General features: G+C 33.0%; 11 protein-coding genes and 1 long non-coding RNA gene across 15 annotated transcripts in view; 6 read left to right on the top strand and 6 right to left on the bottom strand.

Annotated features, from left to right (window-relative positions):
- Positions 1–2,098, bottom strand: part of LOC105343648 (isochorismatase domain-containing protein 1) — a 7,360-nt gene extending 5,262 nt beyond the window's left edge. Inside the window, exons 1-2 of the mRNA XM_034482424.2 lie at positions 1,929–2,098; positions 308–355 (exon numbers count right to left, since the gene is read on the bottom strand). Coding sequence (XP_034338315.1) covers positions 308–355; positions 1,929–2,060 — 180 coding nt within the window. The 5' untranslated portion in view covers positions 2,061–2,098. The remainder of the gene's footprint in view (positions 1–307; positions 356–1,928) is intronic.
- A 6-nt stretch (positions 2,099–2,104) lies between these two features.
- LOC105319595 (protein N-terminal glutamine amidohydrolase) lies at positions 2,105–10,746 on the top strand. The gene is made up of 6 exons (XM_066079056.1): positions 2,105–2,232; positions 3,916–4,015; positions 5,279–5,332; positions 5,537–5,685; positions 8,744–8,868; positions 10,628–10,746. Exons 1-6 carry the CDS (start codon positions 2,189–2,191, stop codon positions 10,729–10,731), a joined length of 576 nt encoding a protein of 191 aa, XP_065935128.1. The 5' UTR covers positions 2,105–2,188; the 3' UTR covers positions 10,732–10,746.
- Positions 10,747–14,999: 4,253 nt separating this feature from the next.
- LOC109619034 (uncharacterized) lies at positions 15,000–32,110 on the bottom strand. The gene is made up of 2 exons (XM_034482421.2): positions 31,976–32,110; positions 15,000–18,389 (listed from the first exon to the last, which is right to left on the bottom strand). The coding sequence occupies exon 2, from the start codon at positions 18,362–18,364 to the stop codon at positions 15,698–15,700; it is 2,667 nt and encodes an 888-aa protein (XP_034338312.1). The 5' UTR covers positions 18,365–18,389; positions 31,976–32,110; the 3' UTR covers positions 15,000–15,697.
- A 102-nt stretch (positions 32,111–32,212) lies between these two features.
- On the top strand, positions 32,213–47,434 carry LOC105319596 (phosphatidylinositol N-acetylglucosaminyltransferase subunit A). The gene is made up of 12 exons (XM_034482422.2): positions 32,213–32,406; positions 33,554–33,710; positions 37,483–37,605; positions 38,465–38,640; positions 39,016–39,131; positions 40,357–40,464; positions 40,675–40,781; positions 43,886–43,968; positions 44,323–44,408; positions 44,603–44,786; positions 46,708–46,810; positions 47,076–47,434. The coding sequence occupies exons 1-12, from the start codon at positions 32,390–32,392 to the stop codon at positions 47,172–47,174; spliced, it is 1,359 nt and encodes a 452-aa protein (XP_034338313.1). The 5' UTR covers positions 32,213–32,389; the 3' UTR covers positions 47,175–47,434.
- Positions 47,435–50,661: 3,227 nt separating this feature from the next.
- Positions 50,662–54,657, top strand: LOC105319597 (forkhead box protein L2-like). Its single transcript, NM_001308898.2, is given in 2 exon segments — positions 50,662–51,789; positions 54,453–54,657. Coding segments are annotated over 2 exon segments (1,104 nt in total). The 5' UTR covers positions 50,662–50,689; the 3' UTR covers positions 54,457–54,657.
- Positions 54,658–66,665: 12,008 nt separating this feature from the next.
- On the bottom strand, positions 66,666–69,563 carry LOC117692913 (uncharacterized). Its single transcript, XR_010711968.1, has 2 exons — positions 69,311–69,563; positions 66,666–67,240 (listed from the first exon to the last, which is right to left on the bottom strand). It is a non-coding gene; the product is annotated as an uncharacterized lncRNA (long non-coding RNA).
- A 3,079-nt stretch (positions 69,564–72,642) lies between these two features.
- LOC105319599 (COP9 signalosome complex subunit 7b) lies at positions 72,643–86,585 on the top strand. 2 transcript variants are annotated; one of them, XR_010711966.1, is made up of 10 exons: positions 72,643–72,714; positions 77,822–77,884; positions 78,135–78,297; positions 80,124–80,199; positions 81,849–81,937; positions 83,726–83,785; positions 83,975–84,117; positions 84,280–84,410; positions 85,011–85,135; positions 86,294–86,585. XR_010711966.1 is itself a non-coding variant. In XM_066079055.1 (10 exons), exons 3-10 carry the CDS (start codon positions 78,142–78,144, stop codon positions 86,328–86,330), a joined length of 792 nt encoding a protein of 263 aa, XP_065935127.1. In that variant the 5' UTR covers positions 72,644–72,714; positions 77,822–77,884; positions 78,135–78,141; the 3' UTR covers positions 86,331–86,585. The 2 variants fall into 2 exon arrangements, 1 of the variants encoding a protein (XP_065935127.1); XM_066079055.1 differs by having other exon boundaries at positions 72,644–72,714; positions 84,280–84,385.
- On the top strand, positions 73,560–76,623 carry LOC136273740 (uncharacterized). The gene has a single exon (XM_066079054.1). The coding sequence runs from the start codon at positions 73,565–73,567 to the stop codon at positions 76,364–76,366; it is 2,802 nt and encodes a 933-aa protein (XP_065935126.1). The 5' UTR covers positions 73,560–73,564; the 3' UTR covers positions 76,367–76,623.
- Positions 86,586–88,839: 2,254 nt separating the features above from the next.
- LOC105319602 (protein RCC2) lies at positions 88,840–104,544 on the bottom strand. The gene is made up of 11 exons (XM_011417197.4): positions 104,284–104,544; positions 102,824–102,914; positions 98,943–99,083; positions 95,950–96,081; positions 94,208–94,296; positions 93,660–93,774; positions 92,649–92,815; positions 91,213–91,393; positions 90,689–90,794; positions 90,209–90,281; positions 88,840–89,651 (listed from the first exon to the last, which is right to left on the bottom strand). Exons 1-11 carry the CDS (start codon positions 104,437–104,439, stop codon positions 89,478–89,480), a joined length of 1,425 nt encoding a protein of 474 aa, XP_011415499.3. The 5' UTR covers positions 104,440–104,544; the 3' UTR covers positions 88,840–89,477.
- Positions 100,407–101,319, bottom strand: LOC136273739 (zinc finger protein 862-like). Its single transcript, XM_066079053.1, has one exon. The coding sequence runs from the start codon at positions 101,197–101,199 to the stop codon at positions 100,507–100,509; it is 693 nt and encodes a 230-aa protein (XP_065935125.1). The 5' UTR covers positions 101,200–101,319; the 3' UTR covers positions 100,407–100,506.
- Positions 104,545–110,709: 6,165 nt separating the features above from the next.
- Positions 110,710–121,596, top strand: LOC105319603 (O-acyltransferase like protein). The gene is made up of 15 exons (XM_011417198.4): positions 110,710–111,388; positions 115,394–115,608; positions 115,936–116,026; positions 116,133–116,232; positions 116,326–116,777; positions 116,885–117,070; positions 117,326–117,419; positions 117,546–117,659; positions 117,748–117,913; positions 118,026–118,105; positions 118,347–118,445; positions 118,576–118,705; positions 118,942–119,134; positions 119,924–120,066; positions 120,568–121,596. The coding sequence occupies exons 1-15, from the start codon at positions 110,830–110,832 to the stop codon at positions 120,682–120,684; spliced, it is 2,739 nt and encodes a 912-aa protein (XP_011415500.3). The 5' UTR covers positions 110,710–110,829; the 3' UTR covers positions 120,685–121,596.
- A 110-nt stretch (positions 121,597–121,706) lies between these two features.
- On the bottom strand, positions 121,707–140,909 carry LOC105319604 (neprilysin). Of its 3 annotated transcripts, none has more exons than XM_011417199.4 (25): positions 140,814–140,909; positions 140,355–140,593; positions 138,279–138,446; positions 137,922–138,007; positions 134,923–135,050; positions 134,759–134,836; positions 132,707–132,868; positions 131,625–131,708; positions 130,518–130,729; positions 130,141–130,320; positions 129,846–129,932; positions 128,737–128,870; positions 128,542–128,635; positions 128,309–128,437; positions 126,979–127,077; positions 124,915–124,992; positions 124,695–124,798; positions 124,454–124,512; positions 124,320–124,371; positions 124,117–124,184; positions 123,552–123,682; positions 123,371–123,436; positions 123,161–123,262; positions 122,734–122,810; positions 121,707–122,655 (listed from the first exon to the last, which is right to left on the bottom strand). In XM_011417199.4, exons 4-25 carry the CDS (start codon positions 137,984–137,986, stop codon positions 122,556–122,558), a joined length of 2,289 nt encoding a protein of 762 aa, XP_011415501.3. In that variant the 5' UTR covers positions 137,987–138,007; positions 138,279–138,446; positions 140,355–140,593; positions 140,814–140,909; the 3' UTR covers positions 121,707–122,555. The 3 variants fall into 3 exon arrangements, with proteins under 3 accessions (XP_011415501.3, XP_065935124.1, XP_065935122.1); XM_066079052.1 differs by lacking the exon at positions 140,814–140,909 and having other exon boundaries at positions 140,355–140,438; positions 140,566–140,593; XM_066079050.1 differs by lacking the exons at positions 140,355–140,593; positions 140,814–140,909 and adding an exon at positions 140,142–140,196.
- Positions 140,910–144,179: the final 3,270 nt, after the last annotated feature.

Below are 144,179 nucleotides of genomic sequence, written 5' to 3'. Positions count from 1 at the left end.
TTTTTTTTTCATAAATTATCAGAAATCAAAATCCTAGCAATATGCATACCTCTGATATAAGTACAATTGATCTGCAAAAGAACAACTTCCTATCTTGAAAACTCTAGGAGTTATCCATACAATAAGGGTACCATTTTCACCATATCAATAACCAGATTTTTTTTCATCGGAAAACCCAGTTAATTAGAAAAGTAATTCTTTATGGACAAAGCATGTTGCAAAACACACAATGATGGACGAAGACACAATTGCAATTGGTCACCGGAGTGACTCAGGTAATTTTATAAGTAAAATACCAAAAACTTACTTGCTCTGTAACAATCAAGGGAATACTAAGAATTGTTGAAGCCTCAACCTGAAAAATAACCATCCATTATTAATTGATAATCAATTATAAATTTTTTTTTTAAAAATAGGTAATCACAGATTACAAAGCTCACAGAGACGAGGCATCACCTTTATGAGACGACCTTTATCATACTATATGAAAATCATGGTTAATGATCTTGGATATTCAAGGATACTGTTTTGACACAATATCATATGTTAAACAGTAGTATGATCATATGTTCATTTCATATGGTATTATAAGATACAATGTTTATCAATACAAAAATATAAAAAACAATATTGCATCCTATGATCTTTACAATATATTATCATATTATACTGTAACAATGTAATAAATAATAATGCAATATGATATTGTTACATATGATATGACACTGTATCATGTTATTCATTAATTGTATTTGATCACATAATATATTTCATAAAAAAAATATATGATACAATATAATACAATATTACAGTATTATATGATACAATATTATATTACTGTACTTAATACATCACAGTATTGTAACATACGATATTGAATAATATAGTATGATATTGTATTGTATGATATTGTTTCATATTTGATACATATGAAATTGCATCATATGATACAATATAATTTGATAAAACATACAATATCATATGATACAATATAAAATCATAAAATAAAATATTATATATAACAATATGATATAATACAATTAAATGTTATTAATATAATTGTATATTATATAAACCGATATCAAATTATACAATATCGTGCTTACCTTTAAAATACTCAACGTATCATTTGGAAATTCAAGCTATTCCCATTTTAATAATTACTACTAACATAATTATGATATTATTTACAATGCCGTCATTTAAAAAAAGCCTACTGTAATAAATATAAGAAGCTAGAGGCCGATCTCACTGCACAGCTTACTATGATGTCATCTGCCTCTTGATGACACATGGCATTAACGAAAAGTATGCTATCAATATCAGTTTTAAAACAATGAAAATTAGTGATTATAGATCAAGGGAATGAATTAGAGGAATTTTTCGCAAAATATTGTTTTTAATACACATGTATTCTATATCTAAATTATCAATTAAAAAAGATAAAACATTAATTTCTCATGTGAACTGCTTACAGGTTATTATAATTAGTATTTAAGATTGTTTTGAATTCGATTTCTTTTATGACTGCCAGTTTTCAATAACGTGTAAATCTACCTGTGTTGCTGTCTTCAACACCAATATTTTGTTTGCTTAGGTACAAAACAGAGAAATATAGCATTTGACAAAATCGTGACCTTTAATGGTTAGGGGGAGAGTCTCCCACTTATGCTTTGAAAGGTAAACTGCATGTAACGTTATAACGCATTCCGAATTGAATAAAAATGTATGACTCCCGTTTTGGTATATATGTAAAATAGGTATTGACCACCAATTAGGATTCAAACCACCTGGTCTGTGTCTGTCCAATACTCAAAAGAGAATATGCCGACACTGTCCAAAATTGAATATGGGCGTATATTTCAAGAGATAACCATAAACGTACTGTATAACGTTAACGTTACAGAGGCTAAACTATACAGACATACCAATTTTTCTGCAATCTCTAGAATCTCTTTGAAATATTTAATAACAGGCCTAAATTTTTCTTGGATGTCACACATGAAAAATATGGCATTTTCAGGTTTTATATTTCCCAGTTTAAGTGACTGTGAAGCCATTTTCTACACGAGGATGCAAACATTATGACATCATGAAAACGCTTCGATAGCATAGGATTAAATACAAAGCGCGCTAAGGACTCAGATTTCAATGATTGGAAAGTGAAACTGAAAGTTAATAAATTGAAATGGAATTTAGGAAAGAAGACTGCACATATACGTCTTGTTACTGGTTTGTCCTTTGAAAATCTTTATAGAACTACTTATTTTTAAATAATAACTTTTGACAATGTCAAATAATACATATGACATTTGTATGAATTCCTTAACAGCTGTGATTTGTTTACATTCGCAACGATCCTTCGGGACACAGGAACTTAATTGTGCAGAAGAAATCAATGTATTGAAAGTACTGGAAAGCAGTTAGCAAGCTTGTTTTCAAGCTATCAGACTAAAATCAGATCCTCGATCCGCTTCTTGTTTTTCTACTGCCGTTCTACGAGTGTGTAGCGATCTATGGATTTGATTTTAATCAGATTGGTTAAGTCGTGACCCCCAGACTATAAATAATACTTTTGCCCCTTGAGGGATTCAAATTTTAACATAGAGATATGTAGGGATAATGTTTAAAAAATCAAGAACTACAATTCTAAAATTTGTGAGAGTACTAAGCTGATTCCTTATAATTGTTAATTTTTTTAGTCTCAAGAACTATGTATACATGTACGATGCTACAGTTTGTGAGACTACTATGCATTCCAAACATCTTAAGATAGCGTGGATTCGAAATTGTTAAAATCATTTTTATATTTTAAAAAGTCTCCAAATAAAAAAAAGAAAACTTTGTGATAAGTTTATCGGTTAGTTATTTTGAATTTCGATCCCAACATCAATGAGTTTCGCTTAATCGGGATCGAAATAGGATATTCTTGGTCTCATTTGATGTGTAATATAACTGTAAATACATACACGCCAAAGAAGCTCTGATGAATTTTTTAAGTAAAAAAAATGTTTCTGAAAATTAAAATTGTTAGTGTTTTTTTGTATTGATAAAATCCAAAGCATCACAAATACATATAGTCAAATAAAGAGCTCATCAATCAATGACAGTTTTCAAAGAAATTAGAATTTACAAGAATGCAAAATTTTAGAAAAATTGCAAATTTGAACTGATCCTTGGGGTGGGGTGGGGAAATATTATAATAGCAATTTAGTGAGCTTGTATGTTGGGGTCTCTTGTTTAGTTTGTCTTTGATCCTAACAAAAAGTTAAACGTGAGATGCAATTTACTTTAATTGATGCCAAACAATCATACATAGGACTTACTGTGCAAACGACTATGACATCATTTGATTGTATTTTGATTAAGAGTGTACCTGTAGCCTTTGATTATTTGAGGTCAGAGGTTAGATGTCATACCCGTGAATTGTGTCAGCAGCATATTTACCCTTTACGTAATCGGGATCGTTTTATCTTCATGGTTCTTGCGAGAGCATGAAACGAAGCCATGTGTAGATACCAGGGAATAATTGAACCAGTTTACTGACACCAAAATATTCGTAGAATCAATGTGCAACTGGTTGAACGTTTCTCTTTAAACACAGCTTGCTTCGCCCATCCGTATACATGTATCAGTAATAAGTTTTCTTTTAGTTTACCGTCATTTGAGAGAAATGTATTCACAGTGGACTATTTGAAATACATGTACTTTATATTTAAAATTTGCCATAATTGTAAATTCATTATGTGCGCAATATTAGTTGAATCTATGAAGTGATCAATTCATTACTAAAAATGCATATTAAGATTATTGCGTATAAGGTGAGTCGCTAAAAATTCATTTTGTGTTTATAGGTTTTCATCTGTTATATCATTGTTACTTGTTATTAAAATTCTACGAAATGTTTCTTTTTAGTGAAGAAAACGTTTGGTGTCTATGTGATTCAATAAAGAGCAAGATTCCCGGAGCGATCCAGAATTGCTATTGCGTGTTTATATCAAACAAACGAAGAGCTGTATGTAGTTGTGTGTTGTGATTTTAAACAGGGCTAACACTGGGCTCAAAATATTGTGTCGCAACCTTTTGCGCATTTAACTTTAATTTTCCTATCAAATTATTTATCATCAAACCAGAATGTACTTTTTACTTTAATCTTAATTACCATGAATTTGTTTTGATTGTGAATATTGACAAATTTCTATTTGTAAGCATTTTAGATTGTTAGATCTTTCAAAATTCTTTATATACACGTCAATTTTCTTTTCTTGTTACATGTGCACGAAATTAAAGCCAAATGCATATCTACGTAGAAAGACAACTTTTATTTGTACTTTTAACTGATTAAGTTTACAGAATATTAATGTGACCCAAATTTTTAGATCAACACACTGGTTTTCCGATCGATTCATATCGCCCCTTTCTGAAATTTAGGATGTAATACACAATTAGTAATGTCTGTTCTTAGCGCGTTTTAAAAAAAGTTCATTTAAAATGGCTTTATTATTATAAGTATAATAAGTAATTAAGAATAGCCACGAAAGAAAGTATAAAAGTTCAAAGAGTTGGCCAAAAAGTCAATAAGCATAATGTGTATAGACTGGCATTGAGTTTATGACAATGTACATTTACATGTTTTTCGTTTAGCTGCTATAGTCAGTATAGCTCCCGGTCTGAAAAAATTCGGATGGCGGATGGACGCCCTGGGAGCTACGGCTCCGTACTGCAATTTCATGACTTTATGGCCCACAGAAATTGCGTAATTTTAGGACTAATTAATCTCATTTTCACACAAATTCTGTAAAAATAAAAAACATCAGTACCAATTAAATTCCTCAAGCAATTTACTACAGTAACTGATATTTTCACTTTACTTGCCTCAGACTTTCTCTTAAAATCGCTTACTGTCCTCGGAAAATAAAGTATGTTAAATTCACGTGCAGATCGAAAGTCGCCATTTTTACATGTAAACAAACTACACGACTTTACTTTACGGAGCTGGTGATGGTGTTTAAAAGAATATCAGAGGCAAGTAAAGTGACAATATCTGTAGTAAAATATTCGAGGAATATTTGAAATCAAATATTTGTACAGAATGTGTTCGGGTATAAGATTAATCAGTTCAAAACTAGCACAATTTTTTGGGCGCCGTAAATTGCAACTTCTTAAATGTAGCGTTTGAACTGTAGCTCCAAGGTCGTCCATTCGATTTTTTTCAGACCGGGAGCTATAGATCTACAGTAAGTATAACGATATATCATTTTTTTTCTTTTGAATTAAGATCCCACTTTGGAAGCAGAAAGCAAGTCGCAGACAAGATGGTCAAGTTATATGGGTCAGTTTGCATAAGTATTTATTTCATCATCTACACCAATTTGGGTTTTAAATTTTAAAATTATATACACATTATGCAATTAATGGAAATAGTGCCCATTTAATAATTTTAAAAAAGTAAGAAAGTTGATATTTCATTTGAGACTAAAATGAAATTATTAGCTGTGTTTGATAATGTTTTTTAACCTATTATTGATTACATTAGGATTACCATGTGATATTCCTGTACGAACCCTCAGAATCTAATACAATAGTATATGACTTGGACACCACCTTAACATTTCCTTGTGACTTTAGAAGATATTACGAGGAATCTATTAAAGACGAAAGATGTTTAAAACCAGAATACCACAGGTACATCAAATTTAAAAACAATTCAAATTTGATTATTCAGTATATTCAGTGTATTAAGCCATTCACATGGCCTAAGGGCCATATTCGTCTGTGTTCTTTCATATGTAAAGATTATATGAAGTTATTTTTCCTATATGTTATACAAAGTCTATGAAATTGTAATTATTGTCATAATTATCTTGCATGAGTTTTTTTTAGTTTTGTTAGTAAACGTCCGTAAGATATAGATGTTGTGCTTTAGAATTCATAAAAGATTCCGTGTAATTTACTGGACAAAGACAGAAGCACCTGACGTTATATAGTTTTCTCATAATAAAAATATATTAATACCTTCTACCTAAGAAAGATACATATACACATCGCCGATATTTTGGAACTGTTTAAAACTTTCACATCAGCTGGAAGTGACCGTTTACGTCTCCCTGTCAGTCCCTCAACATCTGAGTTTACTTAAACAATAAAATGCTTTCTTTGGTGATTCATTCGGGATATGAAGGTAGCGACATTGCAGAAAAAATACATAACCCGCGTTAGCGGGTTATGTAAAAAAAATTCTGCAATGATCGCTACCTTCATAACCCGCATGAATCATCAAAGAAAGTATTTTATTGTTTATATTAACATCACTCTTCTAACAAATCAATAAATTAATTGTGAAAAGTAAGTAAAATTCACTAAATTACTGTTTAACGTACATAAGTACGTTATCTAAAAGAAACAGCCAAATCGTCTCCTGTGAGACTTTGAGTCTGACATCATCATGATTATTTCGTGCAGTCCGTGATGTTTTGTAGGTCGCTGTAGGTTTTGACCAATCGATAAACAGGGCGTGTCAATTTCAGACCTGTCATTTCTTCTCAAGTTTCAGCCGCTGTATATTTCGACCAATCGATAAACGGGGCATGTAGATTTCAGCCTGGTCGTTTCTATAGAGCTATGAATTAACTATAAGTTTTCGTAAGAAATAGTGGGGGTAATACTTGGTAGATGTAAATATAATTGATTCAACCAAAATGGCGCATTACACCTGTCACCTGTAAGTGAATAATTAAACTAAATCTGCACGTGAAGACTTATGGTCCATGGGTCTGTAGTCAAGAATTGTATATTTATGTTCGCTTCCTCAGCGACATTGCAGAAAAAATACATAACCCGCGTTAGCGGGTTATGTAAAAAAATTTCTGCAATGATCGCTACCTTCATAACCCGCATGAATCATCAAAGAAAGTATTTTATTGTTTATATTAACATCACTCTTCTAACAAATCAATAAATTAATTGTGAAAAGTAAGTAAAATTCACTAAATTACTGTTTAACGTACATAAGTACGTTATCTAAAAGAAACAGCCAAATCGTCTCCTGTGAGACTTTGAGTCTGACATCATCATGATTATTTCGTGCAGTCCGTGATGTTTTGTAGGTCGCTGTAGGTTTTGACCAATCGATAAACAGGGCGTGTCAATTTCAGACCCGTCATTTCTTCTCAAGTTTCAGCCGCTGTATATTTCGACCAATCGATAAACGGGGCATGTAGATTTCAGCCTGGTCGTTTCTATAGAGCTATGAATTAACTATAAGTTTTCGTAAGAAATAGTGGGGGTAATACTTGGTAGATGTAAATATAATTGATTCAACCAAAATGGCGCATTACACCTGTCACCTGTAAGTGAATAATTAAACTAAATCTGCACGTGAAGACTTATGGTCCATGGGTCTGTAGTCAAGAATTGTATATTTATGTTCGCTTCCTCATATTTATGCTACACATCAAGATATTTCTTGAATTTTGGAGAAAAAAAGCTGATAATGCATACGTATTGATGCACGACACACACTGGTGAACGAAAATGGATCGCTATATGTTACAAATAAGGTTTTTGAAATATATCCATATTAAGGCTAAAGTCTTTGTCCCATGTTCTTGTTTTCACACTTCTTTAAATATTATTTATAAATTTCTTTGTGGTGTCCAAAATCATAGGTTCTTGCGGACAAGATATCTCCCCCATCCCAATTTTTAAAGCGCTAAGCATAGCTGCAGCGCTTTTTTGTCGCCAGATTTCTAATCCTACTTCCACTTTCGTTTGCGCATTTCCGAAATACCGCCACCTACTGGTGGATGCTAGAGAAGTCGTACCCTGGAGAAGTCGTACTCGGGAGAACTCATAACTATGCAGTAGGGAAAACTTAATATCTTCAAGTTATCCTGCATGCAGATACATTTGTTCTAAAATTTTAAAATCAATCATGATCTTTGTAGACATGCAGATTATTATAATTTGTAAATTGGAAACTTTGATTTACAGTCAAATTGATAATAAATATTATGCTTCAAAAATAGAGAAACACTTACATTAATTGCTTACATTAAATGCTGTGGTTATGATTTTTTTTAAAGTCATCAGCATTCTGTTTTCACTGTAACACGACAGCATGCATTAATCATTAAAAAGATTTGTGTATTCTATAACTATGGCATATCCAAATTCTATATCATTTCAGAATTCTGAGTACGTGAATTTTTGCAATAACGAACAAACCCCGATTCAAATATGATTCTTTACATAACATTCGGTATAATTAAACACTTCCTTTCCGGCTTAGCGCTTTCCAGTACTTTCGGTACTTTGATATTTTGATCCTTCGAGTAGATTCCATTTAAAAGATATAAAAAATATTAGTAATAAATCTATTTTCATTTACCCCCTCTTTTATATACTTTGAAAATAATCCATTACAAAGAATTTTTTTCAAAAATCACAAATACTAGTATACAAAAATGTGTCTGAATCATTTTTGAAAACTTTTCAACATTTCTGCTGACCATTGCTGAAATATCTGGACTATTCTAAATATTGCTGAAATTCAGATGTGCAATGGTCACAGTTTCAAAATACTAAAGCTGTATGTATAGACGTGTTTATAATACATTGAAATTTCAAGTTCTATAGTCCCTGTAGTCTGTTTGAAAAAAGTCATCGAAACTTTTTTTGAAATAGTAGTGAATATAATATAGTCGACAAATTCTTTGTTGAGCCACAATATTATGCATTACAGAATGTTTCGAGTAATACCAGCAGAAGAGTTTTTACAGACTTTCGCATCAGACAGGTCCCATATGTTGACTCCAGAGGGTCACTGGATGGCTCCACCCCCCACATATCCACCCATAAAAACAAAAGGTATTGACATTAACACAAGGGCCAATGAGATTGAAAAAGGGTATTGAATATCTACTTAAGGTCAAGATCTAGATATAGTAAACGAACAGAATTATGAAATCTGAGAATCCGATATGAATTATTTCAGTGATTTTTCAATAACAAAAGCTTGGATAAACACATAATTTAAACTTAATATTAAAATTAAAAGAGGTTTTGTTCTTTGAAAGAATTTCCGAAGTATCCGTGTCATCTATAACTGTTGTGCTGCCTTATATCGCGTGCACATCGAACACACGTGTCGTTCATATAGAGTGCGTAGCGTCTATAATATCATATTGTAGACCCGAGTCACACTACATCCAACATAGATTAGTGACAGTAAATCCAACGAAACATCGTTTTTATCAGTTTCTCGATATCAATTTGTTTTTTGAAGGCAATAGACCTTACACTATCTGCTACAGTGTATGCTTTGCGCATGTGCGATGTTGTTCCAGTAGGACACATAAAAACGTTCTACAATATTTTTAGCTCACTGAGATTAAGTCGGAGAGAACTTGTGCTAAACCAACGGTGTCGGCGTCCGAACCTAGTTAAAGTTTTCGAAATAGTTCCTGTAGCTTAGTTATTACTTGCCCTATATTCACCAATCTAGCATAAATGGTGCATACTGTAAATCAATTATTATTCGCGACAACTTTATATCGCGATTTCCCTGAGATTATCTGGTTCGCAGCGACGAATTTTCGCGACCAATCCTTTTTTATTAGGGTTATATGGTAAATTTATACTGGTCCGCGGCAATGAGGCTTTCGCGAACCTCGCAAAAATTTCTCGCAAACGAATAAAAGTTGGTTTACAATATATGGGCCTACTTTTGCACTTTAAATACTAGTACTTGGATGCTGAATCTGTGCAATGAATTTCAGATGTTGGAAGAGATTAGGGTTTTTGAAACAGGTTAAAGTTTTTGGAGTATGTGCCCTATGATAGCTGGAGGTCTGTAGCTCCCGGTCTGAAAAAATTCGGATGGACGAACTGGGAGCTAAAGTGCTACGCATTGAAAAAATTGTATATTTATTGCGCACTAAAACGTGCGCTAGTTTTGGACTGATTAACCTTATTTATACGTAATTCTGTGAAAACAATTAGTATCATTAAATTTCATGCAATTTACTTCTCATATTGTCATTTTACTTGCCTCTGATAGTCTTTTAAACACCATCACAAGTCCGAAAAGTGAAGTGATGAAATTTGTTTACATGTAAAAATGGCGACTCTCGATCTCGTTGTAAATTTTCCGGGGTCGGTAGCCTGTTCCGGAGAGAGTCTGGGGCAAGTAAGGAGATAATTCAGTAGTAAATTGCATGAGAAATTTATTGGTACTAATTGTTTTTACAGAATTTGCTTATAAACATCTAAAATAACAAATTCGGTAATTAGTGACTAATTTTCCTTTCATTCTTCAAATTTTACAGTTCAAAACATAATTTTTCATCTAGTATGCTTAAAAATTAAGCTCGGTTGCACCTTATCTTACCATCATCATCGAAATGATTTGTATTTTAAGTTTCACAAAATTCAAGACTCCTTTTCCCCTGTACATGGGACTGACACTGGTCCAAAAATTTAATGACTCTAAGTTTAATGCTTCATTGCATTTATACATTTATAAAAAAAATAATTATGTTTCTATTTTAAAGGCAAACTATACCAAAAAACCAATATTAGAAAGTGCCTAAGCATTCAATTTATTCAATTTCTTTTTTTTTTTTAGAAAGTTCCAACAACATACAAGAATTCATATCCATGGACAAAAATAATCATGGCGATGTTCTCAGTTTGAATGAATTTTTGGAGAGGTTTCTTGAGAAACAATAAAGAAAAGACAGGTTGCTTCTTGTGAATTATGTGTTCCTAAAAGTCTTACCTAAAGATGTCACTCGTATAATGTAATTCTGGAATCTTATTAAGATTGTAGAATTACAATCGGGTAAGCAATCGGGTATAATGCATCTTTAGGGTAAAAATCAAAGATTGCACTTGGGTAGGATGCATTTTTGAGGTGAAAAAAAACACTGATATTTACAATGTAAATATCATGAATCTTGCCTCTTAGGTTCTTATATTTTTAGATATTGAACATGTATTTTGTTTATCCTGCAACAGAAATATATTGGGTTGATAAATCTAATTGAGGGCGAGGCGAAGTCGAGCACGATTTCAAATTAAATATAGGTACCGGGATTACTTTTCCCGTGTTTCAATGTAGAAAGTCAAAATATTGTTTTATTTTCTACATAATAAGGAAGATTGACCGGATACAGCTTTGGTCATTGGTTTAGGAAATTAATTTAATAATGTTTCTATTGATCGACGTATCAAAGGAAAAATTGACCGGAAAACTTTGAGACGTCGATCAATAGAAAAGTTATTAAATTCACTTCTTATCATTTAATAAAACATTTTTAAACCATTAAATTTGAGGTGTCAGTCACTGATCAAAAACGTAAATAATTTAAACGAAGCGGCGCGTATGAATACAAAACAACAGCAACAATATTCCAAATGAATGCGCCTTCAGCTGTTGCAGAGCTATTGAGCTGAATTTAATGGATTTAACACAAGTAGAGAGTTAAAATCTGATCCAACTGAATTGAAAAACGAAAGGGAAATACATGCGATTTTGGTGATGTTTTACACTGTGCACAAAGATTCGTTAAAATTGGTTATATTTACATTCTACTGTGTTTTTCTATTAAATTCTGTGAATTTTATATGCCTCTAACCGATCACGTACGTGTGTTCATTTAAAACTCATCGTTACCAATTTGAACAGCAGTGTTACCGTAAAAGTGTATACCATAGGCCTGTATGTTCGTTATGATTGTTCCTTGAATTGGAACAACCAGCCTCTCCGTCAATCTCTCACCAGAGGGCGCGTTCCGCAAGCTTCACTGATACTGTTGGAGCAGAGCGTAATACGCCCTCTGGTGAGAGATTGCCTCTCCGTAAATGTTGATCTTTGATCTCAAGCAGACGAATTCGTGAGAAGACGCTTTATTTTCTATTTAGTGAATTAATGTGTATTTTTTGTTTTTGAAGTAAAACTTTCTATTTTTTATATTCATAAATTTGTATTTTGTTTGCTAACAATTAAACAAACACAACTTCACATTTTGTTACCAGTGTTTACCTTGGAAATCATCGTTCTATAAATAGTGTTAAATCAGAACAGATGGGAAAAGTAGATCCGACAAAAATTTTATTGAGGCAAGTATCAAAGAAATTTTTCGACCAATCAGAAGTGCCAATATCTTATCAAACTAATAAATATTAAATGATTTTCAAATCAAATCTAAGAAAATAAACCATGTTTTTAATTTCAGAATTTATCGTCATTACTGGTGTCTGAACAATGTATTAAAAAGCATTCAAGAGAGATTCTGTTGTAATCATGAGTTTTAAATCCATATTATAAATTTGTTTAACTTTTAGCAAGCCCCCTTGCATATCTAGCTAACCTGGCGAGAATTTAAGTCGTACATCGCACACTGGTTTTATGGAAAAATATTAAAGGCATTGGCCCTATCTAACAGCCATATATATACCTTCATCACTGGTAAGAATAAGGCTTAGAAATAGACAAAATGAGTTTTGACAACCATAACACGTATAGCTAGCTAGGTGAAAATTAGTGATTTTCGTAAAAAAAAAAACTGTTTCAGTAATAGCAGTAATAATACGCATGGATTGACTTAGATCCAGGATATCATAATTTACTTAGGATAGATTTGGGTTTATATTAGGTTTACAAGGCCAATAACGTTATGTCGGGTCTGTTTGACCCCCCCCCCCCCCCCAACTATCAGATATGGCACTCTACCTTTTCAAATCCCAATTAACCCCAATAAAGAATAAATATCGATAAAACAAGTTTTGTGTTCTGTATATGAATTATGTTGATATTAAAGTGTGTGGCGTTATACAAGTATGGCGACGCGGTCGTATTTGACATGGAGCGTTCCCTAATTAAGGGCTGGATTAGTGACGAGGGGTGCAAGTGTTGGCAGGACAACGGAAATGACTGAGAGGTATTAATTATTTCATTCAAGTTTATTATGGCAATCTTTTTCTTTGTAATTAACATATCTGGACATGCTCGATACTATTCTCCTTTTAGAAGTAAACAGGCACAGCCTACATCCACTTCTCAAGCCCTCATAATTTGACATTCAGACATGTGACTTTCTACACATTGCTGTGAAATCAATGGGGAAGCCTTAAAGGGACATGGTGACGCACGAACCAATGATTTAGCAAATATCGAATTTTTACACGACTTCCACCTATTTTATATAACATGAAACGATGAACTTTTGAAAAATTACGGCATTCAAATGTAAATAAATCAAATTAAATAGAGGAAAATAGAATTAAGCGTTGGGCCAACACATAAATATTGATTTTTCCCTCAGCTTCATAGCCACGCAAGCGCAGGGGAATGTAAATACTGCAGCGTGGCATACATCATGAGCCAGAAACCTCTCATTGAAACATGATGTCTACAAGAACTATAAATATTTGTTAAGATGCATTCTCTATTAATGCATATTCCTTTCCACAGACATCGAATAGCTTCAAATTCAAATTCCTTTTTTAGTTTGTCAAACCAAATGTAACTATTTTTAGACAGAAATCGCAATCACGTGACACTAGACCAATGTTCAAAGCAACTCGGTTTGTTTACATGTGCAATTTCCGGATGAGTTTTAATGACTTGTAAATTGAAAGGTGATGCCTTTTGAATGGTGAAACCTTCCGTATGATGAAATTTCAGGAAGCTCGTCTCATTTCCGTGGTCATAATCAAAAAGTAAAACATCTATTTTGAGTTACCGTGCAACTTTAACATACCCGCGTTCTGAAATATGTTGCCGGTCCAATAGATCGCAGTCTATTGACAAGGCAGTTCAATAGATCGGTTTCAATAGTTAAGCATATACATACAAAATAGACGAAAATATTTTATTCGTAATAAAACAACAAAATCCCTTTGATAAGGTTAATATTGTATATCATTTGCGCTTTCAACAGAATAGCAGCGAATAACTGTTCTTTACCATTCTGTTTAACAGTTATATATATTTTTATGTATTCGTGCTTTACAATGAAAAATTAATGTATTAAAAACTGATCGAGATTCAGAAAATAATATGCCAGCACGTGCTTACATTGCTTTAATTGTCACTGTAATCCCCTTCACCCAAAAATGCTTTGTACCTACTTTGGTTGAAATCGGTCAAGCTAGTGGTTCTGGAGAAGACGAAAATATGAAAAGTTTACGACAACAACGAGGGGACAGCGGACAAACTTTTATCAGAAATTAAAATTCTCGTGATTTGACGAGCCATTTGTTTAGTTGAGCTAAAGGTCTGAAGAACGAATTTGGGACAGAATGATTAACAAACCGCGAAAATTACAATCACCCCCCCCCCCCCCACACACACACACTTTTACCGGTAGGGAACTAATTATTCTCTGTCCCTGTAGAACGCTTTTTCTGTGTCGCACTTTATATTCTCGCACACGCACAAACCTTACACTGTCGTAGATCGTGATGCGACAGCATGGGCTTTGGAAAACGGAGAGTGTTTAGTAGAAACTGATAAAACGACGACATGTTGTAACGTTCTTGGATTTATTATCATTCGTTTTCTATGTTTGATGTAGTACAGACGGTCCCACCCTAAGGTCTGAACCCCTAGTTGACTTTGAGCCCATGAATTTCACAATATTGGTAGAGGGCTTCTGGGACATCATAGGGATGCATTTTGTTTCTCCACGTGTATGAGAATATTTTTCTTAAATTTGACCTTTTTGCATATTTGGCCTCATCAATGAGACCCAAGAGGTGGTAAGGTCAATTAGAGACATAAATAACATGTTATTTTTGTCTCTGGGTCAATAAATTTCACAATTAAATTCCTCTAACCCTAGAGATGCTTCAACCAATAGTAGTAACAAGTGACCTTATAGTGTTCTAGAAGATAGAAATGTAAAAATGTTGCCGCATGTCCACGAATGGGCAAGCAGTTTACCTGAGTGATCTATAACCCCATCCCCCTTAAAACAAACTTAAGAAAGAAATCTTCAAAATATAATTTATCAATCCTCTATAGATTTTGCACTTGCAAAATATTTAAACATTTCAAGAAGAGCACATTTATAGCATGCCATATTCACAAAAATTTCACTGTGAGTTTAAAATCTAGGTATATCGACTGTAAACTACAGTTCATGAACTGTAAACTACAGTTAACCAATTGTTAACAATAGTTTTATCTGTAACACCATATCAAATGGTTTAAAACTATAGTTTAAGAATGCTAATCTAAATTCATAAACATTATATAGATTTTCTGATATCATAAATATATATAAACATTTGTGAATTATAATTTACATTCTGTAGATATATTTATTTTGATTATTAACTGTTGTTTACAAACTGTTAAACTGTATTTATCAATTATCAGATAAACTATGCAATCGCAATGCCAAATGGTTGTTTTCACTGTTAATTATAGCTTACATTTCTTAATCTTAGATATCAAATGAACTATGGTATACAGATGTAAATATAGTAATATAGATTAATATCTTTTACTTTAGTTTACAACCAATGAATCTTTGGGGTTTTTTTTCCTGTAAAACTATGTTTAATTAGCTCATTTTTGAGAATTAGACAAGCTGCAGTGGTACACAATTTCACATCATCCTTGTTTCCATATTACTTCTGCTAATGGTAAAACAAAATGATAAAACATGTACACATCTCATTTGTTTTAAGAATGAAGTTTTCTTTTTAAATGACTTAATTCATTGATGATTGCCTTTGTTGTCTTGTTGGTGGGGTGGCTTCTAATCATGTGATGCAAGCCCTCATCTATACTATTCAGCTGTTTCCCACAGTGTCTACAAATCCATGGTTGAGATACATCATTTGATTCTGGAGATTGCAACAGCCATTCATTTAAATGGTACATAACTAACCCATTGCTTTTTAACAGTGCATGGTAATTAATTATTGGTTCCGGAAGTAGTGTATCAGTTTCTTTTAACTCTTCAACCCAACGTTCAGCGGTAGATTCTTCAAGGAATGATCCTATATCATGGGAGATTTCTTGGGATTCTGGTGAATTTGGTGCATTTAATGTGATATTTTCCAAGTTAGAAGGAGTTTTTATAATTACATCCCTGTGATTTAATCTCTCACTCTCTGATTCTTGAACATGTCTAACTTCTGTTTCTAAAATTTGACTTGCATCACTTTCTTCAAAGATATCATTCATGGATAGAGCTGCAGGGATGATATCTATCTTAGCTTTCTCTTTTGAATTCTTTTTTTCTCCTTTTCCCTGCTTTCCCTTTTTTGGTTGTTGGATTTGATCACAACAGTCAAACTGATCCAAAGATTCAAAAATTTGACCATTAATTTTCACCATTTCTTCTTTGTTAACAGAGTCTTTTCTCTGATCTTTCACATTCACAAAGCCTTCTATTGTAACGTAATTTTTTTTATTTTCTTGATGAATTCTATCTATTTCTATACCATCAGTTTCACTATTATTTTTTGATGACATTTTCTTTTTCTGCATTTGCGAATCTTCTGTTCCCTCAATCTCCATGGGTAACCTCATATTTTCATCATTAGTCATCTTTTGGTTTCCTGTTGCATCATCTTCAACTTTTGGAGAAGAATCTTCAAAAATTCTTTTCACAGATTCAATTTCTTCCAACATTTTTTCTTGCTGTGCTGTTAATTTTCTATTAATATTCTTGGCAAAACGGATGGCTCTCAAGGTTTTCTTAGAGACAAATTTCTTTCTCTTAACAACCTCTGCCTCTGAACTTGAAGTAATTTCTTCTCTTTGGTTGTTGGTTACCTTCAGTTTTCTAGTACACTGTAGTTGATGTCGCATTAAATGGCGATCTCCCATACAGACTCTTCCACAAAAACTGCACAATCGTTCATGAATTTTGATATGGTCTTTGAGTTCATCCTTTGGCAACAATCGCTCACAAACATCACATAGTATCATTTTCACTGCCTTAGCTGAACACCTTTTTAAATGGCTGCGTAGGTGGTAAGATGACTGAAACATTTTATCACATTTTTCACACTTTACTAGATTTTGACTCTTTTTCTTCTTTTTCTTCTTTTCTTTTGGAATATTCTTCTCTTGGTTTTTCATCTTTTGTGTTTTCTTTTCTTCTTCTTGAGCTTTAATAATTTCAAGTTTTGCCATTCTAACATGTAGTTTTCTATGAAGCCTATACTGATCATATGAGGCACATGCTTTTCCACACTGAATGCATGCTTTGTAAAAGATTTGCTCCACAACATGAACTTGAGGTGTAATATCAGTGGCATTTGTATCCTTTCCATAATTTGGAATATTGTGCATAAATTTCATGTGACTTTTTAGCTTCGATTCTTGCATCAGATTAGCGCAGCATATGCGGCAAACAGTATCATGATATTTCAAAGCATGTTCATATTCTTTATGGGCTGGGATCATTTTGTTACACTCAAAACATGTAGCCATTTGTGTTGTTTTGCCCCTGCAAAGGGAAGTATGCATTTTATACTGATAATCCTTCATGAAAATTTTGCCACACTTTTCACACTTATTTTCTTCATCTATTTTTCCTTGGCTCCTTCTTTTCTTTGATTTCTTTTTCTTTGGAGGGGTTACCTTTCCTTCTTTGTCAGATACTATAGTTTCTTCAGGATTTGACATTAGGTTTTGAACTGATGCTTGCTGGTTAATGTGTTTGTCAACTGAGTGTTTGTTTTTGTCATGTTGACTTGCATGTAGTTTTGAATGATCATACAAAGCTTCATGAGTTGGTAACAACTGCTGACAGACCTTGCAAACAAGCTTCACCATAAGAGTACTCTGTGATGGCTGTTCATCAACAATGATCATATTAGGTGCTGTTAATGACTTTGTGTTGGGTCCAGCTTCATAATCACCAGGGGCAAAGCCCATGAATTGTTTCAAACTGTAGGAATTTCTTTCTTGATTCTCTGTGGTGTCTTGTTGCAGATCATCAGAAAGAGTGAAAACATTAACAATCTTAATATTTTCAAGTCCTGGGGGCAATTCATCATCTAGCTGAGATGAAAGTGGTTCATCAACCCCAGGATCCAACCCGATGTAATTGACCTTCCCATCATCATCTCTCCCAATCTTAAGAGGACTTGATACTTTTGCATCTTTATTTACTGGTGGTAAAATGATGCTTTGGTTTTTTTCCTTTTCCCAACTTAACTGTTCTGAACATTGTTTCAATGAATCTATTTTATTACAGTAATTTCCAGTATAAGCAGACTCTGTACTATTTTCCTCATCATCACTGTAGTCTGAATTTATTTCTATGATAAATACCTCATCTCCAGATTTAATTGTTTCTGATATATTTCTTGATACACTTTTCCCATCCATCCTGTTTCATGCTATGTTATTTATTCTGCAATAAATTGAAAAACAATATCAATCAAAAGATCATTTCAGCAGTTTCTATGATAAGGCTAAAATAAATACCATAGTGTTGTTGAACACATATGTATACAAACACTAATTTCTCTTTTAAACTTTTTTTCTGTCTTATATGTTGATAAAATCGGTCGGAACAATTCTAGTAAATTGCAAGATTTTCTTTATTTTGAAGCTACTACAAATCACAAAAATATATATTGGGAGTGGTAAACAGCAAAACAATGATGACTTCTTTTAATACAATGTATACCTATATTTTAATGATTAGTTTCAACATCAAAGTTTGATTTTAATTTAATCCAAATTTCCTAGCTTTATGAGTTTTCTAAATCTTACCTATTTTCACTAAAATATTGGTATTACAGAAAAATCTGACTGATAGGAACTCCAAACAATTAATAGTCTGTTATTACTTTTTAGTAGGCATAAATCATTCTGTTGAAGGTGAAATTTTGTAAGGACAAAGATAATTTTTAAAGATATGCTATCTGAAATTAATTTTGTGAATTTTTCAAGCTCTCTCACATTCATATCAGCCATCAGTTATGTGACCACGCCCGGATGTCTGGTACATAACTAGGCGATGGTGCACGTTCATTTTGGGAATTAAGCTCAAGGGGAATAAGTAAATTAAGAATACACAAAGTCCAAATGGCAGGATATGAGAAATGTTTATTAAAGATTGAATGTTAAATAATCCAATCTACACACGCAGGTAACAACATTAATGAGCAAGTCTTGTTCCTAACTGTAATTTAGAGAAAGGGGCCTAAACAGATGAATTAGAAATTTGTCTCCTAACACTCTACATGATTTCCTAGCTTCGCCCTACATCCTTTCAGTCCGAAGTCTCAAAGCTAACTCTCTTCTAAAAGAACTAATGTAAAAGAATTAATTTCTCTATGAATTGCCTAAGGTAAAGTTGTCACTTAGGGCTAATCAAATAATTAAGTTATCAGTGTCATCCCTTTGATGTGAAGAAGTCAAAGTGGTTTTGTTTACCCTAAATAACACCTATGAGTGCCCAGTGCCATGAGCAGTGTCACTGACAATAAGGATTAACAATTACTGTGAAATCACTAAATATTCTAGGGGATTAAGAAATAAACAACAGCTTGGACAACCTTTAGAAATAAATAATAAGGAATGCTTTAGATGTCAATAAGGAATTGCTAAGTATGGGAACATATAAAATAAGAATAAAGTAAAATAAAGTAGACTATGAAAATATATGCTAAAAGTTATCAAAAGTGAAATGGATGTCATTTCACTGGTGATATGCTCCCCCTACTTCACAAAAAGATTTCTCCTGAAATCTCAGAATACCATAAGTCAATCCTGCCTTTTTTTTTCATAAATGGCAAAATTAATAACACATATTATCTGATACATGTAGCAGGTCAATTATTTTTATGAAAATATCATTAACCTAAAGGCATAGGGTCAGTATAGATAATAATATCCTAAATTTAAGAAATGTCTAAACCAGGAAAAATATACTCTAAAAGTATTAATTCCTAAGGGCGTGGATTCCTTATTGATTAAATGAATTCTAAACTATAGTTACTATATACATGTTTATACAAGGGCCCATTATGGAAAAAAAAAGGAGGGGAAAAAAATAAAAATCAAGACTTGCATGTACAATGCATAAAAAAAAAATAGTAAATACATACATTGAACAATAGAGCTATAAAATTTAAAAGATGCTATTTCACTTTATATTGTTCATAATGAAAATATAATGTCTCTCTGAAAACAGCATCATAAATGTCACATCAGTCCATGGAATGAATAGACGAAATGAATAAGTCATGTTTCACATAATTACGAAAGTCTTTGTATTGGTTTTGTATTGGTTTGTTGATTTTCACTTGGTTTTCTTTTGTAATTTGTACTGTTCATTGGTTTTGATGTCCTCAGACAGGAACTGCAGCAAGTGGACGTCTCCACAAAGAACTTCTACCAGTAACTGGGAAAAACTGCAACCTGGTTCATGATCATGACATCCCCTGAGGGAGTTCCATCATGATAAACATTAAGTCATGACATCCCACCAGTAGGGAGTTCCATCATGACAAAAAAAATATATTTACAAAAGAGCTATAACATCCCATGTTTGCTATAGGAGTTCCATTATAGCTTAAATCAAAGGTGTTCATGGCATTGGAAAAAGGATGGCATCGGTTTATGTTGACCTGGAATCTTCAAATTTGGGCATAGGGCAAGGCATGATAAATGATCAATCAGTAAGCACAACCACAAGAAATCAACATGTGACACAACAGAATTACCTATTATAGATTACTTAAAGAAAAGAAAATTAAATAGCAATAGTATTTGAGATACAAAATTTAGCAAAAATGACTTATGATTTCAAGGTGTTAAGAAAAATAATTTGATGGAAAAGTTAATAAACTGAGATAGAGCATTACGCCGTTCCCCAGCAGTTTAAGAAACTACAAGAGTTTCCGCTGGTTCATAACTTACAGGCGTTCTAATGCTATTCAGTAAATTAAACAAAATTCAGAATCTTTAAAGAAAAACAGAAGGGAAATTATTTTAAAATATTGTCAAAAAAAATAAAATAAATTTGAGTTGTGTATATTTATCCTGGGTCCTTGGAATTTGATGATAGTGCGCTGCGCAGTCACACTACCTAGCACTATGTACAGGACACAGAATAAATATCAGATGACCTAATTGGGAAAATATAATAGAGTGATTTTAAATTTTTTTTTTTTTTTTTTGAAAGATTAAATTGTATTAAGCTGAGAAATTTAGAGGTCTGCATTTGTATGGAAAAGTTTGACATGATCATAGAGTTTTGTTTTGAATGCTAAAATGCCTTCTGGAGAAGAGTGACAATTTTTCAAGAGCCTGGCTTTTGAGGGAGTAAGATGATGCATAAAAAGTGTTGGTCTGTGTTTGAGGAAGAAGACTCTGGATACAGGAAAGTATTGGGTGCTGTTCCTGTTTATGACCTCGCATCCTTTCCCTGATTTACAGTCACTGATTTCTTGTTCAAGTTTTTTGAAGAAAGGCTTAAACAAATGGCTTGGAACCTCATGAGCGTACTTTGCATTTGTAGTAGATCCATCATGATTTTCGAGATAAAACATGATATGTGTGCCTCTGCGGTCAATGGAAGCATGGTAGATTTGTTGTTGACTCTTGGGAGGGAGTGAAAGGGCTTGTACAGATTCCTGTTTGTTAAAATGCTTTTTGTTGGGTCGCTTCCTTTTCTTTCCCTTGGCATTATAGAGGGAATGGAAGGTGTCCTTTAATGTTTTTGGGATTTGGGTTCCGTCTTGCCATGAAGTTTGAGCTGCACCTTTGAATTTGATCTTGTAAATCGGCTTCCCTTGGTATAGGCTATATTCAAGAATTTTGTCTATTTGGTCCATAGAAAATGGTTTCGATTGTTTTTCATTTGGTTTTTCGCATTTTGAATTTCTTTTGTGTTTGTTTTGAGTTTTGGTTTGATTATTTGGTTTAGAAGATGATGGTTCGAGTGGAGGTTTTTGATGTTGGGAATCATGAGCTGCATTTCTGATGCGTTGGTCATCATCATTATCATCATTATCCTCTTCAGCATCATCTTCATGAAGAAGCTGATTTTCATCATCAGCCGGAAGTTGATCAGCATCAGCTTGATGCTGGTCAGCATTTGGAGGAGGAATTTCCTCAGTATCTTGGTTGTCCAATTCTTCAGGATTGAGTACAACATCTTGATACTCAGGTAAGAAATAGTGAGGTCTCTCGTCAGGACTATGGTAGGTTTTTAGTCTTTTGGCATGGACGAGACTCTTCAGAATTTTGTGGTCTGAATCTTTTCGGAGTTTAAAAGTATGGTTTGGTCCCTGGTAAATTACTGAATACGGACCAACCCACTTCTGTAAAAGTTTGGGAGATTTTCCTTTAGGAACATGGCTGCAATAGAGCCATACTGTGGAGCCAACCATGAAGTCTGGTTCTTGTGCACGCTTATCATGCTGCTGAGTGTACTTCTGTTGATGTTGTCGAATGTTTTCAGCAGCAACTTCTCTGCATATTTTAAGTTGTTCCAGAACACGCATCAGATGTAACTTGGGTTCATGTGCCATGGATGGTTTTGGGGTTAGAGCAACATCAACAGGAAGGCGCATCTTCTGTCCAAACAACAAGTGAAATGGTGAAAACATTGTTGATTGTGTGGCAGGTGTAGATCTGTATGCCATGAGGACAGCCGGAATAAACTTCACCCAGTCAGATTGGTCCTTGTTACAGTATGATCTTAGTGTTTGGCTGATAAATGAGTTCATCCTTTCACAAGCAGCATTTGTTTGTGGGTGGTAAGCACTTGTATAGTGTCTGGTTACTTCAAAAAGTTCACAGAGGGCTTGGACTAATTTTGACATGAAATTTTGTCCCCGGTCTGAAATAAGTGTCCTTGGTGCTCCATATCTCGCAAATATCTCAGCGAAGAGTACTCTGGCAACCTCAGTGGCTTCCATAGATTTCAAAGGAAAGGCCTCGCACCATTTTGAAAAGCTGTCAACAACTAAGAGAAGGTACCTATCTTTGTTTGGTGTAATGGGTAATTCCAGGAAGTCCATATGCCATCTGCTGAAAATGTCCTCAATAGGGAGTGGTCTCAAAGGTATTGGCTTCTGATGTTTAGAGTTCTTGGACTGTTGACACGTTTCGCAAGTTTTAATGTATTGTTCAATGTCTGAATACATATTTGGCCAGTAGTATTTGGCGCGGATAGCAGCATACGTACGTTCATGTCCTTGGTGTCCGCCACCAGCAATACAGTCATGATATGAGAGAAGAATATCATTCCGGAGGGGTGCAGGAATGCAAAGTTGTCTAATAAGACATTGATCAGGAGATTGGTTCCTAGCACGTTCTTTGTAAAAGTGGAAAAGAAGTCCATTAATAATTTCATAGTGGAAGGATTTTGCAACTATTGCAGTAGCTTGCTTAACATTTTGCGGCAAATTTTCTGTTCTTTTGTAATCAATAATTGCCTGAAAGTCTGGACAATTTTCTTGCAGATGCTGAAGGGTTGGATTGTCTGAAATATGATCATCATGTTGATCGGCTGTATTTAGGGCAAGAATTTCAGGTTTCCTTGGTTGATTGTCTTCTAGATATTCAAAGGTTGTGGCAATAAACTCTTTCGTGGAAGCTTCAATGGATCCAATGGCTGGCAAGTCATCATCTGATGAAGAACGTGGTTGGTCTGAAGGTGGATATTCACGACGAGACAGACAGTCGGCATTCTGGTTCTTAGTTCCTGGGCGATGCTGTATCTTGAATTTGTACTGCTGAAGGAATAGAGCCCAGCGTCCTAGTCTGCCTAATGCATCTTTGTTGGTATCCAACCAACGAACTGTGATGTTGTCAGTGAAGACTGTGAATTCAGCACTGGTAAGGTAGGCTTTGAAGGTTTTAATGGCTTCAATCAAAGCGAGTCCTTCTTTATGGTTTATATGCCATCGTTTTTCTTGATCCCTGAGTGCACGTCCTCCATATGCGATAACATTCTCAAGTCCTTGTGAGTTTATTTGTCCCAAGACATATCCAATGGCAGCATCAGAAGCATCAACAGACAATACAAATGGTTTGCTAAAATCAGGAAAGGCAAGGATGGGTGCTGAAGTTAATTTCCTCTTCAGAAGGTTGAAAGCATCAGTGTGTTCTGGTTTCCACTGGAATTTGATATTTTTCTTAAGAAGATTCAATAAGGGAGCACAGATTTTGCTATAGTCTTTGATGAATTTCCTGTAATAGTTGCACATCCCAAGGAAGCTGCGGACATGTTTAGAGTTTCGAGGTTGTGGGAAGTCAGCCACTGCAGCAATCTTAGCTCTGTCTACTTCAACTCCTTTCTCAGAAATGATGTGTCCAAGGTATTTTACTTCTTGGGCAGCAAAGTGGCATTTTGTTGGCTGGAGAGTAAGATTGGCTTTACGAAGTTTTTGAAAGATAAGATTTAAATGCTGTAAATGTTCAGCAAAACTTTTAGAAAAGACCAAAATGTCATCAATGTAGATAAGAGCAATTTTCCAATTTAGTTCCTGTAAAACTTTTGTCATCAGCATCTGGTAACTTGTTGGAGCATTTGTTAAGCCAAAAGGAAGTCGTTTGAACTGGTAAAGACCTTGATGTGTGATAAATGCAGTTTTGTGTTTGGTTTTCTCATCCAAGGGCACTTGCCAGAATCCACTAGCTAAGTCTAAGACACTGAAAATTTTGGATTTAGAATCAGCTATTGTGTCAAAAACTTCATCTAATTTTGGAATTGGAAAGGAAACAAGCTCTGTGATGGAGTTTAGTTTCCTGTAATCTACTGCAAATCTGAATTGTCCGTTAGACTTTTTCACCATAACGACCGGACTTTGGTAAGGAGAAGTTGATTCCTCAATGACATCATTTTTCAACATTTCTTGAATCTGACGTTCTGTCTCCTGGCGCATCTTTGGATTCTGGGAATATCTTGGGGTGCGGACTGGCTTATCAGTGTTGGTGATGATAGAGTGTGTGTGAAGGTTTGTTTTACCAAGTTCGGTGGCATCTTTGGCAAATACATCTCTGTTTCGTCCAATCAGATCTTGGAGTTGTTGAATTTGAGCAGTAGAAAGATTTTGTTCTTCAATATGGACTTGCAGGGTTTTGGCGATAGATATATGATCTGTAGTAGAAGCCTTAGACTGACTGGTGTGATTGTCAGAGGAGTGTGTGTCAAAGCAAATAATGTAATTGTTGTCTATGTTGAACACTTTAGAAACTACAGAATTTGCTTTCAATGGAACTGATTTGTTCAGAGGATTTAGTATCCTATATGGAAGTGTGTTGTTTAGACATGTAGCAATGCATTTGCTTCCAACCAGATTCTTGTTTGTAAGAAGGTTGACTGGTTCAAGGAAGACTTGTGAACCATGAGGTATGTTGGAGACAAAGAGTGAAAGTGTGCATTCTGAAAGAGGTGGTAACAGAATATCTGATTGTGTTCGAGCAAGAGAAACATGTTTCTGGTTGTCATGTTGGATATCAGGTGTTGAAATGGAGGCAATGGTTGTTTCATTATGAAAAGACACATATTTATGGGTAAGATCTATTACAGCGTTGTTTTGCTCTAGAAAGTCTTGGCCTAAAATGATAGTGTGGGGCAAATTTTCCAAAATATGAAAGGTATGGGGCATTTTTAAACCATTGACATCTATTTCAAGATCTGTTTGACCAAGAATAGCATGTGATGTGTTGCAAACACCTGTAACAGCTGAGAGATTTGATTTGTAAATATGGGGATTTTTGAAAAGTTTTCTCAAAAATTTGTTGCAAACAACAGAAATATTAGCACCGGTATCAACAAGGGCATTGATATGAAAGTTAGAGAGCTTGATTTGAATTTTGTTCTTATTGGTAATTGCAGCTGAAATAGTAGCCAAAAAGTTGTTGGGATTGGAAGTATGTTGGGACATTGATGGGATTTCAAGTGAGGGAGCCATTATCAGTGATAAAAACAGCTAAACAATAATCTATCTATAAATGTCAAAAATAATAACAATAGAAAGTTATCTAAACTGTGTCACATGTGATAAAAGTGGCTGTACTCACCAACAGGAACTGGCACGCTGTCTCTGTATGGACTTGGTCTTCTTTCCTTTTCACAAAAATCTTAGAGTCACAAATCACAGTTTTTGACAGCACAGAAATCCTGGAGAAATCCAAAAAGTCCCGGAATGTTTACTTCAGTGAGAGGAATTCCATAAGATTCGAACCGGATTCTCGACCACTCTGTGACCACGCCCGGATGTCTGGTACATAACTAGGCGATGGTGCACGTTCATTTTGGGAATTAAGCTCAAGGGGAATAAGTAAATTAAGAATACACAAAGTCCAAATGGCAGGATATGAGAAATGTTTATTAAAGATTGAATGTTAAATAATCCAATCTACACACGCAGGTAACAACATTAATGAGCAAGTCTTGTTCCTAACTGTAATTTAGAGAAAGGGGCCTAAACAGATGAATTAGAAATTTGTCTCCTAACACTCTACATGATTTCCTAGCTTCGCCCTACATCCTTTCAGTCCGAAGTCTCAAAGCTAACTCTCTTCTAAAAGAACTAATGTAAAAGAATTAATTTCTCTATGAATTGCCTAAGGTAAAGTTGTCACTTAGGGCTAATCAAATAATTAAGTTATCAGTGTCATCCCTTTGATGTGAAGAAGTCAAAGTGGTTTTGTTTACCCTAAATAACACCTATGAGTGCCCAGTGCCATGAGCAGTGTCACTGACAATAAGGATTAACAATTACTGTGAAATCACTAAATATTCTAGGGGATTAAGAAATAAACAACAGCTTGGACAACCTTTAGAAATAAATAATAAGGAATGCTTTAGATGTCAATAAGGAATTGCTAAGTATGGGAACATATAAAATAAGAATAAAGTAAAATAAAGTAGACTATGAAAATATATGCTAAAAGTTATCAAAAGTGAAATGGATGTCATTTCACTGGTGATAGTTACACCAAAATATAAGTTCTGTTATTTTACTGAAATAAAACGTGCAAGATGATATCTCAAATCTCATTGTAACTTAACTTTTGCAACTTTCAACACATGGTATTTTTTTTTTCAAAAGTGATCAAAAATTAAAATCCAAGTAATATGCACAGCTCTGATATACATCACTACCAGTAAAATCCTTAATACATTAAGGCCCTATGGGAAACCTCCACAGGGTTTGACAGTAAGTGTTTTAATTAGTAGACCAGTCGGGCTACCTCAGCAATTTTTCACTAGCCCTGACTCTTTTACTACTAGCCCTGACCAATTTTGACAAAAATAAACTAAAAGTAATGACAAACATAAAATATTAAATACCTGTTTCTGTTTAATTATATTAGTTTATCTTTACCAATAATGAATCATTTAAACACTATTTAAGATTTAATTTTATTCAAACTGTACTAATAATGATACAATTATAAGTATTCAATCATTGACCAGGGACCAACAAAATTTTAGGGAGACTTTACTTCTCCTTAACAGAGAAACTAGGAGAAGTTTGAGAAATCGGGGAGACTTTCATTACTTGACAATGGCATAAAACAATAATGATGATATACACAGATTTAAACTTTAATAATTTAAATTAGATTAGAAACAAGTCATTATGATTAAAAAATAAAACAAATTCCAAAAATTGAAAAAAAATATATATCAAATTTATTTAATTTAAATCATTTGATGTATTTATACATTTTATAGATCAAATGTTTTGTAATTGTGTTAACTAAAATGACAAATAAAATCAGTATTAGTGTATTTTGATGGCATTAGTCCAACCCAACCATTATGTTGAGGATTTAGATTTTATAAAAAGATATTATAACTGTAAACAAAGGGTTAATGATTATTTTAAATTTGGCAGTGTTATAAGCTAATTACAAGTTACCAACAAATTCACTGTTACATCAATACTACTGTATAGCCTTAAAGTAATAAACATCATTTTGTACAGCATGTAGTTGCATCACCCGTATTTATTACCCCTAAATATAAGACAGACTAGATTAATTAATCACAAGAGGCATAAACTGAGTTTGTGAAGACATCTTTAGAATTAAATAATTATCATTTTATTGCCCTTGGGGTTAATTTACATGATTATATCATTTATATAAACTCTGTGTACAGGGCGACTTGGACTTCTTGTTCGGAGGAAATTCCGGCGAAGTTACCAATAAAAAAGTTAGTATTTCCCCCACTTCATCCTCTAGGTTAGTCCTTGGGTTGTACTTAAATTACCGTTTGTAGAATATAAGCCTGTTAGGAAAAAGTACTTTTACTTCTATTGTTAATATTACAGAAAAAGTATGTGCACACTTTTTTTCACGACCAGTAGGGCTAGTACCGTATATACTCGCCTATAAGTATTGTTCGCCTATAAGTCGGTTGTCTTTTTTCAAGTTTATTTACAAGATTTTGCCACTGACCCTCTTATAAGTCGGGTATCTTTTTCAGGATAATCAGTCTATAAATTCTCAATCAAATTAGCACATTTTATCAAGCAAGACTATATTCTAGATAAAATGTATTGGTGTTTGACCCCTCTGTTATCATTTCTAGATGCATTTTAAAAGTGTTGTGTTCAGTTAAGACATCTATCCTGGAATAATAACTTTCGATTTTGGACGCCATTTTTTTTTATTAATACACTTGGTATTAGCTCTAAAACTATTTAAAATACTGTTGAAAATAAAATTATAGTGATTTTGATCCCCTGTTGACTGATTAAGATAGTATAGCCCCTTTTAAAACTGGTGTGTTAGCTTGTGTTGTTTTAGGTGACATGCCACCTACAGCCACCAATATAGCTATTATCACCTCAGGTGAAATTAATTATGAATAATTATAAAACGATCTTTATTTTTTTTAAACAGACCAGCATTTATTTCAGTGTTTAATTTTTAAGTATTCAACAGAAATTACTGTTCTGTAACCCCACTGTCTAGATCGGTTATAGACGCCATGTTTTTTAATAGTTTTCTGTAAACAGAGTTATCTTCCTTGAAATTTGTAACTTTCGATTTTGGACGCCATTATTTTTTTTAACACTCATTACAACTTGATTATAGCTCAAAAACTAGTTTAAATGCTACTGGAAATAAAATGACAGGTACTTTATCCCATACTGACCGATTAGGGTTGGTAATTAGCCCCTTACACTCAGTGTTGGCTTGTATTGTCCTTAGTACAGTTATACCTACAGCTATTATCACCTCAGGCGTAAATAATTGCCTGCTTAAATAAAAGATCCTATCAAATAAACCCTGTTTATATTTTTAAGAAATACAGTTGAAACTTTCAATGCATTTATTAATGTGTTTATCTTTTTAGTAATTAAAATATAAACATGTCAAGTATAGGGATCACAAGTCAAAAGTTGGAAGCAAATTGGCACCCAAAAACGAAGTTTTACCAAGTGGAAAAATTTTCTGATTGTATGTCATGCCTATAAGTCGGACCCCTACTTTTTGTTCAAATTTCTACTCCCAAAATACCGACTTATAAGCGGGAATATACGGTACACAGACATTTAACCCGACCGGACCTATCGTTTACTAGACAATGTCGGTCAGACGTGCCTTAGTGTCAAACCCTGCTCCATATTATGATGTACTTAATCAAGTATTATTTTATAACTGTTTTCTTTTCCAAAGTCATACCCATCATCATAACGAAAAGAAGAGGTTAAAAACGCAATCCGAAAAATGGAAAAAGCCAAGGCATAGTTAACATCAGCGCAGAACTGTTAAAAGATGACATAGCACCAACAACATCAAAACTAAAGGTACATAATGTTCCAACAGTGAATCAATGACCAGGGGATACCCCCGACTGGTTAAGATCACCATCATAAAAACAATATATGATGGTCTTTGGAAGTACTTGCTAGGTCATCAAAAACGATAAAACAACAGGCTGGTTTAAGGTTCAGACCTGAGTGAGGCCAAAATGCAGTTTGTCTGGGTTCCTATTTATAATTGTGGTAGACTGATTAATATGAAACACCAAAAATAGAAAGCATGAAATACACTGGAAATTCATGTCCACACTAGAAGATCTTGACTACATTGACATCCTAACACTTATATCTAGCATATATAGCGACAAGCAAGAGAAAACCACCAGGCTGAACAATGTCACAAATATGCAGGTTAATAAAACAAAACAAGAGGCCCATGGGCCACATTGCTCACCTGAGCAACAATAGGCATGATAAAACCAGCTTCATGGAGTCATAATACAAAATATCTGGACAATGTGGTATAATACATGTACCGATCCTGCACAAAAAATCTGGTTCCCCCTGGATATTCTTATATCTATAATCAAGTCCTTTTTCTAACAGGATGATTTTATAGTCATCACATTAAGAATTGCGGTTCTCAAAAAGACCCATAACAATTGTTTATATACAGGATATAAACCTACATCAAACTCTGAATCATATCATATTCAGCACTGCAGTCTCAAAAAGACCCTTAACAATTGTTGATATACAGGATATAAACCTACATCAAACTCTCTGTGAGGCCCAATAATCACCCAGGGGGCAAAGTTGAAACAATTTTAAAGAATCAGCAATATATAAAAATGCTTGCATATAAGTAAAAGCACATACCGGAATAATAACATTAGAGTTTTTGGGAATAATTATGTTTTCCTTTGTACAACTGAATCCCCAATGTAGCCACACACCTAAAGATTTTGATTTGAACAAATTTGAATCTACAGTATCTGAAGTTGCTTTCACTTAAGTTACAGTTTTTCTAGGCAAATGTTTATTTAGAAAAAGATTAAACGCTTTTTCTTCTATATATTTCTATGTAAAAATTTGCCTCCCCCCCCCCACCCCTTTGTAACTTAATCCTACCCTTTGGGAATCATGATTTGAATGAACATTTACTCTAGACTATATGTTATTATGTAAAAATTTGACCCCCCCATTGTGGCCCCACCCTACCCCTGAAGGTCATGATTTTCACAACCATGAATTTACGCCAGCTAAGGATGCTTACACATAAGTTTCAACTTTCATTGCCAGATGGTTCTTAATTAAGAAGAAGATTTTCAAAGATTTACTCTATATATTCATATGTAAAAATTCGACCCCCCCCCCCCCCCATGGTGGCCCTTACCTACCCCTGCGGGTTATGATTTTCACAACTTTGCATCTACACTACCCAAGGATGCTTCCACACAAGTTTCAGCTTTCCTGGCTCATTGCTTTCTGAGAAGAAGATTTTTAAAGATTTACTCAATATATTCCTCTGTAAAAAGTCGACCTTCCAATGTGGCCCCACCCTACCCCAAAAGAGTCATGATTTTCACAACTTTGAATCTACACTACCTGAGGATGCATTCACAAAAGTTTCAGCTTTCCTGGCCTAATAGTTTGCGAGAAGGGGATTTTTGAAAATTTCTAAAAAATTCTTCAATAATTTCTAATTCTACCACTGTAAATTTTCACAACTTTGAATCCCCCTTTGCCTAAGGGTGCTTTATACCAAGTTAAGTTGTAATTGGTCCTGTAGTTCTGGAGAAGATGTTGAAAATGTGAAACGATTACAGACAGATAGACGGACAACGGATAAAATGTGATTAGAATAGCTCACTTGAGCTTTCAGCTCAGGTGAGCTAAAAAACAAAAGTTCCACAACAGAGCAATATCATGGCTACAACAGCTGTACAATGTATCTGTTTATTCCAGAGTTTTTATATATACATGTATATACTAATATACATATATAAGAGTGAACTCCATTTTTTACATCGTATGTCATTAAAATTTACCTAGACTTTGTCTCTGCAAGTAAATAGGGGCCTACTTATTTTTACCATGTGAAAAAAATGGCGGAAGCTGCGAGATGCACCATTTTTAATATTCAGCTACATGCAAACATATAGAAAACATAAACCAATGAATATATTATTTAATTAAGTACTTGAAAAACAATTTTGTTACTGTGAACAATCTAAAAATATACCAGTTTTCTTCTTTCCCTTGCCTTGCTTTGCTTCTGCAGATAAAAATATGGCGGTTGAATGATATCATTCCGGATTATATACTGATTGGACGTGGAATGTATTAAAACCATTTTTGCTATTCCATCATAATTTACACTTAATATAACGAAGTGTAATTATTTTAAAGACATTTTTGATTGATTTGAATTATTTTTTATTTGAAAACCATTTTTAGATTATTTATAGTGCACACCTTACTTCCGGTGATTTCTAACTTTCACATGAGCCTTCTCTTTACCCATGTATCGGTTTATTATCATTATTTAACGCTTCTTATTACATAGAAGATTCAGGAAGATATTTTATCATCACCGAAAACAGAGAGAATCTGAATTTGATTTATCCTGATATGCAAAAGTTAACAGCTGACAATAATGAAGCATTCAATATGGTTTGTGTTATGTTTTGTTTTTTGGTGTTTTGTTTGTATTATGTTAATAATTATATAATGATAAAGTATTCTTTTGATATGTAAGCAGTCTGACAGTTGAGTCAAATACAGATTTAAAACAGACGGAATGGTGCAATTTTTATTTTAAGTCATGAGAGACGAGCAAGACAAAGAAGCTTATTTCTAATGAGCCAGAAGCAGAAGCTTCTTTTCAACCAGACAAAAAGAAGCATGACAATGACTTCAAATAATTGAGGCAGATCAGGCAACCTGGGATGGGTGTAAAAGTAGTCCAGGACATATGTCCCAATTTACTTTTCCCCCCGATAGTTTTTTTATCATCTATCTGTAAAGCATTGTATACCCCTTTTTCTGTGGGACATTACAGTTTAAATTGAAACTAAGGGCAGAGCAAAAAAAGAAACCAAATCCTCGATCAATTTCTTGGGACTACATTTACACAGGCCAAATAAACTATAGCGATCGATTATAATTACTATCAAATCATTAAAACTCATGGGGGTCAATTTTCGTGGATTGTTTAAAATTTACTGGTTCGTGGGGAAGTAATTTCATGTATTTTCTTATACCCACGAACAGAAGTATGACTTTAAAACCCTAATTTATTAATTCATGGAAGATTTTAATTTGTTGATATGAGATAACCACGATTTCCACGAAAATTGACCCACCACGAAATCTAATGATTTCACAGAAAGCTAAATCTGCTAACTACGATGTTTTGTAGGATATTTACTGAAATTCTATTTAATATGTTAAAAAGTATTTCTTAAACGACAGTGTGAATTATTACATTAACTTTTGGAAAACATTTCAATGGGACTTTTGGGGACATTTGAGTACAATTAATTCCAGCTAGACTATTGAAATGATTACATAAATAAAATGAAAATATTATACATAACAATAGTTTTTAAAAGTTTACAGGAAAGAGAATTTTAAATGTAAGGTTCTGCGCTATTTAAACGATAAGAACGGCACTACATTTTTACTCTTGGTATTTATACTTTGAATTCAAAAATTAAAAACAAACTTGACCTGTAGTTCTTTTCCATAATTTTAAAAATACTTTATAAAAATTATTTTATATATCTTATTTATTTATTTATTTTTTTGGCATTTTTAGCATGGTATCAGATTTCTTTTATCCCAACATGGGAGGAGTAGAGAGCCACATCTATCAGTTGTCGCAGTGTGTGTTAGAGCGAGGCCATAAAGTGGTGGTCGTGACTCATGCTTATGGTGAAAAGAGAGGAGTGCGGTACCTGAGCAATGGATTGAAGGTCAGAAGTCAAAAACTGGTTCCAAGACCATAAATTAAGAATCGAGAGAAGTTAAATCTTAAATAAATGCATACATATTATTTGAAATACATTTAATTTCAATAAGGGATGTTAATTTTATTTGAATACAATAGATGATTAATTAGGGGGCAAAGTCAAGCAATAGATGATTATCCATTTGGACTTTTCTAACATAATAATGCTACTCTTACATACCATATATCTTTCAATCAAATATATTTGATAAGTTATAGCTACAATGTATTTGTCCAATTTTTATCTCTATACAACAAAGCAAATTTACTCTTCAATCTCTTGAACTCCAGTTTGTTGAAGTTTTTTATCTTTCAATGCAAATTTTTGGTCCCCCATCTACATGTTGAGAACGTACTTCAAATAAGGTGTGTATATGCGCAGATATGCATTTATTTTCAGAAATCATGCATTGAAAATTAAAACCAAGCGTAAAGATATTGCATTAGAATTTGTAAATACACATAACACTTGGATTAATACTTAGCATAAAGTTGGCTATGGAAATAAAACTGCATCAAATTACGACTCACTGTACAATATACAGGAGCAGAGTAACTTTAGCTCTTGACAGCACATACAGAGAGGTGCTGTGATTTTAAAAAAAATCATGATGATTATGATACCATACTTGGAGAAAAGGAAAATAAAATGACAAGTTTACACTGAGAATGGTCATTGTGAACAAAGCTTAAACCAGGTCTTGCATGCTGTCAAAGACATCTAATCTCTTAAACTAATTTCTTATATTGAAATCATAAGAAATTTGAAAACTCTTATATTGAAATCAACAGAAATAACTACTTGTGGCAATTTTTCTCATTTTCAAAGCTTCATAATTTGCATGTTGAACTATTTGAAATAATTATAAGAATCCTCTTTATTTATTCACGAGTTATTCATTACTCCATCATAAGATTTTATATCGAGAGTTCTGCACATCATATCTTCAGAGTAGTCTGTATCTGTAACCTTACTGTGTCCTTGACCATAGGACAACTATCATAGAGACAGAATGTTTCAAAACACTGCTAAAAGGATAAATCACTTCCATTACAGGGGATGAAAACAGACCCACTCTATAAAAGAAATGGTCTTGAAGTTCTAAAAAATAACACTATTAGTAGGTTTCGATACATTTACGCCTGTTTGAGTCAACATGTTCCAAGTATTGAACATATTTAAAGGTTAAAATTCGATGATGTTTAAATTGTTTTGAATAATTTTTTTTTTAAATATCAGATTTTTAACAAAATTTCAGTATCTTTTCTGTCTGTGTATAGGCATGCTCTATCTACCAATCTTCTCGAGAGTAAGAGTGAAATAAGATTTTAGGAGCTGCAAAAATTTGCACCCAAATTGAAAACCATGAGTTATGCGGAAAATGACTAGCCTTAATTAGTTCACCTGAGCTGAACTGAGCTGACTTCTTCTCCAGAACCATTGGGCCAATTTCAAACAAACTTGGCACAAAGCATCATTGGGTGAAGATGATTCAAGTTTGTTAAAATGAAGGGCTACGCTCTCTTTCAAGGGGAGATAATTAGGATTTATTATTTGAAAATCTTCTTCTCAAAACCATTTGGCAAGAAAAGCTAAACTTTGTGTGGAAGCATCCTCAGATAGTGTAGATTAAGGTTTGTTCAAACATGGTTCCCAGGGGTAAGGTTGGGCCACAATGGGGGTCAAAGTTTTACATAGAATGTAATAAGTAATTCTTTTAAAATCTTCTTCTCTGAAACCAATCAGCCAGGAAAGCATCATCAGGTAGTGTTAAGATTTAAAGTTGTGAAAATCATGACCCACAGTGGTAGAGTGGGGCCATAATGGGGGGGTCAAACTTTTACATAGGAATATATATTGTAAATCTTTTAAAATCTTCTTCTCAAAAACCAATCAGCCAGGAAAGCTGAAACCTCTATGGAAGCATCCTCAGGTAGGAAAGATCAGGTTTGTTCAAATCATGATCCCCGGGGGTAGGGTTGGGCCACAATGTGGATCAAAGTTTTACATAGAATGTGATAATCAAATCTTTAAAAATCTTCTTCTCCGAAATCAATCAGCCAGGAAAGCTGGAACTTGTGTAGAAGCATCATCATTTAGTTGTGAAAATCATGACCCACAGTGGTAGGGTAGGGCCACAATGGGATTTTAACATAGGACTATATTGTGTAAATCTTTTAAAAAATCTTCTTCTCAGAAATCAGTTGGCCAGAAAAGCTGAAACTTGTGTGGAAGCATTCCCAGATAGTGTAGATTAAAGTTTGTTCAAATCATGATCCCCGGGGGTAAGGTTGGGCCACAATGGGGGTCAAAGTTTTACAAAGAATATTTAGAGTAAATCTTTAAAATTATTTTTATCAGAGATTAATCAGCCAGGAAAGCTGAAACTTCTGTGGAAGAATCTTTATGTAGTGTAGATACAAATTTGTGAAAATCATGTCCCCGATAGTAACTACAATTGGGGGTAGGGGGGTCGAACTTTTACATTGGAATATATAATGTAAATCTTTTAAAATCTTCTTCTCAGAAACTAATCAGTCAGGAAAGCTGAAACTTGTTAGGAAGCATCTTCAGATAGGGTAGATTAAAGTTTGCTCAAATCATGATCCCTGGGGTAGGATGGGGTCCCAACATGGAGGGGGGGGGGCAAAAATTTAAAAAAAAAAAATTTTAAATATCTTTTTCTAAAAACCACTTGCCTAGAAATGCTGTAACTTTACTGAAAGCAACTTAATTATAAACATAAAAATATCCAGGATTAAAAAAAATAGACTTTTATTTATACAGGATTTACATGTATTATATTACATTGTCCAGATATTATGACTCTGTTATTTGATTTTTTTCTCAGGTGAGCGATGTGGCCCATGGGCCTCTTGTTTAGAACCACCTTTGTTGAAATCTACAAATCCACAGCAATCAATTAATATCTAAACAAAAATACAGGTCAAGTTCAAATTTGGTTAAGATCTAATAATTTTTGACAGACTTTAATTGTACCTTGAACTTGAAAAAAGTAGAAATCTTCTGTGTAAACAAATGTAAAAACTAAATATGACATTTGATGTTTTGGCTGCCTGTGGTGGCATTACTATTACCTGATATTGTACTGTGAAAGTCATATTAACCATGCCTTTCCTTTTGCTACGCATCTCAATCTTGTGTAATTTGTTCATGTAAACACAGTGGATCTAAGCCACATTGGTGTGTATTGTTACTTAAGCATCACATCAGATTTGATCGGCAGCCGAAAAAATTATCAGTGCACACCTATAATGAGTAGCATTGGCCTGGTTGTTATTTTAGATTCAAAATGGATTATTCTTTAACTACTTGTTAATTACCTTAGATTCCTTATTTTTTGCGAGTTCTTAGAAATTTACAGTAAATCATTTTAGAAAGAAAAAAAGTGTCTAATTGTTCCACGAACAATAAGCCTACTAATTACTGTAAATTCTTAATTAACCACATGGAATTAATATTCACGTAAAATCGCGAGAGGCACAATTTGCTGGTTTTAAAATCTCACTTTTATTTTTCTGACAGATGTAAAGTAAATATAACTGTGATTAAAATTTAGTGTTCGCAATTTCATATTATCGTGATTTGATGCAAAATGGTTGAATCGCGGAATTAAGTACTTGCAAAAAATATTAGGAATCTACAATATTTATTGAGACTTCAAAATGTACGAGGTTTTTAAAGATTCAGTGAATGTTTTGTTTTTTTGTTGTAGGCATACTATCTTCCATTTACTCCATTTTATAATCAGTGTATCCTGCCAACTATATTTACCACATTCCCTCTGCTGAGAAACATATTCATCAGGGAGCAAATAACTATTGTACATGGACATTCAGTAAGTGCATAGAACAAATACAAATAAAAAAATTGCCTGTTCTTGTTATGTATCTTGACATTGATTTGTCTCTGCTTGTCACAAAAATAGTTATTAGGGCTGTGCAATAATACATGTACCGGTATTCCGGTGTATTGTGGTATGTGTACAAAAAATATCGTATCGCTATACATTTTTTCAATACCGGTATACCAGATTAATTGATCTGGCCGGGAATTTACAGTAAACCATTTTAGTAAGGTGATTTTATCATGCCTATTGTTGCCTAGGTGAGCGATGTGGCCCATAAGAAAAGAATGTGTGAATACTGCTTACAATATGTATGAATTTGATTTGTTTGTGTCATCTAATATTTTTCCAATTCAAAAACTTTGCATAATTTTTCAACAGCCTTCGAATTTCCAAATTTTTGTCTCTTAAAAATAAAGTTAAAGAACAAAATAAATGAAAAATGTCTAACAAATTTATTGATGTGAATTGCCATGCGTTCAATATACAATAATTGGTTTAAGCAAGGTAGACAGGTGTCAAGGAAAGAGATGCATGCCTTCTCTGTTTTTATATGTCAGTCAAAAAATGAGATTTTTAAAAATAGCTCATAGGGTCGAAAAGACTTCATTTTCAATAAAATGATATATATGTCAATTTGAATGTTTTTAAAGGAAGAGAGTGAGTGTCGACCTCAGATTTTTTTTAATATATAAATAAAATAAATTTAAATTAAGGGTTGGGGATAGAACCCGGGTCCATGCCTCGAATGCCTGTAAATATGAGGGGCACATACAATTCATAATTTTGACAATTGCAGTATTATCTTGCATATATATAGTTTTCTTAATTAAAATCTTATTTGCTGCAGGCTTTTTCAACTTTAGCCCATGAGGCAATGTTTCATGCCAGCACCATGGGCCTGAGGACTGTTTTTACTGACCACTCATTGTTTGGCTTTGCTGATGCTAGCTCCATACTGACCAACAAAGTCCTTCAGTTCTCTCTGTCTGAAACAAACCATGTCATATGTGTCTCACATACAAGGTATACGATGATAAGTCAAAACATCAAAAAGTGTAGCATTATTTTCAATTAGGTATATTTTCAATGATTTCCCAATTGACTTATGGAATAGTATTATATTGAATTTGTATTACGGGATGCCCACCAAATTGATTACATGAAGAAAAAGATTGTTTTTAAGAAAAGTCCCTCGCTCTTTATAATATGTTTAACAGTACCACATTATGTATTACATGTAGTTATTATTCATTGAATGCCTTTCATTTGATATTCTCATATTAGTATCTGAAATTTACCAAATCTACACAAATTGATATGGGAACATAAATTAATCAAATTGCAATACCGAATGAAACTAAATGTATAAATTGCTCTCATAACTTTTGTTTTTATAAGTAAAGAGAACACAGTCCTAAGAGCCAGCATAAGACCTCAGGTTGTATCAGTGATACCTAATGCAGTGGATGGGACAATGTTCACTCCAGATCCAACCCAGAGACCCAAAGATAAAAGTAAGTATGGATACATGCGCTATAAGCTTTGCTATTCACATAAAACATACAGATCAATTAACTAAAAAAAAAAACCAAAATGTAAGGTACTGCTAATGTAGCATGACTGATGAAATGAAAGTCTTCAAAATAAAATAATTTATTGTAACGTTCATATTCTATTGGTTTAAATGTACCTGTAGGTTAAGAAATGAAAGAAAACAAAAGTAGGGTAATAAAATCTGCAAGTGTGCATTTGATAAAATTGTAGACATGCACCTGAAGTTTTGCCATATTTGTATATACAGCAAAACTATAAAAAAACAAACATGGATATAGCGAATTAAAGTCCATAACAAATTTTAATTCTTGTCCAAACAATTAAGTTCTTATAAAAACTTACAAAATTAAAAAGCAGTATATATAACAAACACAGCTATAACAAATTTACAGCTATTACAAAGTACAAATTATGACCCCCACTTGCAAAACTTTAATGCATTTTATCGTACTTATATACCAGTACATACTAAAACAAATATTTTTCATGGCAAATTTTATGTACATATATATATAAATAATCTTGATGGTTTCTTTCACTAATAATCATCTTTCACTATGTTTGCAATTGATTATTTTTTTTAAAATTAAACCGATTGTGAATACATGTTCTATCATTTGTTTTCAAAATTGCATTATATTGACGTAGGAGCAAAGAGAGATAACTCTTGCAGTGAAACCCATTGCGATTGGTCCCTTTTGAGAAACATTTAAACATGGAATTAAAGTCACTTACAGTATTGAAATTAAGTAAACTTGTATAATGAAAACATGAAGGAAGAATACATGTATATTCATTGGTTTCAAAACTTGCTGTGTTTATTCAGTTATTGTAAATCCAGTATGAAATGCAGGTACAGAGTGGCACTAACAACCTTGGTGATATTTATAGTTTTGGACCAGTGTTTAGATCTAAACTATATAAACCAACTTTTATTCACAATGACATTTTTTTAGTGATTTACAGAATATAGACTGGTTTGCGACAATTAATTTTCCAAGTAAGCCTTATCAAAACTAGTGTTCTTATCATAACCATATGACAAGGGCTTGTTTGCAGAAAAATATTTTCAATTTGTGACGATTTGACAATAATGCATAAGATTTATCTTTTTTGTGTGTTTTCGTGCATAAAATTTCTCCTGCTTAGATTTAAACTTACTGTGTAATGTATTTTTACCTCCAGTGAACATTGTGATGGTCAGTAGGCTGGTGTATAGGAAGGGCATGGACCTTTTGGCAGCGGTCATCCCACAGATCTGCTCCATGCACCCGGATGTGCAGTTCATCATAGGTATACATGCTTTAGGAATTCATAGATAGACATAATACATTTTGAAAGGTGACTCTTGTATATTTCTTTCCTGACATCTTGTCTGATATTTCTTACACCTGAACAAATAACTATGCAGTGTTCTTAGCAATAACTCAAAGGACACACAGACTTCTGAATAAATTTATACTGTTTTAGTGAAAATGAAAAAAAAATATAGGCCTATTTTAGGTGGAGAGGGTCCAAAAAGAATAGTTCTAGAAGAAATGAGGGAAAGCAATGATCTGCATGATAGAGTCCATCTTCTTGGAGCTATTAACCATAAAGATGTCAGAAATGTAAGTTACAGAAGATAAATATTGTAGCCTATATCTGCCTTGAATAATCTTCTCTCATGAATAGCCTAAAAAATCATGATCATGTTTCAACAGGGTTCAGCTGCAGCATTTGCAAGTACACAAGTGTGCAAGTTCTTTTACATTGCTTTCCAAAAAGAATACTTTGAATTAAATGCAGCCGGAAGAAAATTCTGAAAGCAGAAATTTTGAATGAATGGTGTTTAGAACTTCATAACAAGACTCTCAGAAGGATGGATGGTTGTGGCCATTTTTTGCTGATGTCCTGACACTTCTGAATAAGGAAGCGCCCGAATATCTTGGAAAATTAAGATCCCCACCCCTTAACTATGTATATTCTTGTTCCTTGTCCAAATATTGAATCTTTTTTTTTATTTTTTTTTTATTCATTTCATTTATTCATGGCGGCGATGATTTTTAAAAATAAGAATTTATTGATAGAACATTAAGAGAAACATTAACATTTCAAAAGTGTTATTTGGTTAAAAAATTTATTTTCATATGCCAAAATATACCACAATATGCCAATTCTTTTGAGAAAAAACCAACTTTGATATTATCCTTGGACTAAATCACAAAGTAAACATTTTTTTTTAATTTCATAATTTAGTGACTTTTTTTTCCTCACCTGAACTGTAAAAATTGTCACCCCTGGACCAAAACTGAGCCCGAGGTGGGGTTTAGAGTTTAACATAGAAATACACAGGAAGAATGTTTAAAAAATCTCAAGAATCACCAGAAATGCGAATATTTACAAAAATGCTAGTATATCTAGTGAAGATTCTGAATTGTAAAAATTGTGACCTCCGGACCAAAACTGGGGCCCCAGAAGGGGTTCAAAGTTTAGCATAGAAGCATATAGGGAAAGTGTTTAAATCTTATCGTACTATCTTATACCTACAAAAGAAATATGACTTTACATCTCTAATTTATAAATTCATGGACGATTTCAATTCATGGATGAGAGGTTCCCACAAATTCAACAAAAATTCTAATGATTCCACAGTAACTTTCTTTTGACAGCATCTATACTTGCAGGTCCCAAGTTTCTGCTTCCACCACTGTTGCTTAATATTTGATAATCATAATCTCCATTTGGCCCAAGCTACATCCATCTACTAGAATGAAAAAAGTCAAGTGTTTCTGTATTGACTCCCCCCCCCCCCCCCCCCCCAATGCTTGAGGTTTAAATACACATCCAAAAATAAAAATTCTGCTTGTTTACCATGTAAAAATGACATGAAAAGTACCTGATTGGCTTTTAAATACAGAGTAGGTGTCAACATTTCTCATTATTAATCCCGAAGAGAAATGTAATTTTGTTTTTGTCAATATCTCTGGATATACAGAGAAATAGTGTGAAAGAGTGATGGACATTAATGGTAACCTGGGACAGACTTCAGTTGATAGATTAATATGTATTTATGAAAATGAAGATTTTAATTTGTTTGACAATGATTTATAAAATTGGTTGAAATTTTCAAAATATTTATCTGAAAAGTGCAAGAAAAGGTTGTCTTTTTTTTATTGATTTTGTTAAACACAGACATACTTAAGAATGCTTCTAAAGTATATTCAGGATTCAGAATTTTATATAAAAAATAACAACACAAATCAGTTTAATGACTGTTGTTTGATAGATGTAAAAAATAATAAAACAACTAGTCATAAAAATGTTTGCAATGCCTATACTACTACAAATAGAATGTGATGCTGAGCAACCTTTGCTACCATACTATAAAGGTTTTGGCAGTTTGCTTCATAACTGTGTCCAAAGATGTCAAAACCATGAAAACAATGTAAAAATAACATGTAAAATGTAATTGTTAACGTTAGAAAAATTCCAAACATTTGAACAGGTGTGAATTCTCCAATTGTAGGTTGTAATATTTCTTACTGGACTGGAATATTAAAATAAAATAAATAATACATGTATTGATATGATATAGATAATGAGATGACAAATGTTGGTTACTCAATTATATCTGGAATCTTTACAATTTCAAAGCTTAATGTGGTAGGAAAGTATAAAAATATATAATATGAAGATGAGTACTGCATAGTTGATCAGAAATTAATTTGTTATATCTGTTAATTTCTTAATATATACAAGTTAGTAATAACCATAAAATTTTACTAGAAATCACGAAGAGTAAAATGAGTAATTCTGATAAATCTTTAAAAAAATATATATAAAAAACTGAAAAGGCCCCCTTAAATCAACATCATTCTACTGTAATTCTTTGTTTTCTTAGTAGAGCTATACTTTTGAAGGTTTTTTGTAATTTTCATTTTGATTCAAACCAAATTTCAAGGTCAAATGTGAAAGTCATAGCAGAATTAAATGAAAAATCCTTGTCTGGAGCATATCTTTTCTCCCTTTGGTCCAATCTGGCTCATACTTCACTCACAGATTGTTTGGAGGTCAAGGGTCAAGGTCAAATAGAAAGTGCAAAATTCTTTTTTCAGAGCATATATATACTCTCCATTAGCCCTATTTGGCTCCTACTTCACATTAACAAAGCTTTTGGGTTAATGGTGTGCAGTGACTTTATAATTTGAACCAAGTCAATGTGAAGGTCACAGCAGATCTCTTTGTGATCAGTTTTAGTCCATAAATTATTTCCTTTTATCTTAATCTTGCTCAGGTTGAACGAAAATGCTTGTATGTAAGAGGTAATGAGATTGAATTAAATGTTTAATGCCAGGTGGAAAATTTCTAAGTTATAGGTCAAGGTCAAAGTAAAATTCTCTGAAATGCTTTTCATCCTATTGTCCATTATTTAAGCGGGGCCCTTTGAGATGGTCACCATTTCAATGTTATCTAGTTAGCTTATGATCTTTATTATCATTCCTGTATTTTGTAAAGAAAGGCATCTGAGTAAAATCCCGTTATTGCTGATTTACTTGTAATGTTAATAATTTTTATGTATTTCAGAATCTCACATTTTTTGTTTACTTGTTTCCAGGGAAACAAAAGTCATTGATCTGTTATACATGTAATGATGATTGTTGAGGTTTGTGGCTGGAATGCATTTATTCATGTATGGGCATTTATTAAACTGAGTGCTTTTGTTGATATTCAGGTGCTTGTACAGGGAGACATTCTGATCAACACATCCCTCACTGAGGCCTTCTGCATTGCTATAGTGGAGGCAGCCTGTTGCGGGTCAGTAAGTCACCAAAAAAATCACAGCAATAATTGATAACTTGTCAAAAAAATATCAAAGTCTGCTATGTAATTTCAGCACAATACAGTTTTTGAACTTTATAATGTGTCAGTATTTGACAGAGTCTGAACTACTTATTTTGGGGAGAACTGCCAATTTGTTACGTAATATAATGTGAACAGTTTTGGTAGAAAGATATATCTGTTTGACGTGCGGACAGCTGTAACAGATGATGATTGCATACAATTTGGAATACTTTTCACACTGCAGAATTTCAAGCTCAATAGGCACATAAATACACAGTTCTTTCATATTATTCATGTACTTGCATTTTTACTTTACATGTTGTCAAGGTTGTCAGTTGTCAGTACTCGAGTTGGAGGAACACCAGAAGTTCTCCCTCCTGACCTTGTATATTTCTCAGAACCCAGTGTCAAAGGTATATGTTTGGTATTTTGGTTTTTATATCTTTTTTATTAGTAGATAGACATTATGAAAATTAACAAATGTGCATTCTTTTATTACTTCATTTTGGATTTTCAAAAATCTCTTGTAGTTGAAAGAATTCAATAAAAAAATTATTTCAGATATTTTGTCTTATATCTTTGTCATGTTTTAATTTATCTGTCCTAGATTTGGTTCATACGTTGAACAGAGCAATAGAAGACAGGAAAAGAGGAAAATTTGTTCCCCCTTTTGAAGCTCACGAGAGGATTAAAAAGATTTACACCTGGAGAGATGTAGCCAAGCGGACAGAAATTGTCTACAACAGTGTGATGAATAAAGTACCAAATGACTCAGGAGAAAGACTTGCAAGGTTCTTAGATCAGTAAAACATTCATTTCTTTTTTATGCCCCCCTTCAAAGAAGGGAGGGCATATTGCTTTGCTGCTGTCTGTCGGTCAGTCTGTCGGTCAGTGGGTCCACCAACAGCTTCCGTTCATTTTCTTTGCAAAGGATGCACATATTGAAATGAAATTTGGTATACAGCTTTATCATAATAATATTTAGGTCAAGTTTGATTGGGGATAGGATCTAGCAATTTTCGACAGAGTTGTGCCCCTTGGACATAGAAAAATTCCAATTATTGCAGTTTCCGTTCATTTTCTTCGAAGAGGATGCACATATTGATATGAAATTTGGTATACAGCTTTATCATAAGAATATCTAGGTCAAGTTTGATTTTAGATGCGATTGAGCAATTCTTGACAGAGTTATGCCCCTTGGACGTAGAAAAATTCCAATTATTTGCTGTTTCCGTTCATTTTCTTCGCAGAGAATGCACATATTGAAATGAAATTTGGTATACAGGCTTATCATAATAATATCTAGGTCAAGTGTAACTTTGGGTACAATCATGCATTTTTTGACAGAGTTATGGGCCTTGGACTTAGAAAAATTTCAATTATTTGTAGTTTCCGTTCATTTTCTTCGCAGATGTTTCCAAGGGAGGAAGGGGCATAAGTGTTTTACAAACATCTCTTGTTTTTAAAAGTCAATATCTAGTAAATGATTTCAGAGTGTCTTTTAGATGCTAGATTCATTATGGCATCATTATTAATGTGATATTTTACATACACAAATAATTATTAAAAATATGTTGTACGTATTGTAATGCTAGATAATGAACGTGTGTAATAGGTTATGTTTTAAATCTATTTTTCATTTCCTGCTTGATAAATTCCAGAAATATATGGCAGACGAGAGAGGAGAGGATGTGAAGTAGTATCTTAAATGAAATATTGGTTTTATAATTCAATTGTTTTTACAAATATTATAATGTATTTCACAAGTAATAAAAGACAAACAAATATCTAATCAAAATTAAATATTGTACTACTGTGGTTTCATTAATATTCAAGGATATCAATTTTCGTGGATAAAGTGAAAATCACAGTTTCAAGGATATGTAAATTAGTGGCCAATGACCCCATCAATACAAATTGATAGTAGAAATTGCACTTCAATGAATATTTAATTTCATGGATAAACTCAACAACGAAATCCACGAAAATTGGTATTCAGCGAATATTGATGAAACCACAGTAATTTATGAGCAGTAGAAAAATTGGTATATACCGGTACTAAAACACATGTAAATAAAGATTTATAGAGACTTCACGGAATTAAAATTGAAAAGCCTTTTCTGATATCTCGAACCCCTGATACCGGTATTTCAAAGTTTTGTTGAAGTCCCCCCAAGTTTGAGGTACCAATATTTACCTGTATATATTAGTCATTGTTTTGGCATAATATTGTATCTAGGGTACCCCTATTGTACGAATAACTCATTCTACAATTTTTAAGATATGACATTTTTGTTTTGCAGATAAACTGGCCATATATTATAGATGTGCATATTACATGTATTAGTACTTGGAATTTGAATTTTGATAATTTATGCAAAATATCCTAGCTGTTGAACTTAGTCATCTTTTGCAAAATATTGCAGATAGAGTAACTCCTTTCTCTGGATAGGTAGTGTTTATCAATTTAGGGTCGAGAAATAGATTATAAATACTGTTCACGCAAAAGGAAATTTCGTTTAACTGTCACATTGACAGCTTTTCTCTTGTCTTTACATTCCAATACACTTACAATTACATTGGAGAATTTTGAGAAACTATTTCAAGGTGTTTTGAGCCACCTTTAGTATCAACACTTTTTCTATTTGGGAGGTCAGGAATGAACTGCATTTTCAGTTATACTGATGACATGCTTTGATTACTTGATTGTAGTTTCTACAAGTGTGGCCCTCTGTCAGGGAAGCTCTTTGTGATTGCTGCTGTTTTGAACATGTTTCTGCTTTGGGTATTAGAAACATTTTGGCAACCAAGAGAGGTAATTTTTTCAATAAATTTTTGTTTGTAAATGTTCTTGATTACTTGAAAAATTTCTTTTAAGCTTTTTCTATATTTTGGAAAGGAGAGTTGAGTTTTCTTTTAAGGTTTGTGGCTGTGTTGGGTTGGGGAGGGGATATATGTGCAGTTTAGTTCTAATAATATAAAAAGCAACATCATGACATGCATGCATTTTTATTAATGTTTCCTTTATTTTTAAGCTAAATATACAATAATTGTACTAGGTGCTTACATTTTTATTACAGGATATTGAAAATACAACAGATCTGAAGCCATTACAGAACTTCAGATTTAGAAGACCAAGCAAAGAAGAGAGGACCACTAATGACAGTCATATGACTTAACTTAGTGCTACTGTTGCTATCAATACATACCGTATACATGTAACATTGAAAGTGATTACCTGAGCTCTGTTTGTGATCAACAAAGTTCTAAAAAAGGAGAAAATCAAAATAAAACACACAATGCATGTGCAACTCAATAATGTATTGAACTGAACATTTCTCATGATCTGAGGTCAGGAAATGCATTTGTTTTGAATATATTATATAATACATTTGTTACATTTGTATAATTTTTTGAATAAACATTTTTGAATTTTAAATACACTTGCTTTTTGTGTTAGCTGTAAACTACCAGATGTACTGTGGAAGACTTTTAGAATAAATTTTATATTTTTGAATTCATTTGATTAGTAACGTAAATTAAACTACAGCATTTATTGTTAAAAAGTCTACAAACAATCGTAGTAAAATGCTAAATATATATAAATTACATTGTTTGGTTATATTTATTTAAACAAAATGATCTTGATTACCAATATGATACTCATTTATTATGCTCTGACAGACAAATAGGTCTTAAAATGATTAAGAACAAAAGGCAAAATGCTAGTTTTGTTTGAAATAATTGACATTATTTTTTTTTGGAATATTCAAGGTTTTCTCATAAGTCTGAAATGAACAAAGCAGTGCAATTTTAAAAATATTATTAACTTTGTGAAGTCTTTGTCCATGATTATTTGAAACTGACACTCTGTTTTGATTTTTAAGTTGCTTGAGTTGTTCAGGGACCTATTGCTATTTATTTTTTTTTACATCATCGTGCATTAACTTTTAAATATTTTCAACTTTTTCTCTAAAACTATTTGGTTTATCTTGACCTGATGTGTAGAATCTATAGGAGGAATGGAACATGATAAATTATGAAATTCATGACTTCCATCCCAAAGGGGCCTTAACTTTTGGGTAAAAACTGTAAATAATTTTTATCCTTATATGGACAGCATTTAATATTGACTCTATGGTTTTATTTTCTTAATAAAGTAACTAGAATACTTTAATTTTTAGAACTTTTAATTATTTTGTTAACTATCTATGAGTCCAATTTTAAATTCTTACATATTTCAATTTAAATTTTGTGTATTTATACGTACATTTCAATGTTGAAGTCCTTATTTATCGCTATATTAATTTCATAAAAATGCTAGTAAAATATTAATCATAATTTTTAAAAGTTATCTTTTCTATAACTGGTTTTTCACCAGACAAACTAAGTACAATGACATGATTATAGTGAGCAAGGATTTTACAAAGTTGTGGCCCTGGGTCAGGAGCTCTGATGTTAGGGCAGCATTCTAGCGGTCATACAGTGAATATACATTCTTTAAAAAAATCTTCTCTACAATTAGGTATCTATACTCTGTCCCGAGTTTTTGCTTCCACCACTTTTGCTTCCACCACTTTTTGACTGACATTTCGATAGTCTTAAATACATTTTTGCTCAAACTACGTTCATCCACTAATATGAAAAATGTCCAGATTATCTGTTTTGAAACGCCCCCTCTACCGCTTCAGATTTCAATACACATCCAAAAATAGAAAGTCTACGGGGATGTTGCATTGCACCAGCCATTAATAAGCCCGGATGATAACGTTGAAAAATTGCGCGAGGTATCCCGAGTTCTTCCGAATGGAGAAAAGATGTAAACATTTCCCATTATAAATCTCCGTAAGAAATTTGTTTTCGTTCCTGTGAACTTTAATGAGTGAAAAATGATAATTGTTCAACGAAGATATCTTGGATATATCCCTTTTATCGATTTCAGCTGTATTTCTTTCACAGGTATGTGTATTTTTATTAAAAATCATCATAAAGTAATGGAAGCAATAACTTGCGACAGACTATAGCAGGCAAACTAAGTGCATGATCATGATAAGCAAGGAGACCTCTAACAAATTGTGAAATAAATGACCACTGGATCAGGGGTTTTGGTATTAGGGTGGGACTTCATTGGTAATATAGAGAACATGGAATAAAGTTTCGCAGCAATGGTATGGTGTGCAGAAGCTAAAATACGACTGAAAAACGGTATTGTTTGAATCACCGAAAAAATACTTTGAACGGGAGTATTTCTTTTAAAAAAATCTTTATTACATAATTGACAATGAATTTCAATATTATATTTGATGCAGTTTTGCGACGTCATATGCACTTCGTAGTCACGTGACGTGCGTATCCTAATATTGCAAATCATCTATAATTGACCTTGAAACTAGTATAATTATTATAGACTTTGAGACCATTAGTAACTTAATTCAACCAATTAGAGGACAGTCAGTAAGAGTGATGAACTTATTCACAGTTTTGAAACTAAATGATTTTGGTCATTCGAATATTAATGTACTCATTTTTTTATTACACTGAATGCAGTTTTAATGTATCACAGTAATTTGATAAGTTTACTAGTAATGAGATAAATTTACACGTGCATACAAGGATTGTTTCTTATTTGACTGGAATTATTCTTTCAGTATCGCAATGTTGATTTGAAAAGAAACGTGCTCTAATGTGGAGAGATGACTACATTAGTATTGCAGAAAATGAAGAACAAAAAAGTTTTAAAGTGCAATTGTTCATGAAAAAATGATGCCTTTTTTCTTTAGGTTATAAACTTGTTTCAATTTTTTTGGATGTTCAAATGTTTTATTGTATTGAATATTATTTTGTGTTAAAATGACATGGAGAGAGCGCCTACGGTTTTGATGAGAACAAGTGCCCAGTCCGCTCGTCAACACAATCCCGACAATCAAATATGTTCAAACTGAAAGATACATTTACGTTATGGCGATGTTAGTCGTCATTTTGTGACAGTGGGGAAAAAAATTCAAAATGTTCTCAATGTGTAATACTTTTTCGAGAACTACTTTGAATTTAATTCGCAGGAATTAGTTCGGCATCATGTCTACTAAACTTGGAATGTCAATAATTTGATCAGGAGTTGTCGACGAATTTGACGAGATTTTTCCATCCCACAATAACATCGATGTTGAGTTGGCGGCTGGGTTTTCCATTATTATGTAGCGTGTAGTGAGAGATTTTTACTTTATTATTTATATTGTGGGAATTGAATGCAATATTAGTTTTATAAACTGTCTAAATACCTAAATTAATTCACATTTGATATGTTAAGATAAATACATAATATTAATTTAACATGAAGGATTCCGTCACATCCTGATTTTTTACGGATTTTCAAAGGCTTATAGCAATTTGAAACTCATTTTTTAATGTTTACCATTGTTAACTAATTTGTAAATGCATTTCATTTATATAGCGTCTGTATGCAAAATAATGCGCGAGAACCCATCTAAAATTCACTCAACTGCAATGTTCAGTGTGTCAGTTTGTGATCTGCGGGGTCAGTAAACGAGAAACTGACAATCAACCCCGCCCTATCTGCTTCCTCCTCTTGTCACGTGATCTAAGATAGACAGAAAGACGTAGGCATTTATCATTATATTATCTTGTAACAAATATATAAATGCTTCATTAGCCACGGACATTTTCGGTTCTCAAAATGTCGGAGAACAAAAACGAAAATGTGTCCAATTCAGTATCTGATGAAAATTTTTATGACTTTAAAATGCGATTAATGCGACCGTCTTCAAAGTTTTTGGAATCTGGATTTAGTGAAAGTAGTTTTGAAAACAAAATATGGAAGCACTCTTTTTTGTCTGGCGAATTTTCTTCTAATTGTAAATATGGATCAAAAGTTTCGTTTGGAATTGCAGCAAGACTCGAGAATCCTTCAAACAGCAAACCAGTGGAAAACAAAGAAGAAGAATTTGTAGAGACGAAGAAAATCAAATCGGAAAAATTGGAAGAAAAATCGAAGTCCTCTGCCGGAAATGTGAAAATTGAAAATGAGAACAAATATACAGATCCTGAGCAGAAACCTCCTTTTTCTTACGTAGCTTTGATCGCCATGGCGATCAAAGAATCGAGTGAAAAACGCCTAACGCTTAGTGGAATATACCAATTTATTATCAACAAATTTCCGTATTACGAAAAAAATAAGAAAGGTTGGCAGAACAGTATTCGCCACAATTTGAGCTTAAATGAATGCTTTGTAAAAGTTCCTCGTGAAGGTGGAGGGGAGAGAAAGGGAAATTTCTGGACCCTGGACCCGGCATTCGAGGACATGTTTGAAAAAGGAAATTATCGCCGTCGCCGTAGAATGAGGCGCCCATACCGGGCGTCCCTTTCTCTGCCCAAGCCTTTGTTTGCCCCTGACAGCCACTGTGGACCATACAATCAGTTCTCCCTCTCCAAACCGTATTTCTCTCCCCCTCCTTATTCTCAGTATTCTCAATATCAGGGATGGGCACAAGCTTTGGCACACAATTCGTCGCAAGCAGGGATGGCCAGTGCTATGAACCAAATCGGCAACTATAGTTCCTGCACCCAAGGACGGGTCCCTCCACCGGGCGCCTCTATCACACAGTGTGGTTACAACGCAATGCAGCAGGCCATGCAGATATCCCCACCCCATGCCCCATCATACACCCAGCTTAACGACTATCCGGCGGTCCCCACCCCCGGGACGGGCTTCCCCTTCGCCTACAGACAACAGGGTGACACGCTAAATCACATGCATTACTCGTACTGGACTGACAGGTACTGGTCATGATTATAGCAAGGAGAAAATTATTTTGTATTTGAAATTTAACCTTTATTTTCTCGTCTGTATCACAATATACACATGACTAAAAATATATGTAAAGCAACATTTTATTCCGATGGTTTTAATTATTTGATTAGTTATCTAAATTATTTACTCAGAATATAATTTTCAAAGAATTAAATTTCATTACAGTTCTCAAGTAAAGAAGCAACAGTGCTTTTATATTTTCATGTCGACTTACAAGGGGGGGGGGCAGTTTATACGGGATGCGTTAAGATGTAAATTAAAATTACAAATGATTGCTGTGATAACCAAACATACGTAAACAGAAATATAAAATCCAAATTAATGTTTATTTTAAAATAACACCTCAGAATTGTACAATGCTACATGTTTACTTATTCTAGGTAATTATTAAATTTATTCCTACACTGGATACCCCCGAATTAATTTGAATTTTTTCAACATTGTAAGTTATTTTGATGGCGATCATAATCTATGATAGATCTTAAAATATATGTGCTGATAAGTTATAAATATTTAGCAATGATATCAAGCCGGTAATATCAACGAGAATAATTAGATATTGACGTTAGTTAAATAGTAAACCCTGCATTTTAACTAATTCAAAAACGTTGTTGATATATATAACAATCTTATTATGTATTACATGTATATATATTTAATTCAAGATTTGTTTTAAAAAAAATGCTGTAATCCGCTAATAATTGAAAAAGAGTTTTCATAATGAAATAGAATTGATTGCATTTTTGATTTTCCCATTTTTGGCAAAATTATGTGTGAAGCCGTGGTTTTCTTGTCAGCGTAATGAGTTTGGAGTCGCTGCTAAGTTATGAAAACGACTGGATGTCAAATATACGTAAATTATATAAATATCCAATGCATACATGGCCATTATACATTATAATATAAATATTTTAATTTATTTTTCCATGTACAAATGCCATAAAGGTTTATATAGGAGGTTTTTGTTCTTTTAGTTGTTAATCATAATTTCAAAAGGTTACACTTTATCTTTAAAATGTTCATCGTATGTCACTGAATAATTTTCACCAAATGCAGAGAATGGATTTTTTTAAATCATCATCGTGCTATCCTCTTGTTATATCCAGGAGAGCTAATTTGCAACGGTGCTCGGTAATTAGGGATTTATCAGATCGTACACGATAGGATATGATACTCACCCACCGGTATAACAATAAACTGGCAAATTCTTTTGGGGGGACCCCGGGGATCAGAGTTCGTCAATCAAGAGGGTCGCGGGTGATCGCGTGCAGGCCTCTGTTTATTCTTATTGGCCAACTGTTTATTTTGCATCTGTTTTAGTGGCTAATCTCTGTAAATATGAAACCTACACGGTTGTAAGTTACATCGGCGGAGTTTCGTCGTTTATTCTCGTAGCTGAAACACGAGGATATGAAAACAAAAGCGTTTAATCGTGTGCAGCGTACTAATATTACAAATACTGCAGCTGAATTTTACCAGTAACTTGATTGGTGTGCACTAAATATAATGATAATAAAAATACGATAAGTGGATACAAGTTAAGACAAAAAGATACATGGAAACTATAACTTAATTAATTATTTCTCTTTAATGTGGGAATTTTAAAGTAACGTAGGTATTTTTCCAATCAACTTCATACATCAAAAATTGTTAATTATATTTTTAAAACCTTACAAATGCTACATTGAACAAAATAAATTACATGTAATCCTGATAGAATTCTGTTGAATCGTAACAGTTTACAATCTCTTCCCTTTTCAGGATTGCACCTAGCGTATTTGGTAAAATATCAAACTTTTTAGCAATTTCATTTTTCGAAATGCCGCCCTTTACAACTTTTTGTATAAACTCCATACCTTGCCTCTAACGTAATCGCATTTCGCTTTTTGGACGGCGAGGAAATCTTGACAATTTTCGAATAAGAATTAACCATTTATGTTATTGTGGACATATGTAAAATAAAATGTATTTTACCGTGAGGAACAATGAACAAAACTCTACCAGTCCGTGAACATTTATTATCTAAACATGAAAATATTTGACAAATCTTTAGGTGTATTTTTAGTGAAACTTGTATTGAAAAATATTTGTTATAGGAATGAAAATAATGCATTAACATTTAATCAGCGGGAGTTTTAAATTAATTCGCTATATAGCCGTAAATTAGTTATAGCCGTGTACATTGAAATCGGCGATTTCCTATAATTATATAGACTTATATATGGACTTTGCCGAGACATTAATAGAAATCGCTACATGGCCGTAAATTCGCAATATCCGTGATCGTTGTATTCGAGTTTTGTTGTGTTATTTTTATTAACAAAGGATTCAAACCATTTCAATTTTAAAAGAATATTAGATTTAGAAGTCGAGGGTATACTCGTAACTTTATATTACATTTACGTGAACGTGATTCTGGTCGCGTTTTAGGTAAACATTTTTATTTATTGTTTACAATTCTTTAGTAATGCATTTCCAATGTGTCAGTCGTAGAGTCATAAACATATTTTAAGTGAATTGGTTACAACCTTGGTATGCTTTGATTTTTTAACCAAAATGTGATGTTTATAAGTATACTATATTTTACGTGTCTGTAACTTAGAAGCTGTGTCTCGGCGTATCTTTTCAGGTAACTGTCAGAGAAGATGTGGAAGAACATTGAATTATTGAGACGCCAAGAACTGACAGACATTTTATTAAAATTAAGCTAATATTGTACCATTGTTGGGCAATTAATTTATTTCATATGACTAGTTTGTACAAAATATATACATCAAAATATTTAATTTGCCAGTGAACATATTTCATGATAATAAATTATTGTAATCAGCCTATATGTTTATTTATTTCAATTTTTGTAATTACTGATAGGATTTTTCACTGTTTTATTTTGTAATTCAGTCGGGGACCTAGCTTGAATTTGCTCATTGTTTTCATAACTTACCAGCATAAGGAGAAACAAATAAATGCGGACTTAAGAAACTGCTGCGAAGGAAATGCGTGATTACAGTGACATATGCCTAATTCTCCCCAGCTGATCCCGACGGTGCCACACAGACTTCTTCTTTACCCCTTGCTATTTCCTGTCCATGCATCAAAAGACGCGTATGTTCACTTTTAGTTCAAAATAACGAAATGGTGGGATGGGGATACGGCACATTTTTCAAAGTCCTTTTTTATATAATCGATTTAAGGTGGTATGGGACACCTCTTAATATTATAAATATATGGATAAAAATTCATTATAATCAAAATACTTCTATCGTTTTAAAATTCAAAAATTTTACACAAAAAAATGTGTTTTAAAATTTTTGTTGAAAAGCTAAAAATTTTGAAAGCCTCAGCGGGATTTGAATTCATGACATACATATTTGTAGTTAACGCTCTGGACAACCCGTTTCGATACGCTGTTAGGTAACACATTCGGGGGAAAAGCAGTTTGTAAAATTATGCTTGATTTTATTGCTTGTAGGTCACAATTTATGGAGGTGTCCCTGCTCATTTTAGCGATCCTTACACTGTATGATGACCCTGAATCAATTCTATAATGAATGTATATACTACACTTGCTATTTATATCAAAATTTAAATTGTTCATCCCTTTTGTCTCCGATAAACTTCCCCTGTCATAATTTTTTCACACAAATATATTCGTATTTGGTTTGTTTGTGTTTTCTACCCAGACATGACATTTTCAACACTGCGCACGATTACGGAAAGGACATCAAATATACACGTGTAGCTACATAACAAACTGTGGTATTTTTCTCGTAATTTGATCTGATTTGATAAACATTCCTGCATTTTATCGTCCTGAATAGTTGTTGATGATATATAGATATATTCAGGTAACCAATTTTTGATTTATTCAGAGTAGTTTGTATTTATCCGTCGGAAATAAATCAATGGGACCCCCATATCTTTGTAACGCGATTGGCTTCAAATGGGCAATTTTGGGGGGAAATATATATTGTTTACGTAAGAAGTTAATTGAGCTGCCGTGTGTAAAAAAAAATTGTTCTTAAAAATACGCACTATATATCTTGAACAATATCCTAGCTTAGCAATAGCAACATTACATGTAGTTCATTCATGCAATGCGTTCAATAGGACCTAGATGTCTAACCTAATAGCTAGGGTAGCAACCACGATCTTGAACCCAGTGTTACAACGCACTTTGAAAAATTACGCACTTTGAAAAATATTTCAAAGTGCGTTAATTTTGGGACCAAGTCAACGCACTTTGAGAAAAATTAATTTTTTTTCAAAGTGCGTTGATATCGATGATATTAACGCACTTTGAAAAAAAAAATTGTTCAGGGTTTAGTCGAAATAAAATATAATTTTAGATACAATAGATAATTGTTTTAACCTTGTGTATCATAGTTGGATATATTTGAGACTTGTCTTGATAAACAGTTTCTCGATTAGAAATTCTTTTTCCTTTTCTCAGCTTACGTTGTTTTACTATTTACATAAAGAACAACTCGGAGATTTGAATTATCCAAATATGACGAAAAAACTGCATCGCTTAGCAAATGCATCGGTACATTGTGCTGTGCCAGAAAAGAAAATTAATTAATTTATTTATTGATAATGGAGATAATGTATAACATATTTCAACTGTCTTCAATTGCATGTTCTTATAAACAAACACGATGTGAAAAAAGGATACGTTAGTTATGGTTATCAAAAGCAATATGAACTTTAAAATTTGTTTTATAATGAAGTTATTTATTTGATTAGAATTATAAAAGAAGGTTTATGTTGAAACGCTTACAGATTCTTTAACAATCCATTGGAGAAAGTATTGTATGTCCAGCTCGTTTTTATTCAATATCACTGTACTTAATTTACAACAAAGCGTATTTTTCCCGATTTGATACATTTACTCTAAGTTGCTGAATATCATATTGCATTGTTTTGGAAGGAAAAAGAGGGGTAGGGGACCTTCTGTCTGTATTCAATAAAATGAAGTACTTGTAATTGACCTGTATCTTTGGTTAACCTCCCACCATTATCCCCGTTTTTAAAGACGGTAAATTAGATCCACTAGTGTTAACAAATCATCATACTATCAACAAATTAGGAATTTAATTCCAGAATTTGCGATTTATGCACATGTTTTTCAAAGTGCGTTAAGTGTCTCGATACTAAAAAATGTTGATGTACATTAATAACGCACTTTGAAAAAAATTTTCAAAGTGCGTTAACTTGGTCCAAAATTTAACGCACTTTGAAAAATTTTTTCAATGTGCGTAATTTTTTCAAAGTGCGTTGCCACAGCGCAGCCTAGCAATATCATCAGCTAATAAAATGGGCGTCGCTATATTAGCTGCCATGAAATGAATGACGGGCGGCCGTCGATGTATATTGCCTGTAATAGTACTTGGTCCGATTCAAAATTAAATCTTATAAACGTCATAAAACGATGGCTTACTTTCCTATGTATAGCAGAGGCACTGTAGTAGTTTTCCCGATACATTTAGCGATATTTCTATGGGAATATGACGCGCAAAGTCTGTCTACAAAAACAAACATAACGAAAAGGGTAACGCGGTATTTAGCTACTTATTTTTAGGTTCGTTCTCGATGTAGAGGTTTTGGGGTTTTTTGTTGTTGTTGTTTTGGGGGTATTTTTGAGGTAACCAAACAAAATTATTTTTATTTACTAAGTTTATTTCTGCTTAAAAAGAGAAATATTCTGATGTTATTAGCAATAGAATATCTCTAAAATGATTGTTTTGTGTTGAAAAATTATTTGATTTGATACTTACTAGTCAAAAACTCGGACCAAGTAGCTTTAGATCCCCCTGAACTTAAAAGCTATCATCTGAAGTAATTTAAAACCAGTTTCAACAACACAATCAAGATAATGGATGAAAAAACACTAATTGAAAATCATATAACCGCCCTTTAAAATTCTGATTGAAATAAATAATAATTTTTAAGGGCATAGGCGTCGGAACCGGGGGCTGGGGGGGGGGGGGGGGGGCTTAGCCCCCCCCCCCCACTTTTTTTGCAAAGTTAGACCTAACCATTAGGCACAGAGCATTACAGAGGGTTCAGCCCCCCACTTTTTCTTGCAGGAAAGATAAGTGTTTGTAATCCCTCCCCCCCCCCCCCCCCCGGATTAGGAATTTCAAGATTTTGGGAAAAAAAATTTGGTAGGTAAGAATTTTTTTTTTTGGAACTAAAGGTACACCAAAGGTTTACCACTCCCCCCCCCTCCCCCCCCCCCCCGGATTAGGATTTTCATGATTTTGGGAAGTAGGTTTTTGGTTGTTTTTTTTTGCTTGTCAAGATTTCTGAGGATCAGTCTACCCCCCCCCCCCCACACACTTTCAATCATTTGGCGTACATGTACCGGTATATGGGCTAAAAAATTTAAATGGATTTATTTATCGAATTATTTATCGAATTAATAAAACCTTTCACCGAGTGCGGACTTCGTAAACCGTCTAATTGCCCCTAATAAATTCGTGTGTTGGAAATAAACGCGCATCGAGGAAAAGTATTTGACGCTTATGTAATCTCCGCAACGTAAAATTTTTTATTTTTTTTATTTTTTATAAAATCTAAATAACGTAATTGAAGCGACTGATACCTGAATACACAGCAGCTACAAAATTTAAAAATGGACTAGATGATATACCGCGCAAGCGCGGGAATTATCACTTTACATAATAATATGATACAATGCTTAAAACGTGGAACCCTGGTTTTTTTGTTTTGTTCATTTTTGCACTTGCTTTCTAGCCTATTCTTTTAAATCGAAATAAAAACACAATTGGCTGAATATTAAGAGCACCCAAATAACTGAAAATAAATAACAAACTTGTTTATTTTATTTCAAACGCGTGAGTTGGTATTTAGTGCGTCGTATCTCTTAATTTTGTTCTATAATCAAATTCCACTATTAGTTCTACCACTGTCCCAAAACAGAATTTCAGGTAAAAAAAAAATGTTTTGAATAAATCAACTGGGGAGGGGGCCACCCCCCCCCTCCAAATTAAATTTCCAAACCCCCCTCAAACTCAACGTTATGCATACATCGTTTATTCATATAGACTGTTCATGATTTACAAATTGATGTATAACGCTTACTACTCTACCAATCTGTCGTGCTATAAAAATATGAAATAAAAAAAATGCTAGCGTATGCATCTTTATTTCGATATTGTAAAGCAAAGTTGTCAGATCCAAAGTATCTGTCCGATGGTTAACTCGCCTTACATTTTAGTTAGTCAACCTGTGTTCCGTAAAGTTCTTTCTATCGAAATTTTCGCCTCAAATTGTTTTAATATATTTATTAACCGTTTTACATTAATCAAACATCGATGTCCAATCCAAGGTATCTGCCAATAATGCTTGATGAATTGTCCTATATATACTGAGTATTCAACATTCAACCCGCGTTCTTGGTTGCTCTGTTTTGGAAAGTACTATTCAATCTCACCAGAGGTGATGCTTCTTTCCACCAAAACTTAAATCGCGCTTTCAAGAAACGAATTGCCTTATTTTATTTGTTCAACATTTGTCATATCTTAACTTTTATGTTTAGGCCTATTGTAAGTAAGTCCCAAGTAAATATATCAACTCTTTCCGTAATCATTCAATATCATTTCATTGTAAGCTTATATTTTGATGCAAATTTCCACTGACTTGGATCTTACCCTATTACTTAAGCTTTATGAAATTAAAAGAAACATAAACATTAAAAGAAGCATAGATATATCTACTCTTATTTACTCTCCATTTATTGCGTTTGGGCTTACAATGATAACTGTTAAACACAATATTAATATCAATTTATTAATTGCATGCTCTAATGTGCATATTTAATTAAACAAATAAATAATCATTATTTTTTTCGCCTTGCAAACGTTTGAAAGTAATCAAAATGTAAGGTTTAATGAAACCTTATAAAGCTAAATAAAGTCGTTTTATAGAATATAGGTTGAAGACATCTACTAGTATTAATTATTTTTGTTATGGATGGATACTTAAATCATCTATACGTTTTTCGTGTTGAGCATAAATTAAATTGATTAGTTTTAAAATGATGAGCATGGTTTTCAAATGCGCTTAAGTGCGATATGTACTGTCACTGATACAGCGTCACTTGTATTAGCCAACATTGATGTGTATGAGATACGTCTTCAACACTCTTCAAAAATTACAAAACTTTGAAACCAATGGATCTACTTGACAAATTTTTAGGATAAATCCTCCTACTTTTTGTTGTTGTCTGTTTTGTTCTATCACTTTAATCTTGTAAAACTGCTAAAAGACGTACATATTCTGCAGAAAAAAAATTTCAAAATTTAAATTGACTTGCGAGTAAACCCGTGAGCTACCTTAACGTTAGCATACGTAGGCTGGCGGATCCATCTGTGCAAGCTTAAATTTCAAATAAATTTGTTCTCTTTTATTCAAAATCCAAAACAGTACTGTCTTCGTTTCAATTAAAAATTTGTTATTAGTCCAACATTCATACAGTTAACATATTTAATGATAGTTAATGGCTTTTAAATTCTTACTTTTGTAACCACCTATTCTCCTTAAAATTAGGTTATTATCCCATAACTTTTAACAACTTTTAGTATAGATCTGTATAACGAGGCATCAATAGCAAAATGTGTATGATTATCTATGTGAATTTGAGGTAAGTACGTGTATAATGTAAATAAATATTATTTGATGTTATATAATGTTAAATAAATATTATTATTTTGCACGAGGTTTTGAAAAAAAAAAAGAATAACCCTGTATGTTAACTTTGTTAAACCTAATTGTTGTACATTTATTTAAGCACTGAATTATTATTGTTTTTTTTGAAAGATATAGTCTCATAACTGCAGCGGTATGTGCATTCAAATTGAGTTACGCGCGTTACTCAGTTTGAATGCACACACCGCTGCAGTTATGAGACTATATCTTTCAAAAAATAATGATTAAATGCTTAATATCTAGATAACTATGAAAAATCTGAATATTTGCGCTTCCCACACATGCAGGTACAGCGGGGAAACGCACTAGATGGACCGTGCCTGTGCGCCTACCAATGACCATGATAAAAGATTGTGTCAATCAAGTGTGAACAGTTGTTACCAAAACCCAAATACACAATGGTTAGTCCAAAATCATAATCTGGTCAAGGTCGACTGCCGTAATTGTCACAGATTTGATGCGAGTAGTTGAATTTTTTGGATTACACGGGGGTAATTTTTGTCACCATTTTAAATATTACCAGTATCTAGAGTATGAGAGCTGAATTTTATTTAATGAATCATGCAAATATATGATATCTTATATAAGTGCAGTATGATCAAGACCGAAACGTCTTTCAAAAAATACACAGCTAGGTTCATTTTGTTCACTCTGCCTTTGAAACACAAATAACAAACATAACGCAAGATACTTTCGTACGTTTCAAATATAAAAGTTATTATATTAAGTATCTGTGATTATAAACCATTATTTGGAAAATTTGTTCCAAATTCCGGTATATCGAGGTTTTGCAAATCGCAATTTTTAAAGATTTTAAGCTTTAAAAGGGTTACGAATCTGAACGTATCATGATAATGCTTCACTGGTAGTGTTTTACGTATATTCCATATCTTGCTGTTAATGAATTGTCATTTCATGGAATACCAAATTATTTCATTAGAATCTTATCTCAAACATCATTAGATACAAGAATATGGCGGTGAAATAATCACATGTAGCGGTATTTGACACGCACAGGCATATATTCCAGACAGTCATCGTTTCCGACCCGCCCTGATGGGGAGCTAATCTCCAAAATGCATTATTATATTTTGAAACCCAACTCTGTTTCTGTACCAATATTTAAGTGATCCCCAGTGATAAGGGTAAACAAACCCCTCGTCCAGCGCCACCGCCAGAATCCCATAATTACTTTGGGAACAACGGTAATCTGCTTTTATCCTCATGCCCTCCTGCAAATGAACAGTCAACGGGGAAGTTTTGACACGCGCACCCAAGCAAAGAAAACATTTTGACAAATATTGGCTCACCTCAAAGATTTCCTGAAGCTTTTTGTAGCCAAATTGCAACCGGCGCGCACGCGTTCTCTCGATGGTGTTTTTGAACGCTTGTTTTTTCAAGCACATGTCATATAAAACTTAATTTTGTTACAATAATAAATAGCGTTAATGGTATTTTTATAGTTTAAACAATTTCTAATGTCCTAATATTTATAATATTAACAGATAGATAGATAGATATTTTCTACAAATAAAGAGTAAAATTTACACGTTAATGTGTAACTGTTACACTTTATGTGTGTGATAGAATCATTCATTGTATATTTGTATAGGGTACACTATATGCGTAAAGTTCACAAAAACTTACACATTAAAAAGTGTCAATGTGGCAATAAAACGCTACTGTAGCTAAACAAAGTTTAATGTATGGATATGAAAACACATATTTTAGATTCATTAAACATCAAATCATGTTATTATATAGATTTAGAATTCCAAATTGTTTTGTTTACATGTATGGGGAAACTTGGCGATATCCTTTGGTAATTTTTATAAAGGTTCTAAAAATTAAAAATAACAGTATTGGGTTAAACTTTTAATTGGCACGTGATTATAAACTTGCTAATTTTTATAAATGCTTTTCTAAAGTTTTTTTATGCAGCCATGGCTGAATTTATGTGACAGAGATATACTTAACTATGGGGGTTTATTATGTCTGTATTTAAGTAATAAAGTATCAGTTTGGCTTAACCAGAGACTGGTTTAAACGTCCAGAAAGTTCACCCAAATGCTTGAATTTCAGAGTGTGGAAGAAAAGCTCTGAATCAAAAATGTATCTAAACAAACCTTCAAATGATCAAAGAGTTGCTTTTACAAAATTTAGAAAATGTAACCACAAACTTTCAATTGAAACTGGAAGGTGGAATACTGTAAAGAAAATTTTCTTGATCCGCGCAAAATCCTTTTCCTGACCTTGTATTATATAATATCATTTATACCGATGACATGGTTCGAGTTATTCCGGGGGGGGGGGGGGGGTCTAGACAAGGCTTTCCCAAGGTGGGATTTTACAATTCCACGCGATTAAATGCTAGTGGTTAATGATTATTTATCTCACATTATTTTACATTAATACATTTTTAAAAGAGTATTTCTTACCTTTTGACTTTGATTTTAAATATGAATTTTATAAATGCATATGGTCCCATCCAGAAACAGATTACCCCGAAATGATTTACACAGAAGACGCAAAATTTCAATTTATTTTTTGAATAATTCTGAATGCAAACGTTTGGACCTCTCCTGCGTGTTGTGATTAATGAGGAGTGCGTGCGACATCTTGTTTAATGAAAACATATCAAATCACGATAAGTTAGCTAAATGTATAGGTATTCATGGATTTACATATTTTATGTTTACGTTTCTAAAGACTGTATGTATGCATTGTTACAACGTATTTTGAACAACTACGCACTTTGGAAAATAGTGCGTTAATTTTGGGACCAAGTCAATACAATTTGAAAAAAAATATTTTTTTTCAAAGTGCGTTGACATCGTCGATATTTTAAAATTATTGTTTCAACTTTTTATTCTCAATGGGAGATATCTGGAAAAAAAAAGAAGCCACATGCATTCTCAGCTAACTTGATAAACTGTTTCTCGATTAGAATTTTTTTTCTTTTCTCGGAAGCTTATGTTGTTTGACAATTTATACATAAAGAACAACTCAAGAGATTTTAATTATCCAAATATAACATAAACTGCATCGCTGAGCAATTACCGTTTGCTTTCTTTTGTATGCAGCAAATTCATTTCTTATCTGGTACATTGGTCTATGCCTGAAACGAAAATGATTTATTTATATTGATAATGGATATCAATGTATAACATATCTCAATTGGATTCAATTGCATGTGCTTATAAACAAACATGATGTGAAAAAAGTATACATTATTAATGTTTATCGAAAATAGTGTGACCTTTTAGAACATCAGTGCGAGAAAAAAAATCCCACACCTTATGTTTGTTTAAAAATTTATAATAATTTAATGTTTGGCAATGTAACTTTTGTTTATATAATGAAGTGGTTTATTAAATAAGAATTTTAAAAAAGGGTTTATGGTGAAATCCTTGCAGATTCTATAACATACCATTGTAGAATTATTTTATGGTCAGCTCGTTTTTTCAATATCACATATTTTTTTTCTTTTTTCGTTCTTATACGTTTACTACATGTTTCTGAATATCATATGTTTTGGAAGGAAATATGAGGGGTATTGGACATTCTTTCTGTAACTAATTAAATGATATACTGGTAATTGAACTGTATCTTTGGTTAACCCCCGTCTCCTCTCCTTTCTCAAAGACGGTAAATTAGATTTGCTAGTGTTACCACATCACCATACTATCAACAAATTAGAAACTTCAAGTCCAGACTTTGTGATTTATACATATATTTTTCAAAGTGCGTTTAGTGTCTCGATAAGAAAAAATGTTGATGTACCTTCATAACACACTTTGAAATTTTTGTCAAAGTGCGCAAACTTTATCCAAAATTTAACGCACGCTGAACACTTTTTTCAAAGTGCGTAATTTTTTTCAAAGTGCGTTGCCACAATGTAAGTACACTGTACATACTAATAATGCACTTGCTGTTTCACACTGCACTTGAGGATTTCACACTGGCACATACGGCATGTACACTGAAAGTAAACATCAAGTAAATTCACTCCATATAAATCACCCGCGTCAAGTAAGTCATGTCTTTTTACAAATCGAGTTAATCCTAAGATTACTTTTACCATGAATTCTTCATTTAATACCGGTATCTACCTACAGAAATATAATTAATGTTCTATATATATGCTAATTCTATATCATCGATTTATTTACTTGTTCTTCTTGGTGTTGAGAAAATGTGCTGTTTGCAAACAAACTTTTTCAAAAGAATCGTTTTCATCGCACAGGAAATATTTACAATAAGTGATCATAACATAGGAATTCTTTGTTGAACTTCACGGAAACATACATTTATTTTTGCCGTGGATAGTGTTCAACTTCAGACTGTTTATTTGGGGGTTTCAGTGGTCCATGCAATGTTATTCGACCTCCCAAAGAGCATTGCTTTTGTAAAGGAAAGCATTGCAGAATCATTTTCTTTTTGTAATTATATATGAAGTATTTTCCCAAAGATTATTTTTTCACCTTTACGATGGAATGAAATGAACGGAGTGCTCCTTTGCGTTGATACCAAGCGTAGAAGTCAATATTGCATCTGCATTCATCCGAAATAATCCGTAAAACCCTCGCACTAAGCCGTGATAAAAGAGGAGGCGATATAGTATTTCACGGCTGTCCCTTTTTGTTTCCTGCCTTAAAGTCGTCCAGCATGATTTTTAAGCTTTCTCTTCAAATCTATCAGCAATAATTAGCTCTCCCCTTTATTTTATCTTCTTAACAAATGCAAAGATTTGTTGTTCAACAGATGTTTTTGTGTAGCTCTTTTTGGCGGCATATGTTTTTCAAACAAAATAACTGAAACGGGAAACCCTTGCCGAAAACTTGCTATACTCATGGAAAAAGGGTCTCGACGACGGAAGCGTGGGACGCTGAAATAAAGTAACCGCTGTGTTAACATAATATCTCTCTCTCTCTCTCTCTCTCTCTCTCTCTCTCTCTCTCTCTCTCTCTCTCTCTCTTATATATATAAAAGTTTATATAAAAAAAAACCAACACGAACGATTAAAATTTCATTCGTTCGTGTCGTTAGCCATATTAGGTCCGACACATTTTAGATGCCTAGTGTTGTTGATTTTATTTAGTGCTTTTCACACCTAACCATTCACCCAGAGAGAGAGAGAGAGAGAGAGAGAGAGAGAGAGAGAGGGGGGGGGGGGTCAGTTCACTATTTTTTAATTGCAAATTGAAGAAACAATTTCATGCATCGATACGATACAGGGTAAATTACCAGTTTCTCCAGAGTCAATGACGCCTGAATACCAGTATCCAAAGCAGTATCCAGGGATGTATTGATTCCACAATGCTCTCAGCCCAATTCTAAGGTGTTTTAATAACGCTACGTACCCTACTCGCACATCCTCAGTTAAAATTAAATCACTCTTTTGATGAATACATTGATTTCTTTATACCTTGGTCCGTTTATGGTGAATAAAATATATTTTTTAAAAACGCAGGGGACCAATCAGGCACGTAGCATCAGGGGGGGCCAGGCCCCCCCACTTTTTCTCGCAGCAACAAATTTTTTAAAATTTACATATAAAAAAAATGGATTATAATGGAGTTGGCCCCCCCCCCCCCACTTTTTTGGAAGTTAGTAAAAAATTGAAATGAAAATAAGGAAATGAGTAGTGAAATTGAAGTTACCGCCCCCCCCCCCCCCCCCCCCCCGGATTAGGAATTTCATGATTTTGAGGAAAAAAAATTTTGGTAGGGAAGAATTTTTTTTGGAAGCATAGTTGTGTTTACCCCCCCCCCCCCCCCCCCCCCCACGGATTAGGATTTTGAAGATTTTTGGAAACTTGAAATTTCCCTTATTTTTTTTTTTTTTTTTTTGCTTGTCAAGATTTTTTGGATGGGTCTGGCCCCCCCACTTTCAAAAACGATGCTACGTGCCTGCCAATTCACATTAAAATCGACAGTCATCCTTGCACCAGACTCTAATTATATCTAATATGACACAACAATAATAAACAATTTTCAACGATTGATCGTGGTTATTCGTTATTCCATCGATCATTTTGATATTAAATGTATCAAAAATTAACAAGCACACTGCGCACACGCTCCACCCACACGCCAACTTAACAATTCTTTTTAAAACTTTATTCATATCTGCAAAGTCATTGCAATAAACAAAATAAGTCTCGAGAGTTAATTACTGTTATTTTTATGTATAATACATGGGTATCTTAAAGTTGAAAAGCGCATGAGCATGTCAAACTGGCCTAGATTTTCAAATTATGTTCACTCTTGCTTCATGTCAATTTTCAATGCTTGGATTTTTCCTCTCGTATCATGTAAGCATACCCAGTAGTCTGAAAGCACCGTTTTGAGTGTGGGGGGAAATTAATTCAACAAATTCACAGTTCATATAAGTAACGTAGAGTAGCTTGAAGTGAGTGCAGTCAACAAACAACAATGGTGATATAACATAACAACTAGATTAGACATTAGGTCAATGTGATCCTTTGGATGATCCCGATCCTCTTCGTTTACGACCATGACCTTTGCCTCGGCCTTTTCCGGAACCCTTTCGGCTATGACCGGAACCCTTTCGGCTATGCCCGGAATGGGGGCGTGGTCCTCCACATTTACAGAATTTGTTCACTGACTTCATGACTCCCCCATTACCTTTCCCTTTACCACCCGAACAAGCATTTCCCATCTAGAAAAATAATAATAAACATCTTTTATTAAAAATCAGAGTATACAGTTTGAGTATATACATGTATATATATTTGAACTACCGAACATCAGTTGTTCGGATTGGATCGTCAAATCTGAGTTTGTTCCATAACACTAAAGGGTTGTTTCTATAAAGAGTGTAAATACATGTAACATCATACAAAATACTTCTTTTGGTGCAACTTTTGTAATCAGAAACTGACAAAATCAGTCCATTCATCTATATTAAACCGATCACACTTGGCACCTTAACGCTCGAAAACCATATGCATTGCATAATGCAATGTTAAATCTCTTTCATAAAGTTAAAATAGATCTTTGTTTGTTTCGAACACAAAAACAAAAGTTAAAACAAAAAAAACCACAAAAAATTAAAGCAATCACGACCCCTCCCCTAGTAATTAATTATTGATAATGTGTTTGATTTATCCCCTAAAAACTTAGAAGAGGAGATAACCAGATACATATTTTAACATTTTATCTTATACAAGTGCAGTTCATTTTATTTTGGTATACAATTACACCCGTGTAAATACTTGTTCATAGCGGTATATTTACATTATATATACAATATTCAATGAAAAAAACTTGGTGCTCTTTATTTGTAAAGAGCACGGTACGTATGTCATTGTCGTTAACATCCATTATTTGGTTATAAACCGAGCAATAAGCTCTCAATGAGTCGGCCATATTCATAACAAAGATTTTAAATGCTAAAAAATTATTTTGTGTAAACGTTCAATTGGATTTTCATTTAAAGAAAATCTATTAATTTTAAAGAGTAGATTGTTGTTAACATGTACATGCGTCACTCTTCTGCATGGTTTATTCCGTTGTACTTGTCTCGACCCCTTCTATGGGTGCAATCACTTCTACCCCGTGACGAATTTCAAATAGAAGTGCGTGCATTCAAAGTATTGTAATGGTTTAAATTCGCTTTCATTTTCTACAGCGCTGCATTTTTGTTTTGACAACAGTCTGATGAGAGTTTTTATTTTTTTTTTTGTAATGCAAAAATGAGTTCTTTTTGAAAAGCGGTGCAACACACCTGAACGTAAACTTGATTCTTCTGTTTAGATCATAATTTACTAGCATAGTGGTGACTTTAAAAAAAGCAAATTGTGATCGATTTTATTGATGGACACATCATTATAAAAACAACAACAAAAATGCACCATACAACAGTTTTTGGTATAATTAAGGGAAAAATCCATAAACAGATTCAGCTAACTATGAGCGGGTCCGTCATACAGTTATGAAAACCCACAAGTCGCCATGTCTCCCCCCCCCTTTTCTGGGACTGCATGACAGAGGAGCTTTCCGGAGTTTTTCGAACCCGACAATGTGAAAGGACTACAAGAATTTTGCGTGACCTTGAGTCGGCATTGGCTCTTGGTGATGATACCTGAAAGTTCAATGAACTTGAGTATCAAATTGGACACTTTTATTTGCAATGGTCTTTCTCATACAGCAGCGAGGTAGCGGTCGCACGGTATGCATTAAATTGATCAACAAAAGTACTTTTTAATCATTTGCCCATAAATACTAAATTAGAAACTATATATACGACAAGAAATTATTGATTGGATCAATACTGGTAAACAGCATCTCTCATGTGACGTTAATTTTTGTATCCATGATGTAATTAAGATGCCAAGAGGTTACGATTTTTTACGTGTACGGATAAGTACATATATGTAATGAAATGCTAACAAGTACACATAGGCGTACGTAAGATAAAAAAACTGGTTGAGATTTACACAACGTGTAGCGCATAACTCGATTTTCCATATAAGAAAATTAGCCTCCTACACTCTTTGTATGTATGGTGTAATTAAGATGCCATTTTAAGAGGCAGACGACAATAACGATATAAGGGTATTTGATTTACCATAATAAAGTCACATGGGAAGGTCAACATTTTTTTTTTAGATTTTGAAAGTTAAGATCTGTATCCAACATCTCCAAAAACAGCTTAAACTACATCACATCACTTACAAACGTTATATAAAGCGTCGACATGTACCTGCAATTTTCATAATTTTCTTACCTTTAAAGTTGATTGAAATGTGTGCAGTGAAGCCTCCCGGGAAAAGATTCAATGTGCGCCCAAGGTTTAGCTGTTCGGCTTCTAATATGGTGGTAACTAAGGACTCGCCCTGCAGAATCAATAACAAATAAAATATAAGGACCTGTTTGAATATGGATCGATTTAAAAAATTTATATATTTATGACATTGAATTTGAATAGATGTGTTTGCTTGTTTTATTCAAAGGTACTTTTCTATTGGTTTTTTTTTTGGTCGCTGGGATTTATAATCACATATATAGATAAACGTTAAAATAAATTGACTGGCAACCTTTCACAAAGATCTACAAACACAGTATGCTACTAGTTATATAGGTATGCTTAATGCACAACTGCAACTAAATAACAAGTCTTGTTGCATGTCATGTTGGCGGGAATATTTATGTAATCAATGACTGGCTTGTGTTTTGGGGTACAATCGGTCTTTGTTCCACTCTAGGGGATAATGACATAGATTTGGATAATATTCTTCAAGCAGTTATTATAATGTAATTTGTTCTAAGATTTTCTACATTATATGGACATTTTATAAACATGGAACTGGTATAAAAAAAAAAGTCTGATCAATATATGAGGTAAATACATTGTATGTTGCCTTGACTGATAATATATTTTTTCTGAAATTTAACACAGTCCAGATGCCTTTAAGAGCTGAGTGTACTCTATACCTCTGTAAATAGAGGTGTGTAAAACTGGCACTTGAGCGTTAGGTGTATGTACATACCAGTTCCATTTTCGTCGACAGAAATAAAATGTTTTGTACATAGAATGTGGGAATGAGCGCTGAAGGTAATACAAATGGATGTTTAAAAGTAACCATAACAGAGCGATGTTGTAAATCTAATACATATATTTAGAGAGGGAGAGAGAGAGAGAGAGAGAGAGAGAGAGAGAGAGAGAGAGAGAGAACAGTGTTGTAAATCTAATACCGGTATATAGTAGTACATGTATATGGGATGGCAACTGCTATAACCGCTTATCCGATTACTCGGTCGAAACGATGCTAACAGCTTACTAAATCCGTAATCTGTTAATGGTAAAAAGTCAAAATAGAAACCAATATATTGTCCTTTACAAAAATTTAGATTATTGAGAATCAAAATTTGTACATGACAACTTTGTCATGTACAAATTTTGATTCTCAATAATCTAACTTTTTGTAAAGGACAATATGTACATCTTGAAGTTAAGATCTAGTAAATGTAAGGAACCCACATAAGAGACATTAAGAAATAAAAATTCTTTGATGCTTGTCACACTAGCTTGGGTCCTTGGCCAAAAGGTAAACACATTCATTCATGTGAAACAAAGCTCGTCAATTTTTATTACGCAGGTTTTGTATTTTTCTGCTATGCTATCTACCTTCATACCCCATGAAGCACCAAAAAAAAAAATAATAATATGAAGTAGAGAATTTAAAATACAGACAGTAAATCACAAAGATAATGCATCAGAACTTAACGCTATAGTAATTTAATATTCACTTTTATGCTAGTACATGTATTTCAAAATTTCACAGATAGCAATTTAACGAGTGTATTTAAGCTTTCTGTAAAAGCAAATACAAATACAAATAAACATATTGAACAAAATCAATGAATAGATAATTAAAAACGAGCATGCATATGATCACCATAGTGAATCGACAATATCATATTTTTGACCATATAAACGTACACATATGTAGCGCCCTTTAAATATGTTGATACCTGTATACCTGTCTAAATAGGTACTGATTTTAAAATGGCGTTTGAAACCACTGATTTGTCTGCATCGAAAAATTAATAATTATATAGAACTGAAGTTATATGTTATATGATGATATCAGTTGATATTCCGAGTCATACCTCCAGAAAATGCAATGCATCTTAATGTAAAAAAATGTAATGGTACCAAAGAGATCTTTTTATATTGGATGTCATACACAGAGTTGTACTAAAGGATTTGAAAAAAAAAACAACACAGGATGAGATAGCATTTATACAGCATTGGGAATCGATTTAGCGACCACAAAATCGACCAGACTTTACACTTTACCACTAGGCCACGCATACAAGAAATCATAACATCTTTTTAAACATTTAATTATGGATAAATTATATGAGGAGTGTGAGAAGAGAGAGAGAGAGAGAGAGAGAGAGAGAGAGAGAGAGAAAGAGAGAGAGAGAGAGTATCATGACAAGCAAAAAAGATTCCTAATCCGATGGGGGGGGGGCAGAATCTTCCACCAAGTCTTGCTTCTGTATGTACATGTCAGACATTGTATATAACAGGCACGCAGCATCTTTTTCTCGCAGCAACAAATTTTTAAAATTTACATGTAAAAATTTGAACTATGAATGAGTTGCCCCCCCCCTTTTTGGAAGAATGGAAAAAATTGATAAGAGAATAAGGAAATAAGCCAGCCCCCCCACCCCCCCCCCCCCCCACGGATTATGATTTTGAAGATTTTGGGAAACATTTTATTGAGAACACAATTTTCTTAATGATACGAGCCTAGTAACTTTCGGTTTAAAGGGTGATTTGATCAGTTCAGATAAACTGGGTACAAAAGTGCAACATATATAAACAATGATCATGGTTTTTGCCCCAGAAGATCATTAGCATTGGAAAGCCTTTTTCTCGCAGCAACAAATTTTTTAAATTTTACATATAAAAAATTGAATAATCATGGAGTTGCCCCCCCCCCCCCCCCACATTTCTGGGAGTATGTAAAAAATTGATATAAAATTAAGGAAATGAGGAGTGAAAGTGAAGTGATATACTACGCCAGCCCCCCCCCCCCCCCCCCCCCCCCCCGGATTAGGATTTTGAAAATTTTGGGAAAGTTTAAATTTAAATTTTTTTTTGCTTGTCAAGATTTTTTTGATGAGTCTGCCCCCCCCCCCCCACTTTCAAAAACGATGCTACGTGCCTGCCCCAGTTTTTCGTCCGGTATCACTATGATATACATGAAATTACTATAGAAAAAAATCAATTTAAAATAACGTCTTGAATTCTTTTGAATGAAGCATAGAAAATATCGAAATAGAATATTGAAATAAAATTAATTATGAGAGCAAATGAAGTTAACGTTACTATTTATGGTTAAAAATTAAGTTCAATAAATCAACTATATAATTATATTATATAGTTAATTTAAATTCTTCAAACTTCTTTTGGACATTTTCCCTCAACTAATAAGAACACAGTCCGAAGTCCGCTGTCGGGTTTCTAAGATTCCGAAAATGCTCATTGGGACACCAAAATGGTTCACTTTTTCCGGAATAAAAATGTGGACTCGTTCATGTTTTTAAAATTTAGAATCATTTTGTAAGGGAGATAACATGTAAACTTCCTGTGATGTTTCGATGTTGACCAATCAGTAGCTATTCCAGTTAACGCCATCTTAATCTTAAAATAGTAACAACCGGAAGGCACCTGGTAGCCATATTTGCATGCTATAGTGTACGGAGATTGGATCATATAGATAGATCGAGGTAAGTTTCACTTGATGGACTCCTATGTTGATGACAGTGGTGTGTAAGCTGTGTTGGTGTTTGGGTTTACTATGTGCTTTGCCAAGAACCCTTTAAAACCTGTTAATTTTCTTTAAATAAAATAAAACCAATATAAGTATATCCGCAGGAAAGGTCAATACATTTGTATATTTTGTGATTTCTTGACTTAGATAAGAAGTAGCATCCATTTAAACATGCTAAATGATTTTTCAAATGCTATTGATGGTTATTGAAATTGAAATTCTTTTCTGTAACGTTGCACGTTTTTGCACGATTTTTTTAAAACTAAGTAGATTGGTCAACACAGTAATTTGGTCTCAATCTAATTACCTGCCCTTGATATAGTCCATTTCTTTTTAAACTTCAGATATTCTTTCAAACATAATGTCATTAAGAAGGCAGATTGACAACGATATTCTCATTAAAAAAAATTATTAATTTATTTGTATCATTTTAGGACTTCAGAGAGTAAAGAGTGACACAGTGCTTGAATTTTTTCATAGAAGGTAAATATATATATATATTACATATGCATAACCAATTTATGCCTGATATTTTCATTTCATCATTTTCTTCATTTTCATATTATTTTATTTGGTTTGTTTTCTTTATTTTTTTCTTTTTAGTATATTTCTTTGTCTTGTACATTTTGTTTACTTTATGTTTGTGTGTCTGTCTTCATTTTTTGTTTGGTATTTCATTTTGCACAGCATTTATGGTAAAAATTCAGATAACACTCACCGTTTTGCACATAATCATGGTACTTACGTACTTAAATGTTAGTGAAATATATTTGAAGCACAAAGACCGTGCTAACTTCATGAAATGTCTACATCATGAAGTGTGCGACAGATTAAAAATTGAATATTCGAAGGTGAACCGAGTAAGTTTATTATATAAAGTGAAGCGAATTCAGAAAGAAATAGAAAAACTTAAGAAATACACAAACAAAGAGAAGTTGAACAAGTATGTGAACAATATATTTGAGTTACCCAATATGAAAAAAACCTCAAGTGATGGAAGTGGATGTGAAGAAAAACAGTCGAATTCATCCATGGAGAGAGAAGAGAATTTCAAGGAAGATACATGTAATACAAGGCTGCAGGAGATAATATCTGAGCAGAGCATTGTGATTACTCATTTGAGGAGGGAAAATGCAGGTCTCAAAGACAGAATAAGGTCTTTTAATGTAAAAAATACAAACAGAAAAATAAAAAAACAAACAGAAAAAATAAAAAAATTAGAAAATGTCATAAAAAAAATGAAGAAAAAAGAAAATGTTCAAAAAAATGACAAAAGTGTACAGTGTAATAGCATAAAAAATGTGATTGCTCAGTTAAAAACTGAAATTGATTATTTGCTGTCTCAGAAAGAAAATGAAAATGTTGATGATGATTTTGTACATGTAAAAAAAAATGTTGATTTTAGGGAGAGTGGGAAAGGAAAGCCATATAATTTTAAATTACGAAACTTATACTACAATTTTAGAAGCAGAAACATAGGTTTGGTTCATATTGGACCAATAATTCAATGTGTTTTAGATTTATTTGATATCAATGTTGAAAATCTTCCCTCCAAAAGTACAGCAGCAATTTTTACAAGTGAAATGGGTGTTGTGTCCAGAAATCAAATTAATGAAGAAATACAAAATAATTGTAACATAACAATGCATAGAGACGCTACTACAAAAAAGGGAAAACATTTTTATGGAGTTCAATTTAATACTGGTGAGAAAGTTTTGTCTGCAGGTGTGAGAGAGGTGTGTGATGGAAAGGGTGAGACTTATGTCGATGTAACAAGAGAAATTTTATGTGATATATCGCAGAAAGAGGGTGAGAGTGAGAATATTTTAAATAACGTTTCATGTTTTATGACTGACAGGTGTGCGACAGAGCAGAAAGTTAATGATATTTTAGCTAGAGACATTGATCATGCTGTACATTCTTTTAAATGTTCTGTTCACCCCCTTTTACAGTTTTCTGATGTATGCATTGAAGAGATTTTTAATATTGAGCAAGAGTTGTGTTTTAAATTTCCTGGCTATACCCATTCTTTAAGAGAGCCTTTTATTTTGTTTCTTTTAAAATCTGTGTCAAAATTATTTTACAAAGATGGGACAGGTGACCCAAATATTTTACAGGTTTACATGAAAAACCATGGTGTGGAAAATATTCCAATTGTAAATATTAGAGGTAACCGTTTTAATGTTTTTTTTTATAATGCTGCTGGTACTTTTTTTATGCATAAACATATATTGCAGTATTTTTATTCTTTGAAAAGTTCTTACAATTTTATTCAGAATTTTATTGTTTTATGCTTGCAAAACAAAACATTTTTAACTCTACTGAGAGCTCTGGGTATTATTTGTAAAATTATTACTGAACCATATTTTGTTAAAGCTACAGAAGTTGGAAACATTTTACTTATGGGCAGTGTGTTCCAGAGACTTTTATATGTTTTAGATTTATTGGTAGAAAACCCTATTTTAGCATTGAATAACGAAGTTTCACTTTTTTATGGTCCTTGTTTTTATGATGGTGTCTTTGATTTTTTACTTAAAACTTCGCTTAACAACGATCTTACTTGTGTTTTTATAAAACGTTTATGTTCTGTTTTAAAAAGCAAAGTTTCAAAATTGTTTCATGAATTTTTAAAAGGAGGGAAGTATTTTAATGTTCATCAAGGTGATTTACCTGAATGTAACTCATGTACAACTAATAATATATGTTTAGAAAGACTTATGGGTCAATTGGATTTTAAACTTAAAGCAGCTTCTACCTCAACTGTCAACAGCATAGAAAGCTGCATTTTATATTCCAACAACAGAACAGAAAATTGGCTTAAAGATAAAGATCAGAAAGAGCAGCAGGAAATTATAGATAGTGCAAGATCACAGAATAGAGTTTTTATGAAACAGGACAGAGAGAGACAAGAGGAACTTTTTATTAAACAAACGAAGATTTTAGAACAAAAAGAGAATGAAGCAAAGAGAAAGAAGGAGAGAAAAGTTAATCAAATAGACAAGGCAATAGAGGACATGAGAACAGTAGGATTGTGGGAGAGTGAAGAAAAGATCAAGGAGGAGGTGGAAAAATTGAGAACCAAAAAGGGGAAAATGGAAAGCCTAAAAAAACAAATAAACATATACAAAAAAGTGTTTGAGATCGACAAAAATTATAAAGAACTTTTACAATTCTCATCAAAAGGCAAAATATATGACATAAGCAAATTACAACAAAATCTTACAAAACTAATAATGTTAAGGAGAAATACACCGAAATACAAAGCAAGTGATTTAGTGGGCAAAGCCATCATACACACATGGACACTGGAGAATGGAGAAAATAAAGAGTATGAAGGAGAGATAAGAGGATTCGAAGATGGTGTTTTCAAAGTAATTGAATATCAGATATTCAAATACGTCAAGTATTTCATCCTAACAATGAGGAGTTTACACTGTTTCACATATATAATCAATGCATTAAACTTATATGCATGGCACTTAATAACATTATGAATTTTGTAAAACATCCTTTAAATAAATATACAAGGGGCCCAAAGGGCCTTTTAAATGGTAACTTTATAATAAAACAACACTGTAAAGGGTCCACCGAAGTAAATAATTAGAGAATATTTTTATAAAAATACTGTATATAATATGCATTTCTATATGGTTACTACCTACGACTAAAAGAATGATTTTTAAGGTGTAAATAAAATCCATATTAAGCAGTTTCCCATTCTAAAAATTATCAGATATTCCCTATTAGAAGAAAGCATCAAGATTTTTATTTTTTTTTTTTACAAATATTGTGAATTGTTTGCCATATATGTAATGAATCTCTTCTCAGTCTGTTTCTCCTGACAAATTTAATTTAAACTTTGTCCACAATTACAGACTCTAACAGGCTTAGTTTTTAACTTTTTAGCTTATTTTTTAATCATATCTCCCAAATTTGAGGAAAATGTTCATGATTTTCAAAAAGAGGGGTGGTGGTGTGCAAAAAACAAAAGAAAATCACCTCCCACTCTCTGTAATAATTAATATTTTGATATATTATTACACATGTAAAATTTTATACATCTATTTGAAAATACATCAGTAAACGTTTAATTCTTCATCATGATGCATTCACTACTCATCATCATTGGTTGTATGTTTATGTCTTAATTGTGCATGTTTTTAAATGTTATTTGTTCATATTAATGTTTTTGGTGTAAGGTGTATTGCCTAAATGTTCAGTTAAATTCATTTTTATATAAATGTACAGTACTTCACATATGTAATTATGAACGAATTAGCCACATGCCTTAATTAATTGCAAATATTATGTGCAAGTAATAAGAATAGAAAAATTTTTGGAAAAAGAAATGATATTTTAGGCTGTGTACTTGAACTATAAAATATTCTCCTGATAAGGACAGGATTATAATTCTATAAATTATATTTCAGGTTGTGTACTGGGATGATAAAGAGAAGAAGGAAGGCAATGAGTTTGAACTAACAGAGAGAGAGATTAATATTGACATACAAGAAGGAAATCTTTTTATAAAAGGTATATTTTTTTGGCATTCACTGCTTTTTGGTACATAAATTTATTTACCGGTACAGTATTTGTTTTCTCTTTTATATAAAGGTAATATGTTTATTTATCTCTTATTTATTTTATTTCAGATACAACCAACCTGGATCACTGTTATTCAACATTTTGAAAAAGACTATAAGTACAGACGGTAAGAGTTATCTTTCATTTTATTCATTTTCTTGGTTGGGAGAAAGTTAGAGTTATTGCCCTTTGGTACAATAGTCTTTACTCTGCTATTAGTGATTATAGCAAGTTAATTATTCATAACCAAGGAACCAATGAAATGTGTTTTATATATAGCCATGTTTTGAAGGTCAAGACCTATTGGTATTATTTTTAAATCTGAGTTCTCATTTTCTAATTTTAGGTGGAATAGCTACAATCAGACCATGAACATGATGAAGATTTTCGCTTTGTAGTAGGATACTCCTGGTTTGAGAAAAACAAAAGTATTTACTTTTAATGCTTTAGTTAATATTCATTCCTTTTATTGTTAGATAAGAAATCTTTTGATTTGATTGTCCGAATTCCTTTCTTATTATTTATCAAATATCACTATCAGGTTTGGCACAGGATCTGCAGGAATAATAGTTAATGTTTACAGTAAATCATACATATATCCATTCATTTTTTTAAACTTGATAATTCTATGCGTCGATAAAAAGAACATTCCACTTTTTATTTCTATTTGTGTTATAGATTTAAGATGACAGACAAAGCAACTCCCAATCCTTTGGAACAGTTCGTTCTCTTGGCCAAAACTGCCAAGGGTGCCGGAGCTGTAGAGCTTATTAAGCAAGCCCTGGATGCACAGGGAGTTTACGTCTTTGGAGAGCTTTTGGATATGCCACATATTCAGGAGGTAAATATTTAACTGCAGAGCATATTGAATTGATATTAATTTGATTGTTGCTGAAATAATGTTTAATTAATATAGCGTAATGACATATTGACCATTAGGATACCAAAACCACTTATATTAGTAGTCCAGTTCATCTGTGGTACAACTTATTTAGGAAGTGCCCTGAAACAACAAAAACAATATATCTTCTTCCCAGGTTCACTGGTTTAGAATGGATGACATGTCTGTTTAGATGGCGAAGGCATTACAGTAATAACTCATGATTGGCACAGGCATGCGACCAGTTCCTGCCGAGTACAAACCCTTGCCAGTGCGTTGTTACATCATTTTATTAACAAATAAAATCACGTACGAAAAATGAAATAACAATGCACTTGTAAGAAATACCGGTAGTACTTGGCGAGAACTGGTTGCACGCCGGATAGTTGTGAAATTGATACATGATTCATTTGTATTATTTCACATTACTCTCAGGGCTCCACATTGAATTTTTATCCTACTTGTCAATTCAGACAAGAGATCACGATATTTCTGAATTTCAACTTTAATTGTCTGATTTTTTATCAAAACTATTTTGATAAAGCATTCCTTCCAGAACTAGTAATAAACTTTTCATCGATTGCCTTTTTTTTAATGATTTGAAGACTTTGTTAAATAAAAAATCACATGTCCAATTAGACAAGCGCCCATCAATATTGACATGTCCAAATTTTATTTTCACTGGTAGCTGACAAGTGTTAATGACGAGTCCTGACTCAGTCCTTAGTTTCTGCTTCCACTGCTTTTTTGCTTAATATTTTGATAGTCGCATGTACCTTTGTGCCAAAACTGCATTCATCCATTAGAATGATAAAAAATCAGATTTTCAGTTTGCCCATCTACCACTGTACGTTTCAAAACACAACAAAAAATAATATGTCCAGGGAGATTTTGCATTTCAAATGACATAAAAAGAAAAAATTTGCGAGCTGCTAGGTCTCTCTCGTGCTTCCGAATGGAGAAAAGATGACAAAATTTCTCATTATAAATCTCCATAAAAAATTTTTTTTGTTTAGCTATCTGTAGTTTCTGTGGGTAAAAACGGATGAAGTATCTTTGAAGAAATCTTGAATTTTTCTCCTTGTATCAATTTTTCTGCATTTCTTTGACAGGTGTGTGTACCATGTATACTCGTTAAAGTTAATGAACAGTAACCTGGGACAAACTTAAGACTGTAGCAATTTTTGTTAACAAGAGTCCTGTAGTTTGTTTGCTAGTCAGTTGAAGTGTCAGTTTGTTCTATCACAGTTATATTGGATAGGGTCCAAATTTTATAATTTTATAATGACAGTGGAGCAGAGTTAATCATTGCATCATTAACATCAATCATGAAACAACGTTTCTTATTGGATAATGCAAACTTTAATGACACCAACCAAAGAGCTGGTTTCTAGCCCCCAATCCAACTATGCCAGTCTGGTCAAGGGTTTATGTAGTTCAGAAACCCTTGACTTTAGATGATGCAAGGATCCTTAAGCCTAAGAGACTACAAAAAATGAAGAAATTGTTCATCTTTTTCCTGCTTTATTTAAGACATTAATACATGTATGCAATCTAAGTCAGAAGAATTCAGGTACAGTTGAATTTGATATATCTCGAACACTGATATCTTGAATACAATGGATATGTCAAAAAGACTTAAGTCCCAAACACTTATTTTTTTACGTATTTTACTGTCGATATCTCGAATATCTCAAAGTTTTTAAACAGTCCAATCTAGTTCGAGATATCAGTTTGACTGTTTGTGTATCAGCTTACTTACTGGTATAAGAATATTTCCTTTTCAGCTTGCATCTAGTGCACATTCACAATACTTCAACCTCCTCAACATATTTGCTTATGGATGTTACAAAGATTACAAAGGTACTGTGCTTGTACAACATGTCTGAATGATAAAATTTTCAATTGTTTACTATATTCTATTGACTGTTGCTATGAGAAAAGGGCCCGTAAGGTCAAAATTTCACACTCACATTTAAGCTCACATGAGCCAAAGGCTCAAGTGAGCTTTACTGATCAAAATTTGTCTGTTATCTGTCGTCAATGTCATCAGCAGCATAGTAAACTTTTCACAATTTCATCCTCTCCAGAACCACTAAGCCAATTTGGACCAAAATTAACACAAGGCATTCTTTGGGGAAGGTCTTTTCAAATAATTTCAACAGAAGGGCCAGTTCATCTTTAAAGGGGAGATAATAAGGAAAGAGTGATAAATTGGTTGATGTTTTCAAAATCTTCTTTGCCAATTTCAACAAAACTTAGCACAAAGCATCCTTTGGTGAAGGGCTTTCCAGTTTGTTCAGATAATGGGCCATTTCCTCTTCAAAGGGTAGATAATCAGGAGAGAGTGAAAATAGGGTTCAATGTTTTAAAAATCTTTTTTCCCAGAACCACGGAGCCAATTTCCACCAAACTTGGTACAAAGCATCCTTTTGGGATGGGCTTTCAAGTTTGTAAAAAATGAAGTGCTAGTCCCTCTTCAAAGGGGGAATGAAAGACTGGAAGTTGGGTTAATTGTTTTAAAAATCTTTTTCTCCAGAACCATAGGGCCAATTTTAACATATTGGTACAAAGCATCCTTTGGTGAAGGGCTTTCAGATTTGTTCAATTGAAGTGCAGTTTGACTTTGAAGGGGAGATAATCAGGAAAGAGTGAAAATAGGGTTCCATGTGTTAAAAATCTTCTTCTCCAGACCACTGGTCTAATATAAACCCAAACTTGCTACAAGTATCCTTTGGGGAAAGACTTTTCAGTTTGTTTGACTTAACATGAATTGGTCACGTTTGATTTTCTTTTAAAGATGATATTAAGCTCAATTATCTGTAAGCGTCACAAGAAAGAGGAAAAGATAAGACATTAGCTTATGGATTTTAAAATAAAATACTTTTTAAAGTTATTTGAAATCAAATACATTTAATGCTTATTTTCATAAGTCGTTTTTTAAATGTTTATGGTTAAAGATACGGTGTATGTGACAGTAGAATTATTTGATTTGAAAAGGACACACAGTTTCAAATAAATCAATAAGTACTTGAATATTGCTAGATTAAAGGCTCCGATCAACTAAGCCAACGGAGTAGAATTGACATCCCTAGTAAATACATCTAGTCACAGCGTGATGTTTGTGTGACTGAGAAAAAGTAAAAAATTTGACCATAAAGAATTGGCACATTCTTATGAAATATAGGCATCAGCTTGTGTGCAATACATGTATTACATTTGAAGAGTATAGTAACTCACCAAAAAAATGATATTTGATTTATTAAATACCTATTTTTTTTATCGACATGTCATATTTTACTGAAAAATAATTTTCATTGGGTATTTTAAAAAAGCCTTACTCCTGTGTTAACAACACAACAAATGATAAAAAATTTTTTAAAATCGCAGCGTTTTCTGAGCATTATGAGGTCAAAAGTTAAGGGCCTTTTTCTTATGAGGGCAGCCAATTATCAATGTTTTTCAAAAAATTTCACCAGTTTTTGATTACTATATTGTTTTCTGTTGTACAGCGGCTTCCTCCAGCCTTCCATCATTAAGTCCAGCACAGTTAGATAAACTAAGGCACCTGACTATTGTTTCCTTAGCAACAAAAAACAAGGTAATTTTCATTTAATTTAAACATATTTTATTGAGTAATCAAATGGATTAGGCAACAGGCAAAGCCTATATAAACCCTCTCCAAAATACAAAGTCAAGAAGTGGTGTTATAAAATAATCATAGAATATAGTATATAGTATGTAGTATAATTTACCAGTTTACAGAGTGATATATTATTGATATATTTGTATACAAGACAAAGGATAATTGGATAATAAATAATAAGCTTGACTTTTGTCTTATGATGATAAATTAACTTGTTGTTTAACATATACACAACTGTACATGAACACATTCATTCCTACATTTATAAATTTTCATTTGAGTATTGATACAAATTGTATCTTTTCATGAAAATACAATTTATTAATTATTATTCTTTTTAAAGTCATGAGGCTCATTCATGTAGGTTCCAGTATTTTTCTTACTCTTACAAGACCTGAAGATGTATTATACAAACTGATTTTAACTTCACTTGTTTAAATGCTTATTTCATTTTGAGAATTATTGTAATGTTTAGCTCACCGAGACAAAATCAGGGAAAGCTTATGCTATACCCTCAGCGTCCTGACCTGGTTTCAGAGCAGGTCCTGTATATAAACTATAACTGGTCCTATCTTCACAGAACTTGCATGGATGGTGTATCTGGGCATACTTATAGACTTGACACACTTGAATACTGAAATGAGGGATAAATTTCACATGCTTGAGGAGGTTTAGGATTTTGGAGCATGTTAAAGTTTTGGGAGCAGATGCCCTTTGTTGGCCATATCTAAGATACACATTGATCGTGCGACAGTTACTACATCTTGTATAAGAGATGGCTGATTACATAATGGGAAGTTAACACCCTCACTGCACTAGGTATGGGCGGTAATAACCCTAGCAGAGTCTCAATAAACTCGCAAAGATGGAGTCAAAATTTGATACAGTTTATAACATGTTCTATGTTTAAATTTGTTTTTTGCCGTCTAAAGTGATCGCAGAAATTTGAAACACAGAGTATAATTTGATACCTTTTGGTGTCTAAACTGCAAAAATTTTGAGCCACAGAAAATACCTGTTATACTGTATGTACACTGTTAGTATGGAATATAGCACTCCTTGAGCATTATGACATCATTCTTAGCATATTGAAACATCAGGTTTTGTATCCAAATTGAAGCTTGTAACTTTGTTATAAAATGCTTGATTTTCACTCTTTTAGTGATTTTTTTTTTTATATTTCTAATTATTGACAGCAGTCACTTGTATAAACGATACACCGTCAGTACAAACTATTGCTCTCTTTGAGCATTATGAAGTCATTCATAGAGTTTTGTACCCAAATCGAAACTTGTTACACTGTTATAAAACATTTACTTTTCATTGTTTTATTAACTATTTGTACATATGTAATTTAAACAAAGGCAGTCAATAAGATATATTGGTTACATGGTGTGTAGTTGACCAAATACGGTTTATATGTGGTCAGTAACTCTCCACCCCCCCCCCCCCCCCCCCATGGAATTAACTGGCCACTTTGTATATTGTATCATATGATATGATACAATTTTGTACCATACAATACAATATGATATAGTAAAAGGATCATTAACTTTGATATTCATATAAATTAAATGATATTGGTGGTCTCATAAAGGTTACGCATTGTCTCGGTGAGCTCTGTAATCTTTGATAACTTATGTTCAATGTATTTCTTGGAATATTTTTAGTATCATTACAAATTCATGATGAATTATGCATATGCTGGTTAAAAATATTTTCAATTATTCTTAATTTTTTCAGTGCATTCCCTATTCTGTTTTATTAGAAGAACTGGATATGCAGAATTTACGAACACTGGAAGTATGTAGTATTGTCCATAATTAAGATCTTCTTGAGATTTGCAATGCTCAGTATGTGATATAACTATGATATCATCCTGTTACAAAAGGGGCAAGAGAATATCCCGACAAAATTGAAAAAATCTTTATTATACAGGATCTATTCTTCTACTTTGTCCAGATATTTTGAATGTAGGGTTTTGTGTTTCAGGATTTAATTATTGAAGTTATCTATGCTGATATTGTTCATGGGAAGTTAGATCAAAAGAACCAACAACTGGAGGTGGATTATGCTTTAGGTCGAGACATTCGACCCGAAGCTGTCCCAGAAATTGTATCTGTCCTTCAAGACTGGTGAGTGGGTCAAATTCTTTCACTATATCAAACACACAACTAGTTTGTGTACATGTAATTTAAAATATACTAACTCTTAAAGAAATATTCATTTCATCGGGATTTTTCATCAGTACATATATGCATGTCCATGTAGCTTAAAACAATTTGATGAACATTCAGGTGCACAGGCTGTGAGGCAATGTTGCAGAGTATAGAAACCCAGATCTCTAAGGCTAACCAAAATAAGGAGAACAACATACGAATTAAACATCAGATTGAACAGGAAGTAAGATCAAGCAATGGTTATTCTGGTAAACATCAAACGGAGTGTTCCAATCAGTTCAATGTTGTTAAAGCATTTTAAGCTTACCTGTGCTCAAGTGAGATTTTCAGATCTCAAAAAGCATTGGGCTAGAAAAGCTAAACCTTATATGAAATATTGTATCATATGATACAACATTGTAATGTACAGTTGTGTATTGTTATACATTTTATAATGTAAAACATTATGACATTTACATGAAATATGATAAAATTTTGTATCCTATGATATTATATGATATTGTGTCAAACCACACTACAATATCCAATATTGTAATAAAAATCATTAACTATAATTTTTATAGTGGTCTCTTAAAGGTGATGCCTCGTCTTGTTTAGCTCTGTAATCTTTGACTACCTATGTTTAAATAAGAAGAGGGGAAAGTCTTTTCTCAAAAAAGAACCAAAAGGGCTCAATGTTTAACATAAGAATACCTGGAGAATCAGATACTTCATTGTTAAGATATTTTGTATTTGATACCATAGAGCTGATTTGATCAGAGTTGTGCTATTGTTGCGTAGGTGAGTGATATGGCCCCTGGGCCTCTTGTTTGATATTACTGTATAAAGCCTTGTTGTTTATGAAATAGGTTGTCAATATAAAGAAAACATTGAAGAACACACAGCAACAGGATTCAGAAGAACAGATGGTCACTGATAGTCAAGTGTCTATGTCCTGTGATAAACCAAGCAAGAAATCCTCCAAAACAAAGGGGTAACTACAGTAGTTATGGGCTGTTTTAGTTGTTTTGAAAACTATCAATACTTTGGAATCATTAAAATTTATGATAGTTTAGTTTTCATTAATTCTTTGGCCCTTGTTCTCACCAAGGAATATACATTCATAACAAAAATATGAAAAATAGTATAAATTCATGGATCAAATAAGTTTCTTTGTAAATCTACAAATTAACGTTATCATGAACCTGTGAAAAATGACAATGCGAAAATTAGTCCAACAAGTTTAAAGGATTCCACAGCAAGACATTGTAATTTCTTTGATACATGTATATCAAACAGCATGTCTGTTAAGAGTAGAGTCAGGTCACAAGCACCTGATGTTATATAATTTTCCTATAACAAATACTTATACCCTTTAATAATATTACACTAACTTGAAAGACTTTCAGACCTGAGAGGTATATGATAGGGGACATGACTTTTGAACAAACACAACTTAAAACTTATAGCTAAATCATGGTTTTAGTAAATTTTCATGACAAATTTGTTTAAAGTGGAATGAGAAACCTGTCCATATTAATGTAAATAAAAGTACCTTATAATCAAAATACTTTCACCATTTCAAATTTTACAATATTTGACCCAAAAATAAGTATTTGGAAAGGTAAAAATCATAAAAGCCCCAGTGGGATTCAAACTCATGACTTACAAATTTGTAGATAACACTCGATCCAACCCAATGCGCTACGCTGTTAGGTAAAAAAAAATCTGAGATTTTTTTTTTATAAAACTATACTTGATTTTATTGCTCATTTCAATAGGAAGTATGTCACAATATGGAAGTGTCCCATACTACCTTAATCTGTTCTATCTGCTTTAAGTCAACAAATAAATGTATTTTCTCAAAAAGTAATTTGTTATTCAATAAAATACACCTGCACAGCAATTGTAATAGAATTATTTACATTTGAAAATCATTATATTTATGGTAATAAATTAAAGGATTTAAGCAAGTAACTGTAATTTAGTTATTTACTTTCCAAGTAACCTAACCGACCCCATCCCTGCATGCTCTGGTACCAATATATGAAGTGCAAGTGCCACGAGTTTATTAAAAGTAGGAGCATTAGCGGTGCTCTTCTATATATGTCACCTCATAAATTGGATCTATGAAACCTTCTCTTATTTACAGATTAAGAGGAAGTGGTAGTGCTAAACTCTGGAAATAACACAGATGGAATGAGTGACAACTATGGACCCGTGTTTTACATAATATATTGTGACATCTTGTTCCACAGCAAGGAGGAAATTAGAAAAAAATTTTACAGATAATATGGACCGTTATAACCATCATGTTTACTCCTGTGTATTATTGCTCCACACTATGAACTAATCTGCCATCAGGTTTTGGAACATTTGATAATTTTTGCTATTTGATAGTGTTTGCCATCAGGACTTGCATTAAAAGTCATTATTTTCTGTTATGATGTGCGTTTTTCTTCATGAATAAATAAAGTTCAATCAACTAGAACTGTCCTAATTGGACTAATACCCCTAATTTTAATTAAGTTACTATGAAATCCAAAGTAGATGTATAAAGAAGATGGGTAGATAAGGCATGTAAAACGTCTATACATGGACTGATACTAAAAAATTTAAAATATTAATAAATCTGATATTTTTTAACAAAAATATATATTTAACATATCATCAATTTGTAACCCTTAAATGTCTTCCATACTTGGAATATGTTAACTCAAACAGGCGTATACGTATCAAAACCTCCAAATAGTGTCATTTTTTTAGACCTTCAATTCCTTTTTTTTTAAAGAGTCACTGAGTGGGTCTGTGCTCCTTTTTCTCAGTCTAAATGACGTCTAATGGGAAAACCAATTTCAATCAACAAAAACGTGGAGAGATGACCCACTAAAATATCATTTTGTATCCCAACAGTTGAAGGATTTGAAAAAGTAATACAAGTCAGTAAATTCATGGCCAAAGTAACAGATAGTATTCAAATATCTAGTTTCTTGCGTCTTAAATGGCTCAGTGTTCAGAGCAACAGGCGTAACCTAACCTTATATACCTTGGCTTTTTAGTTGTGGGTTTGATACTACCAAAATTTTAAGGCATTATTGTTGATTGATAGAATTTGTAAAGATTACCTACCTTTTCAACATTAGTGAACAATATATAGAATAAGGGAAATTGAAAACTGTCATAAAATCATTCTTGTCCAATCTTAATAAGAATTGTAGGTGCACATCTTCAGATGATGTTGAACTTATGTACAAATTTTCAGACTATTCCATATTAGTAATTGTGTAAACATTAAAATCTGAAAAATAATTTTTGACCCAAATTGTGACCATGCCCCTTTGAAATAAGTACATGCAAAATTCTTTTCATTTGAATTACAGATTCATGAAAGTCTGAAAAATAAATGAATTTATGTCTTTATTAATCAAGTATAATTTTTGTACATAGACACAATTACATGTACTTGTATGTACATGTATTCTGCTTGCTATACAAGATCTATACACAAAGTAAAATTAGTACATATGTATATAGTTTACTACAGATAAATGTTTGCTTTGTTTTAAGTACCATAATAAATTTCAGGGTAGAGGGCAATAATTCTTGTTAAAAGTAAAATTATATGTATTTTAAAAGAAACTTAAATGAATATTCTACTAGTATATACATCTTGCGTATGATACCCTGTATTTGTTGACGTGCACACTGGACGGAAAAAAAAAATCCTACCAAGAATAACTAGATTCCATATTGATATAATTTTATTTCTATTTTCGATTAATATTGAGCTAGTACATGGGATAGTTTTCTTTCAAAATGTAGCACAGAAAAATCAGTGGTAATATGTTTTGCAAAAAATTTGACAAAATAGATTTGGAACCTTTTTTAAATTAAACAAAATTAACTCTTAACAAAAAGAAATTGACAGCATGATCAAATGTTTCCCTGACTTTCTATGAAAACAAACTAAAAATATATGTATACAAAAATTTGGTGAATAAATATATAATAAAAATGCAGTCTATATATGCTGGAAAATACAAAAACACACTAGAGAGCAAACTAATTTTCATTGGGTGGGTATAAAAATGTCTGAAACGGGTGAATACCTGATAAATTTTCAAATTTCTGCATGTTTTTAATTGATATACTGTATCTGCCAGTTGTTTTCATTCTTCATTAACAAGCATACTGTATAACTATTGAGAAGGAATGGGGAAAAATGGCGGTGTAATACACATATAAACTGGTTTTGATTCCAAATGGATATAAATTTTAATCAAACAGAAGTGACACAAGTTCAAAAGGCAAGGTGTTTAAAAAATACAATTACAGCTACATAATTTCTTAAGAATCTCAAATAAGATATAGTTTAGATTTAGAACAACAACCAATTGTAACCTGTATAATTAGCACACATTTTATTAAGTTAATCAATAGCTTGGTTACCATTACTTTATCATTTTCTATAAAATGCACAAATATTATGTGTTTCAAACATCTTTAAATGCACAATATACATGTACCAGAGAAATCTTCAATTAATAGTTGTAAAGCTATCATATTGAACATTTGTTTTTAATTAGTTGGGCTTCAAGACCGACCAACCCAGATTTTGCTTGTGGTGTCAAGTAAATGAATTCATCAAAACCATCAAATTCACAAGAAAAATCAGCATACATATTACACAAGATTTGTTGAATAAGATTTTAAATAGCAAATTCACATTGAATCTGTTATAAATCTTTTTGGATGTTGGATGCAATTCAATGGTTGTATTACTGTAACATTTAAAGTTTGTAAAAATGGTCTTTACATTTTTTTTCTCAACCTACCAGCCACATTTCTTTCTCAAAAAAGTCTTGAAAAACAACTAATAAAAAAAAAAATTATGGCCTAATGAACATTTTATTAACACTGTCAAAGTACAATACATCAATATACTGTAGATAACATGTTTTGCTTAATTGCTTACAGTTGAATCACTATCTTCTTTAACTAATATTAACCTCTAGGCATACCACTATTGCACCACAGTTTATACAAAATACTGGAGAGAGAGAAATAGAGGAAAAATTCATTTTATAAAAAACAATCATGCAAAAAAAACAAACAAACAACACAACAAAAAGACTACTCAAGATGATAACAACAGTGATTGACATATCTATAAAGTAAACAATGATTATTGCAGGATTTTGTTAATGTCAATACCAAGAAGAGGTAGAACAAATGTGCAATCAATATCAGTATGATTCAATGGGTTTTTTGTTCAGTAACTACATCTATAATATATACATGATTCAATGGTGTCCCTACTGTTCACAAGAGCCCCTTTATGGGGTAAACACATTGATTTTTTCGATCTTCACCTTGTCCTCCTCAGAGTCTGCTCGGAAGATAAGTAATGTGTGTCCGTATCCACAGCCGACCGATTGAATGTATCCCCCGTACAGGGTCTTAACTTCCTGGGGAGTTGTGGATGATTTGGCTTTGTCTTCTCCATAACACTACAAAAGTCCTTATTCTATTAAAAAGATTTCAAAGAAGACAACTTCTTGGTGGTGGTGGTGGGGGGGGGTGTTGTTCCAATATTTCATGGCCATAATTTTTGAACTGGTCATGAATTTCATAATTTATACAGAAGACTTCATGGACATTATAATCATGCATTTAGTTTTAACAAATATATATTGGTGTAGAGAAGAAGATTTTCTAAGATTTAATACATTTTACTATATGGCCATATTGGCCCCAGCCTACAGCCTGAACCCTTGACCAGGGGCCTTGATTTTCCCCTCACGTGTGGAAGTAGAGAAGATTTTTTTAAAATTGGCATATTTGGCCCCACCCATGATGCCCTGGGGGTGGTAGAGCCACAAATTTCACAATTTAGATTCCCCTTACCAGAGATGCCTCAAACCAAAAATGGTAACCATTGGCCTTGTACTTTTCAAGAAGTTAAAAATGTAAAATTATTAACGCAGGATAAACGACATATGATAACAGACAAAGACCAATGGCAATAGGTCACCTGAGTGTCCAACGTGATCTAAAAATGTCTTACCAGCTCTCCATATGTTGGACTTGGCCCCCAAGATATCAGACTTTCATCTGCTGCCACCACAATACTTTTGTTGCTGAAAAAAAGTAAGAATATGGAAAGACGCAAACACTGAAATCACAATATTTCAATAGCTAGGATTCTTTTTTAAAAATCTCTTTTAAATCCAAACAATCTCCATTTCAGTACACATGTCAGTGTTATCATATGCACACTAAAACATTCCAACAAATGTTAAGTGTCTGTATCATGTTTCAACACATAGATCTGTAGCTATAAGGAACATTCTGAATCTCTTTTTACATTTAAAACTTTTGTAAAATATATAAATGATTTGTTTACGATTGTTTGCAGACAACGCATGATGGATGAAGGACAATGATGGACAAAGACCAATTGCAATAGGTCACCTGAGTCACTCAGATGACTTAATAAAAGGTCTTATAGCCTAATCCTCTGAAATGAGTAAATTTAGACCCCTACCAGCACCCAACACTTCTGATTCTCCACCCACTCAGGTCTTGGACAAGTTTGGGATACATTGCGGCTTCTCCTACTGCTTTGTTTATGCCCCACATGTACAATGCCCCTGTAAACAAACAATTGGATTAACTACTAGGATGTCTTGGTGTAAAATGTCAAAGAAACAGTGTTATATATCTAAAAATTTCAATCTTTGAACATTTTGCTCTTTAAATGAATAGGTTCACCAGACTTGAAAATCACGAACGGATTCCCTATCATCTAGAGATCATTATACCGTGGTACCTTTAAAAAATACAAGTAGACATCAGGCAATAGTTACCTTCATAATATGATTTTAACGATGAAAACTATCTTGTTTTCTTTCAAAAACATCTAAAGTATCTACATTTGATGAATTTAACAGTATAAATGTAAGGCTGTCTTGTTTTACCTATCAGATCAATGCCAATGGTCATAAAAATATTATTTTTGCATTTGATAATAAATCTAGAGATGAACAATTCTACATTCAAGATATTTACCATATTCATTTGTGGCCAAAGTGAAGGTAGAGCCTGCATGTATTTGTGTTGCCCCTCTGTTAGGCCCATCAAAAAACTTGAGATGGCGAGGAACCATTTCATCCTTCGGTTCAGCGTGGCCAAGTCGTCCATATCCACCAAATCCCCAGGTGAACACTCTTTTCTTTGAATCTATGATTGCCTACAAAAGAATCAAAATGAAAAAGACATACACGTCAATTAAATCAACTGAAATTGCACACTGACGCCTTTATTAAAGTCTTGTCAATTTGAATATGAGGATACATCAACAGTTCTACAAATGTACTTTAATTTTATTGATATTTTAAAAATTCTAGTTACTTCCCATTTTGACTCAATATCATGGTATGCCTGTTTACAAACAAGTCCCACCAAGGTGATCTTCTGACATTTCCATACCGGTCTATAGTGCTAAACTAAAATCGGCTGTAATATCATCTTTAATTTATCAGCTAAAGATACACTTCATATGCCAGTCATGTGAATACAACAAGAATTTAATTTAATTTTTTTTTTTTTTATCATTATATATATATGAAAACGTAGGCTTACACACTAATGTTGTTTGTGTTTTTACCATGTGTTCTCTTTCTGTAAAAATGATTCGCGTTTAGCAAAGGTAACTCAGGTAAAACCGCGCACCCGTGGGTTCATTTTCTTGCCTAATTTACATCATATTGGTATCGTAAATTCAATCTCAGGTGAAAACTGCTTGTCTTTAACTTGAGCTACCTCACCCAATTTTTTCTCACACAAAATGACTGCAGGAATTTATGAAAGTGGTAAAAGTAAAAAAGAAGTGTATTTTGCTTATAATTTGTATACTCTCGTTAGTGTTCCTGGTGCATTCATGCAAATATTAGATTAACTGATTATGGTTTGAATTTTAGTATAGAATAAAACATATTTATTTGTAAGGTGTAAAGAAATAATCTGTATGTCAACTGCTTGAAACCTAAGTATTTACCTTGCATTAGCAATGAAATTGTATTTTAATCTTTTATTTTATTTGTAAATGCTAAGTGATTAATTGTCTGAACAACCCCTCTTTTCACTTTGAAATATTATATTGATTAAGATTTTTATGCATATTCAAAATTGTTATAAATTAACATATAAGATTTAAAATAGTGAGTTTGCCTATGAATTCGTAAAAATTTACAGCTGTAAAAATAACTTGTCATACATTTGTATTGTATTTCTTTTTGTCAAAATCAAATTCAATATCCACTGGAAGACCTTCTATAAATACCATATTCCTTTCAAATTCACATACAGATAGGCAGTTTCATAAAACTGATCTTAGTGGAGAAGAATAAATAAATGTACATAGCGGACCCACCGTGTGATTGGCTACACAGGCCAGTTAACTGACCTTAGTGGAGAAGAATAAATGTACATATAAGTGGACCCACCGTGTGATTGGCTCCACAGGCCAGCTCCCTAACCTCTACATCAGTGACAGGGACAATATGGCCGTCTCGTGCCTTCTCAATGAATACATTGACCTTACGAGGACGAGTCTCGCATCTGAAGGACATCTTGTTGCTAGTGACAAAATACTTCCCATCCGTATTGTGACCTAAAAAAACCCCCATCAGATGTATGAGTATAAGTTATGCTACAGGGTATACATTCTGGCATCCATGTACAGAGCCTCATTTATCTAAATCACAAAAACAAATTCGAATTGAAGTGTTGATAGTCTTCAGAGACATTTAACACCATAGGCTCTAAGTTGTGAGCTATGAGGTCAGCTAGCCTTTGTGACCTAAATTCAGGTTTTGCATGTTAAAATATTTTTATATCAGGTTCAGACTTCAATCAAGTTTAATTGGCAAAATTGTGTGAGGCAAACATTTGGTCACTGGAAGGCAAAAAGTAACTTTGTAAAGCCAATGAGAAATTTAATAACAGATCCTCGTTTTTTTTTTTTTTGCATCAAATCAAAACAACACAAAGCTGTCGAGATTCATTTTGTCTTCTAAATAATCATCTTTGCTAGCTATTGGCAAACAAAGATGCCAATTAATAAGATTAAAATAAAATTGACAGGAGAGAATAAATTGATGTGTATGATATGACCATAACATCAAAGCTTGATATGAATGGATAGATAGGGAAATGTTGAATTTTCAAGTATATAACACATATAAATTATATCTCAAATAAAATATTTCCAAAATCATTGACTTATTATCTTCTTTTTTAGTGTTTTTATGTGTCAAGCATACAAATATATTTTATTTATAAATTCAATGTGGGTAGGTAGTCATTTGGCTACTTTAAGCCTGGTTTGTGTACCTTTAACACAACATAATTAACTTACATGTATATAAAATATACAATGGAAAGAAAATCAAAGACTGCATTAGTATTTTGATAACTTGTGTAATAGCTTTGAAAGATATTCAAACAACACCTACCTAGCTGACCATATTCAGGACAACCAAAGGAGTATAGGTTTCCTCTGATGTCAGCCATCATTGAAAACTCTCCCCCACCTGCAACTTTCCTGACCGGAGGTCCTTTATATGATATCTGTCAGTACAAACATTATTCTATATGAGAAATACATACACATATTTTAATCATTGAATGAATATGTTATGTATAACATGTATGTGTTACAAAAAAATTATTTTATTATTAATAACAAGTCAAAATACAAGAGATCCAGGGGCCACCATTCTCACCTGAGAAACAACAGCCATTACAGATCAACTCTGCTTTATGCTATCAGTACAATCTGTACAAATTATTTAGATTTTTTCTCTATATATTTACATGGAAAAGATTGAACCCCCCCTCTCATAAATGTGGCCCCACCCTACCCAAGGGGTCTTAATTTGCATAAACTTAAATCAACACTACCCGATGATGCTTCCACACAAGTTACAGCTTTTCTGACCAAATAGTTTTTGAGAAACTTATACTTCATTAATCAAGTTTCAATAGATTTTAATCCTCTCACCTTTGTTGGAACCAGAATAGTGCTGCTTTGATGACCCAATCCAAGTTGTCCCATTTTGTTGTCTCCACATGCATATACATGACCTTTGTCTGAAACAAAAGCAAAGATAATCTAAAGCTGCAAAACAGAAATTTTTACTAAAAAAAAAATATGCCAACTTCAAAATAACCAAAAGGCAGAGAAGGTACATATGAGGGCACTTTTTTAACAACCTAAAACGTAGACATATCTCACCCAGATAAGGCATCACCTTTATGAGACCACCATTTTCATAGGTGAACCTATCATATTATATGAAGCGAAAAGCTGTCAATGTGACAGCAAACCGGGTTTACTTTTATGTGAACAGTATCCATAATCCATTTGTCAACCTGAATTGATTAACCCTATATACCAATACAGAGAAATGGGGTACTCTATATGTAATATTTTGCCCAAAAAAACACAAAGTTCAGGGGTTTGTATTTTTTTCATAAATTATCAAAAATCAAAATCCAAGTTTTATAATGCACATCTCTGATATATGTACAATTGATCTGCAAAACAAAAGCTTCTAATCTTGAAAACTGTATAAGGAGTTGTCCATACAAAAGGGGTACCCTATTTGCAATATTATGGGGAAAAAAGACTACTAAGTTCAACAGCTTGCATTTTTTTCATTAATTAATGATCAAAAATCAAAATCCAAATAATATGCACATTTCAGATATATGTACAATTAATCTGCAAAACAATAACTTCCTTTCTTGGAAACTGTAGGAGGAGTTATCCATTTAGTAGGGGTATTCTTTTGGCAGTGAAAGTTGGTCAGGACAGATTTTTCCAAAACTCAAACCTGCTTTAAACTACTGCTAAAACTAAAGCCTGACCCAGCATTCAGATAATCAAGATCCAGTTCTGTATCTGAAGCTATCTTTATATGCACATCAAAAGTTCTATTGACTGCACAAGTCTGATTGGGTAAGAACAGAATTTACTTCAATGTGTTACCAGATGAGTATTCCAAATCAGTTTCAGCTGTTGAAAATCTTGAACCGGCCTAAGCATCAAGATAATCAACATCACTCAATCTGTCCATATCTGAATCTGACTCTTGGGATTCATTTACATAGTAAATCAACATGTGACCTGCTCCAAAAACATAACTCCTCAAGCATCTGAAATGTGTAGCTCAGATCTAGCAACAAATCCGTATCAGAAACACAAGATACATTTTCCATCCAAGTTTGAAGTAATAGACCAAGTAATAACCTACATATGGCCATAAGCGCACCTGCTCCAAACTAGTAGTAACTAGTAATAACCTTTACCTCCACCAGCATCTAAATTTCATGGCCTAGATTCAGCATCCAAGTCTTTGTAATTCTTAAGTATGCCCAGATGGACCCTTCATGCAAGATTATGGAAGATTAGACAAGTAATAACCTAGATCTGCTGCAAAAACTTTAACCAGGTTTTGATGCCAACCATGAGTATAGCACAAGCCCCCACCCCCAAACCCTTCTGATTTCATCTCTGTTAGCTTACAAGCCAGAACATACAGAGACTTTGAGTTTGGTATCTAAATCTCTTTAGAACATTTGAAACACAAGCAAACGAACAAAAGACTTCATAAAGCTGGTCATGTGCTGTCCAATTTAACATGCCAAAAGTAGTCTGAATTGCTTTAAATCTAATAAGTCTATATGTACCAACCATCATTACAATTTTTTGAAGACATGGTTTTAGATAATATTTCTTACCTGTTAGAAACAATGTATGGTTTTTTCCGCAGCATGCATCCACTATGTTAAGTCCCTGAAGTAGTGGTACCTCTGTTGGAAGATCTCTTCTGTTTAAGTCGCCTTGACCTAGCTGTCCACAATCATTTCTACCTGTATATCAAGTAAATAATCAATTAATATTTTAAAGCTCTTTCATGACTTAAAGATTGTCACATCAACTAATTTACATTCTACAGTTTATTTGCTTATATAAAAATACCAAAACAAGGAAAATAACAAAAAGCCCAAGGGACATATCATTCACATGGGCATATATGGTCATAACTCTTATCAACACAGACTTTAAAGTCAAATACAAAATAATTTGACACTTAAGTAGAATATATCTTGTTTGAAAAATATTTTTAGGTTCAATTAAATTTCTAAAATGATTTTTGAACCTCTCCAGAGACCCAGGTAGGGTGATTTAACCATGCATCGGACACATACCTTGGATCGGACAACTTTGTTTATAAATATACAAATAAATGTGCATGCGCTCATGTGTTGTTTCGTATATTCCTGAATTAGAACAAATGAACTTTATCATTATTAAGAATTTGACAGTCACATTGTCAAAGAAATAGCAATATAGACATCGTAAAATGACATTAAATATGCCATTATTGAAAATTTAGTTACGAAGATTTTACACTAAAGCATAATTTGAATGTTGTGCGTTTGATTGTGAATTAGTGAAAATGCACTCTCTGCCTAAAATAATTAGAAAGAAGTAAGTTTTGAAACAAAATTTGATTAAAATAAGTCCAAGAAATTTGAACAATTAATGTCAAGGTCATTATTGCACCATATGTTCATTTCACCATGGATCGGACAAAAGTTAACCATGCATCGGACAGTTTTCACTGCATGATTTTTTCTAATAATATGGATATTATGTGCCCATTCCTTGTGATATACTTTAAATGTGAAGTAAAATATAAATTTAAAAAATAATTGATACAAACATTTTCCTCAAACCACTTAAAAATCGAGTTTTACGGACAAACCCGTTTTAGTCCAAAGTTCCTGTAGGAGCTGGCACGATAAAGAACCCCTTATGATAAATATTCCTTTAAACAGAAGCACTAGTCTAAATTCCTATATGTAGATTTAAGGACTTACATTAAAAGAAATATGAATTGCAATTGAATAAATTAATTTTTCCGAACCTTTGTATTTTTGCATTTAAACCAGAAAATGTTGTTATTTTTAATCTCTACTGTACTGCAATAGCTGTCCGATGCTTGGTAAATATTGTCCGATCCATGGTGAAATAGTTCAACGCTTCATTAATTTGCTTTATTTTCTACATTTTAAACAATTTCACAATTTTTTCTTCAATAATTAAGCAAGGGGAAAACCTGCAACTTTTAAAACAAGTTTTATTTATATTTGGACGATATTTGATGCGTGAACAAAGGGAAAAATCCAAAGGTATCCGATGCATGGTGAAATCACCCTATATGTATAGATGGTTGACAAGCAACACCCCCCCCCCTCCTTTTTATTCCCTTTCATGCAGAACAAAAAAGACTGTTCTGCCAAATTAGCTATAATAAGTATGTGATTTTAAATTTAATCAGGCATATTTTATTCTGAGAGGCAAAATAAAAAATAACAAGAGATGTTTGTGAAACACTTATAACTCTCCATTACTACAAAACGTTTGTTTCTAAAATGTCTTAATCCTAAGAAATATAAAGTTGTTGATTTGAAATGTCAACTAATACTTTTGTACTGGAAATGCCTATTGTCAAGTCGTACATAAAATTTCTGTATTCAATGTTGGTATTAAATAATTTTAGTGATATTTTAATAAATATTTAACCAATTAACTTGAAAATTGATAGGGTTTGTCCTTTAACATGCCAAGGAAGTGTACAAATTCATGTGAGGGTTTTCTTTGAATATTGCCCATTAGCTGCAGTGGGCAGATAATACTTACACATACAGCTTACTCCACTTATATTGAACTCGCTTATTTTGAAATTCCGCTTATTTTGAAATAGAAATAAATCCCCAGTTGTTGCCTCTCATATTCTTTGCATTGATTTCACGGATATAATGAAATCGGTTATTTTGAAATATCGCTTATATTGAAGCCACTGATCGGTCCCCAAAGGTGATAATTAGTTGTTTTTATAACGGTTATATTGAAGTTCTCCCTGGCGGCTGTCGTCACGGTTGGTGACAGTAATTATGCCAGACTGACCGGTTGATATACAAATGTGTGAATTGATAAGTTCTCTTCATGTGTGTTTTTATACTTTTATTAAAAAGTAAAATTTATTCACTGTTTAATTTTTTGTTTTTACGAATACGGATGTATTGAGGCTAGACGTAATATGGAAACCCCACAGAAAAGAAATACCTTATCTCCGGACGCTAAATACAAACTAGTTATGGCTATTGATGAAAGAACAAAGTCTAAATTCCAAATAAGTAAGGATTTTGAGATTATTGCGTGTTCACTTACGATGATATACAAGCAGCATTCGGCAATATTTGAAGCGTTTGGGGGTGGTGATTTTTCTCTAACGTTTTTCTAAAACGTAAAAGAATGCGATCCGAGATTATGATGAGGTTTAAGATAGTAACAAAACGAAACTTACAAAACTTTCGGATATATTTTTAATCAAACGTTCAAGGACTAATGTTCTATGTAATCCGTTTATTGTAATAGATAAATGATGATCTAATAATTTGTTCGGGTTTGGTTTTCTATGCTTACATCGGGATTGAACTTTCAAAATTGGCGGCTTCACGTCAGTCAATTTCGCTTATACTGAAATACGGATATATTGATATAATTTGCATGGTCCCCTGAATTTCAATATATCCGGAGTAGGCTGTACATACATACACACAGCAGCGATGCTATATCCCCTTCGCAACAAGATGCGCATGGGCATAAAAATTTGAATCTATACCCCTTCCAAACAACTCAGTACATAGTTGGGGGTTCTTACCAAATGTCATTGCTTTTCCATCTGCTGTAATAATAACGCTGTGACAAGCTGTACATCCAGAAATTGCAGATCTAATTTTGACTCCAACCAAGCTGCTCATCCTATGTGGCCTCCATAGATTGGGACCCCCTGCATTTTTGGCTAAGAGAAAAAAAAATTTAACCAATTAAATTGAAATATATGCATAATGAAATACTAATGCAATACATCATGTCTCACAATATAGTTGTCAACTAAAACTAAACTGATATCTATGTTGCCAAATTCTATAAAGAAAATTGTCAACTACTTAGGCCATCCAAAAATTAATTCCTTGGTTCTCAGGCCTCGTGCATGTGATTTAACATTGCGCATTGCCCATTTTTATCATTAAATGAATAAAATAAAATTTCGCTAGTGCTTTTGCTTATTCCGGGAAAAAAAATCCGGATTTAGGACTGCATTTTAGATACACAAGTCAGTAAAACACTATTTTACGAAGAATATTGAAAACATCGCGATGATTCAAATTTGATTGAAACAATTGCAAACGGCCACCAAATCTAGTTACGAGACCCTGTGTTCAAGTTATGATCGCTACAGCAATGATTTTAAATTTGGTACATGAAAAAGAACGTCGTTTAGCCTCAATGCACATAGGAGGGAGTTCCTGCAGGTTGTACTATTCCAAATATCCCATTATGCTTAAACACATAGCTTTCTCAAGCCTCGTAGTGGTGTTTCTTTAAGAACATGATGACTTATTTATTTTATTTAGTTTGAGCTTATAATCTGAACATTCATTGCATGGTAAATATTCATTTGCAATAAAACATCGCTTTTTCTGGATCTGAATAAGAATTGCACATTGTTAAAATAAAAATAAAAATACTGCATCCTTTTTTTATGAAATAAAAAGAAATCAAAGGCCGGAACGGTCACAAAGGCGTCGAGCTAACATTTTCTTTTATATAGAATGTTATCAATAATTTGAATTTCTGTACTGATAGTCGTATATCAAATAATATTAGAATAAAAAAGTAAATGAATTATGTTTTGTGCTGCTTTAAAGACAGAAATTAGTTTATTTTCTTATAAAATAGGCAGGGATAGACATTAACTTTTAAATTCACTTGCCCTTTGGGCAAGTGCATGAACTCAAATTTTGACATGCCTGAATCTTAAACTTGGTTGCCCGAATTCAGTAAGAAGAAAAACACACTGTAAATCAATTTTATTGATATAAACAAGTAGTATCGTATATCAGTTTTTTTCCGCGTCATGTTTTTTCCGCGAATCATAGCCTAGAGGGGTATATAAAATTTACGCGAATCTAATTTTCACTATTTCAAAGTCACATTGTAAATTTAATTTACGATTGTCTAAACCTGTGAGGAAAGTGGCGAAAAGTATCTAAATTGTCGCTCTTTGTAATGAAAAATTCGGACAATGAATCCATTTACACGTTATCCTTAATGTGAAATAATTACTGAAATTATTTTCGGAGACGCAAACAGTCATAAATAAATAGTAATGTACTTGATAATCAGATTGTCATTCATGATATCATAATTTTCATTGTTTTCTAATTCTGAAGAACAGCTTGGGGGTCGTGTGCCAGCATGAAATTCAGCAGGGCATCCTCTCCATCTTCGTCATTATCATGATCTTCCACAAACTGTGGTCTCCTCTGTCTCTGCCCAGTGTGGTACCACAGCTGAATTACCCTTTCTGCGTTGTAGTCATCCAGTGAGGGACCCTCTATTGACACTGTCATCAGGTGATTCATCATCTGGCTAATGAGTCTGGACCTCCAGTCTGACTTAATCCTCTTGACACAAGAGAAACCCCTCTCACACACTGCACCTGACACTGGAATAACCAGAATTATTTCAATGAGCATGAGGAGGTTTTTAAACCCGACATTGTTGCCCCTGAATAGATTGCAGATTGAAAGGTCCTGTGCTTGTCTGTTCAGAAGTCTGTTGCCAAGGTTGGCTTTAGCCAGTGTCCACTCTTGGAGTATCTGGTTCCTCTGGCAGTGCATGTTTTCAAGAAAGTCCTCAAAATGATCCACCAGAACTTGGAGTTGATCATTTCCAAAACCTGATAAATCTTGTCTGTTCTGGGGCCATTCTTTCAAATCAAAGATTCTGTTTGCCTGCAGAATACCTCTTGTTGGGTCAGTGGGGCTCTCCAGTCTACCATTGATTCTTTCCTGGACAGTGTCAACAACACTTTGCATATCAGTGTAATCTTTATTGGTATCGTAATACATGTATTGCAAAGTAGTTGTTCTGTAGCTGCATTCTTGACCATTGATGGTTAAGTCATTCAAAAATGACTGCAGCTGTGGTCCAGGACCCTGTCTCAACTGGACAAGCTCTAGAGTTGTAGCCTCCAGGGCATCCAAAAAGTCAACACGTTACAGCGTTTGCCTGCATTTTAAGACCTAGTGTGCTGATAATCTCTAGAAGGTCTTGCATAAAAAACATGTATCGCAAGACTCTAAAATCCCTCATCTTGTGGGATACAAAATGTGCCCTACCTTTCACTTCTGCCGTAGCCTTTCCAGAAGCAGCCTGAGAGACATGTTCAAAGTGGGCCAATATTACAAGATAGCTTGTGAGCATACACTTAATTGACTGATGCAAATGTGGCATCCACCTGGTGCCCTGTAGTCTGGTTGGTTTCATGATCTTTTCATCCATTGCTTCTGCAATGGCTCTAAGTTCACGCAGAGCTTTTGGAGAATAATGATAATGCTTATGAATCTTTTTTAAGATTTCATAAATTGGTTTAGTGTTGTATTTTGCTTTAATGCACTTAGAGCTCCTAACTCCAACCTATGGGCTACGCAGTGAACAGTCATTACATATGGCCTATTTTCATGCAATCTTGTGGCAAAAAAATATTTTCTTCCTGCTTTAAACAGTTTTTAAACAATGTTCACTGGTTCATAATTTGAATACATTAACAGTGTGTCCCTAATTATAATAATAAAACATACTTTTATTTATTTCAATTCCTGTTTGAAAAAAGATTACCTGTAGTATGGTTATTTACAAACAAATCCAAAACACGTGCTATCCAAAATGCTCGACCAAACAAACTGCATTATCATGTTTATTTATTTCAACAAAATCACTAGATACGTTTATCGCTTACATTTATTTTGGAGACCGTGCCCAATAAGAAATAAATTTATATATCAGATTTTATTTCTATCGGGCATGGTCTCTAAATAAAATGTAAGCGATAAACTAAAATAATATTTAGTGAATGTTTACACCTTAATGTATTCATCCGCCATTTCTTGATTAAGCAAATTTATACTTATACAACGAGTTGTCAATAACCAGAGAGGCAAAGTTGGGTTTTATTTGTACACAATTTAGTTGAATAAATGGAATAAAAATCTTGTAATATGTTTAATACTTTGAGGAACTTATTTCTTATGCGCATTTAAAAGGCGGTGCAGAGCATGAATTTTTGGACGATTGCCAATCCAGACAATCGCTATAAGGCTCCCGAGCATTATCTCGACGCCTTAAAAATTATCACCACTTGACGGCATCTGTTTTTGAAAATGCTGGCCTGAGAACCAAGAGATTAATTTTCTAAGCCATTACAAAATCAGTCAACAAATTGTAGATATAAAATTCAATCAATTAGAACCAATTTTACAAATTAATTCTAACTTTAATTGAAATTTCTCAATGTCTTCATGTTATGCACCATGTAACTATTCTAGAAAGTCAATGAAAATTACTCATGAACAGTGTATCATGATACACATGTGAAGATACGATACACATATCATGGACCCTCGCGATCGATACGACCAATATATATTGCCGTATCGTTACACTTCTAATAAAATGATAGCTGTTTCATGATACCTCCTTTAGGAAGAGATTTTCTGCCCACCAAGTCCCAGTTTGTTCCTCCACTAATCAGCAGTTCCCCAGTCAGCATTGATCCCTCAAGGGTCTAAAAAAACATTCAAAAACTGACTAGAAAATCTGTTGAAAAACTATTTTGGTTAATTTTTCTTACTTAAAATGGAAAATGATAAAATATGAAAAGAATGATACTGTGACCTACTTTTGAATAGAGATAGATACACCAACTAACGAGCAAATCATAGGTCTAATAATATCACAGTCATAGATTTGATTATAAATAATTATTTAATACAATGAGAAGGTCACTGCAATCAATATGTAGAAGTTTAAAGAAAGACAGATGGACAAAAAGATAAACAAACAGACGAAGTATAAAAGATGATCAGAAAAGCTTACTTGAGCCTTCCCTTCAAGTGATCAATACACTGGTGTCAAGAGTTTTATAAAAAAAACCTATATCAGTAAATTGGTGATGCAACTTTGATTCATTAGTGTATTAAATACATGTAAATGAAAGTAATAACCACTAAACAATTACATTGGTGTTGTGACCTCCTGGAATTGACAGGTTAACTCCTGCAAGAGGAAGAGCAGGGGATGATCTTCTAGGGCAAAGATCATTTAAGGGGGAAGAATGTGATGGTCAGATCGGTTCGAGTAACGGTGTCAGATAACTCAGTTGGTAGAGCACCTGACTATACTCTGTCCCAAGTTTCTGCTTCCACCACTTTTTGCTTAATACTTCCATAATCATAAATATCTTTGCAATAAACTACGTTTTTCAAATAGAATGAAAAAAGTCCAGATTATTTGTTTCGAAACAGTCCCACTCTATTGCCTCAAGTTTCAATACAAAATCTACAGGGAATTTTCATTGCAGCAGACTTGAAAACACCCAACTGGTAAGGTTGGGAAATTGTGCAAGCAGGTAATTCCAAATGGAGATAAGATGTAAACATTTCCCATTATAAATCTCCATTAAAAATCTGTTTCTGTTCATGTTCATTTCTGCGATAAAAATAGATGAATTGTCAATGAATACATCTTGGATTTTTCCTTTTACATTGATTTCACTTGTAATTCTTTGACAAATATGTGTATTTTCGTTAAAATATTTGTCAAAAAGTGATGGAAGAAGTAACCTGGGACAGACCATTGAGATTCAGGGGGCCCGGGTTCGATTCCCGGTCTGGTTTGTCATTATTTCTCCCATCCCATTACATTTTGGGGGCTCGTCCTCGCTAAAACCTCCAAAAGTGACGGACAGACCGGTTCAATGTATTAATGTTCATTCCTCCTTTCCCATTACACCGTTTATAAATTGCAAATAAAAATTCGATGTTAATCGTGATAATGATTAATGGAGGGGTTCATCATAATACCAGTTTATTACAGTGGGCAAAGCTTGGTACACAAAGCAACTAAATGAAATTGCCATCTGAAAGCAAACTCACAACATCGTAAGTTTCATCTGTTTCCGTGCCATTATTTGTGTTATCCAATTCTCCCCCGGAATCCTCTTCAAAATCTTCGATAACATCATTTTGCTTCTTTCTACGTTTTGTTTGAGACTTTCCTTTGCTCTCTGTATTTCTTTTCTTTGGTGGCATTTTCGTTAATAAGAATTTTTATCGATTTTAATAACAAAGGCAACCCTGTGTCAGATGTTATTTCAACCGGCGAATTCCCGCGAAATTCTTCCATTCTCGCGAGATTTAAAATCCAAAGACACTAATAAAACAGATATTTTCATTGGCTCACTCGCCCATCATAGATCCCGCGCGGATCAAATCTTTCATTATACGTAAAATTGACACCCAACGTTAAAACGTGTGAAATTAACCTATATAATTTAAACCACACCTCTTGAAGATTGATAGTAGTTTCTTATTGTTTCTTATTCCTAATATTGATGAAAGTAATGAACGTGATATTTTCTTTTTAATTTTCCACTAAAATCAAGTACTTGATTTATATGGAATCACATTAATTATTATTATAATGACATAAGGCCTAGGCATCTAGCAATGATTTCAGCTGTACTATCGACATGTCTCCGCATAGAGTACACATATATATTTATGCAAAAGCTACAATAAAACACTACTCTTAAAATCATACACTCTAGTTGCAGGCGAAATGTCAAAAGATCGTCAAAAGGCTGAATTAACTTCCACAAAGTGTGTCTAACAAACACACTACTAATCCTCTGCAAAGCATGCCATTCTTTTTTTTTTTTTTTTTTTTAATTTAATGTAATTTATATATGATAAAAATATCAAATGATATATATTATAGTTATATATTATAGAGAAAAACATATTTTTACGCTCCATGGAACCATGAACATATATATACAGTGTACGTATATGTCCTGGTAAAAGATAATTACACACATTTCTTTATTTACTGAACTCTCCAGTTGATATTTTACATCTTGCTCCCAGAACTTAATCTTGGGATGCTGTCATCTACATGTAGACTGGTGATATTGAATAATTACAAAAGGCTGATTGTAAAGATACCAATGATGAGATATACATGTACGTATATGTTTATAGATACTGTCATTGGTTTAGCAAATCAAACTACACCATATATTAAACGATGCTGAACTAATTAATAAGTTGGAAGCAGAGTGACATCATTCACTGCTTCCTATAAGATAAACGCATCAGTGATGACATCACCGTGAGAGAAAGGGTTAGTATGCTCAGAATACAATGCAAACTGTGTCAGTTGGGTAATATGTTATTAAAGGTTTTCTATTTTGAAAGAAAAAATATTCAATTCATTTATTGAAAATTACCATGTCGGCATACATTCATGAATATGAGTTACATAAAACAAAAACATTAAACATAGCATGCAAAAGTTAAACATTAACTAATAAATCTACACTACAAATCTACAATGGACAAAATATTGGGTGAACAAAACTAGGTTTGTGCGAAACCTATTATTGGTATTCATAAAATTGTATAAGCGTTCATTGTTGACTTTCCTTTCTAGCGTTGAAAGTGTTTTTAGGATTGACAAGTTCATTAATGGGATTGACATTTGTATATGTGTTCACATTAAAAATATCATTATAATTCAATCTACATTGGTCATATTTTGAGCAATACAATACGAAGTGTTTCTCATCTTCAATAAACAATTTGCAAAAATTACACAGACGTTTTTCTCTTGGAATAGGAGGTTTAGAATATCTACCAGTTTCAATAAATAATGAATGAGCACCGATTCTTAGTTTTGTTAGAACAGATCTGTCACATTTTTTTAAAGGTAGTTTTAAGTATTGTTGTAGTTCATATTCATTTTGGTTTACAATTTTGCTATAAAAAGACAATTTTCCAGAGACAGCTTTACATATATTGTTTAGTTGTTCATGTATTTTTTTTTTTTTGATATTGTTCTTTTAACTTGTTCTTTAAAATTATGTGACATATAGTCAAAGAATTGATATTTCTAGAAGTCCATTTTTTGTCTTCTTTGAATGCAGATGTTACTAATTAATTATTATAGTCATTTTTGTATTCCATATCTTCCAGTCTCTTATAAAATTTGAACATATTCTCAATACATAGATAATACAGAGGAAATTGTCCTAATTCACATAAAACAGCAAGACTTGATGCCTTTCTGTGTACCACCAAGATGTCTTTAAAAATAAGGTTTTGTGTATTTTCAAATGTAAATTGTTCTGAAGACATTAAATCACATTTGAAGTCGGATATCCATATTTCAGACCCATAAGTCATTATTAAGGTCTTCCGTTTTCAACGGAAGACCTTATAGTGATTGTAATGTTTTTTCTTTGTTTCTTTCTTTTTTTTTTCCCCTTTTTTGTCGGCAGAATTTCTCAGAGATGGCTTGATAGATTTCCCTGAAATTTTCAGGGATTATAGAGAATGATAATATCTCGAGCCGTTTTTTTCATTTTTTAAAAAATCATTTCCGGTCGTCCGTTTCCTGTCCCGCATAAAAAAACCTTGTTCCCTTGAGATCTCAGAATCGGCACGCACTTGGACATCCAAACTTTGTGGGATGATAGACCTATAGCTGTAGATGTGTTTAAACTATTTTGTTTTGTTCGTCGTAACTTCCGGTCGTCACCGGAAGCACTTTAAAAAAAATTATTTATAAGCATTAAATTTCTTTTCCATAGAATAAACATTAAACTATAATTCTATACATAAGTTATCTATGCGATGTTATATCAACAAAAAAATTCTACTTCCGGTGAGATATCTCAACTATCTCAGGTAGCTTTTTTAAAACACATTTTGTACCCGCGAGATCTCAAAAACTATAAATGATCAAATCATGAAACTTTCATGAATGATAGACATTTGATTGAAGATATGTTTAACCGGTTTCATTTTGTCATCCGTCACTTCCGGTCCACACAGGAAGAGTTTAAAAAAATCAAGCTGTTTATAAGTTTAACTGTTTTCTTTTGATATTTTAAGTTTTTTTGATTAACAATTATGTACAAAAGGCAAGTATACAAGAAATATATAAGACAATTTACACTGCGCACTTCCGTTTGTCCGTTTCCTGTCCCGAGACAAAAAACCTTATTTCGACGAGATTTTAAAAACGGTAACAATTTTAACAACCCAACATCGTGGGATGATAGATCTATGTATGTACATGGGTTCACATTAGTTTGTTTTATCCGGCGTAACTTCCGGTCGTCACAGGAAGTACACCCAATTTTGATTTTTTAAAAATATTTGGTTAATTAGCATGGAAGTAACATTTAAGCTAAAGAAATACAAAAGGTCATATACACATTATAAATAAACAACAGAAAGTTCTACTTCCGGTGAGACATCTCAAATATCTCAGGTAGCCTTCTTTTTAAAAAAAACAAAGTACCCACAAGATCTCAGAAACTGTGAGAGATCAAGAAACAAAGTTTATATGTATAATTAACATTTGATTGAACATGTGTTTAACGGGTTTCATTTGGTCGTACGTCATTTCCGGTTCTCACTTGAAGCGTTCAAGGAATAGAAGTTTTTTTTTTAACTTTAGATTTGTTTTAATATTTTACTTAATTTGATGAACAGAAACGTACCGTAGGTAAATGTACTAAAATATCTACTTTTAATTTCTTAAATCACTTCCGTTGATTCGTTTCCGGTACCGAGACTAAAAACCTTTTTTCAAAGAGATATTATAACTTACAAAAACTTGAACATCAAAACTTCGAGGAAAGACAAAACAATGTATGAAGATATGTTTACTATGTTCTGTATGATCCGGCGTAACTTCCGGTCGTCACAGAAAGTACTCAAAAATTGATATTTTGTCTTTTTGTTTTTTTTTTCTTTGGAATTCTTTTACAGTATATGTTATATCCATTTTCTGTTTACAAGAGAAATTGACTTTTTGTACATATTAATACATGAGGAACGGAAGACCTTTTTGTTGCTATAGCAACAAGAGTCTAGTTGGTATTATTATTGATTAATATAATTTCGATTCAACATAATTTCCACAGAGAAATTAATATTTGCAAATAAGTTCTTCACAAAAAATATGAATTTTAAACATATTGTAGCATAGGTTATGTGGCTTTGCAGTGTATAGGAAACCTATATATCTCTCCAATGTAATCAAGAGTACAATATATTTGGGTAAAATTATACGCATTTAAATTAATTAAGATATATTTTGATATATATGTCTATCATGCATGCAGTGCGATGATAGATGAACATAATACCATGAAATATCATTGTTGCTCATTGCATCCAATATCACATTTTCTTTGATTACGGAATTGTACGCGTTATTCTCTCATGTAAAATATTGATAACGCTAGCTCCCATTGGCTGTTTCGTAGAATGCAACATAACTTTCAAACCTAAGATAAAACACTGTGCCAGATAATGATGCCAGTGTCAAGATGCCATTTTACATCCGCTTAAGATGCAGGTTACTTTCGTAAAAATTCATGCATAAATGATAGCTAAGTCATTGTCTAAAAAGTATATAACCACTTTTGATTTTAGTGTATCTCCTGACAGGTGAGATATTTACCTTCAAAACTTAATATCATACAGGAAAATAAAAATTCCTATAGGAAAAATAATTTTCCTACTTGAAATATTGAAAATCATACAGGATTTTCTAAAAATAATAGTTTATGTACGAGAAAAGTATTTACACGAATTTAGCTCAGACAGGTAGTTTTCCTATAGAAAATGAAGATTTTTTATCGGATTTTAAAATCCTATGGGAGTTTTGCTGAATCCTGTTGAAATCAAAATTCCTATAGGAAGTTCTTTTTTCCGATATGAAATTCCAAATATCATGTAGAAAAATTGTTTTTTCCATGAAAAAAAAAATTCCTGTAGGAATTTATTTTTCAACGGTAACTATCTCATTATTTAACCAATGTTCTATCATATGGCACCTTTGTTTTTTTTTAGTTATGTGCACCTTAGACGGGTGCAAACATGCCACTGTGGGACTGGCAAATGCCTGACGTCATGATGTTCAGAGTACATCTTTTAAAACTTACATCCAGATATTTTCCAGTAATAACATTATGAATAAGCTTCAATTAATGTGTTTGATTTATCATATAGGTTGATATTTCACGGGGCCTTTCTTTTAATGTGTACACCTACGTATAATTTTGAATTGTTCTAAACGTACGTAACGTTAGTGATATATGTATCTGAAGGTTATTCATTATATTCAATCTTTAAATAGGACTATCTGTGTTTAATAACCGATATCTGTTTAATGAAACACTATATCGCGTCAATTTTTGGAACATAAAATAGTAAGACAATACTTAATTTGAGATTCCAATATTCTTTGGTTTAAAGTCCAATTCTTAGAAATATTACTTTCGACAATATATGGTTTATTGTTGACATAACATAAGTTTTGACCGTGCGCCGTGACCTCATTATTGCAGGATTAAAATTTTGAATAGTTCTTAAAAATAAAGACATATTATTATTTTTTTGACTTCAAACTATTTGAAACTATTGCTTTCAACATTTCAAGATCAAAGTCCACTTTTCAGATAAGACCTTATGTGGGCTCTATTTATAGCAAAAAATTTATATGAATAATTGAGCCCTCCCTTGTCAGCAAAAAATGTTTTCATTTAGCCTGAGCGTCTTATTCGTACGTGACGAGTTTACTAGAGTCATTTTTGCGTTGCCTATCAATTGGAATCTTTGGAATATTCCCTTGTTCCAAAGTCCAAAACCAAAAACGGCAAAGGCATGCCAGGCTGAAAGCATGACGAAATTATTTGAAACGATTTCAAGCACTAAGCAATTCAAAAACCAGTTTTTCAGATATTTTGAGGTGCTGGTTGATGATGATATAAAGAATGATGTCCTACCCAAACTAAAAAATTAATATGTTGCCGTTGCAACAAAGCCAATAGATACATGTATTTGCTTCAATCAAATGATTTCCAAAATACCCTATCTCATGTACACATATTGATTAAGTTTAAGGAAATATTAAGTTTTCCTTGGATGAACACTTTGATTTTGTAAAAAAAAAATGATGAATTATAGTCTAAAAAAATGTTTAAAATTTTTCGAACATTAAAACAGCATTTGAGGGAACTTTAACCATTCCATTACGCCCTATTGCGTAATATAATCGATTCCTTACTACTGAGTCACATAATGCACCCAGAAAATGGACCTTCGAACCCTACAACTGGACTTTGATACATGTAAAACACAAATATTTAATGAAATAAAGTAAAAACATAGGAATCACGTGGTGGTCTGCAGGTAAGGAAGGCGGTAATATTGACAATCAGCTGATTTTGTTTACAAGACCACGCGGAGATTCCTCGGTTACCCTTCAAGTCCGTGAGATAACTCAATATCAACACAGGTCTATCTCATTGTTTGTTATTACCTTCCAACATTGCAAACCAAGAGGTCCTGGGAGAAGCCCATTGGTAACATTTGTATCGAAGAAGAAATACTAGTGACTGAATGATCATGACTTGTGTGAAGAAATTTATCCCGTTAATTTTAGTTGTATCCTCAGCTTTTTCTGTTTGTCACGGGAAAGTGACCGCCCAGAACATGTCAGTTGGGGACAAGGCAAGATGGGTCGGTAACTTTGTAGGAATTGATCAGCCGTCAATTGGTGCCTCTATGTATGATGCCGGGGCCCATCTTGTTTCCAAAGTCGGAGCTCAGGCGGCGGGAATTATTCTGGGAGGAATGCTGCAGGGTACTAAGGACCCCACGGCAGGCCGGGTTGCAGACGTTGTCCTCGATCATCTTTCGGATGCTTACAACAAATCTGGAGTGGGCAAGTGGAACAGGACCATGCTGCGTGACCACCAGAGTCAGTTAGGGGGATTGATTCTCAGCAAAATGGACTTTGTGGGGACGATACATGATATCACCAGACTTGGCGGTGCCCGCATGCTGATGCCTCTGACCAAGGATTCCAAAGTGAACAAAGATTGTTATGAAGATGCAATGGACGTTCTGGATGCCGTCAACGAGATGCAGAGAAGCGATCTGGCGTGGGCAAGAGTCAGTAAGTAATGCAAGAATTTTTAAGTTTGAACAGTAGTCCTATAAACGGGAAAAAACTTTCAATTCATCTTATTTTCAGTTAACTTTGTTTCAGTTTTAAAACTGTTTAGATTTTTGCCATTACAATCAACTGCCTTTTTCTACACAATTAATATGCTTAAAAGGAATATTATAAAAATTCATATTTTAATACTTACGATTTTAATTTGATAATCGAATTCAGAATTTTTCCTCAAGATATCTTTTATATTTTTTATTGAGTACAGCTTTTACATTGTACAGTAACAGCTGAAAAAAACCTCGCTTTTTTCACGCTGCTATATACAAACCGTAACAATTTGAATTAAAACTAATTAATTTACTAACAGTAGAAATAATATCAGCCTAAGTCAGTTGACAAGTGAGACTTTTTGCATATTTTGTCAGGGATATTCTAATGCTAGTAGCTACATAACACTCTTATCTCAAGAGATTAATTTTAAGAACTTTTCGGGGGGAAACGAGACAAAGTTTCTTTTATCTGTCGCACTTACTACATTTCCTACAAACCTTGGCTATTAATTTGAAAGTGCACTTTGGCTCAACGATCTGTTGATACTTGAAATGGTGATAACACATATACAATACACAGACTGTACCCAGATACCTTGCGATAGCACTAAATATGCACCGGTCAGTGCAAATAATCACCTATATATAATAAACACGAGGGGAAAGACAATGGGGGCAGTACCGGTATATGTACACGTGTACTCACACTGCCGACAGATTGGTCCAAATACACACAGACAATGACCATCAACTTTGATGATAAGAATGACTGAATTCTTTTGACACAGATTTAATTAAGTAAGCTAGTGTCGTGTGGGGTTAAATATGTTTACAAAATATTGCTATATATACACATTTTCAAGAAGACACATAATTTCTATTTTATCACTAACAAAAATTAAATCATAAATGCAGTGTGTTTTCTTATTATTTAGAATACAGAACATTACAAATTATACACTGTATATTAGAAATCGAAAATGACAATTAAAAACCCCGAAAACAGCGTTGTACGTATCAATATAAACAATAGTGAAAAATCTTATAAATCATTTGTAAACATTAGTTTGATACACATTTCCTAATTTGCGTTCCACGAATATTAAGCCTTATCATGATATGATTACGATGTCAGATTTCAGACCCTATCTTGTTTATTTTTAACCCCATGTTCAACCTGATTGTGGAATAACATATTAACGAAATATTTCCTTTTTGTCATCAGTCCAGATGATATGATATCTACATGTATATATAGTCGATTGATTACTTTAGAGCGATCGGCCGCATTGTTAACCCCTTCTTTAAAAATGTGAACTAAAACAGTTTATAATGTAGTTGTTCTTTTTTATAGTTTCTTCAGTAGTTTTAGTAGTAGCGCTAGATTTTGTTTTCTTTGTTTTTACCCATGTAGTTTATTTCTTTTGTACTGAAGAAGGGACTGGTTATCCCGAAAATTTGACAATATATAAATAGTGCCTGTTTGGGAGGGTAACAGTTGAAATTGACACCCCGAGGAAACCATTGTCAACCGACGCGAAGCGGAGGTTGACAATGGTTTTCGAGGGATGTCAATTTCAACTGTTATCCTCCCAAACAGGCACTATTTATTTTATTATACTGAATGTCTTAATTTCAGAGATTTTTTTTTACCGATTTTATATAGAAATGACGTGAATTCCACGGCGAACCGTACGCGCATAATTTACGCGCATGTAACAACTCGTTGTGTTACCCATTGCTAAGTGTGTTGCTAACGCTGAGGGTAATAGAAGGGATTATCAACTGCGTCTAAACCAATCAGATTTCAGTATTTAACATGAAAGTATAATAATATATTTTGTTCGTATCGTTAGCCATCATTTTTAGTGCTCTTTATATATATCTATATCATTCACTATGGGCAGGTATATGTCAATTTGAGAGTTATAAGCAATGTTTGTGCTTATTATATATAATATAAACACCTGACCCCAATCACTAGAGAGCAAATGTAATTATACATGTACCAACGCCCATTGGGGTACCCGGTCGCCATTTTTGGTCTTGACGTTCTAAATATTGGACACATCTTTATCTATTTGGGTTAAACGTATTTAGCTGGACAAATAATAGCATATATGAAAACTGAACGTGTTTCGTACATCATGACATTTAACTAAAGCTTAAACTATCGAACGCCTCAAATGGCCTGTGAATAAAGATGATAGATAGTTCTATCTTATATGGTGATACACTATACTTAAAAATTACATGATGATACTTTATTTTCATATGCTGATACTTCAACATTATATGCTGATACTCATCATTATATTCTGATACTTCAACATTATATATAGGACGGAATGGGTGAAGGGAGTGGGGGCAGTTTCATGTTGTAAATTTTTAATTTACTGGGGAGGATGTAAACGAAATCTTGAAAAGTGTTAATATTGTTGATTACTCTTAAATTCAACACATACTTCTAGAAAAAAAGGATAGAGGCCGATTACATATTTTAGTTTATTATACTTTCATGTTAAATACTGAAATCTGATTAGTTTAGACGCAGTTGATAATCCGTTTTATTACCCTCAGCGTTAGCAACACACTCGGCAACGGGTAACACAACGAATTGTAACATGCGCGTAAATTATGCGCGTACGGTTCGCCGTAGAATTCACGTCATTTCTATACAAAAGCAGTAAACATTTCTCTAAATTAAGACATTTAGTATAATAAAATAAATAGTGCCTGTTTGGGAGGATAACAGTTGAAATTGACACCCCGAGAAAACCATTGTCAGCCGACCATGATTGCAGTTGCGGAATTGATTTGAAAAAAATTCTGCAGTTGATAAATTTTCACTTGTAACCTCGGTGGCATCGCTTCAATTTATTGATAGACGTTTATAGCAGCTTATCGAGCGATAAATGGTAGATATTTAACGTTCAGTCGTCCGTCAGACGATTTCTCAAAATCGCCCGACAGACAAGTCGACCTTCGGTCGATTTTCGTCGTCAGTCGGTGTCTACCGGTGGACAATTATGAAAAACCCGAATGCCTAAATGTTGATCGACTGACGACGGACATTATAAAACTGTCTGTCGAAGGTTGCTATACGGACTATTTAACAACTGATTCAACTTAAGAAATCTGCCATCGACGCAGTTTAATTTAGCTTGACGAACACAAAATTGGTCGGCCGACGAAAAAAAAGTGATATCGGCGGGCGTAACGGCTGATGATCTGTCGACTGTCACCCGAAGAATTTTTGCTTCAGATACCGTCGGCCGTTATTGTAAATGTGAATGGGGGTTTACAGCAGATTTATAATATAAAGTTTACAATGTATTTTAAGTTCACGTCTAAGGATAGCGGGGAAACAAATACTTGATCGTCCAACTGAGGCAAAGTAAGACGTCATGACCATTGTGACAAATTTAGGCTTTGCAGAATCTTACACATAAAAAACCATGATAGACAGATAAACACAAGCAACTTGTATAAGTTTTCTATATTATTGATAAACACAAGCAACTTGTATAAGCTTGCTATATTATTGATAAACACAAGCAACTTGTATAAGCTTGCTATATTATTGATAAACACAAGCAACTTGTATAAGTTTTCTATATTATTGATAAACACAAGCAACTTGTATAAGTTTGCCATATTATTGATAAACACAAGCAACTTGTATAAGCTTGCTATATTATTGATAAACACAAGCAACTTGTATAAGTTTTCTATATTATTGATAAACACAAGAAACTTGTATAAGTTTTCTATATTATTGATAAACACAAGCAACTTGTATAAGTTTGCCATATTATTGATAAACACAAGCAACCTGTAATAGTTTGCTATATTATTGATAAACACACGCATCTTGTATAAGTTTGCTATATTATTGCTTTATAAATCTTCGATCACATAGAAACTTTAGAGTTTTTTTCCCTTGCTACTTCAGTGTTTGACGCCACAGGCAAGATACCCTCCGGAGTGCTAAGAGGACACACTACCTCGTTAGGATCCTACGACTCTTGTCTAGCAATCCACGGCAGGATTCCCAGAAACATTGTCATCGGCGCTCTAAACAAAACCGCGTCCCGCTACCCTCGGGAATTTGATACAAAATATTGCCGAGCTACAATGGCCCTGGATCCCTCTGTGCTAGGGGGACTTGTGAGTACTAAATCACTAGAAATCAATATTTTGATATCATTACTGTCATGATAAGGTTTATACCAACTTCTGTGGTATATCTTTATTTGTGTTGACTTATATTTCTTGGATTTATGGATACCAATTACCACGAATCGACAATTATTGATTTGCTTATGAACAAATCTCGAGAAAATTAAAATTATATTAACCAGTCTACTCGTTTTTGGTAACTATAAGTGAACAGCGATGAGGGAAAATAGGACTATTTAACTGTGGACTGCATCAATGAATATTTAGTCTACATGCATGTCTGAATCATTGAAACATTTCTATTTCTGTATAAAGGACACCCATGGCATTCACCCACTGCTTACATTAGGTATGTGTCTACCAGATTCGTGCAAAGCAGAGGACGTAGATGGGATTCTGAAGTTGGGTAAGAATTTAGTATAGTTATTCCATTTATACTCTACATAGAAGAAATACCACTCGAGTTAAAGTAACATTCAAACCAATTATCTGAGTTTATCGTCTTACGTCAGGTTTCCTTGGTCGAGTCATGGGATCGAGTGCGGATTCAACAGACGTTTATTGTCCCGAGGAACGTTCTATTGGAGACGACACACCGGCGCTTGCTGCAGTGTATGTTCAAATTCTTGTTTTTCAAAATCATAAACTTAATAAAATCCCCCATTTTTTTGGTACTTATTTCGTTTTTTGTATTTTTTTTTTTAGCATAATTCTGTCCTTCTTTGGACTTTTGGTTCTTTGTGGAACCGTTTACGAATTCCGTCAAGAAATCAAAAAATCTGCGCAAATGAAGCCGAAATCAGAGAGTGATCATTATGATGTTATAGGTAAAAGTAAGTCCGAGAACGAATACACGTCATTTAACAAAGCCTACGTCCATGACGAACCGAAGACGAACGGTGATATCTCACCGCAAAACGGTGATATCTCAAAGCAAAACGGCGATATCTCAAACCAAAACGGGGGAGGAGTGATACAAAATGGAAACACCAATGTAGAACTTCCGGCTGGGTACATGCACCACAAAGAAGACAGCCAATTAAACCCCTCCGGGATTCCGAATGGAAATACCGCGGAGACGGATACAAATAAGTTCATCACTGTCAATATCAAACCGCACCCTAGTACAGAGGCAACGCCCCATAAAACGAGGGACAGTAAGGGGCTCATATACTCTAAAACTACAAATAAAAAAAATAAAAAAATATATATACCAAATTGAATGCTTTTTTTTTCAAATTGATGAAATTTTATATTCACCAAGGCACACTCGGAGCTATCTTGAAGAGCTTTTCGATCATTACCAATGCCCCCAAACTTTTGTCTGGTAAAAGTGGTCCGGGTGCCATCACATGCCTCCATGGAATCCGGTTTTTTAGCATCACGTGGATTATCTTGGGACATACGTATAATTACGGCCTGGTGACCAATCCTGGTGTCATGACAACAAGTAAGACACGTTAAACGTAGTTACTAGTACGTGTGGTAGTTCCAGGCATTTTCAGGAGAAACAATACGAAAAAATCATTCAATGAGAGAATAATAATAATAATATGTAGATCTTCAGAAATGAATTTCAGAATTAAATCATGAATTGTGTGTTTATGATTTTCACGTAAACGGAAAAGTGTGTATGCTATATAGTTTCTTGGAGATTATTTTATATGATGTAAGGTGTTGAAATAGTATAATGAATGAATTGTAGTAAACTTTGTGGATGCCGTTCCTATGACACAGCGCTTTACCTACCAGGCGGTAGTAGGGGCAGGCTATGCTGTTGATACATTCTACATGATCAGGTAACCCATATCCATGTAAAATGGTAATTACTTTTAATGTTATACAATTAGTTAAAATCAGTCAGAAGGACACTAATTATCAAGATAAAGTGAGCATGTTTTGATTTTTTTCCCCTTTTCATTTAGTGGGATGCTCCTGGCTTTTATTCAGCTTAAACAGATGGCAAAATTAAAGAAAGATCCCGAGCCAGGGAAGATCGGATATTACGTCTTTTACTACTACTTCCACAGGTTTTGGAGGTGCTGTGTAGAAAACTAATTTACTACCAAATTTTTTTCATCCACCATTTGCTTGTCAATCGATACATTACACTTGATTTATTTTTAGGCTAACTCCCATGTATATGATCATACTGATGATATACACTTGTCTGACCACGTATCTGGGTGATGGTCCAATGTGGCCAAAACAGATAGAATCTGCACAAAACTGCAGAGAGAGCTGGTGGACGAATCTGTTATACGTCAACAACCTGGTGCTGGTTAACAAACAGGTGCGAATGAATGAAATGCCCAAAGAGGACAACGTAAACAATATATATATATATATATATATAATTATGATTATGCATATTCCGTTTGACATGTGTTGTGTTGTCCATTTAGTGTATGGCTTGGTCGTGGTTCCTTGCAAATGACATGCAGTTTTACGTCGTCTCCATTGTGCTTCTCTTTTTCCTCACCGTGTAAGTGTCTCTGTCAAACCTTTGGTCTGTGACAAAGCCTTGTGTCTACATCAATGTTTTGTGTCTGCAGCGATTATTATAAGTTTGAACATATCATCCCTCAGTTGTAACTTTCTAAAGATTGTTATTTTAAACTAAGATCTTTGTATCAACTGTCATTTTATAACAGTAAGATAAAAATGCACTTTCATAGTACCAATTTCCTTTCTTGAATCTAACAACGTAAAATTTATAACCTCAGTAACATCAAACTGGGCTCCTGTTTTGTTTTCCTTCTGATGACCGCTGGAATCGTTTCTGCTGGGGTCAAGGAGCACACGTACAACGGAAGCTTCTTCACGTAAGCGGCCTTTATTCTCGTGCAATGCGCTGAATCTTTTGGTGAATCTATGGGTATATTTTACCAGTATTCATCAAGAACGAATAAACATGTAAGTCAATACTTTGAAAATGAATTTCATATGTAACAGGATGAAGTCAGACGGTGGTGCCTTCTGGAACAACGTCTACATAACGCCGTGGTGTCGAGTGGCCGCTTTCTGTGTTGGTCTGTTCCTCGGCATCATTTTCTACAAAAAGCCAAAAGCTTACTTATCAAGGGTACTACTGCATACTCATATATTACGCTTTATGATACAAAAACAATATTTTGTACGATGTGGGGATCCCATGGAAAATAGTATTTTACGTAACTGCGTTTTTTCTATTCAATTCAAATTATAACTATATCATATACCAATATGATGGAATACTAATTTCTATAGTTGTAAATTACCTTTGCATAATGTTGTGCATGTTACTAAAATTTATACGTCACTTTACTGCATTGTTCACAGGTGAAGACTTTTATTGGGTGGAGTATGGCTATCTCAATCGGATTTACTCTCGTGTATTGTACATACAGTGAAAATAAAGAAAATGGCGAGACGTGGTCACGAGAATTCCGTGCTGTGTACGAGTCCGTTGGTAGGCCGTTGTGGGCCGCTTGTGTAGCCTGGGTTATAGCAGCTTGTCATTATGGACGAGGGGGTAAAAAAAATCTATTCAAATTCGATGATTAAACATGTATTCCTTTCACAAGGGTACTTTCTAAAGGTTCGAGACTGGGTCTCATTATTTCTACCATAGAAATGTTGATGAAATTTCTTGCACTAAGTTTTATTTACATATCTAAAAATTCAGTCATTTATTATACGGATTTTCTAACGGGTCATCGAATGTTATTCATTTTCACTATTGGATACTGTAGGACGTTGTTGATTTCTTTGTCGTTCAAATCTATGAAAACAATTGTAAAAGGTCACCAAGTAGTGACATTTAAAAAGTCGACTATCTGCTCCAGGTATTATAATATCAAAGTGAATTTGTTTCAATGGGCTATCTCTTTCTTAGTTAAATTGGCAAATTACGGTATATAATGGCTAAGAAACATGTTTTTAAGAAGTATTTATCTGCTTATTGTTCTGTTGATGCCCCTGTTATATGATTCCCGGTGAAAAGAACTACGAGTCCTACTATTTGTTTGGCTTCACGCAGTTTAAAATACCAGGAAACGATGCTGTCATAAGCGCCATTTAAGCATTTTACACTATTAATGCCAAAAAATAACAGGGTTTTTTTTATCTGATAAACGTTACGGATTGATTATGTTAATTCAAAAACCACACAATGTAAATAGCAATATAATATAACCACACATGTAAATAGCAAAACAATATAAAGCTGTGCAAAGTCTTCCGCACTCGAATTGTACTCAGCTTCGTTAATATTCAGTTATGGCATATAATCAAAACCAGATTTCAATTTAATTTATTAAAGGTATCGTAAATTCAATCTTGTCGTGGAGTGGATTGGTGCCCCTGTCCAGGATGTCGTATGCGGCCTACCTTGTACATCCAATGATGATGATGATCTACGTGTTCTCCAAGAGAAATCTTGTGTATCTTGCAGATTTTGATGTTGTAAGTGTATATAAATCACCACAAATCACATGATTTAAACCCTTTTCTGACCATGTCAGCTTTTCTGACCATGTTTTGTCAACCGTTCCCGTCTGTAAACTTTTCATATTTTCGAATTTTTAACCAATTTTAAAAAAATTGCCACAAACACCCTTTGGTTAACAGCTTAGAAGTTTGTTCAAACTTAAAGACCGGAGGAACAAGAGGGATTATTTTTTAATTGATTTTTTCTGGAGAACATAATTGCCATTTTTTTTTCAATTTTTAAATTATGATAAAGAAGTATTACAAAATTGCATTGATAATAATGATGGGTTTTTTTTGCAATTAATTTTGTGAAGATTGGGTCAGAGGTGAGCCTGCTGGGTATTCAATATCAAATTGAATATATATGAGCGCGTATTTCATAAGCATTTTTTCTTTAAAGAATTACTACGTTTGGTAGATCTACAAATGCAGATTTAAATCCTCACCAAGCACTGTAAATACTATTTATTGTAGATTTATCTGTTCCTTGGGCATACGGTGATGACGTTTATGACATCTTTTGTGGCATCACTTGCCTTTGAGGCTCCGTTTATGGCCTTGGAAAAGATAATTGTTGGTGGAAGGAAGTGAAAATAAGGACATAAACAAGGGCTGATTTTCATCTCTGGATTCTCGTCTGCTTGCGTGTAGCTATTGTTGGTTTATAGATGATATCTTTGTACATACCGAGAGCCATACACCAATACACTGTAGAACCAACTATTTATCACCTGAACTTCGCCATTTCTCCACACTATGATATTTCCAATAGACTGTTTAACGAGCAGATCTTGTGATAAATTATATAAAGACTTCTAATATAAACTATCAAGGGTACTTTTTGCAGTTCGTGATATCTGCTATTTGATGTTAAACTAAAACGTGCAATCTTCTGTAAATTTCATCAACTGTAATCAAGTACAATTTATATTAGACCAAGATTAAGTAATAGTAAACTTGAATTCCATGCACTTTCGAATTTATTTATTAGTACCTTTTGCTAAAGAAGATTTTTTCTGGGTTAAAATAGCATGTATCAAATGTTAAATTTAAATATGTAAAGTTTAGCTCAGAATATATACCTTTACATGTATTTAATTCCTTGAACTTAAAAAATATTTTTCATCGCTGTAATATTTGTTTAATTGATATAGAGGTTGCTCATTTCCTTTTGTGCAAATGAGCTCGAAGGCATAATTTGAAATAAAAAATAACACAAATAACACATTCTGTGCAACTGATAAACATGTTTCTTCACTATGGAGCTTTGCCTCATATCTTCACCAGAAACTTAAGACATGAAGGAAAATGTTTAAACTGTTTTGTAACTTTTTGAAAATCGTACATGTATGTCTGCCTACACATGTGAATCGTTTAAGTATCGAAAGATTTTCAAATGAAAGTTCGATACTTCTATATCATTGCTTTTTTTACTTAGTATACGGATACTATTTCTCTGATTTATCTGTGATATTTTCTTTCAATAAACCTTGCATTTAGCTTTGTGTGGGTGTTTTTTTTTTATATTTTGCAAGGTTAAGAAGTCTTTGATGACATATTCAAAACTTAATCTACGCATCTAAACCTTGAACAAACAACGCAAATCCTTAGTAATTAAGTAATTTGTTTAATTAAAATAAAAGTTCTTACAAAACAGGCACGAATTATTTTTTTTAAAAGGGGACTTACCCCAACATTTTAACAGAACAAAAAGAACTAAATGATAAAAACTAATTTAAAAAATTTCAAATCAATTAATTTAACATTAATTTTACCAAATCTCTATTTTCTAATCTAAATAGGACATTTGTGGGGGAGTTGTGGCCTTTTTATCTTAAAATTTTATCTACACCAGCATTTTACAGGTATCTTTCAATTTTCATTTTATTTTCTGTATAAAAATATAAGACAAAGGTCGTATAAAAAATGGCAGAGCCCCTTCCCCGTATGCTACGTGCTAAAGGATACATGTATATAAAAGATGGTTTAGAACATTATTTGAAATAATTGCGTTTATATATATCTACATGCTTTTTATGAGCATATTATACTATCCTATAAGAGAAAATTGTCATGTTTTGCTCTGAAAAAAAAAACCATATAGATTTACAAACCACTGTCAAAACTTGTGACAAACGTATGAAGCAAAAATGATGATAAAATGGTAGGAAAACAAGATGATATCCATATACAAAAACATATAAACATTTATTTTATCAAGCTGTCATCTATGAATATTTAACACGGAAAAAGTAGTTACATTATTTACAATTCAGGTGTTTTCAACTGCCATTAGAAGTTTTCACTTTTTTCCCTTTACTTTCGCCTAACGAAAAAAAAACTTTCCTTCGTCCTGAAACAATCTTAAGACGAAGCAATCATGTTTCGGCCATTGTGACGAATGTCGAGACTTTAATCAATCCCATTTTAATCACCTGGTTCATCTACTCTGAACACTTACATCACCATATTCGACATTTCTTGACTGGATTCATATAAGAATCTGCAGAACAATTAAAAACTTCTGCGAATTCGGGCATGTTTTGAAGAGTTCCAATGACCCTAAAATGAAAAGGTTTGCAACCAAAATGATTTTGAAAAAATAAGTGAAATGAGTTAAACAAATGTATGATGAGGTACCTGAATTTTCCCGGACTGTGTAATGTCGTCCTGATTCTGTTGATAATGGCTTCCGGTCTCATGGTACCACACCATACCTATGTCAATTAACATCACAAATTTATGAGCCAGTCTAAAAAGAAGATTTGCAAAATCGATTCCAAACGTAGAACTCGCTGGAGGAAGCAATTTTCAATTTCAAACTTACAAAATAGTGTTACTTTGAGAGTTATTTGCCTCTTTTGTTTGAATTTTGTTGTTTGAAAATTGTTGCGCAATTACCACACTTCCCTACATGTTTTTACTTTCATGAAATCGCTTCCAACCTGTATTTTGTAAAACGTTGTCTAGAGCAAGAAAACCTGGTATAACTTTTGTCGGATATGAGGATTTATACCACCTTAATTCATAAGTCTAGTATGTTTAAAGTAGTTAAATGTTGTCTTACCTGAGCAAAGTTTAAGAAAAAGAGCTGCTTGTTGCTGAGCTGAGACATCCCCGGGAGTCTGTCGGGTTCTCGTGCCTGGTTATTCTCCCACTTCTCATAAGCCTATCAAAAATACCTCACCATTGTCCGTAAAGGATAACATAAAAGAATTTTACTAGCATTTTTAAATCGTAATAAAATTTCTATGTTACTGTTCTTGAAATCATTTACTCTGTAAGCTTCCTTTAGTCCTCCGTTGTCTGCAATGTTTTCTCCCTGTGTTTGAACTCCATTCAACTGTTAAGAAATATTATAGAAAAAAAGACATATATCAAAGTTTGAAGTTGATAAAAAATTACCAAAAATTGACGTTGTCTAATTAAAATGACAATATTTGTCCGTAACCCCATACATTTATCGCAACTTCCGGCATTGTATAATTGCCATATTGCTCTATAATGCACATGGCTTGATCCTTGAATTTGGCTATCACTTCGTCATCCCACCACTGTTTAAGGTTGCCAGATTTGTCAAATTGCCTTCCTATAAAAATGGTTTAACAAGAGAAATAACTGATTTTACGAAGGTTACAAAAAACAAAGTTGGAACTATCATGCAAAATTCCCCTTTAAATACGAGATACATGTACGTTTAGGTGAAAACATATTTGTTCTTTGGCTTCAGTAAATTGTAAAATGTATATAATCCCGTAATATGTATCAAGCAACTGCAAATACAAATGTACTGTTAAGCAGTAATGTGATTTCAACCGGTTACATTACGAATTGTTAAATTGCGGTTACTTTTCAAGATTAAATTTGTATCCACTTTCAAGATACTTAATATCTATTTCTGTTATTACTTTTTTGCAATATAACAAAAAATTGAGTAGTGAAAATGTCAACGGCATTTTTTTTATTTTGAGAACAACGTTATGAAAGAAAAATCTTAAATCAAAAGATGAAATGACACTGTACCTCTGTCGTCAAATCCATGAGTTATTTCATGTCCAATCACCATACCGATTCCTCCATAATTCAATGATCTGAGAAATAAATATGACGGTCTTGTACCTGACTCCATTAATAAAAGCTTAGATCGAGCGAATTTTGTTTCACTTGTCTGACTTAAGTCGTGTTAACTTATTCTATCTACTAATCAAAAACTTTAACATGTATACCTTGGATATCCTTTGCTGTAAAACGGAGGCTGTAAAATTCCTGCTGGAAACACTAGAAAAAAAAATTCATGGGTTAAAGAATCTAGAATTTACAGGCACAGTTTGCAATAAGCTTGAAAAATTGACAAACGTACTTATTTGATTTTTGGTTGAGCTGTAAAATGCGTTGACTACTACCGGCGTTGTTGACCATCTGTTGAATAGACAAGTAAACACAACAGTGTTTTTAGTAGCTCTCTCTACTTATCTTTGATTCTTATATATAAAAAAAAAACGTTCTGTTTTTAAAAATATCGATAAGTTAGCAAGATTTATTTAGAATCGCAAACATTTTAATTGAAATGGATAAAGTTATAGTTATATATAAATATATACTCTGTCTTATCAACTGCTTCGCGAAGCTTTTTGGAATTGCTCCAGGCAATCGATCGAATATTATCCAAGACGTTTTCAAAATATGTGTCAGATGAAAAATTTACCTGAAATATAAATTGAAAAAATAAATTCCGATTCAATACGAACTTCTCTTAGATTGGAAGCCATTCTGTACTCATAATTATATTTAAAGTATTTAGATTTTTGTTTCACAACATACTGCGTCATAAGTTTTATCCAGTGCTGTATTATTAAGGATAAAAGGCGCATATCCTATTTTCTCTGCCATAGCATCAGCCTTTGATAAAGAAAAAACAAAATTTATTGTAATGATTGAGCAAAATAAATTGCGCAAAAATAAAAAGAACGGCAACAGCAATTTGTTTTTAAAAATAAGTGTTTGAAAATATGCGGTTAAATGAAAGGTTACGGTGTAACCTCTAAAAACTGTTTTATTGCATTACATGAAAAATACATAAAATATGCTCAGACATATGAACTATGGAGAGTCAGCACAAAGAATAAGCATTTTCTCACGTAGATGTCATATGTACGTGGAAAAATTATAAACAGGTCATAGACACGGAAAGAAAATTTCTTTATGTAAAACTCTTCGACATAGATACAAAGACATATAATTAACTATATAACTATGAATGTCTCCCTGAGAGTGGGTAACAAATGAAATGAAATATTAGAACTGCGCAGCTACAGACTTAAATTCTATATTCAAAATCTGAAAATATGAAGGAGGTCATTGGTGTCCACTGTACAACTATTTGTTTAGGAAAAGGTCTAAACTTGCTTATTTAAGTTGCAACTTTGTCTCAAAAGATGGCACCATATTCTCAAATTGGTTTTAAAAAACCATCAATTTGCATGAGATGTTTTTTGTCTATGTGTATGGGAGTACATTGACGTTACATTTTCATTTGAAATTTTTATATATTTTTTCAATTTAAGACAATGTTTTGGGCCCCTATCCTACTTCTAAAAAGAATATATTTAATTTAATTAATACTTACAGAACTTTAAAAAACCCTACCCATTTGAATTGTTATAGAGATATCTGTGACATTCAACACAGATTGTTTTGAATTGACATTTATATTTTTTAATGAAAATATAACGTCAATGTACCTCCATAGACACAGGAGTTCTAAGTATAGACAAGATTTTTCTTGTTCTAAAAACAAAAAATAAAAACAAAGGTAGTCTATTTTGAGACAAAGTTACTACATAATGTGCAAAATTAAACCTTTTTCTCAATGAATGGTAGTAGAAAAGACATCAATAAACCCCTTTCTTATTTTTCTAGGTTTTAAACCTTCAAAATAAGTCTGTGAATGTAGCTGAACAGTCCTACAGCTGTTCTAAGTGATTAAAAAGGCATTGTTCTGTTCTTCTATGCATAATTTGCATACAAAACAACATGTATAAAACTGTCATGTTGTAAATTTTGTATTTACACCCACCCAGTAAATTCAAAACTTTTAAACCTACTTGGATACAATTTTCACTGTTCATTTTTATATCAAGTTGTGTATTTTAAACATTTTATTAGTATTAGTATCATATATCAATATTATAATCATTTTCTAGCAAGAAGTATACCTTTTATTTTATAGAATTTGAGCTAGGTATAAAATGATGTTTATTTATTTTCTTTAGTACATTTTCACATGTAAGATATATCTCTTGCATAATAAATGTGGTTAAATTAACTAAGTAATCTATAAAAAAAAACTAAATTTACAGTTGTCATGTTGTAAATTTTGTATTTACACCCACCCAGTAAATTCAAAATTTACAACATGACAAGACCCCAAATTTATAGCTTTTTCGTCATTAGACAAAATTTTGGCCAGTTTTGGGCAAAAACAAGCCAGTTCAAGGAATGTTCACATTTTTATTGTCAATTGTACAAGATGGTCGCACAATCCCGTTAATGGTATAAATATCTACCATGCTTTAGGGTGCCGTATAATAGCTAATTTGATTGTTGAGATATATGACTGAAAAATATTCTCGGACTTTATTTACCCTCATACTCGCTACGTAACGGAAAAAGTTCTTTCATTATTTTTATTTTGTTTACTTCTACAATGTATTTATGTTTTGGGGGCATTTTTGAGGTTATAAAACAGCTTTATTAAAGAATGAGATTTAAAACAAGTTCGAAACGCACTGCGGCTTAAAAAACTTTCATATCATGTAATTGACGGTCGTCAACAAAGATAGACATTTGATGAGTTATATGAAATATCAATTTAAAAGTATATACCTTTTCTATGGCCACTGTTCTCGTTTTCTGATCTAACCATGTAACCTCCTCCAGTAAGTCGTAGAATGCCGCTCTGATGTCATGGATCATATTGAGAGCCTATAAATAGTCACACAGTGTTTATACGATCATCTTAAAACCGGTATTGACAAGGTCGGAAGACCTCGATTAAAATCAAAATCGAGCATAAGATCAAATAAGATAGAAATTAGTATTTGCTATTATAACTTATTTATATGACAAAAATACCTCTTCCTCCACCATTAAACAATAAAATGACACGCAGATTATGAACATATGTCTATAATAGCACACAGTACCCCACATAACACTGATTTGTGTTATGCAAAATATAATACATGTGTAATAACATATGTAAAACAAGAGGCCCATGGGCCACATCGCTCACATAGCCAGACGTTCTTGTATCTCTTTTATCTCTTTTAAAGTTAATTAATATGAAACTCTTCAAAAATATTGTAAAAGTATTATCCTTGGCCTCAACGTATCAGAAATAGCAAAATTTGAAAATGGACTATTCGTAAATAATTATAAAAAGTGGGAGAAGGTCAATGTAACTTGATATGAGAATATTATGATTTGAGGATGCTTACATAGTGATGGGTTTTTTTTCAGGAAAGATTAATTTATTTCAATGTCGAACGTTGGGCTAAACCTTCATTTTTTAGTTTTTACAAGTTAGACTCTACATTATTTGAAGATGCTTACATAGTAATATCACAAATTGCAGCATTGTGGTTCTTGAGAAGATTTTACAAACAATTTCCCTACAAATATCTATGTTTAAATTTTAACTCTTCTTTGGGCCTCAATTTTGGTCAATGGGTCATAGTTTTAACAATTTAGAATCTACACTGTCTAAGGATGCTTGCACAGATATATAAAAGATTGTAACACTGTAGTTCCTGAGATGATTTTTTGAAACATTTTCTCAATATATAATAATTCAATGTTAAACTTCTTTGTGTTTCTGTTTTAATCAGGCGGTAACTATTTCAACAATTTAGAATCTTCAATATTAAGCTTTGATTTTAATATAGGCATTTCTGGTGCAGCAGTGGTTTTTCAGAAGAAAATATTTTAAAGTCACTCACCCTATTTTCACTGTTTCGTGATTATCCCCACCCCTTTTTTAACAATTAAGAATACCTTAACCATAAAGATGCTTGTTACCAAGGCTTCTCAAAGGCCCCTGGGTTCTAAAGTAAAAAATGTAAAAGGTTTACAGACAGACGGACGGACAAATGATGATCAAAAAAGCTCACTTTTCCTTCGGTTTAGGTTAGCTGATAAAAAAAAAAAACCCTACCACTTCCTTTGCCCCCGCATCAAAATGATCCTTGACAAAGAGTCTCCCGACAGCGTTACCCATGTTATCGTTCACATAGCTTATACAGTCCCTCCACCGCGACCTCTCCGTGTCTGACCCATAAATTTTCTAGACGAAACAATTAACAGAACTTTGTTATTACAATTCTGTTGCGACATATCATGAGTCGCGTTCATTTGCATTAGATCATTCAAGTGTGCATGATTCCTTACTTTATAGTACTCATTTCGAATATTCCTGTACTTCAGAGGTAAGTTGGTAACTCGGTTCATCATTATGCGCCAAATCATGTAATTCGCCAATAGCCTGGTTGCAAATAAAGTACTAAATCATTCTATTCAGAAAAAAAATTAATACACATGTATATACTTTCTCAAAGTCAAGTAACAAGTTACATTTTGAATTACCTGTTATTTGCATTCTTGACAATTTTTACCATGTTGCCGAGGTACTCAGGGGCATATACTACTATATCTTCTGTTTCTTCAATAGTTATGTTCACTTTTTGAAATATAAGTCTTAGGTATCCCAACCAATCAAACTACAAATATAGAGCAAGGAAAGAAATGACACAAAAATCAGAAGAACAGCCGCAAACAAGTTGAGAACGAGACTATATTGAACTCTGGCGTAGGAATACGTACGACTACAAAAATATTTAAATTGTGTGTACCATTTACCATCTGACTATTTTCAAGGTATTTACTATTTATCAATAAGTTTCCCTGAAAAACAATGCTTTAGCATTCATTACATCGAATTCATCAATTATTTTCAAGAACTAAGTCTTGTCAGCAGCAATGATTTGTGCTGAGGTTCAAACACTGTTTCACTTTCGGTTTGTCTGAGTAACTGCATAGGAGAGTTGATTAAAATCAACTCCCAAAAATGCTTATTATATTAAGTATATGATAAAGTGAACTGGAAATTAACAAGATTGAAGGCATAATGAAGTCGCAATCAGAGCGATCGGCCGCATTGCCAACACCTTCTCTATCACTGTGATTCAAAACTGTTTAAAATGTAGTTGTTCTTTTTATAGTTTCTTTAGTAGTGTTAATTGTAGTGCTAGATTTTGTTTACGTTTACATTTACACGTGCCTTATAAAATGTTTCATTTCATTGCTATATATTTTATTTCATCTTGATGGCATTCAACAAGCATACTACAATAGGAATCACCCCTTACCCGGAATTCGGAATTAATTCCGGAATGATGACTTTGTGTATCCATTTCTGTTTTCATACATTATAAAAGTAATACAGCCTTAAAAATTATTTAACATTACAGCTGTAACAGAATAACACTGAGAATATATCTTTTATTATATAAATCACTTCAACCATATACATGACAAAAACTAAGAACGTTATAGTTCTAATTTATGTACTTTAAATTCGAAAATTTTATTTCACACAATTGGTCAGTATGTCTGACTACTAAGAACTAAGTAAAACAAGTTTGTTTTGGGGTCTCAAATTAAAATGATGTCTTCTTTAATACATATCAACCTACCCCTGGGATTTTCCCCTGAAGTTCCTTCACTGTCATCCTATTGTATATTTCTTCCCCATCTCGACGCTGATCTTGAGGTGTAGTTATCTATTAAAGAAACAATTTTCTTTACATTGATTTTTTTCAACCTCAACATCTATATGAAAATTTGTTAGGTCAAATTTATGTATTGAAGATACTAATTATTCAACAAAGTTTTCATTTCTATTAATTGACATTATGTAATTATCTCATGCAATGCACTGTTTCTATAGTCATTTCAATATCTAAGGGAAAAAATCTGTTGCATAGTTACATTTGCTAACTCAATCTCTAATTCGACCATTTCTCTCATGTCTCTCCTTGCTTGGGATTCACTTGCCCCGAACATCATGGCAACATCGACAGCAAATTTCTCGTAAATTTGAACATCCTCATCCCCAATGCCGCGTAGGTAATAATCACGTGACGGCATCCCAAGTTCTGGTTGGTCTAACTGAAATAAATATTCTTTTAGATAAAGTATCAAAATAATCCGGGAGCACTCTCAGATAAATTATCGTTCACGAATCGGCGTTCAATATGCATTACGGTTGTTGTTTCTTTTGATAAGGTGTCAGACACCTCATTTATGAATTCATTGAGTTTCGAGATACAATATCGACCGAGAATTCAAAGTAAAACGTCTCTAACCTGTATGATATTCACATTTGAGTTCTTATCGTCTGCGCTCACCCACTGATCAACAAAGATTTTGTTATTATAAAGTTTCAGCTTCACTAACAGGTCGATAAAATTGAATTTCGTTTCATCCCAGAGTTTGTTCTTTGGGTAGGTGACCGGCCATCCACCCAATTCCTCCAGAAATATTTTGACAGGCTCGAGTCCTCTCTCGTCTATCATTGCTAAAACCGAGAATGATACAATTGTTTACATGTACGCAATGCGTTGTTTTAATGTCGGCAACAGATAAATGGCAATACTGGATTTCCTTTGCTTATTGAAATATATATTTAAGGAATGAACTTTACATTGTAATAAAGATTTTTTAATGTAAAAACATGCTTTTTTTGTCTGCCTACAGCATTCTGGTAGATAAAACTAAAACCAAGCGTTGAATTACATAAAAAGCAACATTTTTGCTGAAAAGAATTTATAGCTTTACAGTATTTATAGTATTACGAGTCTATACAGGATGAAACTTATTTAATTTTGCATTAGTCAAACTGAAACGTATAAATAGTTATTTCTACAAAAATATAAATACGTGTGAAGTGATGAAAATATATTCTAAAAAGAAAATAACATACTTTCAAGGTTAAATTGAACAATTCCAAAATTCGACAAACTTCGGTTATAAAAAGTGAACAAAGATAATAAAAGCCACATGCTGATATATGTATAGATACATCCTAATCTTATTGATATCAAAATTAAAGAAAGTTGCAAAATTCGTATAATTTTGGAAACAGGATTCTATTCAAGAAGATTGTCTTGTTACTGGCAAGTCAAACGATCACCAAGCTGTTGCATTGATTAATGATCACGAAGATAGAAAAAGGCAACTGTGTCGGGTTTAAGTGCCCAGGTGTTGATATCATTGTACGGTTTCTTCAGATATGTTTATCCAAATGTGAGAGTTCTAACATTTTTTTTTAAATTAGCAGAGATTAAAGGTACATGAATAAAACGATGTGTATCTTATCATAAGAAATATACACTTGTACAGCAAAAATAAACAATTTTCAAAAATATTTACAAATGACAAATGTTTAGAAGACTCGTGCAAAAAATACTTACACTCGTTGACACATGATCTATACAGATGTTTGGCCTTTTGGGTTGCTTTTGGCTCATCGTTTGATATTGGTTGCTCAAGCAAATCTAAGAATAAAAAAAGCATGTATAAATTCACAATGTTTTGATTTTTACGTGAAGCGTGACGTGCATGTAAGATTACAGAGGTTTACTGAAAAGAAATTGTTCTCTATTGAAAAAAGGAAACTCTTGAAATAAAGCTTTATGTATAATTATTCTTTCATTAATATATTCAGATACAGCATTCAAAATGCATGGTGTTAAATCGGTGTACTGGTTGAAAGAGCATCAAGGCTATCAAAACGATTCCATTCCAAGGGCATTATATTTTAGAAGCTTCTCATCCAAATATTCGTGAAAAAAATACATTTAGCTTGATGGCAGGTGCAAAGTCCTGTCGAAGAGGCTTCAAATGCATATCAAATAAGACGCAACTGACCAGAAAACACATTGCACTTAAAAAATTGAGACATGTATCATTGAGAATAACTTTAAACCATTGAGATAAAGAGCCTAAAATATGGTGTTCTTGCTCGACCCAAGGAGATAAAGTAAGTGCAGTAATCAGTAGCATGCTTTCTAACTAATCGGCTCAATTCACTTTCTCAGATTAGAAGAAAGCCAAACCAGCAATAGCAATATTGTGTATAGCATAGACTAAATTGCAAGGTTCTTCTTTGACAATCCTCCATTTTTGCATAATCTATACCAATAATATTTAAACAACATGATTCTGCACGTTGGATCTTTATCAAAATAAACTCGTTAGACTTCAAGTTTCTACAAAGTCGTTAAATGAATACATACATATTTTAATTTTTGAAATTTTAAAATTATAATTACTCAAACCAATGTCAAAAAAGTATGCAAAGTATCACAAAAAATAGCTATTAAACCAAGAAACACGTCTTGGATTTTTTTGGACCAACCGTTGAAAAAAAAACTAAAGATACTTGCATTTTTAAAAAATAATTTGTTTATTTTTCGACATATTTTCCAATCGTGATATTTAACATGATTAACATTTATACTCGTTTGTATGCAAACCAAATATAAGACAATACCTTTTAAAATGACTTGTAAGTCATCACGAAGTTTGGCGAACGTGTTGTAGCCTGATCTATCCTCTGGAATGACGTTTATTTTATTCCAAGACCCACATGCATACTCAAAGAAGTCGTCACATGGGTTAATATCCTGTCTCATTCCGCGTAGAAGACGAGCAGCTGTAAAATTTGATTGTGAAAAGAATTTGTATAGTTTCCTTTTTTAAAAATTATTTCTATAACTGGAAAAGAAGCCGTTCTCGTTTAAACGTTTGAACCTTTAAAAAAGCAAAAATGTTAATTTTTCTATGAACATTTTAAAGGGTCAAGAGGTCATATTTTTGATCTCACAATGATCAACATGCGAGCTGAAAGTTGAATTATTATAAACATAAAACACGGTTATGAACAGTTTGCCAATATCAAACGAAAATAAAATTTGATCACGTGACCAGCCAAATTTAATTCACATCCGGGGTAGCTTTTTAAATTGCTGTCAGTTTCTTAGATAAATATAAAATACATATTGATTGTTGCGTGTGGTATAATTATCGATTTATATAAGTTATCATAAAAAAGCAAGCCCTTGAAAACAACAAATATTTCTTGTTAGTTTTCTTTATTGGGAAACAATACCATCCAACCCAAGCGTGGACTATGAACTTATATTTACATTTACCGAGTAATTTTACTTCTATTTCTAAAAAAGAACGTAATATTCTGATTCATAACTTTTTTTAAAACTGAAAAAGTTGAAATCTACACAATTCAGCTCTAAGCGGTTCATCGATTGGTCGAAACCTTCAGCAAAAATCACGGAGTGCATGAAATAATAATGAATTTATATAAGACAAATTAAGGGTGTTATTTACTCAGGGTTTGAGTTCTCAAACTCCGATTGTTAAAAAGTTCAATGTAATGAGTAAAATTTGTTCTAAACACAAAAAGTATTTATGAAATGAATTATTATTGACAAAACATTCAATAGTTTTACTTTATTATGGAATTATGCTCAAACAAAAATTGACTATTAGCCAAACAGAGGAAATTCGGACTAAATTTTGCAGATTTTGTTTTCTGCTAAAAGTTTTTTGGCAGTAGTCTAATATTATAAGTTAGGATTTTATATTTAAGTCTACGAAATTTTGCATATCTTCCGTTGGTTTTATCTCACTTATTCATTAGAATAATCTTATGGCACGAATAATAATAATATTTAAAAATGCTTAAAAACGATAAAGGACATCATATCTCAAAATTTTGATCATTGACCTCATATAAATTTTATGCCAACAGAATAAGGTCAAAATAAGAAGTTCAATATCATAAATGTTTTTGTATTATCATCATTCAATTTTTTGTAAAATTGAATCAAAAATGGGTAGTGATTTGAAAACTGATAGAGGAAATTCGGACTGAATTATTTTTAAAAATTGATGCTGAAATCTTAATGTTGTGTACTTATTTAGTGCCACTACCATTCGTAAACTGTATCTTATTTTTAAAGTGTTTAATTATTTGTAATATTTTTATAATTAAGAAAATCTCAATCGTAGTGTAAATTTTTATGGGATTTTTTTTTTGATTTTTCAATAAATATTCAATAGCCATTAACTCAAAAAGTAGGTCATTGACCTACTTTTCTGAAAGTGAAAAATAACAATGCAAGCAAAGGTCTATAACACACAATAGATGGTTTTTCATTATCATCAGTGGATTTTTTTTTCATTCTGAGTAAACGTCATCCTTAATGGATATTTCTTTTATCTAACGAACTGATGTACATTAACAATAATTTAGTTCATTTAACTTACTTAATCAATTCATTATAATTTGTTAAAAGAAAGTTGATCATATAAACAATAAAATGCTTTCTATGATGATTTATAAGGGTTCTAAAGGTAGCAATCATTGCCCCCAAAAAATACATTATCCATAAATGTGGGTTATGTATTTTTTGTTCTACGTCGCTACCTTCATATCCAGCATGAACCATCAAAGAAAGCATTTTATTAAATAAACAGCTAGCCAGCAGTTAATTACAGGCTGTTTACATCTTCATATACTCACAAGCTTTCACGCATTCTTCTGTCAAACAAATTCCAGCCTCAGTTTGAGTCTGTATTAAATTATTCGATTGGCTATTTTCTGCAAAGAAAAGTTACGTGTCAAATTCACTTCATGCAACAGACACCAATTTACCTCATATTAAGTGGACAATTTGGAACTTTTACCTCTCGTAGTTTCTATGACAATTAAAATAGTTGTAACAGCAATGCATACAAGGCATATAAGAACAAGGACTATCTCAAGCGGGGTTCTCTTCCTATTCCACCACGGCCGGTTAAAATCATCCTGTGATCTATCAAAGGAGAAAAAGGAGCAAAACAAAAAAGTTCAAACGCCAAAGTGTCAATAATCAAAAATCGACCTAGTGCAAAGAAAGTGAAAGACAAATATTTACATTGACTTAGTATTGCTCCCTTAATATTTACATTTTCAACTGTCTTTGTCTATGATAACATTACGAATCAATTTTAAAGCCTATTGCCCAATAATTTCATAAAAGATGAGTAACACTAAATGGGCGTGTCTTATAGCATAATCGAAAAACGGTATTGGCTGCGCCGCTAAGTGATACATGTACATAGCATGTGCTATATGAAAAAAAAAACAAGTGGTTTTAAAATGTTGTTTTAAAGAGTAGAAAATGGAACTAATATAATAATATAAGTAATAAGGAATCATTCATTGAATATTACGAGGTGAATTTCGGTCGTAGCGTGGTCAAATTTATCATAAAGCTCTTCGGGCTTTATTGGATTTGACCACGCTCCGACCGAAATTATCACCTCATAATACTCAAAGAATGATTCCTTATTCTTTAAATAAGTTGTAATAATCGCCGAATCAGAATCTAAATAGTTTAAATCAAATTGTTCGCGTACGCATTTCTTGAACTTTTTTTATCCGCCTTGAAGCGCATTTACTTTGGGAATAAATTTCCTTATACGAAGCTACAGAAGAACAAAAACGTGTATCTTTGTGTGGATCAAGAGGCCATGTTTATATTTGATTATTACACGAGCCCTAGCATTATTAAAAACATAAAAACTCGGTTATGATAATAATTTTGATCAGTTTGACACTCAAACGTAAATTTAGGTAATAACAACAATTCAAAAAAAGTTCACCGTGATGTGAACTTGGCTGGTACGTGATCAAGATCTGATCACGCGACGAATCAGTAACATAGCCCGGTGTAAGACACAAACGTTCTATTGAATTATGAAACATACTTTACACAGATACTCCCCTTATCGTTTATAACAGATTTCTCCATCCGTATATTGCTTTGATTGAGATTACAACTAGGAATTAACTGCCAATAAAACACGGTTGTGTTATTTCTGGTGAAAATTATCATTCTATAAACAAAAGGGCGTGTGGGTAGCCCATCAACTAATTCAATACACAGTCAGAAAATCAGGATACGATATGATAATGGGCATTCTGAGGATATTATTAACATAAAGCTCTTCCATTATCATTACTCCCACGTCTTCGCGTGAAAACGTATATTCACTTTTCTTAAGGATGAATATATCCGAGTTCGCAAATAACTTGTTCATATTTTCAACTACAAGATAGGTATAAAAATACTTATGCCAATTACATGTATAAGATTCATTCAGATCCATTGATTGTGTTAAATAATTCTCCATCAACCCCCCTTCTCTCTCTCTTTCTCTCTCTCTCTCTCTCTCTCTCTCTCTCTCTCTCTCTCTCTCTCTCTCTCTCTCTCTCTCTCTCTCTCTCTCTCTGATTAATATACCAAAAAAATCATGTTTACAAAAAGTGCCAGAAATAAAGATATCGAACATAAAGTTACCCTATAATACTACCACTAAATATTAATTATTAAGACATGACATTTATTACGCCATCAACAATCGGAGAAGTATTACATATCAGCTTTCAGCTGGTATCGTAAATATATATGATAACAGCACTATTTTCATTGAGCTAGGAGTAAATGTCTGTGAGTGAGTTATTATGTGATAACTGTATCAACAAAGGCATCTTGAGAGGAAGTCATAATTTGTATACAGATCTGACAGGGAACAAGATTCCCGCTCAATGTGATGAAAACAACACATTTTCTCTCTTGGCAGGTCTACACATCTCACACTTTAAAATAGACTCCATACCAATTTTATTTCTGACAGCATAGAAGATGTACGAGGAGTTTATCTTTTATTTTTTTGGTAGATTTGTAAATTCCTATCGCGTTTTAATTGTAATTCGTTTGCCTTATTGAGAAAAGAAAATATTGAGAGTTTTTTAAAAAGTTGTTTTTGTTTTTTTGTTTTTTTATTTGTTTTACCGGTACATCTCTTTCATAAACTGTCATCATTCAAAATATTTCGTAATTTCGAATAGAAATCAATGATTTGCTTATTCATGATACTTGTAAGTTAAAATAACACACATATATATATATATAGTTTACTAATATAATTACATGTATGAGGTGATTGCGATAATATTTACACTTTTTAAGCTAACATAATTTAGATATTTAAGAAGTTAATCATCGAAAAGGTGTAATATTGGTCTCCATTGTGCATTGAAAGATCTTCTTATTCAGCATCACAATTGAGTCTGTACCCGTTTGGGTCAGCTTTACCCGGTCCACAGTCAAAAGCCAAGGCTCTTATTTCGATCTAAAAAATTGTACTAAATTACGTTGTTTCGATTTCTATACTGTTTAAGATCTTGAATTTGATAAGGTCAATCTGATTTTCTTTTCTTTCATTTGGGTCATCATTTTAATTACAACAGGTCAGTGACAGACTGACCGGATTATTGTTACGATCTTAACGAAATTTTTCAGTAAATGACTCATTAACACTCATTTGATATATCGGTTTCTACTGGAATTTCACTCACGTAAATAACCTGAATACCTTAATAATTTGAAACGCATCTAACTAATCTCATCTGGTAAGATGCTTGAAAAAAATATCTGAAAAGTTGCATTCGTTATCTAGAACTGCGTTTACTCCGTCGTATGAATACTTAATATTGAAAATTCAAGAAATTGTAAAGGAAAATAGATTTTAATTTTGAAGCTTATTGGTTATATAAATCTTATTTCATCTAAAGATGTAAAGCAACGATGCAGTTTCGTAATTATTGTTATAATTAATATTTTTTGTCCTTGACCTACCTTTTGAAGTCTACCTGGCTAGGGTCGTCTGTTATATAATATTTGGAATTTCCATTGGCTTCCATTGTAGTCACTTTGTACTGATTCTTTTAAAAAAAGTATATTTTTTAAAAATAAGTTAACATCTTAAACTTTAACACAATTTGGATGATGTACATTAATGCATTCACTTTAACTTGATATTATAAGCATGATGAATAATCAGATCAAAACAGTTCATTCTCATTAAGTTATAATTAAAACGAAGTCAAAGTATACTCGTGACACAGAGAATTATGGATTAAAGTCTTTGTTTAGTCCAATTTCATTTTTCCAAACTTTTGAACAAATATATAAAGTATCTTAATGTGTACTTACAAAAAAACCCCGGTGTAATCGTTTTTGGGTCGCTTAAACAATTGATACATCACATCCCCGAACTCACTCTCGCACAAATATTCATTGAAACAGTTTGTACGGTCCTAGCATAAACAATAAAGTCGGCCAAAGAGAACATCTTACTGAAACATCGGTTTGTTTTTTCACCTGAAAAACGTGATAAAGTTACGATAAATGTTCTGGATTGATAAAAAAGAAGTCATTCTTTCAATTTCAGGCGATTAGCAGAATGTGACGTGTGTGAGTTTTTTCAACTCAATGTTTAGTTTAAGACAAAATGCAGATAACTCGGTTTCTAGATGGCAACGCCTAATCAAAACATATATAAGATGTGTATGAGACATGGACCGTCCGAAAGTTCCGGTTTCTTAAAAAAGACAAATGTGCGCCAATTCATCGAACACGAATTAATACAGTTTTCCTGATAGATGACGTTAAATATATGAAATTTGAAAAAAAAATCGTTTTACTTCTATGTGGGCATGATGTAAGAACGTCAGTTTTTGAGAATTGCTCCACAGAATCCACACTTAAAATGAAAACAATTATTTACATTCGTTGTTAAAGTCGTCGCTTAAATAACATAAAATCTCATTTATTTCAGGCAGATAGCAATAACTTAGACTGTGGTTTATCCACACAATTAATTTTACTAAATTGGAGTTTCCCCGACAGACAAGACAAGAATCAATAGAGAATGGTGTAGCAGTCTCCAAGGACATGTGAGGTTATTCAGCTTACGACAGAGCGATGCAAGGATCATCTCAACTCCGATATCTAAATCTTTATGTGGTGATTACGTTGATCTAATAAGGAGGTTCTAGAGCCCGTGAAAATTACCAATTTTCGCGTATTGGTGTCAGTATCAGACCGTTTCTGTCTGAATCACAGGATAAAGACAAATTGGCCAAGGTTGAAGGAATTGGTTCGCTGGTTAATATTGACGATGCCTTAAATAGTTCCAGAAAATGGTTTCAGGAAACCCATCCAGGAAATCTACCAAATAATGCTTCTCAAAGGAAACTGTTGGAATATCAATAAAATAGGGGCGACAGAAAATAATCGAACCACAGAGTATTCCGGTTTTAAATTAATTTCAATTAAGAGATTTTTTGATTTCAAATAACTTCTAAAGGATTAAATTTAAGCGAAGCTGAAAGATCATGAAGCCCCTACTTGTTTTTCGTATGAAAATGCCTTTCTGAAATATATTTTTTAGATATCTAACTATTCATTTTTGAAATTTAGATTTATGTAGTATTTTTATCTTTAGGGAAATAGTGCCCGCGCCCTACCCCTACTACAATGTACGCACGATTGCACAGACGCATTATATCTGACCTTATAAGAAGTCAACGAACGCAAAGATACAATACAACTTACATCTCGTGTTCCTTTCAATACAGATTCGAAAAGACGTTTTCCAATTGAGATTAATTATATTTTTAAGGGGTTATTCCCGCACAATTTATTCACGTTTGTATTCTCTAAATAATATGAATTATGTTGCTTTTAATTTTTTGCAATATTTGTTTGCTGACAAGATTTATCAATGTTCGTGCACCATTTTTCTATGAAACATCCAGAATGATAAAAATTAGACTGTTTTGTTACAATAAAATGTGTAGATGTTCGATAATTACAATAATCAATAACATAAATGCTAGATACCAATAATCTTTAAACAACAATCTGATGTTTGCATGCTTGTAGCATTATAAAAAATAAAACCTATTTTTATGAAAAAAAAGTCTTTTAAAGGTTTTGAAGTATTTCAAACATTTCAATAGATTTCTAGATTACGAAAACAGTTTGACACAGATTTTCAAGATTTCCTCTTACTTTTAAAGCATAGTTTCCTTGATTTCTTCTTTTGACAACCCCTTTTAGAGAAACCCTTTGGTCAAAGATGTGCAGAGAAGAAGAGTTTGAATCGATTCACGTTATAACGAAACCAAATGTATAAGTTTCGAATTTCCGTTCAAGTTAAACAAGTTTTTTTACAGGAACAATAGAAAACAAAAATAAATTCTTTAAAAAGCTGAAACATCTTACCTCTGATCTTGCGGACATAAATCCTCTGACTGTGTCGACATTTTTGATGCGCATGTAGCATTTATCACAACTGACGTTTCACCTCTACAAGAGGAGGCAAATTTGTTTTGTTATCGTATCCATTCGATTATCTGTGAGGAAAACGGGTTTGAATTTGACTGTAGCAATTTTCTTATCAAGAATTTTAGGCTCCTTCTTACATAACAAATACCTTTTTACCCTACTGCCCCCTCATATCCCTAAAACAGAGAAGAAAAAAAAATATATAAAAATAATGAAAGATTTGCATCATTTTTTCAGCACGTCTTTTTTTAAGCAGTGATACATGTATCTATATGTATTTTTGAAAGTTTTTTTTTTATATTTCAAATTTTGAAACTTAATTTCATATAAATCAGTTCTTCTCATTAGTTCTTCTTAAATTTATAATCTAGTCGTAAAAAACGGAAGTCGAAGAACCTTTCTGCAGAAACTAGACCTAATCTTCAACACACAACCCCAGAGCTAAACAATTCCTCTTTTCATTTCCCAGGTTTACGGCACCTTCCCGGCGCAGATGGTTATTGTATAATAATCATTTCCAATTGATTTACCAAAAGATTGGTGTCGTGTTCCAAAACATCCGTGATGGTTTTGGATTTGTGAGTCGCCTGGATTCCAAATGATGTCAAAGTCATTTCCTTCGCCAACTGTCTGTGGTAAAGGATTAAATACACATTGCTCAACAATTCAGAATTACTATACGCACATGAAATGATTTTCATGAAGGTACAGGTATTTACCTGCGCTGATCTTTCTATTTTGTTGGTAATATAAATCAAAAGTTCAAAGTCTCAACGTTATTGATCCTGGTTTATGATTTATGTGAGAAATAAGTTAAGGTTACATCCATTTCACTATGTATTTTTGCTTCTATTTCATAAGAAAATTAATTGTAATTCATTCTGAGACTCGACTAAAAGCAGAATTTCCTGGTAAAATGCACATCTACACATTATGTCCTAAATACCTACAAAGTTTTAAAAATTGAAAAAATTGAAAGAGTTAGTTATCTTACTGAAACTGAAAACCGACGCATCCACGAAATTACAACCCCAGGAATAAGCAAAAAAACCACAATCCACCAAAAATTGGCCCCCACGAATTCAATTGATTCTACAGTCTGGTAAAAATGCCAAGTTCAAAAGGGCCGATCCGACCCCCCCCCCCCAAATAAATAATTCAGTATTTCCTGGTAATATGCATTTCTGCATATTGTGTCCTAAACGGTTAACCGAGTAGGCGAGTACACACAAAGTAAACAACATCAGATTACAATGGGATGATGACCAGCTGGACTACTCCATCATTCAAAAAGTTACATATGATCGCATTGGGGTATATTTTTCTCCTTTCAAATATAGATATACTTACACTGACTAGCTGATAAAGAAAAATGTACACTGTACCTTAATATTGCGCTCGTGTATTTTAAAGGCTTCCAAATACGGGAGCTATATAAGAGTCTACGGCGATTTGGTAATTTCTAGAATAACTTGGGTCAACTATCGATGTACTGATTGAAATATGTGTACCAAAATAGTCCAATCCACACTTTGCAAAAGCTGTTTCCCTTTGCAGGGTCGAGTCAAAGGTCAAAAGGGAAAACCCCATTTTTCCCCTTCTTCATGCAATCAAATATTTTGCGTCCTGTGATGAAATCTCTTTGAATTTGCTGTATTCCTTCGATGTGTGGGCTGCCCCATCCTTGGGCAATCAAATCCACAACAGAAACAGATTTTAATGTCAAATGACAAAGTTAAAAACCTCTAAACTACAAAGGCTACTGTGAGAAATCTATGGATCTATTTATTAAATTTTCTCATAAATGCCTTTTTGCAAAAATGTTCTCATAAATTCGAAGATTTTGATTCTTGCGGTATCGAGAGTGCCAATATTGAGGCAAATCTTTAGATATCGTTTTAATCTTCTTACTCTTTTCTTTTGTTTTAACCAATTATTCATGAGGTGTCTGTGCCATCGTCCTTTAAAAATATTTGAGTGCCTCTTATAGCAGCCCCCTTAAAGGGGTCGGTAAAATATGAAGTTTAAATTTAATGTTGCGTAATCCCTTAGCTTTATAGTAAACATAGGATGACGTAATATGAAAACATCGTACATTACAGCTCATGCGCCTCTACAAAACTGCCCCCCTCCACCCGTTAGGAAATTCCTGGATCCGCCCTTTAAAGTTTGGAGTTTTTCAGTTTGTAGATGACTGTATGGACCTGCTGTATAGATCGGATGCAAAAGGTGGGTTTATATGTTTAGAATTTAAATTAAAAGTCCAGTCTGAGAATTATTTCACCCGCAAGTATCCAGTTTTGTTGCTCTAAATTTTCACAGAAAATCTTAATCATTTAATTCGGGTGGGAATAAATGAATAAAGTGCGAGTATGTGTGGTGGAATGCATGACTCTGGGTATAATTAATCTATTTTTGCATTAGTATACAGCTAGGAGAGATTGGGCAGTAATGGTATAAATATAAAAATATCCATCACAAGCAAAACACGTGCATACCTCTAAACCGTTAGTCAGCTGTGTTACTTTTTACAATACTCGAACAATATTTTCTGAAATAATTGGGAAAAGTAATTGCATGATTGACCGGCCGTAATTGGTTCCCTTTGTCCTTTTATAAGGACAACTGGAAATGTTTACATGTACTTTTGGTATAATAAGGAAGTAAATAGATTGGCTTAGTTAGAGTGTGTGAGCACTATTTGTAAATCAATGCGTTGTCTGAAAGAAGTAGTAATATACTTGACATATTTCAATGATTCTCCTCTTGGTCTTCCTTATATTTCAAATACACTGTAATATTGTTTAACAAACTTCAGAAACTACGATTACGTGAAGTCATTACGATGAAAGGTTAAGACACTATGAGAACTTACAAAACTCAAGGCTCTTAGATGGTAAAAAATTAATATTCTTCAAACATGTTTGAAGTCTCCGGAAAATTTGTATCGTTTCTATGAATTTCTGAAAACGACAATGCACACAAAGGAAATAGCATTCGATGAAACGCTCTCGTCTGTCTTTTTTCCTCATTGCTATTATTTGAGGTCTTTTGTTGGCGCTGTCTTGGGGTGAGAGAAGTGAGTGACGGCTGTAATTACCTCGGCGCTCCATCCGCTCTCGCATTGACAGAAACGGAATCACTGTCAGTCCTTGTTCTCCATTGTTTCTATTAGAACACGTTTCGATGGAAATATTATCGCCCGTGGATCGATATTGTACCGAAAGTTGCACTTTCGGGGAACGTGAGGTGGAATTTTATAAAACGGACTTGTTTCTTTGGACTTGACATTACGGCTTCTAAAGACACCCTGTTTTATTATTTTACTTTTAAAACGAATCTTGTTCTCCGTACTACATTTGATTATTGACATTTTGCTCAACACCTTTGCATTTGTTCATACAAGTAATTTTTAGCATTTTAAAAAATTGTTTTAAGGTACAAGAAATATTTTTTTAATTATTTGTACATTGGTATTGTTATAACGTTATTATATTTTGGAAAATGGAATTGTTTAGTTTTTTTTAATGAAAAAATGAAAAAGGAAAGAAAAAATTGTTATCACTAACATTTTTCAGACCTTGTTTTCTTCAGTCTTTAATTTGTAAAGCATAAAATAAATATTAAAAAACCCCAAACAAACAAACAAACAAACAAAAAACCCATTAACAACAACTTTCTGTCGGTATTCATGCATGTATTCGGGTGTTTTATAAGAACCTGCATTAGTGGTCCGGTTGAGTTGATATACTAGTAAATGGT

The sequence above is a fragment of the Magallana gigas genome, chromosome 3 (assembly GCF_963853765.1).
Source record: "Magallana gigas chromosome 3, xbMagGiga1.1, whole genome shotgun sequence".
Taxonomy (NCBI): domain Eukaryota; kingdom Metazoa; phylum Mollusca; class Bivalvia; order Ostreida; family Ostreidae; genus Magallana; species Magallana gigas.
This window is presented reverse-complemented; position numbering and strand designations above follow the sequence as displayed.

Coding starts and splice junctions, on each gene's coding strand:
- LOC105319595 (XM_066079056.1), top strand. CDS start 2,189: ATGGAATTTAGGAAAGAAGACTGCACATATACGTCTTGTTACTG. Junction 2,233..3,915: donor ACATATACGTCTTGTTACTG/GTTTGTCCTTTG, acceptor GTTTCTTTTTAG/TGAAGAAAACGTTTGGTGTC. Junction 5,333..5,536: donor AAGATGGTCAAGTTATATGG/GTCAGTTTGCAT, acceptor TGATTACATTAG/GATTACCATGTGATATTCCT.
- LOC109619034 (XM_034482421.2), bottom strand. CDS start 18,364: ATGGATGGGAAAAGTGTATCAAGAAATATATCAGAAACAATTAAATCT.
- LOC105319596 (XM_034482422.2), top strand. Junction 40,782..43,885: donor ACCATAAAGATGTCAGAAAT/GTAAGTTACAGA, acceptor GTTGATATTCAG/GTGCTTGTACAGGGAGACAT. Junction 43,969..44,322: donor GTGGAGGCAGCCTGTTGCGG/GTCAGTAAGTCA, acceptor CATGTTGTCAAG/GTTGTCAGTTGTCAGTACTC.
- LOC136273740 (XM_066079054.1), top strand. CDS start 73,565: ATGGTAAAAATTCAGATAACACTCACCGTTTTGCACATAATCATGGTA.
- LOC105319599 (XM_066079055.1), top strand. CDS start 78,142: ATGACAGACAAAGCAACTCCCAATCCTTTGGAACAGTTCGTTCTCTTG. Junction 81,938..83,725: donor CCTTAGCAACAAAAAACAAG/GTAATTTTCATT, acceptor TAATTTTTTCAG/TGCATTCCCTATTCTGTTTT. Junction 83,786..83,974: donor AGAATTTACGAACACTGGAA/GTATGTAGTATT, acceptor TTTGTGTTTCAG/GATTTAATTATTGAAGTTAT.
- LOC136273739 (XM_066079053.1), bottom strand. CDS start 101,199: ATGTATTACGATACCAATAAAGATTACACTGATATGCAAAGTGTTGTT.
- LOC105319602 (XM_011417197.4), bottom strand. CDS start 104,439: ATGCCACCAAAGAAAAGAAATACAGAGAGCAAAGGAAAGTCTCAAACA. Junction 94,297..95,949: donor CCATACATTGTTTCTAACAG/GTAAGAAATATT, acceptor CTTTTGTTTCAG/ACAAAGGTCATGTATATGCA. Junction 90,795..91,212: donor TTTGGCCACAAATGAATATG/GTAAATATCTTG, acceptor GTTTGTTTACAG/GGGCATTGTACATGTGGGGC.
- LOC105319603 (XM_011417198.4), top strand. CDS start 110,830: ATGATCATGACTTGTGTGAAGAAATTTATCCCGTTAATTTTAGTTGTA. Junction 116,778..116,884: donor GCCCCATAAAACGAGGGACA/GTAAGGGGCTCA, acceptor ATATTCACCAAG/GCACACTCGGAGCTATCTTG. Junction 118,106..118,346: donor CTTCTCTTTTTCCTCACCGT/GTAAGTGTCTCT, acceptor TTATAACCTCAG/TAACATCAAACTGGGCTCCT.
- LOC105319604 (XM_011417199.4), bottom strand. CDS start 137,986: ATGGAAGCCAATGGAAATTCCAAATATTATATAACAGACGACCCTAGC. Junction 135,051..137,921: donor AGCCAGGTAGACTTCAAAAG/GTAGGTCAAGGA, acceptor CTCCTTTGATAG/ATCACAGGATGATTTTAACC. Junction 128,438..128,541: donor TTCGAAATGAGTACTATAAA/GTAAGGAATCAT, acceptor TGTTTCGTCTAG/AAAATTTATGGGTCAGACAC.